Consider the following 105,000-nt stretch of genomic DNA (forward strand, 5'->3'; position numbering starts at 1 on the left):
TTTTTTTTTTTTTTTTTTTTTTTTTTTTTTTTTTTTTTTTTTTTTTTTTTTTTTTTTTTTTTTTTTTTTTTTGGGGCTGGGGACCGAACCCAGGACCTTGCGCTTCCTAGGCAAGCGCTCTACCCCTGAGCCAAATCCCCAACCCCCTTTAAATGTTTTTTAATCAAAATAGAATTATTTTCCCCTTCCCTTTCTTCCCTCCAGGCCCTCCCACGTACCCTCCCTCCAACCCCTCCTACACACACACACACCCTCAAGTTGATAGCCTCTTTATTTTTGTTACACACACCCCATATGTACAAATATATAAATACAACTTGCTTAGTTTGTTTTTGTTGTTTGTGTTTATGTTGTTTTAGGGTTGATCACTCGGCATTGGACAAGTAATAAGAGGCTCAACCCTGGGAAAACTTGATTCTCCTCCCAACAGTCATCATTGCCTGTAGGTCTTTGTCTAGGGGTGGGACCATGTGTAATTTTCCCCTTCCATGTTAACATGTCCATTGATCTTGTCATTGTTCTGGTCTTGTTTATGCAGCCATTTCTAGGAGACGCTGCTTCACAGCAGATTCCTGGGATTCAGAAGATTGTAATCTTCTGTCCCCTTTTCCTCGATGGTCCCCGAGCCACAGACACAAGAGCTATGATATACACAGATATGTATATCTGTTAGGGCTGGGCTTCCCATGATCAGTTGATTTCTGTATTGTTTCCAGTTGTGGTTTTCTGTGATTTTTTTTTTTTTTTTTGCTGTAAAGAGAGGAAGCCTTTGATGAGTGATGGTTGCTACACTTAACAATAGGTATAAAGATAAGATTTAGAGTGTAGTAAGGTATTATGCTGGCCTACCAAAGCAGCAGTAATAGATTCTTTTCTAAGGCTCATGACCTCACTAGCTCCAGAAAATTAACTAGGTTTCTAGTTCTACGCATGATTTCCCTCCTGTTTCGTGGGCCTATGAGACACGCGAGTGGCACTTACTGCACTTTTGCATATACCTTACCCTGCTGGCAATTGTCATGGGTCATAGATGGTGCACCTGGGACTATTTAATTGCTTCCCTCCGTTGGCAATTTGTATATTTTTCTGTCACCATGGAAACTAGAGTGCAGGAAAGAGGCTTTCAGGTCAGATCCAACTCTAATCATCTGAGTCCTGTGTCCTAAGCATCTTCAGCAACAGAGGTCACCCTCAACCTGAGAAGCAAGCAAGGGCCACATGGATAGTCTAGTTTTGAGGGTCACCTGGACTATGCCGACCAACCAGTCAAAGGAAGGTTTCTCATTCCTGGTGCTAGGGATTTTGTTATCCTTGTCAGCTACATATATGCCAGAGGATTGATATCAAGACTATACAAATAACTAAAAAAATCAAGGAAACAAATGACCCAATTTAAAAATGGGGTAGGGGGAGGCTAGAGAGATGGATCAGTGGTTAAGAGCATTAGGTATTCTTCTAGAGAACCTGGATTCAACTCCCAGCACCCACATGGTGGCTCACAACTGTCTGTAGCTCCAATTCCAGTGTATTTGGCACCTTTCATAGACATACTGCAGATATAACACCACTGCACATAAAATAAAAATAAATAAATCTTTAAAAGACGAGGTAGGGATATAAACAAACTTCTCAATAGAGAAAATAAAATGGCTAAGAAATACCTCAAAAATATTCATAATCCTTAGCAATTAGAGAAATGCAAATTAAAACAACATTGAGATTTTATCACAGTCAAAGTGGCTAAGGTCAGCAAAATATTGGTAATTGGAGAAAGTGGAACTGTCATTCACTGTTGGTGGAATTGCAGATTGGAGAAGCTACCCTGGAAATTGGCATAGAGAATTCTCAAATAATTAAAAATATGTCTACTATATGGCTCAGCTATACCACTCCTTGGCATCTGCCCAAAGGACTTGACATCCTGCTCCACAATTCACTCAGCCAAGTTCACTGCTGCTCTCTTCACAATGGTTCGGAAACAGAAACAACCTGCATGTCCTTCAAGTGACAGTTGATAATGAAAATGTGGTTTACATACACTATGGATACTATTCCTATGTAAAAAAATGAAATGTGCAGGTAAATGGGTAAACATAGAAAGCTCATATTAAGTGACTTAACTCAGACCCAGAAGGATACATGTCACATGTTCTCTCTCATTAGGTTCCTAGTTCCATACCCTCAGATGTGAGTATACAACGTGGAGTAATGACAGAAACCAACAGAGCATAAAGGGACCGTAGGGGTGTGTGTAGGGCTTGAGAAGAGCATAAGAAGACACAGCTGATATGGAGTAAGGGTGACAGAGGGAGGGACTACAACACAGAGGGATGGAAGGTGATGGACAGACAACACCAAAGCTGTTGCTAAAGCCTCAAGAAAACATGCAGCTTTATACTTCCCTATAATTATAAACGATACATCGAAATACACTCATATACACATGTATATGCAAGAAAGGAGAGAGAGACAGAGAATCCTTGCTTTGCTTTTTCAAGATGATTTGTGTGTATAGCCTTGGCTGTCCTGGAACTCACTCTGTAAACCAGGCCAAGCTCAAACTCAGAGATCTGGCCACCTCTGCCTCCTGAGTCCTGAGACTAAAGGCATTTGCCACCACAGCCCGTTGTGTCTATATCCTAGAGGAAGTTAGGCCACTTGGGATTGACGATGTGGTAAGGTCTGTGAATCACTAAAGAACGATAGACTCAAACAGTAAGCAAAAGCAAAGAGCATTTCTTCCTGTATGCAGGGGCCCAATTCCACCAGGATGGAAAGACCACAACTAAATTCATAGACTCAGTTTGAAAGCCAAAAAGAGGACATTAGGGAGGGGTAAGTGATCTATGTTTCGATTCGTGGGTTCTGTCTCTATGATTCAGATTATTTATTCTTGCTTCATGCCAAGGAGGGGTACCTCTTCACCTCTTGGCAGCAAGTCTGGCTGTCCTTTACAAGCTGAGGAGGGGTCCCTTTTCCATAAATCTGTAGTTGTTCCAGTTCTGGCCCTGTTCTGGGAAGTAGAAACTCAGGCCTGGTCTCCTAAACTGCTAGTTTACTGCCTGTCATGGAGTCAGCCAGGCTCAGGCCTTTCAAATGCTCCTCGCAAGAGCTTAATTTTTTTAAAAATATTATAGGCTGGAAAGATGACTCAGTCATTAAAGAACACTGGCTACTCTTCCGGAAGATCTGGGTTCAGTTCCCAGCACCTACATGACAACTCACAACTGTCTGTAACTCCCAGTTGTAGGGGAATCTAGCATGCCCAGCCCAGCCCACCCTCAGACATACAGGCAGGCAAAACATCAAAACACATTTTTAAATGAATTAAAAAGATGTATTTCATTATTCTTAATTATGTGTGTGGGTATATGCACATGAGTACTGGTGTTTGTAGATGACAGAGGTACCAGGTCTCCATGGAACTGGAGTTACAGATGTATGCTCTTAACAGTATATACAGTATATGCTCTTAACCAGTAAACCATCTCTTCAGCTTTAAGAATTTAATTTTATAAATCTAGAGTCAAAACCTCTAAACACTAGGTGGTTGTTGCACAGGGCTTTCATCTCAGCACTTGGAAGGCAGAGGCAGATGCATCTCTGTGAGTTCAAGGCCAGCCTGGTCTACAGAGTGAATTCCAGGACAACTAGGACTGTTAGACAGAGAAAGCCTGTCTCAAAAAAAAAAAAAAAAGCCAACCAAGACTGGAGAGATGGCTCAGTGGTTAACAGCACTGACTGCTCTTCCAGAGGTCCTGAGTTCAAATCCCAGCAACCACATGGTGGCTCACAACCATCTGTAATGGGATCGATGCACTCTTCTAGTGTGTGTCTGAACACAGCTACAGTGTACTTATATATATAATAAATAAATAAGTCCTTAAAAAAATTAAAAATGTCAGGAACAAAACACCACAAGGAACATAGACTGCAGAAGTGGTTTATACCAGTCACTAATAGATGTCTGTAACGTTAAATAAGCAAAACCCATTAATGCCTGAGGCAGAGGCTTTCTAGAACTGCCTCTTATAATGGAACACTTCCAGTGTCCTAACACCCAGATTTCAAAAAGAACAGCAACAAAAGCACGTAAATAAAAATTGACTTGGTCACAGAGAGAAGATATGGCAGAATCTATATCAGAGGCGGCCCAGTCATTGAGATTACAGTAAAACCTATCAAATCAGCTATCTTTAATGTGTTCCGTGAGCAGAAAGAAGCAATGGTCATCAGCCATTGCTGATGCGCTGGTGCGCTCCATAATCCTAGTACTAGCAAGAGCTCAGGACGGAGACCAGCCACACAGTCAGAGGTGGTGGAGAGAAAGAAAAGGTAGACAAGGCCATGGTTATGCAAGTCTGTAAGGCGAGCCTCAGGAGGTACACACAGAAGGATCAGGTCAAGGCAACCTGGTTTGAGATGATCGTTTAGGGCCCACCTGGAATACCACAGAAAACTGACATGAATGAGCACCTCTGTAGAATCCCTTGAGATTTCAGCTGAGGTGCTGCAAACATCTGGCACTGAAAATCCACTTTAATATGCCAGTGAATCAGTGAAGCATGGAAATAGTTGTATTTAGAATAATCTAGAAGAGTCAGGGATGGGACAGGAGGAGAAATTAATCTCCTATAATGTGTTTGTGTAAGGTGCTAAGAATCAGAAACCCAGGGGAGCTAGGAATTCTCCCAGCTTATTTTCTTTCTTTTGTTTCTTCTTCTAGGCAAGATGTCCTGGCCCAGGTTGGCTTCAAATACCATTATGTAGTAAAGATGACCTTGAATTTTGTTCTTCTTCTCCTGCTCCCAGCGCTGGGATTATAGGGTGCACCTATCCAATGTATGGGCAGGGGATGAAGCCAAGGGCTTTGTGTATGCTAGTGCAAGCCTCCACCAACAGTCCATTTTTTAAATTTTCTGAGACATCATCTCACTATGTAGCTCTGGATGGCTTTGAACTCACAGACATCTGTCTGTCTCACATCCCAACAGTGTTTTGGGATTGAAGGTGTATACCACTATGCCTAGCAACCTTTTTTCTTTCTTTTTTCTTCTGTGGAGGCCAGAAGAGGCACTGGATCCCTGGACCTGGAATTACAGATGGTTATCGCTACCATGTGGATAAGTCCTGAACTAAATCTGAGTCCCTTTACAAGAGGAATTCCTTCAAAAAGAGTTGGTTCTTTTTTTCAGTTTATTCATTTATTATATATAAGTACCTGTAGCTGTCCTTAGACACACCAGAAGAGGGCATCGGATCTCTTTATAGATGGTTGTGAGCCACCATGTGGTTGCTGAGGATTGAACTCAGGACCTCTGGAAGAGCAGCCAGTGCTCTTAACCACTGAGCCATCTCCAGCCCTCACCCAGAGCAGCTCTCATCTTTTTTATTTTTTGATATTTATTTATTTATTTATTAAGATTAATTTATTTATTACATATAAGTACACTGTAGCTGTCTTCAGACACACCAGAGGGCATCAGATCTTATTACTGATGGTTATGAGCCACCACGTGGTTGCTGGGATTTGAACTCAGGACCTCTGGAAGAGCAGTCAGTGCACCTAACCTCTGTGCCATCCAGCCCTACCCCTTGTTTTCTTAAGACAGTCTCACTATGTAGCTCTTATTGTCCCTGAACTTGCTATGTCACTCTGGCTGGCTTTAAACTCTTCTTTATTCTAGTGAATTACTGCAACATATTTTCAAGAGAGATTTTTGTGAACAGTATTTAATACTTTTAAGATTTTCCAGCAGGATGTGGGGGCAGAAATGTTGTCTCAAAAAAAAAAAGATTTTCTAATAAAGGTATTTTCTCAGGCCTGTTTAATTCCTACCTTATTGTCATTCTCTGTTCTAAGGGCTGCACTTCAGCAAGCTGACCACCAGAGGGAGTAGGCATTCAGCCATCCTGAACTTCAGACTGAATTTGGCAGAGGGAAAACAGTGGCAGAAGCCTGGCAGGCAAGAGGAAGGAAAAGCAGGGTGTTCCTCTCTCTCTCTCCCTTTCTTCTTCCCTCCCCCTCTCCAGCTGCAGACAAAATTGCTCTGTGGTGCCAGCTCTTTCATTAATTCTTAGCTTGATTCGCAGTTCCCTGTTGGGCTTCTCAGTGCCGGACACTAAGTCGCTACTAAATTTTCTCTGTGGTTCCTATTTTCTAGGTTGAAATCTGAGTGCTATTTCTAGTACCATGCCAGAAACTTCCTAGACATTATTTCTTTTTAAGTTGTATTGCCCATATTTTAAAAGAAGTTACTGTGTGTGTGTGTGTGTGTGTGTGTGTGTGTGTGTGTGTGTGTATGTCAAAGGACAGCTCACAGGAGTCAATTCACTCTTTCAACCATGTAGGAAGAACTCACATTCAGCCATTTAGGGCTTGGCAGTAAGTGAAAGGTTACCTTTGTTAAGTCCTCTCCACCAACCAGTGCCCATATTTTATAAAACAAAATGCTGAGATTGATGTTAAATCACTAGCCAGGTGCTGTGTGGCACCCAGCATCCCGACTGCATGGGAGAGTGGAAGCAGAGGGTGAAGGGTCAGTCAGCTTAGCAACATGATGGGCAGACCCTCATCCAGAAGCCAGGAGTTAAACACTCACCCAAGCTAACAGAACAAGAACTTAGTTTATCAAACCTAAGACGAATCAGACATGATGGCACATGCTATAAATTCACATAATGGTTCAAATCATCCATCACTCCAATTCCAGCCAATTCCCTCTTCTGACCTCTAAGGGCATCAAGGGCATATGTGGTGCCCACACATATAGGCAAAACATTACACATAAAAATTAAAATGAATAAATCTAATTTAAAAATTGAAAATAAATAAATCTCTTTCTTTGAGACAGGGTCTCACTGTGTAACTCAGGCTGTCATGGAACTCACTTTGTAGAACAGGTTGGCCTCCACAGAGAGATCTGCCTGCCTCTGTCTTAATAAATCTTTGTGGGGAGGGGCTGTGTGATGTCTCCCTAGTTGAAGTAACTTACTGTGGGTCAGGTGGTAGTGCACACCTTTAATCCTGGCACTCAGGAGGCAGACTTACAAGCAGCTTTGCTGTAGGTACAAGGACTGCGTTGTAACACTAGAAATTCTGTCTTCAAAACAACAAACACCTGTAACCTCCATTGGAGAATGAACAGGAGAATCACTTGTTGCTTGGGTTCTAGTCTAACTCGAGGTTTAGTGACAAAGTTTGTTTCAAGGAATCGTGAAGCACTGTAGAACAGTGTTAACCAGGAGTTAACCAGCGGACAATAATGGTATCTGCACAAAACGTAGGTACATAAATAAACACACACACAAAATGATGAAGAAGGAGGAGGGAGGAAGAGAGAAGAAGGGGGGAAGAAGGGAGGGAGGGGAGTCAATAAGGACCATTAAACTGGTGCTGCTTTACTGTGAAATTTGACTAATCCTGAGGCCCATGACCCATATGATAGAGAGAATCGACTCCTACGAGTTGTCTTTTGACTTTCCTTCACATGCACTGTGACAGACATGTACCTACTCATACACACACACACACACACACACACACACACACACACACACACAGGGCAGGTCAGTGTTAGGGTTGAGGATTTAAACCAAACCATACAGAACACTGATCCCAGTCAACCAGTCAGGCAGGGATGGTTTGTTTTACCACACCTAAAGACTGACCCAGGTGGATAGCACATGCTCTCCCAAGACTGAGGCTGCACTGGACATTTCCTGGGGCAGCTTAGAAAGGCTGAGAATCCACCAATGAGCTCATATGCAGGTGCTGGAACTGCTGCTGGTGCTGCTGGCCCTGACAAGCCATTTTAGACAAAACAGTTCATACCAGCTTTTAATTTGATTTAACCTACCTGAAGTGTATGGTTGTGAAATTTCTTAAGCATAACAAACCTGGGGCTGGAAAGATGGCTCAGTGGTTAAGAGCACTGACTGCTCTTCCAGAGGTCCTGAGTTCAATTCTCAGCAACTACACGGTGGCTCACAGCCATCTGTAATGAGATCTGATGCCCTCTTCTGATGTATCTGAAGACAGCAACAATGTACTCCTATAAATAAAATAAATAAATATATAGATAAATATTTAAAAAGATTAACAAACCCCATAACATACAGAACATAACAGGTATATGTGGACAGTATGACCCTGCTCTTGAAATCAATTATTTTCTGTGTCCAATGACTAGCAGGCGTATTACAATAGCGATATGAAATTGCTGGCTGGTATGGAACAAAATTGCTACAGCTGTGTTAGGTGGGGGTAGGCCTCAACATAGATAGATAGGTAGATAGACAGACAGACAGACAGATGTATGTAAACACAAGAACTGGCTGGAGAGTGGCTCACCTGTAAGGAGCACTGGCTGCTCTTCAGAGGACCTTGGTTTGATTCCCAGTACCCATATGTTTGCTCACAACCATCTGTATCTCCAGTCTCAGGGGATCTGACATCCTCTTCTGGCTTCAACAGGCATGCACCACATGGTACACAGACTGCATGCAGGCAAAACGCCTGAAGACATAAAAATAAAATAAAATAATTAAAGCTTAGCTTCGACCCCCAGAAGTACAATAATAGCAACAAAAATCAACTGCAGGCCAGATCAGTAGCTGAGCTGTCTAGAGATCTCTGGAAACTCAGCTCTTCAAGAAGTTTTTCTAATAGGATTTCTGATTTTGGTCAGAAAATCCATGGAGAGCAAGCACAGCTCTTTTAGAATGTTTTCTAGCAGCTATCCAGAGAAAGCTGTTTGAAGAGCAAACACAGATCTTTTAGAATGTTTTCTGGCTTTCTGATTTTGATCGGAAAACCCAAGAATTTTAGAATTTTTCTAACAGGATTTCCGACTTGGTTGGAATATCCAAAAATTTATTATATAGCAACCTTTCTGTGGCTTTGACCAGAAAACCAATATATCAGGGGGCTTTTAGAATTTTACTGCCAGAGAGTGTCTCAGGCAGAAGCTAGCTGTCTCAACCAGAGAACTTTGTAGAATAGCAATAAAAAGCTGTCTCAGGCAGACTCCAGAGCCTAGAGCTATCTATAGAGAGCTACTAGGGAGCCATGTCTAGTGGAACATAGGCCCCCAGCTTGGACTCACAATTGGACTTCAGTTCATTTGTTTTCACCTCTCTCAAACACCCTTCCCTCAGAACCAAGAGAGGCCGGTCCTTGGCAGTATGAGTCATTCTCATACTAATATTGTTACAATAGCTGTACATGGTAGCATATGAGTTTAATCCTAGCACTCCAGGGAAGGCAGAGGCAGACAGGTCTCTGTGCCTTCAAGGGCAGCCTGGTTTACACAGCAAGTTCCAGACCAACCAGAGCTACACAGTGAGACCCTGTGTTTTAGTCAGGGGTTCTACTGCTATAACAAAACACCATGACCAAAAAGCAAGTTGGGGATAAAAGGGTTTATTAGGCTAACACTTCCACACTGCTGTTCATTATTGAAGGACATCAGGACAGGATCCTGAAAACAGGAGCTGATGCAGAGGACGTGAAGGGGTGCTGCTTATTGGCTTGCTCAGCCTGCTTTCTTTCTTTTCTTTTTACAATTTTTTATGTGTTTGTTTGTTTGTTTTTTGAGACAGAGTTTTTCCTGGAACTCACTTTGTAGACCAGGCTGGCCTCAAACTCAGAGGTCTGCCTGCCTCTGTCTCCCAGGTGCTGGGATTAAAGGCGAGCACCATTACCACGTGGCAAAGCCTGCTTTCTTATAGAACCCAGGACCACCAACCTAGGGATGGCACCACCCACAATAGTGTGGGCCCTCCCCCATTGATTACTAATTGAGAAAATCACCTTTCAGATGGATCTCATGGAGGCATTTCCTCACAGGAAGCTCCTTTCTCTCTACCTTGTATCAAGTTGACAGAAAATTATCCAGTATACCCTGTCTCGAAAACATATTGTTATAAAACCCACCCTAATAATAATACAAGGTCCAAAGGAACCTCAAGTAGATAACATAATATTAAAATAATAAAAAGCAAAAAATGTTCCGAGAACTCACTGCAAAGCTTCAGTAATGAGAACTGTGGTCCTGTTGCTGGGGATGCAGCTCAGTGACAGAGTGTTTTGTATGTGAAAAATGCATGCTACAAAAGCACTCCATCACTGTGCTACACTCTCGGGCCGGCCTCTTAGCCATTTTGAAATGTACAGCACATTATTGTTTACTATATTCAACACGCAATATAATCCATCTCAAAGAAAATTAAACGCATTCACTGTAATTGGGGCTTCAGACCTTTGCCTATCATCTCCCCATTTTCTCTACGCCTCTCAGCACCCACTTATCACCATTCCGCTCTCTGCCTCATCGAATTTAACTATAATTGAGAAAATACAGTAATTGCAGCACTCTCCACAATAGCCAAATCGTAGAGCTCAGCCTAAGCGCACGCGCACAGATGAATAGATAAGGGAAAGGGTAATATGTGTGCACAGAATGAAACCCTATTTAGGTTTGAAAAAGAAACGTTGGGGACAGTGAAATGGTTCAGGTGGTAAATGTATCTGCTGACAAATCAGACAACTCAAGTTCAATCCATTGGACCCACATGCTTGGAAGTGAGAACCAACTTCTGCAAATTGTCCTCTGACCTTCACATGCATACTGTGGCACCCATATAAAATACATATAATAAAAATTAAATTTTGTCATTTAGAACAACAAAGGTGGAATTAGGGAGCGTGAATCAACCTTGAAACATGCTAAGTGAATGAAGTCAGATATAAAGGACAGAGTGGGGTAGGGATTCCACTTAGAATAGAGCAAAGTCCTTAGAAGGAAGCAGTACTTCATAGCATTGACTGGTACTTTCTAAAACAGTACACTGCCTGAGAAAAAACACTGTCTTAACAAAAGAAATTTCAGATGTGTGTGGCACATTTTAATCCCTAGTACTCAGAAGGTAGATATGGGTGGATCTCTGGGTGGGGCAGACAGAGACAGAGGAAGAGAGGAGGGAGGGGGGAGGGAGGGAGGGAGATGGAGATTTGGGGAACCTTTCCACACATATGATAAAAGTCATCCTCAGAATTTTCTGGATTTTTAGTAAACAATATGTTTTAAGCATCAGAAGAAACAAAAACTGGACGAAGACATAAATGGCATATATACAGGAATGAAATATACATGGCTCTTTTCTCAGACAGGACTGCTGTACTATGTTGCTCTGGCTGTCCTAGAACTCACCATGTAGACCAGGCTGGCCTTGAGTTCACAGAGAACTGCCTGTCTCTACCTCCTGAGTACTAGAATGAAAGGTGTATGCCACAGAGCCAGTTTCTCTGCTGACCTAGAAGTCACTGTGTAGACCAAGCAGACCTCAAAACTCATAAAGATCAATCTACCTCTGCTTTGCAACTGCTGGGATTAAAAATATGTATACCGGGGTTCAGGATTTAGCTCAGCGGTAGAGCGCTTGCCTAGCAAGCGTAAAGCCCTGGGTTCGGTCCTCAGCTTGGAAAAAAAAATATGTATACCACCATATCTGGCATGATTTTAACTAGGTGAAATGCAGGGGAGCAGAGGCCCGAGCCCTTTAAGTCCTGAGTGGATGTGAGCTGGCCATGTCAAGAGTTCTAGCCTCAGATGGTCAAGCCTTCCTCCTAGATGAGGCTCTGCAGGAATGCAAAGCCTACCTCTTGCTTGAGTGCAAATGTTGATATTGTGTGCAGAAAGTGCCCACTGAAGCTCTCTCCTTGATATTTATGGTCTGAAGGCTGCTCCTAACCCAAGAGTAGTTAAACCTGTCTCCTTGGCCAGCTATAAACAGACTGCTTCCCTGTTCAACTGTGTTATGGTTTGTATATGCTTGGCCCAGGAAGTGGCACTATTAGAAGTTGTGGCTCTGTTGGAGTAGGTGTATCACTGTGGGTGTGGGCTATCAGACCCTCATCCTAACTGCCTGGAAGTCAGTATTCTGCTAGCAGCCTTCAGATGAACATGTAGAACTATCAGCTCCTCTAGTGCCATGCCTGCCTACATGCTACCATGTTCCTGTCTTGATGATAATGGACTGAACCTCTGAACCTGTAAGCCAGACTCAATTAAATGTTGTTCTTATAAGAGTTGCCTTGGTCTTGGTGCCGGTCCACAGCAGTACAACCCTAACTAGGACAAAATGTATATTTAAATACTCTGAGCTTCTGCAACGCTTAAGCTTCTCCATTAGAGAGCCCTGTCCACTCGATCCCAGCTTTTCCATGCACCTGTGTATCCTTCCCTCATTCTCTTCTAACCCCTGTTAGGGTAATCCTGGGAGCCGTGAAGGATGGGACAGCGAATACAAACAAACAAACAAACAAACAAACCCAAACAAACTGGTTTTACTAGCCATCTAAAGATTATAAATTAAATACAAAACAAGACACTAATTTTTATTATAAAAATGGTAGTATCAGGAACATCTCAAACACACCCCTCCCTCCAAGGCTCAGGGATCATTGAGGAAGAGAAGCCAGAAAAGACTGTAAGAGTCAGAAGTGAGGGATACATACAAAGAAACATACAAAACACAGGGAAACATTTTCATTGCACATATGAACTCAGTGATTATGACAAAAAGCCCAAGACTTTCAAAGGCTCAGACCAGACAAAGTCCCAGAAATTGGGTGAGGTTTACCACTGTGGGAATGAAGTCCCACAACCTACTGAGGAGCTATTAGATTTGATAGCTGCTGGCAAAGGGAGAATCTGTTTTATTTTAAGAGTCTGGGGGTTGGGGATTTAGCTCAGCGGTAGAGCGCTTGCCTAGCAGGCGCAAGGCCCTGGGTTCGGTCCCCAGCTCCGAAAAAAAAAAAAAAAAGAGTCTGGGGCTGGAGAGATGGTTCAGTAGTTAAGAGCACTGACTGCTCTTTCAGAGGTTCTGAGTTCAATTCCCAGCAACCACATGGTGGCTCACAAACATCTGTAATGGGATCTGATGCCCTCTTGTGGTGTGTCTGAAGACAGCTACAGTGTGCTCACATTAAATAAATAATATTAAAAAAAAAAAAGAGTCTGACCCCTGGAAGGTCTACCACACTCCAGGGCAGGCTACCAACCAAGAGTATTTGGGAAACACAAATTGGACTACTACATGGGTGGGTAGAGAGGTAGGAGCCATCTGGGAGAGGTTGCAGGAGAAGGTGAATAGGATCAAAATACATTGTTTGAAATTCTCAAAGAATTTATAAATATTCTAAATAGCAACATCAAATAACCTTCTGTTATCAGACACCCTTCTGTTGTGTTGTCCAGCTGTGTATAAGTTTTGGAAAGGCAAATGTCAAAACATTTTGCCAGTCATGGTGGCACATCCTGTTAGTCTCAGCCAGCCTGATCTACTTAGAGAGTTCCAGGACAGCCAAGGCTACATAGAGAAACCCTGCTTCAAAACAAAACAAAAGAAACGTACAAAAGTTAGTAAGTAAAGAAAAACCCACTTCCAATAGGCTTCAACAATAAAGAGAATTTCTTGGTTCATTCCATTACAGACTTCAGAAGAGCAGGTATCGTATTGCTTTGATTCCATAGATAACAATATCAAAGACCCAATTTCCTTCCAGCAGCCTTCTAAGTATGCTCTTCATTTTAAAATTGATTCATTTCTTGGTAGCAAAGGAATGAAGTATTTGAAGGCAGCCACGACGCTGTCTAACAGAAAAGGCTGGCTTCTTGCACCTCACCCAGAAAAAACAAAAACAAAAACTTCTACCCACAAATCCTTCAGCAAATCCCCTCAATCATTTTACTGGGTCTTGGTGCATTCCTAAACAATCCCTGTGAACAGGAAAATGGTGTCCTGGGCTTAGCCTGAGTTGCCTGAACCAATCTATGAGGCTTACATGCATGATTGGGTTTCACCCATGGTACAGCACCCCAGAAGCTGGTGAAATCATTTCTGCCTCTCCACCTCCAATATTATATGAGTACTGATGAAATGAGGAAGATGTGACATGAACTGGCCAAGGAACAATAGCAGCTACTAAGTGATATCCAGCAGTTCCTCTAGGAGTTTATCCTGCAGTATGCTGTCCGTGTGTACAAATAAGTATTCAAGGGGATTTGCATGGCAGGAAACCGCAAAAAAATGAAATGTTGGGGACACGTTAAATTATGACACAACCATACAGAAGAAAAAGGCACTATGTGTATATTGGTATGATACAGTCTTAGAGATGTATTCGTGAAAGAATGGATTAATACCATATTACCTTTTGTGGAAAAAGCAGAAAAACATATTGATACAAACATACATGCCAGTAGGCATGGTGGCACAAGCCATAATCCCAGCACTTGGGAGGAAGTTCACCTCCAGTTTGAGGAACATAGTGAGTTCCAAGCCATCAGAGGCTAAACAGTGAGACCCCCTTTCAAACCAACAACAAAGACCATTAGCAATAATGGTTGTCTCTGGAGAGAGAATTGGGGAACTGAAGTAATTAATATATGACTTTAAAAAAGTGTGGGTGTGGGACTGGAGAGATGACTCAGCGGTTAAGAGCACTGACTGCTCTTCCAGAGGTCCTGAGTTCAATTCCCAGCAACCACATGGTGACTCACAACCATCTGTAATGGGATCCGACACTCTCTTCTGGTGCATCTGAAGACAACAGCTTACTCATATTAAATAAATACATCTTTAAAACCAACACAAAACTTTGTGTATGTGTTGTGTGTGTGCATGCTTCTGTCAGTGTTCAGTACTGGATCCTCTGAAGCAGACGTTCCAGGTGTTTGTGAACTATACAACAGGGATGATGGGAGTTAAACTCTTCCTCTGGAAGAACGGTAAATGCTTTTAAAGTACCAAGCCATCTCTCCAGTTTTCATATTTAACTTTTATTCTATATCCTTTTATAATACCTGACTTTTTTATTTTTTTAAGATTTGTTTTTTTTTATGTATGTAAGCACACATTAGCTGTCCTCAGACACACCAGAAGGGGCATCAGATCCCATTACAGATGGCTGTGAGCCACCATGTAGTTTGCTGGGATTTGAACTCAGGACCTCTGGAAGAAGACAGTGCTCTTAACAGCTGAGCCATCTCTCAGCCAATACCTGACTTTTTTTTTCTTTTTTTCTGAAGCTGAGAACCGAACCCAGGGCCTTGCAGCTTACTAGGCAAGCGCTCTAGCACTGAGCTAAATCCCCAACCCCAATACCCGACTTTTAAATGAATGTCTAGCTATAATTTAAAAACATTTTTAGTTCCAGGTTCAAATTTCTACCTTTCAGATTGTCCATGATACAAATATTTGCTAACCTAGCATAGACAGTCTTGCATAGTGTTCTGTTGCTGTGATAATGACATAACCAAAATCAGCCTCGGGAGGAATGCGGTTACTTCATCTCACAGGTTATAGTCCACCACTGAGGAAAGCTAAGGGCAAGGAGTGAAGGCGAAAATCGAGACCACTGGCTTGCTCCTCCCTTCAGGTGGCCCAGGCCCACCTGCCTATGGATGTTACTGCTCCCAAGTGTAAAATCAGTTTCTCCAACAAGTCGCACTGGGATACAGACCACCCCATGCCCAGCAGTAGAGAACACAATGGTATGTTGGAAGATATTTGCTCATAATGCTTTGGGCATGTTTTACCTTCTTTGTCTTCTGCTTTTCTGTTATGGTTTCTGGTTTTATATTTGGAGGTGGGGGTGGGGGTGTTCATGTGTGTGCATTTGTTTCCCATGCTTCTTTTCTCTATGTCTATTGTTTTAGTCTGGTTTGTTTGGGTTTCTTATTGACCTATTTGTTTTCAGAAGAGAGAAAGAAGGCATGGAGTTGGATGGGTGGGGAGGTAGGGAGGATCTGGGAGGAGATAAGGGAGGGGAAACTGTGATCAGAATATACTGTATGAAAACAAATTTATTTTCTCCCTCCCTCCTTCCCTTCCTTTCTTTTTGGTTTTTCAAGTCAGGGTTTCTCCATGTAGCCCTGGTTGTCCGGGAACTCACTCTGTAGGGAACTCACAAAATGGAATATAATGTAATATAGTTAATGGTTACAGAACTTACAGAACACGATTACAGAATGACTGTGGCTGGGGATGCAGCTCAGTGGTAGAGCACAATTTAGCATGTTTCCAGCCCTGGGTTCAATCCCTAGTGCCAAAATATTTCATTCCAAATTATCCAGAAAGGAAAAGAAACAAACTTCTTCACATTAGGTATTGTATCTGCTCACACTTTTTCATGCCCCCCCCCCAGCAGTTCTCAACCTTCCCAATGCTGCCACCCCTTATTAATGCAGTTCTTCATGGTGTGGTGACAGTCAACCATAAAAATATCCATTACTACTTCATAACTAATTTTGTTACGGTTATGAATTGTACTGTAAATATTTTTTGAGAGAGGTTTGCTAAAGCTGCCCTGACCCACAAGCTGATAACTGCTGCTCTCAATGTTCTAGTGTATGTTTGAAATGCTTAGAAATCAGATGAATCATGGGCCATGGCGGCTGCGCCTATAATCAGAAAGAGGCAGGAGGGCGCTACACAGCCATTGTTCCCACCCTTCACATACACCCCCAAAGGGAAAAGGAGAGGGATAGGTGGATTAATCAACTAAACTGTTAATTGTGACTTTCTATGAAGAGTAAATTAGAGGAATTCATTTTTATTCCACTCAATTCTACAAACTTGTTCCATTTTAGAAGTGAAGGAGTCTCACATGAAAATATCTCATGCTATACATGGTAGAATATATTGAAATCCCAGCACTCAGAGCACAGAGGCAGGAGGATCAAGGCAAATGGGGTCATAGATAGGCCAGTTTGAGTCACCACTGTAATCACATGCACAAAGACACATATACACAAGATTCAATGTTAATAAGTTACATTAAAAGATAAGGTCTTACATAGCAGCGTCCGTAGCCTCCTCCTGGCTCTTTTTTTGAGACAGGCTCCCTTTATTATATAGCTCTGGCAGTCCTGGACCTCACTACATAGACCAGGCTGTCTTCAAACTCAGAGATACAGCATGCTGGTCGCAAGCTCACAGAGATCCACCTGTTTCAGCTTCCTGAATCCTGAAACTAAAGACCAGGCACCCACCACTCTGGGTTTTTTTTTCCTTTCAGGAGCAAGGTGAGCTCAGCTTCTCAGAAGTACTTGCTTAGCACATACAAGACCCATTTAAAATCAAGTTCAGGACAGCCAGGGCTGTTCATGAAAACGCCTGTCTGAATGAATGAGTGAATGAATGAAGAAAAAGAAAGAAAGAGAGAAAAGAAAGAAAAAACAAACCCAGAGCACAAGAAGAGTGCCCTTTCTAGGTAGTGGTAAGAAGATAGTCTATTTTATATATATGCTATCCTGGTTATGTTCTTCACTCAATATAGAACCTAAGAGTGGCCACCTCTTTTAGCAGGCAGCTACCAGGAGGGATAAGGATGGACCAACCCACCCTAAAACTTTTTGACTCAAAGTTTGTCCTGCCTAAAAAAATGCAGTGACAAAAAATGACAGGGCAGAGACAGGCGTTCAACCAATAACTGGCCCAACTTGAGAGCCATCCATGGGCGACCAATCCCTGACACTGTGTGATACTGTTATGCTTGCAGACTAGGGAAGCCTAAACATGACTGTCCTCTGAGAACTCCAAAGCAGCTGACTGAAACAGGTAGAGACCCACATCCGAGATTAGAGGATGGAGCTTGGGGACTCTTATGGAGAACAGGAAGAAAGATTGAGGGGCCCCAAAGGGGACCAAAACACCACAGGAGAAGACCAACAGAGTCAGCTACTCCTGGACCCTTGGGGCTCTCAAGTCTGAACCACCAACCAAGAGCACATTATGTGCTGCACCTAATTGGGCTGCCCGTCTGGCCTCAGTGGGAGAGGATGCATTAACCCCTGCAAGGGCAGAGGTTACCAGGGTGGGGGGGAATCACCTCTCAGAGGAGAAAGGGGAATGGGGGAGGAGCTGTGTGAGGATACCAGGAGGAGGAAGCAGCAGTCAGGACAGAAAGTGAATAAATATTGGAGAAAAAAAAAAAGCGCAGGACAGTGGTGGCACATGCACATTTAATCCCAGCACTAGGAGGCCAGAGATTGGGATCTCTCTCTGAGTTCAAGGCCAGCCTGGTCTACAAAGCAAGTCTAGGACAGCCAGGGCTACACAGAGAAACCCTGTGTCAACAAATAAACGAAAAGACTACTAGTCTCCTTATTTCAACTTGAAATCTTAGAAAAAAAAATATATATTATCTTTTACAAAACAAAACAAAACAAAACAAAACAAAAAAAACCCCAAAACATGTCATCTCCAAGGGCTGGGGAGATGCTCAGCAGGCGGAAGCAGTCATCATTCAAGCCTAAGGACCTGAGTTTGGTCCTAGGATCCCACATCCTGGAAAAAGAAAACTCCTCAAAGGTGCCCTTTGAACTATACATGTGAGCCATGGTGTTCCGTGACTATGTATGAGTACACATACATGCTTCAACACTTGGGATTTTTCTTTTCTTTCCTTAAAAACCAGAGCCTCCATGGAAGCAGCTATACTATAGCACTCATTGTGCACTGAGCTATATCTCAGCCCTAAGTTCCCTTCTCTGTCATCCTTCTGCACCCCACTTCATTTTCCAGACAGGGTTTCAGTGTGTAGCCCTGGCCTGGGAACCCTCTATGTAGACCAGGCTGGCCTCAAACTCAGAGGTTCACACATACCTCTGCCTCCCAGAATCCTGGGGTTAAAGACCCGGCTCTCCTTTGGTTGAGACAGGCCACATGTAATCCTAGGCCCGGCCTGGATCCTCCCTGTCTCAGCCTCTTCAAGTAGCTAGGACAACAGCAAGGGTTTTAGAACCAGCTCCTGCCCATTCTTCATCACCTCAACTGGGGTCCATTCATTCAAGCAAACATTTATTTATTGGTCAATATTACATATGCTAGGTAAAATTTGATCCTGGGAATATTAGTTAATATAACATTTTACTTTTGGTGGAAAAAATAATGTACAAATAAACAAATAATCATATATTAATAAGATATGACAATAGTGCTGGAGAGAGAGAGATGGCAGTGGTTAAGTACTTTTGACTGCTCTTCAGGGTCCTGAGTTCAAAATCCCAGCAACCATATGGTGGCTCCACAACCATCTGTAATGAATCCGATGCCCCTTCTGGTGTGTCTGAAGCAGCTACAGTGTACTCCACATACATAAAATAAAGCGTTAAAAAAGATAGCATTAACAATGCTAACATTTAGATGTGTGCCTGTACCAGGCACTGGCTGTGCTGAGAAGGTTTGCATGTTTATTTAATACTTCTAATAAACTCTACTTAATTCAGTCTTACTATTTCTGTTTTATTCTCAGTACTTAGTATTGTTAAAACATGTAGCTCCTCAATACTTTAAATAAGACAACTAGATAGTGAAAGAGAGTTTGACATCATAGTGTGTCACCTTCTGTTCTGTTATTGCTTCTCCTTCACGGAAACTTCCAGTTGATAAGGGTTATTGGAAAAAGTAATCAAGGCTAATCTGAACATAACTGGACATTAGATGTTGATTTAGATCATCTAGATGGCCTTTCTGAGCCAGGCTGTAATGTAATACTTCAGAAGGGCTCTGGTTCAAGGCCCCTCCTAGGCTTGGTAGCTGAGATTACAGGCCTGCACAACCCATATGTAGATCGATCTATCTCTCATCTCTGTCTATCTGTCTATCTGTCTGTCTGTCTGTCTGTCTATCTATCTATCATCTATCCATCTATCTATGCATTTACCAGGATCTATACAACCACAAACTTTCCCTGAAACTCACTATAGCACACAGGTTGGTCTACAGAAACTGCCTGGTTTTAACTCCATAGTGCTGAGATTAAAACTTTTTGCCACCATGACTTGCTCCATACCTAGATTTCTTTTCTTCCTTTTTGTATTTTTTGTTTTTTGTTCTTGTTTTTTTTTTTTTTTTTTTTTTTTTGGACAGGGTTTCTCTGTGTGACAGTTCTGGTTGACCTGGAACTCACTTTGTAGACGAGCCCTCCTCAAAACTCTACAGAAATCTGCTTACCTTTGTCTCTAGTGTAGACTTTTAAAAAAAAATTCAACATTTGGAATACTCCTTGCAAAAGAACAAATAATATTTTGTATATTCGTTAAGCCTAGGAAAAATAGGTTAATGGTGGATTCTTTCCTTTATTGGCCAGTTCTCAACTTAATTAATTCCTTATCACGAGAGGCGATCTGAAATCTGGACAAAAATTATTCTAGACAGGAGGAACAGTTAGTAAAGAGATGCTAGAGACTGAACTGTGTTGTATGCAAGAACAGAGAAGAGGGCTGCAGTGGTGGTTCAGCCATTAAGAGTACCTGCTGGGGCTGGAGAGATGGCCCAGTGGTTAAGAGCACGAACTGCTCTTCTAGAGGTCCTGAGTTCAATTCCCAGCAACCACATGGTGGCTCACAACCATCTGTAATGAGATCTGATGCTCTCTTCTGGTGTGTCTGAAGATAGCTACAGTGTACTCATCTATAATAAATAATTTTTTTCTTTTCTTTTTTTCGGAGCTGGGGACCGAACCCAGGGCCTTGCGCTTGCTAGGCAAGCGCTCTACCACTGAGCTAAATCCCCAACCCATAATAAATAATTTTTTAAAAAGAAAAAAAGGAAAGAAAAAAAATGCCTGCTGATGCAGTGGATGTAATTAATTTCCAAAGACCTTCATCAGTGGCTTAGAACTGCCTGAACTCCAGCTCCAGAGGGATCCCCATTTCTCACATCCAAGGGTGCCTAAACTGCACACTTGTGCACGCATGTGGACACACACACACACACACACACACACACACACACCCCAAAATAAAAGAAGTCTTATGTAGAAAAGAATAGAAGACCACATTACTTCTTCACTTCCGCCCATGGAGCTTTCTTTCAAGTTCATCCACATACCTCCCATTCTCCTCAGCATAAGTACTTAGTCTGAACTATGTTTTGTTTTAATCCAGACATAATAGTACATACTGGTAGTCCCACGTGAGAATGCTGCAAAATAGGTTAAACTCAAATCTTAAGGCCATCCTGGCCATCACAAACCCGTCTCCTTAAGAAAAGACGAATCCCTTGTAGCTGTCAAGAGGGTTAGGTGGTTAAGGGATCCATTACTTTTACAGAGGACCATAGTTTGAGTCTCAGCACCCACATGCAGCTCACAACTGTCTGTAACTTGAATTCCAGAAGATCTCATACCTTTCTGACCTCCAAGGACACTAGGTACACATGTGGCCTTGAGATACACCCCTAGAAGACAATGCAGGTAATAAATACATTCCTTAAAGAATTATGGGTCCATGTCAACACTCTTTTTGTTGTCGTTGTTCTTGTTTTTTGAAACAGGGTCTCTCTGTGTCCAGAAACTTGTGTTGTAGGCCAAGCTAGTCTTGCACTCATAGAGGTCCTCTTGCCTCTGCCTCCTGAGTGCTGGGATTAAAAGCAAGCACCACCGCCACCATATGGCTCCATGTCACCACTCTTGGATACAATATTTACTGGCAATTTTGTCATCTTAGTTTTCTCTTTTCTTTTTCTGTCACAAGGTCTTGCTATGTAGCCTTGTCTGGCTTTGAATTTGCACCAATCAGACTGCCTCTGCCTCCTAAGGGTAAGGATTACACACATAACTCACTACCCCTGCTAAATAGGTAGGTTTGTTTGTTTATTGGAACAGAATTTCTAGTAGCCCAGGCTGGTCTTAATTTCCTTACAGAGGACTACTTTAAACTTGTCACCATGGCACCTGTACATCTCAGTGGAAGGATTACAACCCTGCACATGCCACCACTTGTGCCTCATTAAATGAATCTTATTTTGGTAGCAACACTATTATAAAATTTTCCATGTTTTCTTTCTTTAGGGGGGCGTTTTTGCCGCTGCAGAAGCAGGGGGGAGGGGAGACAGAACAAGGTTTCCACACAACCCTGGCTGTCCTGAAACTGTTGATCAGGCTGGCCTCAAATTCAGATTCCTGTCTGTCTCTGGATCCTGTGCAATGGAATTAAATATGTATACCACCATGCCTGGCTTATCTATACATTTTCATCAATAATTATAGAGAATTTAAAGATTTGATGATAAAGGGATTATTAATTTTTTCATTTTCTGTGTAAGTGTTTTGCCTGCATAATATGTTTGCACACCACTATCTTCCAGACTCACAGTTATTCCTCTTTTAAAATAACAAAGCACCTAGATGTGGTGGCATACACCGTTATACCCAGCACCCTGCAGTCAAAGTTAGGCAGATCTCTGTGAGTTAAGTCAGGGTGGTCAACCTAACTACCAGACCCAGCCAGAGCTACATAGTAAGTGAGACCCTAAGAAGCAAACAAAACCTTCAGCTGTAGGCTGACAAGATGAATTACTGAGTTAAGATAATTGTCCCCAGGACTGATGGACTCTGATCACCAGAACCTACCTGGTGAAAGGAGAACCAACTACTTCACGTTGTTTTCTGATCTCAACACAAGCCATGGCAGGTGGTATATTTCTCGCAACACACACAGAACAAATAAATGTAATTTTTTCAATTGAGAAAACAAAAACTTCAGTCATTGCTAAGAGCTGTCTTAGTGCCATCTGAGAACAGGTAAAGCCTAAGATCCTTCTAGAATCTTTGAAGAAGAACATCCCCCCAACCCCCTATTCTGCTCCTAACTGGGGTCCCTAACTCTTGATCAGTGATATCACACACCAACATGACCCTTTTCTAAGCCACTCTGACCACACTGATGGCCTGATCCTGACTGAGAGCTGCAGCCACCACACTCCTGCTACCTCAAATCAAGACACTCCCAGGTGTACCTGACTTCACACTCCCTGGCAGCAGCCAATGGTGTTACTGCCTTGGGACTCCTCATCCACTATCCTCTCTCTTCCACTCCCAAAGTCCCAGGTCACTGCGAGAGGGAGAACCAGGAAGACAAATATAAATCCGTGCTGTCCAATTTCAAGTTGGCCCTCGCAGCTGCTCAGCAACCCTTTATTTGTCCCCTGCATTCCCTGGCACTCTCTCCCCCGCAGGGATGTTCAGACCATCCGTCTTCTTCTGAAACTACAAATTCCTGTGTCATTCCTACTTCAAAGGACTCCGTGCGGGATACTCTGATCAGATTAACTGGTCCATCTGCAACAAATTAATATTATCTGTCTGCCTTCCAGCCCTGTCTCTTACCTATCCAGTTCCCTTCCTGAAACGCAATCAACATTATTTCTCTCATTTAGTCATCCTTAGATATTTCATGACCCTACTGGTAAGAATATGGAAACCAGAGAATGTACATTGGTTGTTGTACATGAGAAGAGAGAAAGGTATTCCAACAGAGGACTCATCCTGGGCAAAGGCGCAGAGGGAACTAAGATATATTTAGAAAACAGGAGTAGTGAATAGAGTAATCCCCTGAGAAATAATCCCAGCTGCTGCCTCAACTGCTGCTTCTCCTTTTCCAGCTCTGATGTCAGCCTGAATGTCCCTCGCCTGGCCTGGTCTACATACCAGCTGTGTGGAAACTGGACACTACGAGGCCCCTTGTGCATCCTACCTTCCCTGGACCTCTGTTACTATTTATTGAGCTTTGACCCCAACCATCTGTTTCAGTCCTGGTAAAGAGGTCTGGGTTCCGCTCTGAGTCACGCTCCAAGCCAGTGAGCAGTCTTCCATTTCTTTTGTCACACAGACAATCTCTCTACACCACTAAAAGCAGGTCAATGAATATAAGACATTTTTATAAAAATGTTAATATAAGGAGGTCAAAAGAACAGATGAAACTATACAACAGACATGCAGTAAATAAAACCCAGGCTTCACAACTGAGAAACTGTCCAACTTCTGCCGTAAAAACCTTACAAGTGCAGACCTCTAACCCCAGCAGTCAGGAGAACAAGGCAGAAAGAGAACAAGTTCAAAGCCACCCTGGGTTAGTACTGAGTTCAAATTTAGCCTGAGTTGCATAGGAAAATTCTTTTTTTTTTTTTTTTTTTTTCCGGAGCTGAGGACTGAACCCAGGGCCTTGCGCTTCCTAGGCAAGCGCTCTACCACTGAGCTGAATCCTCAACCCCAGGAAAATTCTTAAAATCATTGCAAAAAGGTAAAAACAGAAGAGTATGAACTTTTAGTGGCATACATGGTACTATAATCCCAGTCCAAAGCTTATGGCTGGGGAAAGTTATCCACTACTGTTCCTTTGCTAACTGGGCATGTCTGCATTCCAATCCCTTCTAAATAACTCTGTTTATGCTCATTGACTAGCAGTGTTGTCAGTTTTGATCAGAGAACTTCTTTTTGCAGTGGCCAGCAGTGACTGCAGAGATTAAAGTGCTGAGAATAAGTGACTGCTGAGTGATCGGCCATAAATGGGACATCTTCTATCTATCAGGGAACACGGGAGCAGACAGTGGGAAGAATGAGGAGATAGAGGGAAGATAAAGGAATGCTTGCCCCCCACACATGTCATGGCTGTTACATTCTGTGATGACCTTCACAAGGTAGGGTCTGTCATCTTCCTGTCATAGAAGGTGACAGCTTATGGACCCACCTGAGATTTTTTTTTTTACTTTGAGACAGGGTTTTTCTGAGTAGCCCTGGCTGTCTTAGAACTTGATCTGCAGACCTGTCTGGCCTTGAACTCAGAGATCCACCTGCCTCTGCCTCCTGAGTGTGGGATGAAAGGTGTGTGTCCCCTGCCAGGCTCCTGAGGATTTATTTACATTTAACAGTTAAAGGGAGGAGGGAGAGACATGTTCTTCAGTGAGGTAGCCATTGATAAGCTGCTAATGCTCCAGTAAACAATTCTAATGTAACTTACTAGATCACACCAACTGCAAGATGAAGGGGATTAGCAGAAGTGGAAGAGGTTATGAAAGTAATGGGTGTGTGTGTGTAAATATAATCAAATACATCATATATACACATGAAAATGTCATAATGAAACCCATTATAATGTATAATTATTGTGTTAAATTTGGGTAGTAATTCAAACAAAAAAGCTATATTTTTACATTTATGAAATGTGCAAATACCAATTTGGTATTGGGTGTATTTATTTTATATGCTAATGACATTACAATTAGGATTTTTACTTTTCAGACACACACTGAAATCTTTTAAGTTTAGAATGATATACTGTCTGAGATTCTCTCCAAAATAATATAGGAGGAAAGAAAAGGATGAAAAGATACTTGAAATAAGTGGCCAGAAATTGGTATTCCTTCTGAGTGCGTGGTAAATGATTCTTTATGCGATTCTGCCTACTTTTGTTCATGCTGTAAATTCTTCACACACATAAAAGTTTTAAAGAACATTGTGGAATTCTAAGCATCTGATGAAAGTCTCTATATTAGTCTAAAAGAGCAGACCAGAAGGAGAGGAATTAAGATGAGGGCTGTCTGAACATCCCTGCGGGGGAGAGAGTGCCAGGGAATGCAGGGGACAAATAAAGGGTTGCTGAGCAGCTGCGAGGGCCAACTTGAAATTGGACAGCACGGATTTATATTTGTCTTCCTGGTTCTCCCTCTCGCAGTGACCTGGGACTTTGGGAGTGGAAAGAGAGAGAGGATAGTGGATGAGGGAGTCCCAAGGGCAGTAACACTGAAGTGGCTGCTGCCAGGGAGTGTGAAGTCAGGTACACCTGGGAGAGTGTCTTGATTTGAGGTAGCAGGAGTGTGGTGGCTGCAGCTCACTGAAGTCAAGGATCAGGCCATCAGTGTGGTCAGAGTGGCTTAGAAAAGGGTCATGTTGGTGTGTGATATCACTGATCAAGAGTTAGGGACCCCAGTTAGGAGCAGAATAGGGGGTTGGGGGGATGTTCTTCTTCAAAGATTCTAGAAGGATCTTAGGCTTTACCTGTTCTCAGATGGCACTAAGACAGCTCTTAGCAATTTTTAATTAGTAGCCATGTGACATCAAGCAACCCATGCAATCCATTTCTTTCTTGTATCTGTGTGTGTGTGTGTGTGTGTGTGTGTGTGTGTGTGTGTGTGTGTGTGTGTGTGTGACTGTAATTGAATGTAGGACTTTGGATACACTCTATCTATTCTTCTTTTTCCTTCTGATTTTTGAGTGTCTTATGCAGCCCAGGTTCTTGCATCCACCTTCCTGCATCCAGCTCTGAGTATTGGCTTTACAGGTGTGTGCCAACATGCCTGGTTTTTGTGGTGTTTATACTGAACTTAGGACTCCCACACAAGCTAAGTATTTTACCAATGGAGCCATATCTCCCACCCTAGTTCCTTCTTTTTTAAAAGATTTATTTATTTATTTATTTATTTATTTATTTATTTATTTATTTATTTATTATACTGTAGCTGTCTTCAGACACACCAGAAGAGGGCATCAGATCCCATTACAGATGGTTGTAAGCCACCATGTGGTTGCTGGGATTTGAACTCGGGACCTCTGGGACAGCAGTCAAGTGCTCTTAACCCCTGAGCCATCCCTCCAGCCCCTATTTCCTTCTTTGTGCCTTGGCTACTTAATATGTAAGGAGTTGGGAAATGGAGTAGTGATAAACACATATAATTCTACTCCTCAGACTAAGATAGGAGATCACAAGTTCAAGGACAGCCTATGCTAAATATTGAGATCTTAGTAAGCATGGGCGATTATATAGTAAGATCTTGTGTCAAAAAGGAAACAATTGGGCTGGAGAGATGGCTCAGCGGTTACAAGCACCGACTGCTCTTCCAGAGGTTCTGAGTTCAATTCCCAGCAACCACATGGTGGCTCACAACCATCTGTAGAGAGATCCGATGCCCTCTTCTGGTGTGTCTGAAGACAGCTACAGTGTACTTGTGTATGATAAATAAATAAATCTTTTAAAAAAAAAGGAAACAATTAAAAATTCAGCAATGAGGGGTTGGGGATTTAGTTCAGTGGTAGAGCACTTGCCTAGCAAGCGCAAGGCCCTGGGTTCGGTCCTCAGCTCCAAAAAAAAAAAAAAAACAATTCAGCAATGAAAAATAGGCTACTAATACCTACATCAGAACCGTTCCAAGGATTAGGTAAAATAATTTGAGTAGAAGCCAATAGCGCAGTGGACAAATGACAGCCCCTCTCATCTTGAAGCTGATAAAAAGTTTCAGTAAAAACGTCATTGAACAGTACAACCTGCAGGCAAGAAATCCAACCTTTCTCTTTTCCTTCCTCTGCTTTTTTTCTTTGGTGTTTTGAGACACATCACACTGTGTATCGTCGGCTGGCCTGGAACTTGCTATGCAGACCACACTGGCCTCAAATCCAAAGAGGTACATCTGCCCCTGCCTCCCTAGTACAGGAAATTAAGGGGATGCACCATCATGCCTAGCTCTCTGGGCTTTTGTTTGTTTGGTTTTGAGGGTTTTTGTTGTTGTTTTTTGGTTTGTTTGGTTTTTGTGTCCTGGGGTTTTCTTTTTTGATTATTTGGTTTTGGTTTTTGTTTTGTTCTACTTTGTTTTCTGAGACAGGGTTTCTCTGTGTAACAGCCCTGGCTATGGTTAGTTTCAAATCCAAGGCTATCTTGGATAGCATAGTCAGACCATGCCTCAATAAAAATCAGAAAAAAGAAATTTCTCAAAGTCCCAGAGACCTGGCATGTGAGAGGCTCCAGGACTCAATGGGGGTGACCTTAGCTGAAATGCCCAACAGTGGGGAGACGGAACCTGAAGACACCTCCTGCAGTAGATAGACCAGGCCCCCAGTAGATGGATGGGGCAACCCACCTATCTTCAATTTTTTTGACCCAGAATTGTTCCTGTCTAAAGGAAATACAGAGACAAAAATGGTGCAGAGACTGAAGGAAAGGCCACCCTATGACCAGCCCAACTTGGGATCCATCCCATCTTACAGGCACTAAACCCTGACAACGTTACTGATGTTGTGCCATGTTGTACTTGCAGACAGGAGCCTAGCATGGCTCTCCTCTGAGAGGCTCTGCAGCAGCTGACTGAGACGGATGCAGATACCAACAGCCATGCATTGGACTGAGGTTGGGGACCCCTATGGAAGAGTTAGGGGAAGGATTGAAGGAGATCAAGGGGATGGCAATCCCATAGGAAGACCAAGTAGCAACTAACCAGGGCCCCTGGGAGCTCCCAGAGACTAAGCCACCAGGCAGAGAATGTACATAAGCTGGTCTATGACCCCTGGCACATATGTAGCAGAGAACTGCCTTGTGTGGCCTCAGTGGGAGAGACTGCCTAATCATGTAGAAACTTGAAGCCCCATGAAAGGGGGATGCTGGAGGGTGGGTGAGGACCCTCTCAGAGATAACGCAGAGGGGAGATGGAGTGAACAACTCTGGGAAGGGGAAATGGGAAGGGGGCAATATTTGGAATATAAATAAATATAATAATTTAAAAAGGAAAAGAATCTCAGTGAATAGAAAGGATAGACTAGTAAGAGTAATGTTAAATATTTTACATGACGCTTATTAGAATTGTCATAAAGGAAGATGTGGGCCAAAGATAAAAGGGTGAGTGACTGTTCTTCATGAGATGTTTGAGGTCATAGGCAAAAAACTGCATGTTTGGAAGAGCTGCCACATAAGAGAAAGGCTAGGATTAAATGGCTAGGTAGAAAAAAAAAAGAAGGTTCCTAGCAGGCGCGAGGCCCTGGGTTCAGTTCCCAGCTCGGAAAAAAAAAAAAAAAAAGAAAAAAAAAAAGAGAAAAAAGAAGGTGAATTAGGGTGGCCAGAGTGGTAGGACAATGAAAATGGCCTGGGGAAGTCTGTGCATGAATGGTGCTTCAAGGAAGAAAGCATCTTCAGTGCCACAGTTTGCTTCTTAGGGCAAGAAGATGAAGACTAAACATGCCCACTGGTGTTAGCGATTAGGTGGTCAACTATGACCCTGTAAACTGAGGTTCGGAGGCCAGATTCAAATGACCAGAATGGGAGTGAGCAAACAAGCAGGCAGGCACAATGACAAACATCTATAATCCTAGCTAGCACTTGGGAGGTGGAGGCAGGAGGATCAGACATTCAAGGTCAACCTTGACTCAGCTACAATAGCAAGTTTGAGGCCAACCTGAGCTACATGAGACAAACAAAAAAAAAGAACTAAATAAAAAATAAAGACACAAAATATATATATATATATATTGGAACTAGGAGCAATAAAACATTTTCTTTTTTAAAAAATGAAGAAATAAGGCTGGGGACGTTGGTGAAGTGTTTGTTGTATAAGTATGAGGACATGAGTTTTGACTGTCAGTATCCACACAAAAGCCAGTCCCAGCTGGTGAGGTAGCACATCCCTTTAATTCTAGCACTCAGGAGGCTGAAGCAGGAGGATCTCCATGACTTTGAGGTCAGTTTGATCTACTTTACAAGTTCCAGGACATCCAAGGTGACATAGAATAATAAAATAAAAGCCATCCCAGCATTGAGAGCACAGAGGGGGTTGGGGATTTAGCTCAGTGGTAGAGTACTTGCCTAGCAAGCACAAGGCCCTGGGTTCGGTCCCCAGCTCTGGAAAGAAAAAAAAGAAAGAAAAAAGAGAGCACAGAGGTGTGTGGGGGGGGCTGAAGCCAAAGCTCCCTGGCCAGTCACACTGGCCAAATAGGCATGAATTCAGTCAGTGAGACAGTCTTTTTTTTTTTTTTTGAGTTTTTCTTGTTTAATGCTATTCCAGTGAACAATGGTATCATATGCATTTGTTTTGTTTCCCCCATCTTTTTTTTTTCTTTTCTTTTTTTCGGAGCTGGGGACCGAACCTAGGGCCTTGCGCTTGCTAGGCAAGTGCTCTACCACTGAGCTAAATCCCCAACCCCGTTTCCCCCCATCTTTATTAAATTGGGTATTTCTTATTTTCCAGGCCAACATCCCCCTAACCCCTCCCCCTACCCTTCTATGTGGGTGTTCCCTTCCCCATCCTCCCCCCATTACCACTCTATCCCCAACAATCTCGTTCGCTGGGGGTCCAGCCTTGGCAGGACCAAGGGGTTCCCCTTCCACTGCTGCCCCTATACTAGGCTATTCATTGCTACCTATGAATTTGGAGCCCAGGAGTTAAGGTGACAAAGATACTTGATGTTGATTGATCTCTGGCCTACACATACACACACACACAAACACACACACACACACATACAGTATCTGTGTGGCTACTATTTTTACTATGCAGATCATACAATTGGACATTTCTTATACTTTATGCTGTGGCTTTATAAAATGAATTAGGACCATTCTGCCTTAACACTAAATATTTGACATTTTATATATAAACTTTATATATGAAAATTACCTGGATTTTTTTAATCATCACCTCCTTTCTCTTCAGGATTTCAGGACAGTTGTTATCCTGATTTTGAGAAGATAGAAAAATGTAACAGTTAAGATTAATGCATATTATATATCTTTCTATAGTCATTTTACTTCAAACTTTGAAAGTCTCCCTATGAAACCAATAGTAGCCTTGAACTTATTATATAGCCCACAGTGGTCTTAAGTTTCCAGGTAGCTCAGCTTGGCCAGGAATGCATGATCTTCCTGTCGCAACATCCCAAGTACTAAGAGTACACCTGGTTGCAGGGGTGGCAGGGGGTTGTTGTTTTGAATTGTTGAGCTAGTGTCTCATTATATAGTCTCTCAGTGGCCTGGAAATCATTCTGTAGACCAGGCTGCCCTTGAATTCACAGAGCTCTGCCTACTCCTGCCTCCTGTGTGCTAGGATTAAAAGTAGCCCATACCTGACTGTTTTACGTCTTTGTTTTGCTATCTAGCCTGTACTCATATGGAACTCATATTGATTCTCCTGCATCAGTCTCATGTGTTAAGACTAGAGAGAGGCACCTACCACCATGCCGGGCTGACAACTCTAACTTTTAAAAATATTACCAAAGTTATCTATGTCAAACACCCCTACGAAGATAAGGTGAAGAGTAAATTTTGGGCAGGTAAGGCTGAGATGCTCAGAGAGTAAAGGCACTGACTCCCAAGCCTGAGTTTAATGTCTGGAATCTACATGGTAGAAGGGAGCACTGACTGTCACAAGGTGTCCTCTGACCTCCACATCATTATGTACGTACCACCCCATGCACACATACACAAAATAAATGAAAATGTAATAAAATAAAACTTTTTAAAGCTTTTCTGCAATAGAGTCTCATTATGTAGCTCTGGTTGGCTTAGAACTTGCTATGTAGACCAGGCTGGTCTTTAACTAGAGATCTACCTTTCTCTGCCTGCTAAGTGCTAGGATTAAAGCCATCTGACTCCACACCCATATAAAAGAAAGAATGTAACAAACATTTAGGGCTGGAGAGATGGTTTAGCTTTAAGAACACTGAGGTCCTGAGTTCAACTCTCAGCAAGCACATGATGGCTCACAACCATCTGTAATGGGATCCAAAACCTTCTTCTGATGTGTCTGAGGACATAAATATATATTTAAAAAGCAGCCGGGCCTTGGTGGCGCACACCTTTAATCCCAGCACTTGGGAAGCAGAGATAGTTAGATCTCTGCAAGCTTGATGCCAGTATGGTCTACAGAGTGAGTTCTAGGACATCCAAGGCTATACACAAAAAATCTTTGACTTGGAAAACCAGAAAGAAAGAAAGAAAAAGAGAGAGAGAGAGAGAGAGAGAGAGAGAGAGAGAGAGAGAGGAAGGGAAGGAAGGAAGGAAGGAAGGAAGGAAGGAAGGGTAAACCATCTTGGCTGAGTATAGTGGCACACAGCTTTTTAACCCCAGCACTCAGGAGGCAGTGGATCTCTTTGAGTTAGGTCAGCCTGGTCAACATTTTCCATTTCAGTTTTAGGCTAGGTGGGGTTACATAGTGAAACCCCTTGTCCCACAGAAAGAAAAAGAAAGACAGGGAGGAGAGAGGGGAGAGAGGAAGAGAGGGAGAAAGGGTGAGAGGGAGAGAGAGGGAGAGAAGGGAGAGAGAAAGAGAAAAAAAGGAAGGAAGAGGAGAGGGAGGAAGGAAGGAAGGAAGACAATACTCTTGAGGCTTTAGTTCAAAGAAGAAACTTTATTTGCCCTAGAATCCACAGAATGGGAGCAATAGGAATTTATGTGTATCCTACAAACCTAGAAGTCCCTCTACCTCTGACCAAACTTCTTTGTGGGTGGTACTCACACCCTTGGAGACATCCCCTGTTCTCCTCTAAATTCCCCTCGGCCTCCAAATCCTCATGCGTGCTACGGCCCACACTTCATTTTACCTCAAATTTCAAATCATATCCTAGTTTCCCTCAATAGAACTGAAAAGATACCAACTAAAGCGCTTGATGCAGGTGTCCTGGCAGGGCATCTCCACAAGCTCAAGGCTCACCTGCTCTACATAGAGAGTTCCAGGCCAGTCAGGGCTACATAATGAGGTCCTGGAGAGAGGAAGAAAGGGAGGAAAGAAAGAGGGAGAAAGATGGATCTGGGAGAAAGAAAAAACTTAGATTCCCTGAGGTTTGAAGGGCTTCCTTGCTGGGTATTTCTTGTAAATTTACTATTATTATATGTTTGTGTGTTATACTGTGTGATACTGTGTGTCTGTTTGTCTCTGTGTATGTGTGTGTGTGTGTACATGTGCGCATGCACGCACACACACACAAACACACACACACACACACACACACACACGCACACACACACACACACACACACACACACACACGAAGGCACTCATACAATACACATGTAGGTAGGGAGATCCAAGGACATTTTTTCGGGATTTGGTTCCTGATCATAGGCTCTGAGGAATGCTACCTGTCTTATGTAGCAACTGCCTTTCCTACCTTGAGCCATCTTTCTAGTCCTGTTTCTTGAAATTTGATTTTCTCAGATTATTGATCATTCTGCTGAGGAAGACTTAAATCATAAATCTATATTTTAATCTCATGCCTGTCACCCCAATATTCAAGAACCTAGGTAGAAAGATTATTCCAAGTTTGAGACCAACCTGAAGGGGTTGGGGATTTAGCTCAGTGGTAGAGCGCTTGCCTAGGAAGCGCAAGGCCCTGGGTTCGGTCCCCAGCTCCGAAAAAAAGAAGAAAAAAAAGAACCAAAGAAAAGAAAAGAGACCAACCTGAACTATATCTAATGAGTTCCAGGTCATCCTGGGCAACAGGGTAAGAGCCTCAATCATAAAACCATAAAAAAAAAAAAAAAAAAAAATAAAACAAAGAAAAGGTCTCTACAGTCATTCCTTGTCCTTTAATACCAGTAGGAGGGAAGAAGGTTCACCCAGGAATCTCCTGCCTATACCAAGCTTGGAAGATGCTCAATCCTTTCTACAAAAAGGCATGGCATTTGCACATGACCAACACATATTCTCCTATAACTATTCATCTCTAGATTACAATACTAAGTAAATGCTTTGTAAATGATTTCTACCCTATTATTTAAAGAACACAAGGAAATCTATAACCATTCAAAAAAATTTTCTATTTTCAACTTATAATCATTGAATCCATGTATGCAGAATCTGCAGATACAGTGAGCTAACCATTTATTTATTTATTTTTTAAAGATTTATTTATTTACTATTTTATGTATGTGAGTACACTGTCCTCAGACACACCAGAAGAGGGCATTGAATCCCATTACAGATGGTTGTGAGCCACCATGTGGTTGCTCGGATTTGAACTCAGGACCTCTGGAAGAGCAGTCAGTGCTCTTAACCTCTGAGTCATCTCTCCAGTCCCCATTTATTTATTTTTGAGAGCTTTTTTGGTAACCTTTCTCAGTGCTCAACTGTGTGGTTTTTTTTTTTTTAAATTAAAAACCATGTATGTGTGTGTGTCTGTGTGTAGCTATGTGTATGTGAATGCACATGTCCACTGTGGCACAGGAGTTGGGCGTCCTGGGAACTGGTGTTACAGATAACTGTGAGACACCTGATGTGGGCACTAGGACTCAAACTCAGCTCCTTTGCAAACACTGCACTCCCTCAGCCCTCATATTGTTTTTTTAAAGTTCCTTTTTAGCAGGGGTTGTGGCTTAGGGATAGAATGCCTGCACATCACATGGGTTTAGGTATCCCCAGCAACACAAAACCACAAACAAACACAACCTCTTACTATCAGGTCCTGAGCATGGGGACTTGCACCTGTAACTGCCGCAATGAGGAGGCTGAGGTAAGAAGATGCTTAGTTTGAGGCAAGCTGGGGTCATACATTTAGGACTTTCTTGTTTTTTTTTGTTTTTTTGTGTGTACACATTGATTTTATTGTAACAAAGCAACTTGTAAGGACTTTCTTCTTTTAGCCTAGCCACACCCCACTAATTTTTTTATCTTCTTCCTTACACATACACTCTGATATAGAGTGGGGTAAGCAAATAGTAAACGCACTATGGTCACCAAGAATCATCCAGGGTGGCCTGGCCTGTCTATGTGGCATAGGCTGATCTTATACTTGCAATCCTCCTGCTTCAGACTCCTGCCTGCTAGAATTATAGGAACAAGCCACTATGCCTAGCTCGAATGTCTTTGTTTAGAGATCAACCTAGTCCAGGGTGGCCTGGAATTCACTATGTAGTCAAATTCATGGCAATCTTTCCACTTCAGTGCTGGGATTATGGGTATGTAAGCCATTAGGCCCAGCTTAGAATGTCATTTCTTCTTTTCTTTTTGTTCCTTTTATTCAGAGGGAGGGTTATAAGGAAAGGTTTCATGTAGCCCACGCTGACCTAAAATTCACTATGTGGTTGAGGATGACTTAGAACTCCTGACCATCTGTCTTCACCTCCTAAGTGGTAGGATTATAGTCATGTACCATGCCCGGCTCAGGTCTTTCTCTGGAGAGAAATGAACAAGCCCCTGTTTCTCAGCTATCTGTAAACCACATACCATGGAACTGGATGCAGGGGGAAATGCTCAGTGAGTGTCTGGTGGTTGTGAGAACATGCATGTGCTTGTTTTCACACGTGTGTCAGACACACAGCCAAGAGACAGTGGGGCAGGGCTGAATCCGCTCTTCTATGGTAAGAGAGATGAGACTTGGGTGAGACTGCAGAATATAAGGTTTATTAGGGGGCAGCAGCAGTTTGGACATTTTGTTATCTCTTCCTTCAGCCTCCTGCTGCTCAATGACACCACATGGTCAACCATATCCTGGTCTCTGAGATTCTAAGGCAGTCACTGAGGGCCTACCTAGAAACTCAACTGTCTGCTGTTACTATTCCCCCATAGCTTCTTCCTCCTCTTCATCTTCCTCCTCTGTCCAGCTCAGGTCATCATCTGAATCCTCAGATTCTTCCTCATCCATCTCTAGTAAAACCCCTGCCCTAGCCTTCTCAGCTAGTGAATCAGGGTGCTCCAGCTGGGCCCAGGATCCTGGGTCAGCCTTGACCAAGGAGATTTCAACCCGTGATGGCATCAAAGAGACAGAGCTCTGCTCCACGTTTATGACCTGAGGAGGAGGGAAAGACAGAAAGAATGAAGAAATCACAGGCTTGGGATTGCAGTGGGTCTGCAATAAGAATAGGAAAAGAATGGAAAGACAGAGGAAGGCAGTGGGGAAGGGCAGACGGAAGGAAGGAAGGAAGGAAGGAAGGAAGGAAGGAAGGAAGGAAGGAAGGAAGGAAGGAAGGAAGGAAGGGAAACCCAAAGCAGTTAAAGAGAAATCCTCTATCTTTTAGCATCCCCTCTCTCAACTCAGTCCGGCCCTCCTTTTAATCGATTTTCCTTGCCTCTGCCCACTTCTCTTCACTTACCCCCCAGAGCTTCATCTGTGCTTGGAACACGCGGTTACCATCAAAGACAATGTGGACATGAAGCTGAGAGAAAAGAATTATAAGGATATAGTAATTCCAGAAGGTCAGAAAGAGTCATTAGTACAGGTCAGAGGCAAGATCCATAGACCAGCCAGACAATGCCGATGTAATAACTTTCCATTCCTCTCTGGGGACTGTGGAACTCACAAGTGACAGCAGTCAGCATTTCTCCCTGTAAGACTGCACTACCACCAGAGTTCACTAGGCTCCCATCCTGCCACAGACTGTTCCTCACCTCAGTTTGACTGGCCTTCACCCAGTTGAATGCAGGAAGTGGAATCTGGCCATAGACCGTGAGCACTACCAAGGAATCTGTCTGGTGCCAATCATGGCGGCAAGATGCTGGCAGCTAAAGAGAAATGAAATAAGCATGGTAATTCAGACAATTTGGCAGAATGAGGAAAACCACACTCCACAGGACTATATCAGTTAGTATGGTTCATTACTATATTGTGGCCTACATTGTTTAAAAAACAAAATCAGCTCCTAACCCAAGAGGTGTCTCACCAGGGTATAAAGACACAAGAAAACCCAGAAAAAAATCAACTATTTTATATGGCCTAGACTCTGAGCTATGGAGGGATAAAAAACAGAATCTTACTTGATTTGTACCAAAGAAGAAGTTAGGGAGGTCAGCCATGAGATACTGGGAGGAGACCTTATCTCTGTAATTGGGTCCTAACCAAGTGTTTAGGAAAGATGGGGCTTACCTGCTTTGCCCAATCGTGTCTACCAACTCTACATCCTGGCTGTGCCAGGAATGCCCCAAAATCCAGAGTCTGGATACCACAACAGCTCCAAGACTTCATTCTGAAGGAGGAATATAATTTATTTAAATTCTACCCCCAAGCCCTACCTGTCATCCAGATTAGGAGAAGCCTGCCCGGTCCCTTCTCTTACCCCTCATGAAACCGAGGTGCACCTGGATGATAGGTACACGGAGTAGCATCACTCTCAGGACCTTGGTAAACCTAATAAGGCCAAAGGAGAATCCGGTTATTCAAATTCCTGCTTATACCCAGGCATCCCTCTGGTATCTCTCAGCCACATGCTTGAGCCCCCCAAAACTCTCACTCACAGCATCACATCCTGGGTTCTGGCAGCTGGAACCAGTCCAGATCAGACTATTGTCAAGTCCTGGGCAAAGGAAACAGTCAGGAACCTGTCTATTTCCCCCACCCTCCTGGCATTTACATGAAATTGCAGTCTTTCAGACCTGTCCTATGGAAGACCTACGTACCTACCTGCTCCAGGTTCCTGGTCTAATTCTTTCTGTTCCAACGCCACTCCCAGGGCTTGAGATATAAGAAGTGGTAGCAGTTTCGGAGGCATCTCAGACCTAGAGGTTATAAGCAGGCATTGAGTTCTGAATCATTTTTCAGAATCACCACTTCTAGCATCCCTGCCCATGAGAGTAAAGTCAGATCAGTCTGGTTAAAGTGAGCAGGGTTAGAGAAATCAGGTAGCAACTCCATTGGCAATTTTTATCTCTGTGGACATTCATATTGTAGAACCCTGGGAAAGTGCCCAGGGCTTCCTTTTTGGCTGGTTGCTTCCACTCTTCCGCATTTCTCTGCGGAACTGCTTTACTTTCTCTTCCTCTATTTGACTATGGACCTAATGACTCTGCTTGTATTGTTCTCTGGAGCCTCCTGCCTTGCTAGTATTACTTCCTTTCTGTGATATAAGATGTAGCTTTTTATGTTTTTGAGACAGGGTTTCTTCGTTTAACCCTGGCCATTCTGGAACTCTCTGGAGACCAGAGCTGGCCTCAAACTCACAGAGATCCACCTGTCTCTGCCTCCTGAGTGCTGGGATTAAAGGTGTGCTCTACCATGCCCGGCAATGTGTTTTCTAAGGGGGCGGAGAGATGGCTCAGCCAGGGTCTGGGGGTGGGGTGGGGAGAAGACCTGGATTCAGATCGCAGCACCTACATCAGGTGGCTCACAACCACTTGTAAACACACACACACACACACACACACACACGCACACACACACACACACACGCACACGCATTAACGCACACACACACAAATAAAATGAAAAAAAAAGTTAGCCAAAAAACTAAGACAATAGTTGAGGTCTCAGTGAGTTCCTAGCCAGTCAGGGCTACTGTCTCAAAAAGATATTCAAAAAGAATATTAAGCTTTTGATTTTTTTATTAGTAGTTTAGCCTAGGGACATGCATACTACTGCACATGTGTAGGGGGTAGAGGACAACTTTGTAGAGTCAGTTCTCTCTTTCAGTCTTTTTTTTTCTTTTTTTCGGAGCTGGGGACTGAACCCAGGCAAGCGCTCTACCACTGAGCTAAATCCCCAACCCCTCTCTTTTAGTCTTAATGTAGGTTTCACAGATCAAACTCAACTCGACAGGATTACGTAGGAATCCCCTTTTCCCGTTGAGCTATATGCCACTGGCTGTTTTGTTGTTTTGAGACAGGCTGTAACTGACCTGGAACTCACTCTATAGAATGGAGGAGCCTCAGACAAGTGGTGATTGTGCTGCCTCTGCGTCCTAAGTGTTGAAATGTATAGGTACGAACCAACATTTTATTTTTTGTTTTCCATAGCCCAGGCCAGCCCAATATCCACAGCAATCTTACTGATTCAGCATTCTTGAGTACTAAGATTACAAGGAGGAGCCAACAAAACACATAGCTATTGTAAGATTTCTTAAAGTTCTTCCAAAAACTAAGATCCATATAGGTGTGTTGGTGGGGGTACGAGGAAGGTACAGTGATAAACATGAAAATGTGATGATGAAACCCACTATTTTCTATACTAATGATCACTAAAAACTGAAACTGCATAAGAAAAAAATCTCACTCCGTGGTAGTGCGTGCCTATAATCTCAGCATTCAGGAAGTTAAGGCAAGAGGATGGACTGAGCTGACAGCCTATTTCTCCACAAAACTAAAATGCCAAAAACTCTGCTATACACTAAGCATGTATTTGAGGGGCTCTCTAGTCCCTAGAATAAAGCTATCTAGCCCATCTTATAGCAAAGGACTTTTCTTGATACAAATTCCCCCCACAATAAAAGATGCATTATGAGTCAACACATGATCCTCCTCACATCCCTAGCCCCTAGTTTCCAAACCCCGTTAATTCCTAGGAAGCTACATGGATATAGGCAAAAGCCCCCAGGTCTCTTTACTTAGGCCTTTCTCGGAGCAAAGTCTCTGCTGACTTTGGAATTGTATTCAGAGGTTTTTGCTCCTGAAGTGAACTTGTGGCAGGGCCCTCAGGCTGAGGGACCTCAGGAAGCTTCTCAGCACAGTGTGGTCCCACAGTACAGCCCTAGTACAGATAAGGAGATAAGGGTTAGAAGTAGAATTCTTCTATAGGGTGCTAAATCCAAGGAAGTAAAGGGTTTACCTTGATGTTTAAGAACTCAGAGAAATCTACAGTTCGCTTTCGGCAGCAGGACCAACCCTGATAACAAGAGACCCAGATCAGCTTAGATTTTTCTGGGTGTTTCCTTGGGGAAAATGCTCTTGCTAAGACCCCATGGTCTATTCCTCACCTTAAGTGCATCATGAAAGATTGGGACCCCAGGGTGGTAACGGCAGGAATCTGTAGATACCAGCAGAAAGGTCAAGGCAGAAAGGTAACCATGCCAAATATCATCCCTCACGTTTTCTCCAGGTTCATTTTAATGTTATTTCACGGAATGTAGAAAGTAAACCAGCAGTCAGGATCACCCAGACCAATTCAATTATGTCCAACTTTTTTTTCTCCCTATTCCCAATGGCCAGCCACACAGCTGACCTCTAACACCCAGAGCCCCTGAGGTAAATAATTTACTCACCAGGGAGATTGGTATTGGGGTCAAAGTGTTGCCCACAGCCTTTGTTATAGCAGAGCAGAGACATGGAGGCACTGACCGAGCTTACTCAAAGGGTATTTCAAGGAGTCTGGCTGCAGAGTGGGGAACACCTCTTAGCCTGGAGGCTTTTAGCTGCTTGGAAGGGCCAGCTGTTTCTATCTTTAGTCCAGGAGGCGTCCACCTCCAAACATGGGCAAGGGAACTTGAGTTGGTCTCCACAGCCAATAGGAAAGTGTTCCAGAGCTGAGGCTCAGGAAAAAAGGATCAGGAAGAGCCCTTGGAACTTGGGTGAGGTCAGTTAACTACAGCAGTTTTAGATGTTGCCAATTCCAAGCCTCTGACATACCAGCAGCTGCTCGGAAACAAAATACTAATTAAGTCCCCCGTCCCTATGTGGGTGTGGGTACAGCCCCTCCATTTTCTACCATCTAGAATAGCTTGCCTGCCATTGCCCTTACCTCCAGGTAGTGCCAACTGCACTGATCCTAGCCATTCCACCTTGCATGGCACCTTCCCCTGCCCAGGTCACAAAGATCATCCCCATGTAGTCTACCATATATACCTCCCAAGACAGAATTTCCTTCCCTCCCTTTTTCAAAAAACAGCACAGAAAATGAAAAGGCTTCAAATGTATTTTAATAAGGTGATGCTGCATTACTGCTCCATTTCTCAGAAAAATTTTCAAATTGAAGGTATCAGGAACAAATCTTAGTACACCAATAAAAATGCACAGCGCAACTACCTAAGATAGGCAAGACTAAGAGCTACTGTCAGACCTTCAACACACAGCAACCCTGTTCCCAAGATTGTACTAGGCCTATCAAGAAAAGCTGTGGACAGCAACAGCAGACGCACAAAGTGTAGTCCTTACCCAAGAAGAAGATGGAGGCAAGTTAACACAAGATTTCTTTTAAGATATACTAAAATGAAAACCTCTAAGAGAAAATGTCTTCCTTACGACATGAAGGGGTCATATATGAGATATAACAGAACCGTATGTATGCTGTAACCTCTGTGGACATTGTCTGAATTCTCACCTGGGAGTGAATGGAGGAATTGGGCTGGGTCATTGGAGCATGTTTAGGTTTTGTGGTATACATGGCAGTATCTCTGGGGTTGAGGGGAATAAAGATGAAAAATTAAAGGATGAGAGGATGAGAGAGAGAGAGAGAGGGAGGGAGAGAGAGAGAGAGAGAGAGAGAGAGAGAGAGAGAGAGAGAGAGAGAAGAGAGAGAGAGGAGGGAGAGAGAGAGAGGAGAGGAGAAAAAAGAAGAGAAGAGGAGAAGAGAAGAGAGAGAAGAGAGAGAGAGGAAGAGGAGGAGAGGAATGATCAAGGTTAATGGAACCGAGTCCATTTTCCAGGCCCCCAACAATCAACATACTTCAGGAATGCACCAGACAGACTTTAACGCACTATACCACAGACTGATTTGTTAAATACCACCCCTCCCTTGCCCCTGTGCCTTCAAGCATACTCCCTAGAATAGAACAAGCAGGGAAGACCTATCTATTGGGAAGAACCCCTAACACTTTTCCAGGGTAGAATTCTGGCTAGTCCAAAAAGGGCCCTTCTTTTAAGGGCTGCAGGAAACTAGACAATGCAACTTTATCTAATATCGGCGGCGTTTATTTGGAGCAAATTCAGCTCCAGGAGCTGGACGGTTGAATGCAGGAGGAGTTCCACCAATTGCTCCAATTCCTTCCATTGTAGCAGCTTGGCCAAAACGTTCAGTTGTTGGTGGAGTCTTAAAAGAGAAAGAGAACAGTGTTACAACAGAATCTGTCTCTGCAGGTTCTAGCTCAAAGGTCTTCCCACTACAGACCACTTCTGTTTAACTATTCAAGACTCCTAACTGTTAAAAAGCCAGGCAACCAAGTCTGTTTTAAAGCTCTAGTGGAGAACTGAAGGATAGGCCTTACAAGTTATGGCTGCATTCAGTCACCCATCTTTAGCTTTCTTTTTTTTTTTTTTTCTTTTTTCCAGAGCTGGGGACCGAACCCAGGGCCTTGCGCTCTACCACTGAGCTAAATCCCCAACCCCCATCTTTAGCTTTCTATCCACACTTTACATACAGTTGAATTCCTAGTTTGGATAGGTTCGATCCAAGTCCTTTTTCCTGAGCCAGGAAGAACTGGCTATTGCTCTTCAACCTTATCCAGTTCAAATTAGACCAGAACAATTTCTGGGCCGTGGAACCCAAGGCCCTTGGAGTCACATCATCTGTTCTACATCATAATATCTAACCCACCTTGACTTCCCCATTTAAAGAGCGACCTGCTGGCTAGACATGGTGGTACATGCATTTGGGAGGCAAGAGGCAGGAGCAACTCTGAGTTTGAGGCCAGCTGGTCTAGACTACAGATACTCTACCTCAAAAAACAAACAAAACCCCCAAACCCCAAACAACAAAAAGCAACTTATTTACTGAGGATAGCAACAACTATAAGTTAATCAGGTCACAGTCAGAGGCTAGTTTAACTCCAAGGTTAAAAGAGTGTATGATACTAGATTTTCTCAAGATTAAAAAGACCAAGGATTTGGGATAGTGGGATAACATTTACCTAGCATATATCACACCCCGGGTTCAATTGTCCACACTGCCCCTTAAGATCTTGTTACATTTTATGAATACCAACAGTCTTGAAGATTAGTATCTGTACCAAAGTCGAAATAAACTCAAGAGGTAGGAGATGCTGAGAAGACAGCTGAGTTGGGTAAAATGCTTGTTCTGCAAGCTGGAGGACCCAAAGGAAGGGAAATAGGGAAAGGCATGGTGGTATGAATTTGCAATCCCAGTACTGGGGAGACTAGAGGATTCCTGGGGCTCACAGACCAGTCAGCTTAGCCTAACTGGCAAGTCCTAGGTTATGGACAGCCCCTGAGCAATGACACAAGCAGCTAACCTCTAGCCTACACTTACATGTACACACACCTGCATACACACACCTATACTCACAAAAATTAGACCCCAGAGGGTTGAGAAGGTCCCCCTATTGCTATTTACAATTACTATGAAGCCATGCAATTTATTACCAATCCAAGGGTTCCATCTGGCATCATAGTGGCAGGTCCTGGAGGAGCTGGAGTACCAGGTGGCACAGGAGCAGGGGGCATGGCGCCTCTATTGTTTATGCCCATGGCACCTAAAGCAGTGTAGTATGATCACTATAGGGGGGCAAAGATTAATACCTCCCAAGGGGAACAACAATCCAGTAGGCAATCAATCCTTTACTCCCAGCCTATAAGCCCTAACGTCCCTGAAAAATGTGATGTCCTTTTTTTTTTTTCTCAGAGCTGGGGACGGAACCCAGGGCCTTGCACTTGCCTAGCAAGCGCTCTACCACTGAGCTAAATCCCCAACCCCCCAATGTGATGTCATTTAAATGTGGACTAGGCAGAAGCTTCCTAAGGCAGATTAAGAAAGAGAAAGAAGGCTCCCCAAGTACAAAAATCTGAATTTAAAAAGCCCAATTTGCACATCAAAAGCCAAGCATCAAGGCTCACTCTTAATCCCAGCACTTAGGAAGCAGAGGTAGGTGGATCTCTAAGTTCAAGACCAGCCTGGTGTACATAATGAGTTTCAGCACAGCCAGGGCTACACAGTAAGAACCTGTCTCAAAAGAACAAAAAGAGCTGGGCCATGCTGTATATGCTTGCTACCCCTGGCTTTGAGAGACAGAGATAGGCAGATCACAGTAACTAGCCAGACAATCTAAAAAACAAAAAAACTAGACAGGCAGTTCTTTGGTTCCTGGATACCTGCTACTATCTATTTTATAACTACCCTTTATACCCCCCAAAAGGCACCACAACTATCTAATTCTTAAGTCCTTACCTCCCATAGCCATTTGGCCCATCCGTATCTCTTGCTCTCTCTGAAAAACAATATATACTTAACATAGTCCAAGACAACAGTTGCTGTTACAATGCACTGATGACAACACAAAGGGAAGTAAGCAGTGATGACATATTAATGCCTGCTTGCTATCTGGACAGTGATTGTAGGTAACATAATTTTCTATTAGAAACAAAAGAGGCAACGGGGGAAGAAATAGTTAACTTCTTAAAGCTGCAAATCATCTAATTACAAGGGTAGCAGTGGATGAGCCAAAGTCTGCTATAGGACTCAAATTTCTCTTATTATCACTGGATATAAGTAACCAGATTTTCATCCTAAATTTGCTATATATAGCAAAAGCTCTCCCCCAAATCTTACCTCACCTCCTATCAACAATTTTTTTTCCTAAAAGGAATTCTGTAACATAGAATAATTGATCATAACCTAGTACCCTTACAGACATTTCATAGTCTTTCTTATATGATGACTGGCCTACCACATCATAGGCACATGGGAGATATACCGCATCAGGGAAGGTTCCCTTGAATCCTTCCTGCTGCCGTCGCATCATTTCTTCTTGCTGTCGCCGCATCTCTTCCTCACGGCGCCTGCGTTCCTCTTCCTGCCTATAGAATTATCAATGCATTTTAAAATAAAAGACATTCCAGAAAATGAGTGGACCAGTTGAAAGGGAAGAAGATTAAGACACCTAAAGCCAGCACAGCTTGCCAAGAATAAGGGCAACATTCAAAGAAATTAAGAGACCAGCATCGAGTTCTTTCTCTTTCAGGAAGCCCTCAGGCAACTCCTAGAACCAATGCAGCTCTAAGTGCATAAAGGTGCTTGCTGTCCAGGCTGAATGCAAGTTTAATTCTTAGGACCATTTGGTAGAAGGCCTCAACACATGTGCTGGAAGGCTCTCATTGAGATGGAGAAGCATGAAACCAGGCCCCAAACCAAGAAAATAAATAAATAAATAAATAAATAAATAAATAAATAAATAAATAAATAAATAAATGTACCTGAGTTCCAACTGCTTTCGTTTCTGAACCTCTTGGTTATGCAGTTCCTCCATTCTTCGAAGCTCTTCTTGACGTCTCATCAAATCTATCAACAGATTGAGACTTTTTGATTCTCTTTTCATATATACAACAATTTCCCATAAATATCCAGAAAGCAAAGATGTCAACCAAGACAAAAGATAATAGTCATTTTGGAAGAGGAAACCTCAATTGATTGGTCAGTGGACAAGGCTGTGGTACATTTCTTGATTGATGGGAAGGGCCTAGCTCATGGTGGGTGGATGAGCAGGCATGGTGTACTCCTTTAATCCTAGCACCTGAGAGGCAGAGATCTCTGAGTTCAAGGCCAGCCTGATCTACAGACTAGTTCCAGGATAGCCAGGGCCACACAGAGAAACTAAGCCACAAACAAAACCCCAAAACCAAAAACTACATCACAATATCAAGGAAAGAAGGAAGGAAGGAAGGACGGAAGGAAGGAAGGAAGAAAGGTAGGTAGGTAGGTGGACAAGCCTTGGGTAACAACCTAGCAAACAGCACCCCTACATTTGTTCCTGCCTTAGCTTCTCTCAATGATGGAGTTACCTGTAATTTTAAGACAAAATAAACTGTTTCCTCCTCAAATTGATTTTGGTCATGCTTGGTTTATTATCACAGCAACAGAACCCTTAATTAAGACAATATATAATCCCAGAATGACCATGCAAGTAAACTCAAACTTTTATCATTTCTTTCTTCATAGAATCTATCCAGTATTCTATACCCATCTCCAAACTCATCTCCTTACTGGGATAAACAAAGTATTTCATAAATAAAAGCAGAGATTTCGTCTTTTTCTACTAAGGAACAAAGAAATCACTGAACAAAACTGGCATTTGCTATGTATTCCACTTTTCCTACCTACAGGTCTCTACTCACCCTGCCTCATTAGCATAACCTGGTGCTCGTGGCGTGCTGCCTCCATCTCCATCTCCAGCTTCTCACGAGCCTCCTTGATGTTTCGATCCACTTGATCCTGCTGTTGCTTCTCCATCTCAATGAGAGCCTTCCAGCGCATGGCATACTCATACTCAAAGGACCCAGGCTGTGCAAATCTGGGTGGCTGTTCTCTCTCCCTATAGACAATACACATTATGTATTACTTTTGTCCAAGATTTCATAGCATCACATTCTTTTCTAAAGACCAAGTGAGCACATGTATACAGCAAAGGCAATGCCTCTTTTAAATACACCTTTAAGTTTCAAGAGTAGAAAAATAACTACGGGATGAAGTATAGTCAAATATGTTAAGGGTCTGGGTTCAACTACCAGTACCACACATATAAACACACCCTACCCCTACCCCAGAAACATATAAAAGTCAACAACTGGACCACACACTTGTGAAATTGCTGGTTTTTTATAACCAACTTCTCCGGAAGTCCCTCTTCATCATCTAACTGGTCCATAGGCTCCACAGTCACAGGCCGAGGAAATCTGGGTGAAAGAAGAAAATGTTAATGAGGCCATACCCTAACAAGGATGTTCCCTACACCTGACATTGGCACAAGAACTAATTACGGATAAGACTGGACAAATATAGTAGTTTTGACAGGAATGAGAATTTGGCAAGGATTCATACTGTAAACTGTGCTGGTCTCAAGTTAATGACACTACTCTTGCTTCAGTCTTCCAAATGTTGGGGCTATAGTTATGAACCACATCTAAACATATTTCCTAAGAATTTCAAATCTAACCCCAAGTAATGGAGTCCCTCTTACCAGCATTATGAATAATTTGGGGATAACAGCCCAGATGGAGCCAGGTTTCAGATCTCTGTAATAGTCTCAAAAAATGTTAAAGGGAGTAGATCAAGTTATCTAATATATTTGATAACTCCAGAAAATGAAGGAAGGAAAACACTAAGAGAAAGTACATTCAACAAAACATTTTAAGAAACATTCTAAATTTCTAGAAGGGAAAACTTTTTTTTGCTTTTGGAGACACTTTCACCTATCCCAGGCTAACTTGCAACTTGTTATATAGCTAAGGATGACTTTAACTCCAGATCCGTTTATCTTTACCTTCCAAGTGCTGGAATCACAGGCATGGGCTACCATGCCCAATGAAAAGCTATTATTATTCCATGTGTATGAGTGCTTTCCCCAGATGTACATCAATGTATCACTTCCATGCCTGATGCCTGTTTAGGCTGGCATCAGATTCCCTAGAACTGAAATTACAGATGGTCTTGAGCCAACATGTGGGTGCTGGGAATCCTACTCGGTTCTCTGCAAGAGCAGCCAGTGCTCTTAACCACTGAAGTAATTCTCCAGCCTAAAAAGTTATCATTGTATCGTACCCTGATGGATAAAGGCCCACACAAGCTAGACAACCTGAGCTTGGTCCCAGAACACATGTAAAGGTGGAAGGAGAAAGCCGACTTTCCAAAATTGTCCCAAGTCCCCACATGTCTACCATGGCATGGACATGCACTTGAATACGTGAGTAGGATTATACTGAAACTGCATTAGAAAAGCTGTTAGTATTAAGTCTTTAAATGAAAATAAGAACACGATTACTAGATGTTAATGCTCCATGCTAAAGAAATAAGGAACCTCAAACCATTGCCTGAAAATTACTTACGTGGTTAGCAAGAAGGAGCCTTCACTGCATCTGTCCAGAGCTTTCCGAGCAGCTGGCTTCCCTGAGAACTCAACAATGCCTTTCCCCGAGGGCCTTCCTCGGTCATCCACAATGACTACAGCCCTCTCCACCTGGCCAAACACAGAAAAGGCTTCTTCCAGCAGTTCGTTGGACACGTACTGAGGAAGGTTGCGAACCGTAAGGGATGCACTGTGACAAGCAAAGCGCACTCGCAGCTGCTTTCCACGGAGTGGCATGTTGTCCAGCTCCACTTTGGCAATTTCCGCTAGGGTTCGTGTTTCCTGGGGAAAACAAAAAAGAAAATTAGAATTTGACAAAAGACTAACCAAGCAACCATCAACAAAACTCAAAAAACCTGGGTGTGGTGGCACACATATTTAATTCTAGCACTTATAGATCTGTAGGCTAGCCTAGTCTACATAGTGAGTTCTAGGGCAGAGTCATAGCTGTATACTTAACAATACAGCACTTGGATTTTAATTTCCATTAACACACCAGAATTACTTGTCCTCAATGAAGAATACTTATTTTATGAGAATAAATGTTTTGACTGTATGTACATTTATGCACAGCATGTGTGCCTGGTGCCTATGGAAGTAAGAATAGGGTGTCAGATCCTGCAACCAAGAAGCTTATTTAGAACCAGAAAATGTTGACGGGACATCTCTTCCCTACTTCACAGACCTAAGGAAGTATCTAGAGAAAATGACTTGCTGTGGCATTACATTTGCAGGAATAAAATCTAGTTCCAGCCATCCTCTCAAAGTGAGAGCTCGTCACACTTTGCTCCTCATTTAGCATCTATTTAAAATGCTTCTTTCTTATATACTATTCTTAAATAAAATCAGATTTTAAAAGTTACATTTACAATTGGTAGAAGTGAGCATTGCTGAGTGGTAGGACACTTATCTAATATGTACAAGAGTTGGCATGTTAGAGGCAGCCTGCTTCAGAAAGAAAACAGATATTCACAAAAAGAACTTGTCCCTTCATGATTTTTAAGAGTAAGATAACATGCATACAAGGAGTTTGGAAATAAATTATATAAGCCTTGATAATCATTAAAATAAGCTTCATTTTCTCTTTAATCAAGAGCTCAGAAAGCAGAGGTAGAAGTCTGCAAGTTCATGGATAGCCTGGGGTTAAAATATGAGATCTGCAACCAAAAATAACCCCTAAACATTTCAGCCCATGTATTCCAGGCATATAAGGCCAGGTGGTAGTGGTGCACACCTTTAAAACCCAGCATTCAGGAGGCAGAGAGGCAGGCAGATCTCGAGTTCAAGGTCAGTCTGGTCTACAAAGTGAGTTCTAAGAGAGCCAGACTCCAAAAATTATAACCATATAGACAATGCCATTCTTTTCACTGCTATTTTTCCATATTCACTCCCCAGTCTTCCCTATCTCTCAAAGCATATGCTCCAAAGCTCACACTCACCAAGCGAATAAAGCCAAAGCCTTTATCCTTATGAATGAAAACTTCGCCTGCTTTCCCATATTTCTCAAAAAGTTTCCTCATTTCCTCCTCAGTGATGTCAGGGGGAAGATTGCCCACAAAGAGACGGCTACGTTGGGTAAAGGTCTTCTCTCCTGGTTTCCTAAAATTCTTCAGGTCAATAGTCAAGCCTTCATCTGAAAGAAGACAGTCAATCAAAGACTGGGTAAAGAACTGGTCATATCTTCAACACTGTTTCTGTGATGGGAGAGACAAGCACCACTTCCCAATGTATCCTACTCATCAGCAAATTGCACCTTAAAGAGACCAGGGGACTTCTTAGCAGCCCTACTATAATCCAGAAACTAAGGTAGCTAATCAGAAATAAATAATCAAATGACACAGCAACTTGACAATACTATTGAGTAGATCTTTGCCTTAAGGAATCAGACTTTTAAAATTGCTCTATTTTCTTAACCAGTTATCAACGTTCACAACCTTAATAGGTTGCACAAAAAGAAATGAGTAATAAATATTTTTGCCCCTAAATTCTAGTTATCTTTCAAAATTTATCATCTGGTATGTAACTCACACACACACACACACACACACACACACACACACACACACACACACACACACACACACACACACACACACACACACGAAGAGCATGCACACATGTGGCCATATGAAGGTTAGGGGGCAACTTTTAGGAGTTGCCTTTCTCCCACGCAGTGGTTTCCAGGACTCCGGGTCCTTAGGTTTGTGCTTTAAGAGTTGAGTCATCTGCTGGAGCCCAATTATGTTTGGCTTTTTTAAAAAAAAAATGTGTATATCTGCCTGGATGAATTATATGCAAGATTCCCCTGGAACTGTAGTTACAAATGGTTCTGAGCCACCTCAGGAGTGTCAAAAATGAATCTGAATCTTCTCTAAGAGAAGTACAGCTCTTAACTACTGAGCTACCTTACCAGTCTCCACCATTACCTCCCCTTTAAAAAAATTATTAATGTGTATATGTGTTGAGTGTGACTATTTGCTACATGTGCATGGGTACCCATGGAGTCAGAAAAAAATGCTGAATTTCCTGGAAGAGGAGTTACAGTTGGTAGTAAGATACCTCATGTAGGTGCTGGGAACCCAACTTAAGGCTTGCGCAAGAGCAGAAAATGCGCTTAACCACTGAACCATCTCTCTAGGTACCCTCGTCACACCAGGTTTGTTTTTATAGGTACTCAGTTTCCTGAACAACAACATACAAAAACTTTTTACAGATTAAAAGTGGGCTGGGCATGTGCCACCAAGTCTTATAGCCAACTCCCCATTAAACCTTAGAAAGTGTTCCTATATTCTCTGATGACTAACTACATAGACATATATTTGGGAGTAAAATGTGCCAATATGTCAGAATACCTTTGTTTCAAGTGATCAATCCCCTTCACTTATAAAATGTGAATTAAGAACCAAATAGGAGGAGCTAAAGAGTTGGCTGAGCAGTTAAGACTACTTATTGGGGCTGGAGAGATGGCTCAGTGGTTAAGAGCACTGACTGCTCTTCCAGAGGTCCTGAGTTCAATTCCCAGCAACCACATGGTGGCTCACAACCATCTGTAATGAGATCTGATGCCTCTTCAGGTCTGTCTGAAGACAGCTACAGTGTATACATATAAATAAAATAAATCAATCTTTTTTTAAAAAAAGATTACTTATTGACCTTTCAGGACTCACTGATTCTCAGCACCAACATGGTGCTGACAAATATCTTAAGAAAAATCAAGGGTTGGGGATTTAGCTCAGTGGTAGAGCGCTTGCCTAGCAACCGCAAGGTCCTGGGTTCGGTCCCCAGCTCAAAAAAAAAAAAAAAAAAAAAAAATCAAACCAAAAGAAGATCCAATGCCCTCTTCTGACCTCCACAAGCACCAGGAATATACACATATGCTATATGCAGGCAAAACCTCCATACACATAAAATAAATCTTGTCAAACCAAACCAAACCAAACCAAACCAGAATAATGAAATATGGCAGCACATGTCCTTAATCCCAACACTCAGAATGTAAGCAGAGGAAGCTCTAAGTCAGCACTAAGGGCTATCTCAAAAAGTTGGGGAGTGGTGGCACCCAATCCCAACACTGCAGGCAGAAGCTGGTGGAGTTCAAAGGTTTATTCACTTATAATCACGAGAGACTTCTCTAAAAGCCATAAAACCATTCCTGGGCTGGAGAGATGGCTCAGAGGTTAAAAGCACTGTCTGCTCATCCAGAGGTCATGAGTTCAATTCCCAGCAACCACATGGTGGCTCACAACCATATATAATGAGATCTGGTGCCCTCTTCTGGCCTGCATGTGCAATGCTGTATACATAATAAATAAATCTTAAAACAAAAAAATGTGTAAAAAAAAAAAAAAACATTCCCAAGGGAACCTGTTTACATCCTCCCATCACCCAGCAGCTACTTACTCTGGCTGCTGGCCTGCTGTCCATTTGCAGGTATTGGTGGGGGTGGCTGCTGCTGCTGCTGCTGCTGCTGCTGCTGCTGCTGCTGCTGTTGCTGATGGTGCTGCTGGTGGTGATGCTGATGGTGCTTCCTTGGAGTATGATTCTGCTTCTCCAAGTTAAAGGTTTTATTGCTCTGCATTTTTGCACCCTAAAGAAAAATTTGGAATGTCGAAAACCCAGTAAGTATCAGGATTCAGTCAATTACCTTCCTGATGATCTACACATCATTAAAACTATATTGGTATTCTATCTTTTGCCTGGTTATTCTAAAGTAAAATGTAGGACAGCCTAGGATATTTAAGAACCTGTCTCAAATTAAAAAAAAAATATCATATAGATAGATAGATAGATGGATTGATAGATTGATGGGGGTGGGATCCCAGGGCTTGTGAACGCAATCTCTGTGAGTCTGGAGCCAGCCTGGTCTACTGAGCAAGTACCAGGACAGCCAGGGGTACAGAAAGAAATCTGCCTTGGAAAACCAGAATCAAAAATCGAACAAAAAAGCAAAACATACAAGGACAGACCTGATAAAATATGCCTTTAATTCTAGTACTCGGGAGGCTGAGGCAGGGGCAGGAGATTCCTGTGAGTTTGAGGTCAACCCAGTCTACGTAAGTTTCAGTGAGATCCTGTCTCAAAACAGCACATTCCTTTAATCCCAACACTAAAGGCTTTATAAAGACTGCTACTAATAAAAGACGGGGTGGCAGCGGCACACATCTTGCTAACTCAAGCATTTCAAAGACAAAGACAAGCAGAGAAATCCTATCTTGAAAAACCAAATAAATTAATCAATCAATAAATCAAGACCAGGCTGGCCTTAAACTCAGAAAAATATCAGCCTGCCTCTGCTGCCTCCTGAGTGCCAGGACTAAAGGCCTATGTCACCACTACCAGGCCAGTAAGTCTTTTTCAACTTACTTTTTTACTTGCTGTGCATTGATGTTTTGCTGGCATATATGTCTGTGTGAAGGTATCAAATCTTGGAGTTACAGACAGGTTATGAGCTGCCATGTGGGTGCTGGGAATTGAGCCCCAGTCCACTGGAAAAACAACCACTTTTAACCCCAGGCACCAGTAAATATGCTCTTACTCATGCTAGTAAAATATGATTACCCAAATAAAAAACCAATACATCATAGGCACTCAAGAGGGTCAGTCAGGTCAGCCTGCCTCTGCCTCCTAAGTGCTGGGATTAAAGGCATATGCTACTACACCAGGAGAATTCTCACAACTTTTCAATCACATTTCTCACCAATGTTACAGAAATTCTAACAATATACTTATTACATTTTGCATCAGGACTTAAATCTAGTGGTAGATTATTCTCATGTTGTTCAGACCAGGTTGCACCAATGGTCTACGTCTGTACCACTACTCTTGTGTTTTAACAAACAGAGCTCACAGTTGCTGAATGTGATGGTCACCTTTCCTTACGTAGCATATACTGCACCTTACAAAAATTCTTATTTAATAGTTGTACTGTTTTCCATTTGCAACCAGCAGCTATAAACCCTGGTGTTTTATGAGGACTGACTACTCCTTATATGTTACTATGTTCCGTTAATTCCTTATATGTTCCGTAATTTGTCTATGGTTAAAGTTGGTGACACTCTAATATTTATATATCTTTACTTGAAGATGGTTAAATAACATACAGATCAATAAACATGTAATGTGAGAACATAATAAAATAATATATTAACAATTCAAGTAGTTCAACCCCCTAGGACTCTTATACTTGAAGCAGAGAACTGACTCTCATACTTTCTCCCCTGACCTCACATACATATACTTAATTTTTTTTGAGACCAGCTTTTCTATGTAGTTCTGGCTTTACTGGAGCTTACTGTGTAGACCAGGCTAGCCCAGAACACAAAGACTCACCTGTCTCCCAGAATACTGGGATTACAGGGATATATGCCCAGGTGGGTCCATGTAGCCCCAGCTGGCCTGGAACCCACATCTGGCTTGTAAATTCAAAAAAAATTAAGCCACAAACCCAAAATCAGCCATTGTGTGGCACATTTATGTAGTTCCAGCACTCTAAGAGGCTGAGGCAGGAAATTATGAGTTTAGGGGCAACCTGGGCTATAGCGATCAGGAAGGAGATAAAAGAAAAAAAAAAAAAAAACAACCCTGGTCCCAACACCCACTTGAACAATTCACAAATGCCTGTAACTCCTACTCTAGGGAATCAGATGTCTCTGACCCTCTTGGGTACACAACCACATAAAGATATACACAAAAAATAGTAGCTATTAGTGTGAGGGTTTTTTGTGTATATCTTTATGTGGGTTTTAGTTAGTTCCAAATAAGGTAAGGTTGTCAACCAAGAATATCCATCACAAAAAAACCCTCACGCTAATAGCTGGACACACCTGTGAGGGATTTTTGTTAATTAAATCATCTGCAGTGGGAAGAATCACTTTTAATCTGGACCACACCTTCTGGTGGCAGCCTATATAAAGGACATGGAAGAAGGAAGCTTACTTTCTTTGCCTGCTTGCCCTCAATCTCGATGGCAAGTCCATTCCTTGACTAGCTTCAACGTCTACTTCATCAGGATTCCAGTATATACTGAGGACCAGCTGAGACATCCAGCCTCATGAACATAACTGCTGGATTCTCAAACTTGACATTGGTAAACAGCCATTGTTGATCTATATGGATCACAACCTGTAACAAATCTCCTTTACATCTATCTGTCTGTCTTCACTCTATTAGTACTGTTCTTCTAAAGAACCCTAATACAACCTTCTAATCATTAACATGGATTCCATTTTCATTATGTGTTTATTTATCTGTGTGGTTTTGTGTATGCAAGTACAGTGCCTGAAGACAAAGAGGGCATGGCATCCCTGGAGCTTAAGTTTCAAAAGAGTTATGAAGCTACCTGATAAGGTTGCTGGGAATTGAACTCAGGTCCTCTGCAAGAGCAGTAGGTGCTCTTAACAGTTGAGCCATCTCTTTAGTTCCCATCAGTTCCTATCTGAAGTGGCACATTAAAGTAACCTGTTTGGGATAGGCTAAAGAGATGCTCTAGTAAGTTGTTGCTCTTGCAAAGGACCCCATTCAATTCCCAGCACCCACATGGTGCTTCACAAGCACCTGTAATTAACTCCAGTTCTTCTAGCCTCCGTGGACACATGTGATATAGATACATACTACTGAAAGACCACAAAATAAAAAAAAAAAAACAAGCAAAATCTAATTTAAAATAGGTATATGCCCGGCAGTGGTGGTACACGCCTTTTATCCCAGCACTGGGAAGCAAAGACAGGTGGATCTCGTTCCAGGTTAGCCCTGCTACACAAAGAAACTATCTCAAAAATCAAAACAAAATAACAATACCCCCCATAAAAAAAAGTAAAAAAAAAAGAAAAAAACGGGGGTTGATTTAGCTCAGTGGTAGAGCACTTGCCTAGGGAAGCGCAAGGCCCTGGGTTGGGTCCCCAGCTCTGAAAAAAGAAAAAAAAAAAAAAAAAAAAAAAAAAAAAAAAAAAAAAAAGAAAAAAAAACAAAAAAACCAGTTTATAATCCTTTTCCATAATTAAGGAGGCAGACAGGTCTACATAGCAAGCTAGAGGACAGCCAAAGCTAATAGAGATCCTGTCTCTCCCTGTCACTCCTCCAAAAAATAAGACTAACATGAATGGAAAACACTGTCAGCCAAGCCCCTATTGTGTTGGACACTTTACGTTCTAATTTTCACTATTAGAATCAACACACATAGATTTTTCAATTTGGGCACATCTGCATTTAAATGATCCTTTTATCACTTCCAACTCTGCTTATTTATATCCTGAGCTACTGGTACCATTTGATGTTCAGATTTTCCTCCTTTCTGCAATGTCAACATAATTGTAAATGCCCACTCAAAGTATGTGTGGCTAGACACTAATCCATCATAATTTAGATAGCTTTCATTTTCCCCCCTATAACAGCACAGCAGCGCTTTAAGCTTTGTTTACTTATTAGGAAACAGAATCTAGCTTTGTGACTCTTGACAGTGTAGTTTTTCTGGAAAACCATATTTTTAAATGTTTTCAACAAGTGTAGTGATTTAATGACAAATAAAAGCATTTTTCAAAAAAAGAATATTTGTTTCTTTTCTTTTCTTTCTTTCTTTTCTTTTTTTTTTTTTTTTTTTTTGCTATTGGGTTTCTCTGTGGGTAGTCCTGGCATCCCAGACTAGCCTCTTCCTCCTGAGTGCTGGGATTAAGAATGTACCACCACATGACTCCAGGAAACTGGGTAAAGGTGGCTTATTCTTATAATTGTAGCCTTTTATTTGAAGTCAGCATGTGTGTGGGCTACAGTGTGAACCTGTCTCAAAGGGGAGAAAAGACAAGCAAGCACACACCTGTACTTCCAGAGTTGTATAGGCTGAGATAAGAGTTTCAGGAATGCCTTGGCTACGTATCAAGACTCAACATTTTCCCTCCAAAAAGACAAAGAAATGAAAGCCCATCCCAAAAACAGTTGAGATGGAGGAAGGTAGTAGACGCAAATCTTTTCCTATTTTAAGTCTAGGTGTTAAATGTCTCCCTTTATTACCAAGTATAGTCAGCGGCATATTGTCATCTTCACAGCCATTTGTCCCACTAATTCTTACCTTTTCTCAGGTTAAGAACCAAGAAACATTTTTTCTCCAGTCTTTAATTAGAAATGAATGGACCCAGCCCCAGTAGCTTCTATCACTCAAAGGAATCCATATATATTTCCATGTTAATAGAAACCTTTATAGAAGCTGAGCTTAGCTTAGTGGTTCGGGCTTCAGAGGGTGACCTCAAATTTCAGGCCAGCTTGGGATACATTTTGAGGCCCTGCCCCCTAAAACCAAAAACCTGGGCATTCTAGTCCACTTCTTTAACTCCAACACAAGGAGGCGAAAGTAGGTGGATCGATATCTGAGAGATGTAAGTCAACCTGGACTGCATGGTGAGCACCAGGCCATCCTAGTGGGTGAGACCCTGACTTTAACAATAAACAAAATCCAGGCAACTTGTGATATCTGCATTATTTCATTTAGTGCCCCCAGCTGTTTTCCTTTTAAAGGAAGAAACAGAAGCCCCCAAAATACTTTACCCATCCAAGGCCAATCCAGTGTAAGAAAGAACTCAGATCTCTTGACCTCTAAAATTCAAAACCATCATGCATCAAATGAGCCTTCAATTCGAGTTAAACTCCAGCAAACTTACTGGTTCCAGAACCTGTTACGATGGAGGTGATGAGGGTGACTAACAGTTACTGATCTTACAGGGATGGTTCACTTTAAGGTCTAAGTGAAATACTACTACAAAGCATTTAGCTGTCATTCAGGAACGATGACCCAATTGGTCCAAAAGGAAGCCACCATTCCTATTCTCACTTAATAAATGCCACCACCAGATTGTCCCTAAATTGCCAATTTCTGGGCTCTAATATAAAAAAAAAGGTATGGATACCCAACTAATGAATAACTTTTTTCTTCCTCTTTCTTTTTTGAGACACAGTCTCTCTACATAGCCTTAGCTGCCCTGAAACTTGCTCTGTAGACCAGGCTGGCCTTTAACTCTCAAGAGATCCATCTGCCTCTGCCTCCATGTCTGGTCATGGATGCTTGTAATAACCAATCTTTCCCTTCCATGTAGTCTTGTCCCAAAGTTCCCATTTACCCACGAAGGTTAGCACAGCCCCAGGAACCTAAATTACCACTGTATACACAGTAAGCACCAAGTACACGAGAAATATGTTCCTATGTTAACTGCAGCAATATAATTTCATGATATATACAGAAATAAGCTTATCAAGCCCCAACTACAGAGATCAACAGATAGGATTTCTGTCTACTTCCATGTCCTAAGATTAACCATAACGGAAAGGACTGCGGCTACGCTGTGTGATACAACTGCACACATGTTCAGGCTCACATTAATCACAGGTACCAAAATCTAAATCAAGGTCCTTTCCATTTTAGAAGAGTCAAATTACTAAGTGGGAAACTGCTAGAGAAATCCAGTGTGAATTTACCAGGCTGATATGGCGCCTGGTGGGCAACCGTGAAAGCTGTAAAATACAATCATGGTAAAGGCTGCTGCTGAGTTTCTTAGGACTTTTCATTTAATAACAATGAAGTTGGACAAACATAAATTTAAGCACTAACCTGTATTAGGACAGCCATAATTAGGGGAATAAAAACAAAAACCAAAACATACCCACGCTGCTCAGTCACATTTTAGTTTCAGATTTCCAAAAACTGTTTAGCTTAAATAACATGAAAAGTCCACCAAAAATTAATTTCGTTGTCTGTGAAATCTGCATTCAGTTAAGCATCCTGCACTTTACCTCGTGAGCCTACCTCCTGCACCTACCTTGACTTCGATTTGAACACAGCCAAGTGTCTGCCTCCCAGTCCTAACCCCGACTGCTGTTAAAAAAACACAAAGAAAGGTGTCAGCTTTCAGAAAGGCTTCCGCAAAGTGAAAAATACTCGAAAGTAAAGCCACAGATTTAAGTTTAATTTAGAAAAGCGATGCCTACAAACGGCTAGGAAAGGCTTAAGGAGCAAGAGATTCGGAGAAAAAGGCGCGCGCGCGCAAGGGTGGGGTGGAGGGTGTTTCATGAACTTAGCTCCAAAAGCCAAGGGGTCTGAAGTAGCAAACTTCCGACTTAAAAGTTGTTTCAAAAAACAAAAAACAACAACAACAAAAAATCCATAGCTCCAGGGGCCCCGCTGGCCCTCTAGGAATTAATGGCCTTGAAGGGCTGGAGAGGAGGAGCATGCGACAAAGCAAAGCGCCTCCTCCTCCTTACCTCGACTTCAGGGCTTTAGTAGATAATAGACCCCACACCCTCTGGTCCAAGAGCGTTCAGAAGCCACCAACTTGGGGGCTGTTAAAAATTCGTGAGTAGCACAAGAGCCTGGGCAGGGGGAAGCAAAAGAAAGTATGGCCTAATGCCTCCGGTGAAAACACAGCGCGCTCTGGATCTCACGGGTGGGCTGCGAAGGCCTTGCGCAGAGGGGGAAAGGCCTCACGGGCCCTCCGAACCCATTGCCTGTGTACAATCCCGGCCTCGCCCTAACACCTTCGTTCACAGAGTGTCGCAGGAAGCCCCACTGTCCCCCAAGCAACCAAAGAGCCATCCCAAAACTCACCCTCTGCCCACAGTTCTTTGCTCAGACTAAGGGCGACGCTGCACGGCCTCCACCGTCCCGAGAAAAGAGCGCGCGACCGCCGGAAACGAGCCGACGGAGCTCGGTGCCTCCCAAGGGGGTGGTCAATGTTGGATTCCCGATTGGCTACGTGAACTGCCAGTCAAAGTTTATCTCTAGAGAAGGATTCATTTTATCCGCCATCTTTAGCTTCTATTGGCTACTGACTGTCAAAGCCTTGGGTTCGTGTGAACGACAGATGGGGGACAAAGAGCGAGGCTTTGTATCTTATGCGCATGCACTAGAGGCGTTGAGCGCAAGACGGAAAAGGAAGGGGGAGGGGGAGCCAGCAGTGGAAGGTAGGGGGTCGGAAGGAGAGGCTAACCCAGCCCTACGGAAGGACCGAAAACCTAGTGGTGGGAGGAGGAAAGGAGAGAACGTGTGCGGAGAGGAAGAGTGGAGAGAAAAGGGGAGAAAAATGTGCACGTAGGCGTGTGCTGAGAGTTTATGCACTGCGCCTGTGCAAAATTAAGAGTAACAATGTCATTGTATTCTATGTGGCAGAGCTAGCCGTTTGCTACTGAAAAAAAAAAAAAAAGTGCCCCGCCATGTTTCTTTCTTCACACTTCCTCAAAGCGTCCACCCTGACACCCTATACAGTTTTAGTTTCCTTTCTCAGTGCTGGATATGTTTGAGAAGTGTAACTGAAATGGTCATGATTGTAGAAAGAGGCAATAGGGCAAGCGATTTTGACATTTTAATCTCAGTGATTACCCAGAACTGTGACTAGTTCTATTTCCATGGTAACCAGAACACCTGATAGGCCAAACATACTAAGGTTCCGTCGCAGAGAGACTCAACAGGTTGGACGGCCGTTGCCGGAACCAGTACGTTGGAGGTCTTCGCATCAAACCTACTCTTTATCCCATAGGAGGCCTATCAGGTAATAATAACCTTCGTTGTTCCATAATGCCTAGCTCTCCCAGGCGGTTAACCAAGGATTACAAGGTTCAATTGATAGGCACCAGTAGTTAATCCTCAGTAATTAATTCATACTCTGGATGGCAGATTATCCCAATAGGCACTACCTATACCTTATATGGGGACACAATTACATAGACCTGTGCTGTCTAATAAGCTATTACAATGTTGGGGAGGTCTGTGGTGCCCAACCCACCCTGTGTCCCTGTGAGTGAGTGTGTGTGTGTGTGTGTGTGTGTGTGTGTGTGTGTGTGTGTGTGTGTGTACATAGCTACTTGAAGTTACTTACATGGGCATATTTATCCTAATGGTTCCCAAACTTTAGATAATAAATACATTATTATGAAAAAAAGAAGATAAATTCTACCACGGGGGTATGGGGAATCAAACAATGGCTCGACTAGTATGAAGTTTCAGTCTCTTCTACTCATCTCCTATACCTACCCCCAGTTATGACAGCTGTTTTCTATGTATGACCATCCCATCAAACAGAAATGATTAAGCCTTTAATTTCTGCATTCCGTAGGCTGAGAAAAGAGGATTGCCCAGGAGAGACCACCCTAGACTACAGAGTGAGTAGCAGGGTATCCAATTACCTAGGACTCTCTCAACACAGAACAACAACAAAATCACAAATCAACAGACGTGTGTGTGTGTGTGTGTGTGTGTGTGTGTGTGTGTGTGTGTGTGTGTGTGTGTGTGTATGATTTAAAAGATGTATGCTCTCTAAACCATGGCCTTTTCTGTTTTCAAAAAAGATTTAATGGGGACTGGAGAATTGGCTTAGCAGTTAAGAGTGCTGACTGTTCTTCCAGAGGACATTGGTGTCTGACTGTGACTCCAGTTTCCAAGAGATCTGACGCCCTCTTTTGGCTTTTGAGGGTACTACATGCATGTGGTCCACAGACACAAAAACAGTCGTGGACATAAAATGAAAAACATAAACAACAAAATATTTATTTTATCTTATGTGTGTATTTTGTCTGCATGTATGTAAGTGCATGTAGTGCCAAAGGAGGGCAGATGACAATGGTTGATCCCCTAGAATTGGAGTTACAGATAGTTGTAAGTCACCATGTAGGTCTGGGAATCCAAGCCAGGTCCAGTGCTCTTAACCTCTCTGAGCCATCCCTGAAGCACCAGCTGTGACTTTTTGTATGCCATGATTTTCTTGGAAAAAATAACACAGGGCCTGGAAAGATGGATTAGGAGTTAAGAGCACTCAATGCTTTTGCAGAGGACCTGGTTACATTCCTAGTAGACACGTGGCAGTTCACAACTATTTGTAACTACAGTTCCAGGGTATCTAACACCTCTTCTGACCTCCTCAGGCTCCTGCAGGCTTGTGGTCCACAACATACATAGCCCAGTTGTGGTGTGAGTCTTTAATCCCAACACTTGAGAGACAGAGGTAGATAGTCTCTGAGTTTGAGGCCAGCCTAGTCTACTAGTCTATAGAGTAAGTTCCAGGACAGTCAGAACTGTACAGAGAAACCACAGTCTTAAAAAACAAACAAACAAATCAATCTCAGGTACATGCTCACGTATACACACACACACACACACACACACGCACACGCACACACACACACACACGCTTCAATAAAATAAATATTTTATTTGTTTATTATAATTTGTTTTATTTAACAACTTAGGAAGCTCATGATCATCATTTCAGGTGCAATTAGGAATTCAGGAGTTTCAATGGAGCTGCTAGTATAGCAGACATTGTAGGTAAAATACATGCACACTTTCCATAGCACATGTAAAGGGATCTCTTTAAAAGTGACCTCATTGGTTACATTCTCTGCAAACTGACCTGGACCACTCAACAGGGCCTTTATTGTTCCTGATGTTAATGCATGTTCTTTTTTTTTTTTTACAATAAATTCATGACTATCAGAAGATATAATTTCACATACATGGCATCAGGGCCTTCATAGCCACCATAGGGTTTCTCCTCTCCATCTATTATGTTCTTAAAAAATTCCATTTGATCCCAGAGGAACTTACTAGTTTCCTGATGAGGCTGAGTAACTTGTAACTTGCATCTGAAGGAAGTGCGTTGTGTTCAGTAAAACAGGCCAATTTAAGAGACATCACTTCCAAATCACAACCAATGAGATGCTAGGACTTCTGGATTCCCCAAATAAAAATTTTGAAAAATACCTTAGCAATGGCACATGCCTTTAATCCCAGCACTTGGGAGGCAGAGGTAGGCAGATCTCTGAGTTCAAGGACAGCCTGGGTTATACAGATAATCCCTATCTCAAAACAAATTAGCAAAGCCGGGAGACTGAGGAAGACGACTCCTTAGTTTGAGGCTAGATTAGGATACATAAGGAAACTATTGGTTTGTTCTTTTAAAGCTGGGCTTGGTAGCTTCTGTCTTTAATCTCAGCATTCACCCAGGAAACAGAGGCAGGAGGATCTCTGTGAGTTTTAGACCAGCCTGGTCTATATAGTGAATTTCAGGCCAGCCAGTGCTACATATTGAGACTGTCTCAAAACAACAATGAAAGAAAACAAAAAGTCAAGGCGAACTTAAGATAACTTAGCAGGAAGGCACTACTCTCACTGTCATGACAACAGAGTTTAATCCTAAATCCACATGTTAAAAATGCACTGTGGCGGGCTGAGATGGATCAGTGGTTAAAGAGCACTGACTGCTCTTCAAGAGGTCCTGAGTTCAATTCCCAGCAACCACATGGTGGCTCACAACCATCTGTAATGGGATCCGACGCCCTCTTCTGGTGTGTCTGAAGACAGCGACAGTGTACTTATATAGAATAGATAAATAAATCTTTAAAAAATGTACTGTGAAAAAAATGTACTGTAACACCCATATATAGACATAAATACATACACATATATATACATAACTGTATTAGGAATGTATGTATTGTGTGTGGGATGTGCCACATGGAGTTACAGGTAGTTATATAATTGTAAGCTGCCCAGTTTGGGTGTCAGGAAGTTCTCTCCACCACCAAGACCACTGAGTCATCCTCCAGTCATAGAATTATTTATAAAAAGATAGGTTGTGTTGCACATGTTGAACCCTAGCCCCTTTTGCCTCAATCTCCTGAATACCTGAGTCTATAGGCATTGTAACCTCAGTCATTTAGCTATCTCACATACAGACACAGACCTACTAGAGCCCTTTCCTTTAGGGGAAGGGTGGGGTGAACCACAACTTCACATGTGCAGCTTCCAACTTCTTCATCCTCCTGGCTTGACCTACACCACTACATCCAATTTCTAGTTCATTTCAATTAGGTTAATTTTAGCCACATATTGGGTTTTATCATTGTCAGTCCTGTAATCCCAGCACTAGAGAGGCTTAAGGTAGTAGGACCAAGAGACCATGGCTGTCAAGGCAGCTTAGTGAGTAAAGATGTCTGCTGTCAAGTCTTTTAATCTGAGTTTGATCCCTAGACCGACATGAAATGAGAATAGACTCCCCCCAGGTTGACTTCTAGCCACAGTGGCATATGAATGCACACACACACACACACACACACACATACACACACACACACACACACACACACACACACACACACACAAATTAGTATTGGGACTGGAGACATAGTTCAGTGGTTAAGAGCACCTGTTGCCCTTGAAGAGGACCTGGATTTGAGTCCCGGCACCCATGTTATGGTCACAGTTACCTATACCTCTAGTTCCAAGGGTATCTTGTGTCCTCTTCTGGTGTCTTCAAGCACTGCATGAAGGTAGCACACATATATACATGCAGGCAACTGATGTAATATAAAATGAAGAACTTCTTTTTAAGATTTTATTTATTATGTATAAGTACACTGTAGCCATCTTCAGATACACCAGAAGAGGACATCAGATCCCATTACAGGTGGTTATAAGGGATTTGAACTCGGGACCTCTGAAGAGCAGTTCATGCTCTTAACCACTGGAGCCATCTCCCAGCTCAAGAACTCTTAATTAAGAAAAAAGAGATGAGGTCAGCCTGAGCTACATAGCAAGACCCCCGCTCAACACACACACACACACACACACACACACACACACACACACACACACACACACCATTAAATCTAATTAAAAATACACTGGCCATTGTGGTACAAGTCTTTAATCTCAGCACTTGAGAGGCAGAGGCAGGAGGATCTCTGTGTGTTTGTGGCCAATCCAGTCAGCATAGCAAGTTCTAGGCTAACCGGAGCTACATAGTGAGAGGTGTCTCAAACAAAACAACAAAAAGGAGCCTAGGGTAGCTCATTGCAAGGTCCCTACATTTGCTACCCATTGCCAAAATGCAACAAAAAGGGAAGTGTTTATTTTTTTGGTGGGCATTATGGGCATTTAAAATTTTTAGGGTTTAGATTTGGCTCAATTGATGATAGTTGCCTAGGCGCCGTCCCCAATCTCCGAAAAAAAAAACTAAAAAAAAAAAAAAAAAAAATTTTTTTTTTTTTTGGTTTTTTTTTTTCGAGCTGGGACCCAACCAAGGGCCTGAGCTTCCTAGGGGCAAGCCGCCTACCACTGAGCCAAATCCCAACCCTGAAATTTTACATTTTATTTGTGTGGTGGGAGGAGGGTGGCGATGCGCAAGTGCCAGATGACAACATGCAGAAGTCAGGTCTCTCCTTCCATCTCGTGACTTCCAGGGATCAAACTCACCTGCTGAACCACCTTGTTGGCTAGCTTGCTTGCTTTTTTTTTTTTATTTTTAAGATTTATTTATTTATTATATGTAGTATGTGAGTACACTTGTCACTGTCTTCCAGCACACAAGAAGAGGGCATCAGATCCCATTACATGGTTGTGAGCCACCATGTGGTTGCTGGGAATTGAACTCAGGACCTCTGGAAGAGCAGTCAGTGCTCTTAACCGCTGAGCCATCTCTCCAGCCCATTTTGTTTGTTTGTGTGTGTGTGTGTGTGTGTTTGTGTGTGTGTGTGTATTTATATTTTAAGATAAGTTTTCTCTGTAGCCCTGGCTTTCCTGAACTCACTATGTAGACCAGATTGTCCTCCAACCCAGAGAATCTCCTGCCTCTGCCTCTCAAGTGCCAGGATTAAAGGCACATGCCACCACTAAGTTTGGCTCTCTCTTGCTTTCTTAAGGCTTTCGATTTCAAACCTTTACAGTGAATGTGAACATTTATAAATAGATAGGCAGACAGACAGGAAGACAAATAGACGAGACATGGTATTTATTTATTTGCAAGACTGGATGCATGTGTGTGTGTGTGTGTGTGTGTGTGTGTGTGTGTGTGTGTTTATGTGGGTGCTTTGTTGCTTTTGAGACAGTGTATCTCTATGTAGCTCAGGCTGTCATAGAACTCCCTCTAGACCAAGCTGGTCTTGAACTCAGGAATTTGCCTATTTCTTCTAATGATGTCATCATGAACCATCACTCCCAGGGGCACTGGAGACTGATCCAAGAGCTTATCAGGAATGCAAGACAAGTGCTTTAAAACTGAATTCTATCCCCAATCCTCTTGTTGTTCTATTTTGAAACAGTTCCTTCTCCCTTTGAGATAGGGTCTCACTATGTATCCTAGGCTGATCTGGAACTCAATGTGTAGACTAGACTGGCCTTGAACTCACAGAGATCTACTCCTCCCACCCTACGCACTGGGGTTAACAGCATATACCGCAAGCCTTGAATTTAGCTCTGTAGCCCAGACAGGCTTTGAGTATTCCATCCTTCCGTTTCAATCTCCTGAGTAGCCTAGTTTATCATTTATGCTAAGAAGTCTGGCTGAGAAATGCTCTTAATATGTAGTCTAGGCTGGCCTTGAACTCAGTAATCTCCTGTCAGCCCCCTAAGTACTGAGTTTACAGACCTGTGTTTCTGTGACTGACATGTTTGTACTTTTGTAATCTGAAAAAAACAACCCGAGGGCCTGTGGCTCCGTTATATAGCACTTAATATGCGTAAGCTCAGTTTTAAGCCCCAACACTGCCAAAATGAAATAAATAATGTTCTGGGCTAGGTATGTAACGAAGTTGGTCAAGTACTCACCTGATATTCACAAAGCTCTGGGATTGATCCCCAGCATGGCATAATACAGGCATTCTGATATATACCTGTAATACTAGGTGGAAACAAGAGGGTCAAATGTTAGAAGTCACCCTTGGCTACAAAGGTTGTAGCCTGAGTTTTATAGCATCTTCAAAAGTACCAGACTGGGACACTAAGATCCTTACCCCAAACGGAAAAAAAACAAATAGACAACAACAACAACAACAACAACAACAACAAAACAAAACAAAAACAAAAACAAAATCTCACCCAAAACCAACCAGTCAAAGATTTGGGGAAAGTGTTGGGGAAGCAGGAATAGAGCCTTAGTTTTATAGTATAATTATGTAGCTGGAGCTTTCCTGTCTATCTGTGTCCCCACACACTCACGACCTTGCCAATTATCAGCATCCAGGACAAGATAGGTACATTTGTTTCAATCCATGAGTGGACACAGATGCATCATTACTAACGAAAGTCCTTGGTTTGCATTAGTGCTTACTCTTAGTATTTTATACATTATAATTTAATAATGTATACTGGCCTGTATCTACCATTATAATGTCATGCAGAGTGATGTTATTACTGTAAAATCCTGTCTTCCTGTCGTTCGTTTTAAAAAATGCATTTATTATGTTGTGTGCCTGCGTACGCATGCATTCTACATCACAGGTGTGCTGGTCAGAGGACCAACTTGCAGACCTAGGTTCTCGCCTATTATCTGGGTCCTTAGACTGGGCAGCAAATGCCTTTCCCTGCTGAGCCCCTCACTGCCCCCAGTTGTTTAGTGTGACAAAGTTTTGTTCTAGTTTGCTTTTGTTCTTTTGAAGCAGGGTCTTGCTATATATTCCAGGCTGAATCCTCTCATCTCAGTTTCCCCGCTCACCACCACACCCCAGTTTTTGTTTTTGAGATAGGTGTTCTACTATGAGGCCCAGGCTATTCTCCTGGTCATAATCTTCCTGATGCAGCCTTCTTTAAGTGCTGAAATTCCAGACCAGAAATGCCAGAGCAGAAGTTACCCCTCCCATTTACATGGTCTTTGCTCCATTTGAAAATTAGTGATCTGCCACCGAATGAGACATTCCACCAGAAGAGCCAAGAGTCCAGGCACATAAAAGAACTGGAAAGCTCAAATGAGAAGGAACAAACAGAAAAACACAAAGACACAGTACAAAGAGAAAGAAGCAGAAAGTGGGAGACTGCTACAGAGCATACTGATTAAGATACAGAAAACAGGGTTTAGGCAACCTACACTGGAAAAAAATTACATTTATCTCTGCTGTAGGAGAGAGCAAAGACAACCTCAAGGCTGAGGAGGGAGGCGGAAGGAAAAACAAGGCTTCTGTGAAAAAAATGGGTAAAATTCCCAAGGACAAGGTTTGGGCAGGCTTTCTATGGGGAGAAGAAAGGTCAGAAGCAGGCTGGAGGGGCAATAGATAACACTGGACACTTCTTGCCTGAGTTTCTAGTATCTAAATCGGTAAGTGTTGTGCAGCCCTTAGGAACTGTCCTGGGAATGTGGAGAGAGGGATTGGGAAGTGTTCTATCGTGAGGCCTGAAAATGAACACTGGCACCTATTCTTTTAAGTCAGTAGACCTAATGTTAGTGACCCCTACCCCTACCCTACTTCTCAAGCCTTAATCATAGCCACGCCCACCATCAAGTAAGATCCCTGGAGGCTGAGTGCTCTCAGTGATCTCAGGAGGCAGAGATGCAGAGATTGTGAGGGAAAGACAGACAAGAACAGAAAAAGAGGGTAGAGGGAAGGACACTGTGTGAGTGAGTGTGTGTGTGTGTGTGTGTGTGTGTATGTGTGTGTGTGTGTGTGTGTACGCGCGCGCGTGTGCACGTCAAGTGGGTGGGTGAGTGGGTGGGTGGGTGGGGGGCTTCTGGTGAGGAAAACTATTCAAGAGAAAATTCAAGCTCCTACAGGAAGATTCAGTGAAATGATCCCAGAACTTAACTGAAGGCCATGGAGGGAGAGGGGGGTGTAGCCTTGCAGAACCTGCTTTTTTTTGGGGGGGGGGGTCATCAGGCAGTAACCGTTACTGCATAGGCGTTGTCACTAAGCCAGAACGATTTAACTGGCAAGGGTGGTTGGAGAGCAAGCTTAAGACACCCCATAACTACGACTCTTAGACAGGTTGGAGGGGGGCTAGGTTGCAGACAAGGGGAGGAGGGGCACTTGAGGGTTGGGTCTTTGCCTCCCCCATTCTCCTCTGTCACTCACTACCCCAACACTCGCCCGGGGGGCGGGCCCCGGAGAGGTGGGGATGGGGGAGGGTAATCTTGGCAGGCGTCTGCTGCATGGCGTAGGTAGGGAGTGCTGAGGGGGGACGCGGGGGGGGGACACGAGTGGGAAGCGGAGAGACACGGGGAGGGGGAGGGGACCGGGAACCATTTGAATGAGAGTAGGGGATCACGGGTACAGTGGGCTCTGGAGATAGGGCGGGCACGGGTGTGACAGGGCCAGACTCTTGAGCCAGGTAAGGAAAGCAGGTGCGTAGATCTGGGTTTTTTCTTTATTTTTTTGTGTATTCAGTGTACTAGGCCCTTCGGTAGAAAGGGGGCGCCGCCTTCCCCGGGGGCGGGCTCCAAAGCTCCAGAGGCTATCTTTTCCTCAACTAACGGGGCCCCGGGCGGGGGCTCAAGCTCCATCCCCAGTGACGGTACTCCACTCCACAATTTCCAGGCGGCCACTGGGCTGGGAGTCTCGCGCCGGGGGCCGGCGCTGTCTCGCGAGCCCCCTCCTCCAGCCAGCCAATGGGATTGGTTGCTGGCACCGCCCGCCTGCCTGGTGCAGAGCGCTCAGCGCTGCAAGCGGCGCTGCCATTTAAAGGGGCCGCGACCCCTGTCCCGGCTGCTAGGGAGGGAGGTGGAGAAGGAGCGCGGGGCCGTTGCTGTCTGCAGTTCTAGGCTTGTAGCGGTTACTCTAACCCTGCCTCAGGTAGGGGTCGGGTCTGTTCAAGCCGAACCGAACCTGCAGGCGGGATCTCGCAGTAGCCGGGAGGGGGGTTTGAGGAGGAATCGTAGCTCCAAAATGTCTTCCTGTAAATGCCTGAGGTGGGGGGTGGGCAACAGGAGAAGGGAAGGACTAGGGGTGCAATAGGAAAGGGGGACGGGGCTGAGGAAGTGGTTCACACTGAAAGGTAACCAGAGGGGGGAAATGGTTAGGAGAGCAGTTTGTGGGGGGGAAGGGCTGAGAGAGGACGGAGCTCCGCAGGGGAGGGGCAGGGGGCACCGGACAGGATGGGTAGAGACTGGAGACCTGAGGGGCTTTTGGAGAGTGAAAAGGGACCAGGGGGGCTGAGGTCGCTGGGCGGGAAAGGCTTCTGGCTGCGGCAGCCACAGGAAAATCTGAGGGGCGTTCAGTCTAAGGTGGGGGTGTGAGAGGTAGGGAGGAAGGAGCCACGAGTCTCGGTGGGGGTGTCAGGCGGGTTAGAGACCAACTGCCTGGCGAGTGTGGGCACCGGGCCAGGGCAGGGAACGCCACTCCCCACAGAGGGCGCTGTATTGGGGGGGGAGTGGACATTGAGACTGAAGCCTGTGGAAATGCCTATCGGCTGTGGGGGGCGGCTGCTAATGAGAAATCCAAGTGGATGACGGGGTGTGTCCCACAGCCTACATAAGAAATTCAGGCTAAGACCACCTCTCCTGCCCCCTCTTCCGATCTGCAGCCCATACCCAGCCATGGACCCCAGTGATTTCCCCAGCCCATTTGACCCATTGACCCTGCCAGAGAAGCTTTGCTGGAGACCTTCCAGTAGACATGGAATTTGGAGAGGATCTGCTGGAATCTCAGACTGCCCCAACTCGAGGATGGGCCCCCCCAGGTCCGTCTCCATCCTCTGGAGCTCTGGACCTGCTTGATACCCCTTCTGGCCTGGAGAAGGACCCTGGAGTAGTCCTGGATGGAGCCACTGAGCTACTGGGGCTGGGGGGGCTACTCTATAAAGCCCCTTCTCCCCCAGAGGTGGACCATGGTTCTGAGGGGACCCTTGCATGGGATTCGGGGGAGCAGACCCTAGAGCCTGGACCAGGGTGCCAGACCCCTGAGGTGATGCCACCTGATCCAGGGGCTGGGGCCAGCCCCCCTTCACCTGAGGGGCTACTAGAACCTTTGGCTCCAGATTCTCCAATAATCCTGGAGTCTCCTCATATTGAAGAGGAGGAGATATCCCCCTTAGCTACAAGGAGAAGGGGCTCCCCTGGGCAGGAGGAGGAGCATACCCAAGGGCAGCCACAGAGCCCAAATGCACCCCCTAGCCCTTCAGTGGGAGAGACTCTGGGGGATGGAATCAACAGTTCTCAGACCAAACCTGGGGTATCTAACCCTGCTGCACATCCTTCTTTGCCAGGTAGGTTGCCTAATCATTTGGAGGGGGCTGGGGAGAGAAAGGGTGGTGGTAAGGAGGGCTGGCTATGTGCTTTGAGAAGTGGAGGAGGAGGGGGCAGGAGGGTGGAAAGATCAGAGCAGTGCTATGTGTGGTGAAGGAGTTGGGTTTTTGGAAGGAGGAGTGGGGTGTGGTGAAGATTATGGAAAATGGCTGGGAGGAGTGGAGGGGCTGTGCAGGATGAATGGGGTAGTATGAGGGGATGGATTTGATGGCAGGGGTTCCCTTTCTCATAGCCCAGTGGGCTTCAGTGCCAGGGTCCCTCCTTCAGGAATTGAAGGAAAATAGCAGGCTCCTAGGCTCGACGATTTTTCCAGCTGTTTGGTTCTAAATGGGAGTGGAGTTTCTGGGATTGATGAATGGTAACTCCTCTCTGAAGCCCCTAACAGCATACTGATTTCAGGGTAGTGGTAGAGAGGAGGATCCAGGATTGTGTCTCTGGTAGGGGAGGGGCAATCTAGACCTGAAGCTCTAGTTTCTCCCTTAATCTACCTAGTGATATCCTTCCTCTAGCCTGTGACAAGGGTTTTCAAATATATAAACTGACATATATCACCAAAGTCCAGAGGAACATACCTATACATTGATGGGTTTTCCCCCCTTCTTGCTCCCTTTAAATGATTACATTTGTTTTTGTTGGTAAAATCTCAATTCTTCATGCACAGTGGGACAGAAATGATTGGAGAATAGCTGCACACACAGCCTTCCCATTTCCCCCGTAATACCAAGTCTGAGGTAGCCCTGAAAGGGTTAGAAGCCACAGGCACTCGAGTTTCCAGTTCAGTTTTGAGTAAATTCTTCCCCAGAAATGGAGGTGGGGGTTGGACCTGGGCAGGCTCAAGATTTAGGCTGCCTTCTTGCTTCCTTTGCAGGAGATGGCCTGACTGGGAAGGAGATTGAGAAGCCGCCTGAGAGGGTGAGGGGGGAGGGGATTGAAAAGAGTCTAGTTCCCCCTATAGCTCTAAGAAGGACAGAACCTTCATTTCCCTTCCCAGATGTTGGGGGGTGCTGTCAGGAGAGTCAGAGAAGGGAGGAACTCTTGTGTCTCCTGATTTTTAGAATGAAGTCCAGCTCCCATTTCCCACTTCTCTTTAGGGATGGGCCAGGGGTCCCAAGTCTCTCACCTCACCTTCCATCTCCTGTTCCCTCCCCCAAACCTTGTACTCCAGTTAGCTTGCCACTAGTGTCAGCTTTGCCCCTGCCCCTCTTTCCAAGGTACAGAAGAGAAGCGAGCGCGTTAGAAGAGCAGAACCTCCAAAACCCGAGGTTGTGGACTCCACTGAGAGCAGTAAGTAGGATTTGAGAAAGTGGGACCTGGGAATTCCGGGTGCAGAGAAGAGCTAAAGGTGGGATTCTGACAGGGTATGGGTCTTCTGGCTCCTGTAGTTCCTCTCTGCAGAAAGAGAAGTGCCTGTCTGTACTGTGGGTTGGCATGGGAACCAAGAGGTAGTCGGGGGGAAACTGAAAACAAGAACAGTAAGAATAGTAAGTTTCAACTATACTGTCCCTGTCCCCAGTCTTCTCTCTTAGACCCCCCCCTTCCTCTCCTGAATATTGTATAATAACCATGAGTGGCTTAAGATCCAGTGTAATGGGAGAGGAAGTAGAAGGGTCAGAACAAGAGGAGTACCAGAGATCCCAGGATCAGTATTGAACTTACTATTGATCTGATCATCAAATGGCTGGAGATCTGTTCTGGTGGTCTTTTCTCACTGCCCCGCCTACTCCCACAGTTCCAGTGTCAGATGAGGATTCTGATGCCATGGTAGATGACCCCAATGATGAGGACTTTGTGCCATTCCGGCCCCGGCGCTCTCCTCGCATGTCCCTGCGCTCAAGTATGGCACAAAGGGCTGGGCGCTCTTCAATGGGCACCAAGATGTCTTGTGCACATTGCCGGACACCACTGCAGAAGGGGCAGACGGCCTATCAGCGCAAGGGGTTGCCTCAGCTCTTCTGTTCTTCATCTTGTCTCACTACTTTCTCCAAGAAGCCCTTGGGCAGAAAGACCTGTACCTTCTGCAAGAAGTGCGTTCAGATCTTAGGGTGGGCGGGAGCAGGGACTAGGGGAGGGAGTTATGGGTGAGAGAGATTATGTTGGCAAAACCAAGCAGGATGGAGATGATAGGGTTAATTTTAGGGAAGTGGTTAGAATATTTGACTCTCTGGTCATCGGTAGGAACCCTAGGGAGTGCAGGGGTTACTGCTGGAATGAGAGGGTAGTCCTGCATTACTCAAACCTGTTCCCACCTCCAGGGAGATCTGGAACACCAAGGACTCAGTTGTGGTACAGACTGGTTCAGGAAGCTCCTTCCAAGAGTTCTGCACATCTGTCTGTCTGTCTCTCTATGAGGCCCAGCAGCAGCGTCCAATCCCCCAGACTGGGGACCCTGCCGATGCCACTCGCTGCAGCATATGCCAGAAGACTGGAGAGGTGAGGGTACTCACCACAGGCCTGCTGGCTCACACCCGCCCCTCTGCTTCTCGAGCTGCAGGGGCAGAACCCTGGGAGAAAGGGATTTGGGTGGAAAAGGTAGCTAATATGAGGGAGCAAATTCAAGGATAGAGCTTCTCCCAGGATGTATGCAGTTGACTTTCTTACCTCCCAGGAGCTCGCCATCAAGTCTACAGCCTGAAGCACAGGTTGGGGGGTCCTAGGCCCATTGTCTGCTGTAAAGGTCTAGGGTGAGGTGGGAGTCCTGTCCTTGCATTGATTGGGGTGGGCGGTGGTGGCCTGGCCTCAGCTCAGGGTGTGCATATGTATGTGTGGCAGGTCCTACATGAGGTCAGCAATGGCAGCGTGGTGCACCGACTCTGCAGTGATTCTTGCTTCTCCAAATTCCGAGCCAACAAGGGACTGAAAACCAACTGTTGTGACCAGTGTGGGGCTTACATCTATGCCAGGCCTGGGGGCCTTGGCCCAGAGCTCCTGTTCCATGATGGTCAACAAAAGCGGTTTTGCAACACAACGTGCTTGGGGGCATACAAGAAGGTGGGGCCGAGGGAGTAGTGCATTAGAGGGCTATGGAAGGGGGTGTGGTTCTTGGGTGATAAATAAAGGTGCCTGAAGGGTCGAGGGCTGGGAAAAATAAAACAAATAAAGGGGGTTTCAATTGTATCTGTTATGTTTTATTTTTGAAGCTGGCTGGTGGACACACAGGTCTTTGTTATATCATCATTATACTTTTTTGTATGCCTGAAATATTTCATGTTTAAAAAATTTTAAAAATAAAAGTGAAGGGACAAATCCAGCCTCAGCCTCTCCTTCCCCATCCTCACAGAAAAACACACGTGTGTACCCATGTGTCTGGTGCAAGACCCTGTGTAAGAACTTTGAGATGCTATCACATGTGGATCGTAATGGCAAGACCAGCTTGTTCTGTTCCCTGTGCTGTACCACTTCTTACAAAGTGAAGCAGGCAGGGCTCACTGGTAGGTGCAAAGCCCTCTTCTCTGAGATCCCTGCTGGCCTTCCTTCTACTTCCCATATTCCCCTCTTGTAGAGTAATTTCTGCTGCCCAACCTCGGCCCCAGCCACATCTTCCCATGGACTTTCTATTCCATCTCTTCCCTACCTTACACCTTCTATGTGCTCTCTCTTCTTCTTTCTCTTTCTTTCTCTCTTTCTTTCTATGCCCCAGGCCCTCCCCGACCCTGCAGCTTCTGCCGCCGCAGCCTCTCTGACCCTTGTTACTACAACAAAGTTGATCGCACAGTCTACCAGTTCTGCAGCCCCAGCTGCTGGACCAAGTTCCAGGTACTCCAGACCCTGGACCAGGGATAAAGGGAGTGGCAACAGGGAAAGGGTAGGAGAGCTGGGATAGGTAGACCTGGGTAGAGCAAAGAGTGAGCCTGACCTCCCCATCCTCCAGCACTGCACACACCTTGCCCCCTTATCTGTCTTCCTTCCCTCCAGCATACTAGCCCTGAGGGGGGCATTCACCTGAGCTGTCACTACTGCCATAGCCTCTTCAGTGGCAAGCCTGAGGTCTTGGAGTGGCAGGTAAGATACCCCCCTACCTACATCTTGCCACATGTTTGAAGAAGTCTTCTCAAGTTGTGCCTGTCAGGCGCAGATGTCGTAGCTCTGCCCTCCCTGCCCTGTGTTTCCACCTCAGGACCAGGTCTTCCAGTTCTGCTGCCGTGATTGCTGTGAGGACTTCAAGCGACTTCGGGGTGGTATCCCAGTGTGAGCACTGCCGGCAGGAAAAGCTCCTGCATGAGAAACTCCGATTCAGTGGGGTAGAGAAAAGCTTCTGCAGTGAAGGTAAGGGAGTGAGCTAGCAACCAAGGCCCTGTCTCCTATGACCTGGGAGGATGGAGAAGGGAAGAGCAAGGCTCAGAAAGCAGGGTGTAAGCTGTAAGCCCTGCCAGGATGCTCTACCCCACTTATGCTAAGGCTTTAGGTGCAGGGCTGTTCTGAGGAGGTTTCAGAAGGAGCCTTTTGGAAAGACTGAGTTGAACACCTGTGCGTAACTCCGTCTCCAGGCACTCTTTCCTGTTCCCTCCTTTCTAGGCTGTGTGCTGCTATACAAGCAAGATTTTACTAAGAAGCTGGGCTTGTGCTGTATCACTTGTACTTATTGCTCCCAAACCTGTCAGCGTGGAGTCACTGAGCAACTGGATGGAAGCACCTGGGACTTTTGCAGCGAGGACTGTAAGACCAAGTACCTGTTATGGTACTGCAAGGTAAGGAGAGTCAACATGTCAGACAGAAGGCGGCAGGGGTATGAACTGATGTACTCACATCAGCACCAGCCCTCCGGGGAGGGGAGTAGACCTCTCCAATCTCTAAACTGGTTGAGTCTCCAAAGAGAGAAACGGTGGCTTATCCTAGAGGAAGGGCCCAGCACATTTTCAAAAGGTAGGTCTGACCATTCTGTCCATGCCCTCAGGCTGCCCGGTGCCATGCCTGTAAGCGCCAGGGGAAGCTGCTGGAAACCATCCACTGGCGCGGACAAATCCGTCATTTCTGCAACCAACAGTGTCTGCTGCGCTTCTACAGTCAGCAGAACCAACCCAACTTGGATACCCAGAGTGGGCCAGAAAGCCTCCTGAACAGTGAGTCTGGGACAGTGTCACATGACTAGAACTGGCCTGGGCTCTTCTAATTTTGGGTCAAGCCCCTTCCTCCTCAGTTTGCAATTAATTATCCTGGCCAGAGTGCCTGGTATTATGCTTCTTTTATCTTTTAGATTCTTCCATGTATTCTTGTTTAAATCTTCTTGGAGTGAGAGTCTACTGGTTCTCTGTAAGGATATATAGTTTAAGGTGGACCCAGATAGGATGGGACTTGTATGGATGTGGTTAGTTTTCAGAGAGAGGGAAGTATCGGCACACACTTTAGTGACACAGAAACCATTTCTCGAATGTTAGCTTTGTGCTTCAGTCATTGTAAGTGTACTTAACTCCTGAAGGCTGTCTAAATAGAAGGTATAAAGTGAGGGGCAGGAGGTGGTAGCATTGCTTTCTAAATGTAGAGTTTCATTTGTTTTGGTATCCAGGAGCAGAGAATCTTCTTGGCTATTGTTTCTGGGGCCCAGAGTAGCCTAGACCTAGAGTAGGAAGGAAGAAAAATCTGACTTCCTATTTCCCTTTAGTGTGCTCTTTCATAAAACTCTCCTAGAAAAAAATGGTGAGACAAACAGTTCCTCTAGCAAAAGCATTTATTTGTTTCTACAGGTCAGTCTTCTGAGTCAAAGCCCCAGACACCCTCTCAAACCAAAGTGGAAAACAACAACACAGTGAGGACCCCAGAGGAGAATGAGAATTTGGGCAAGGTCAGGACAAAAGCCAAAAGGGAGGGTTATGTCAGAGGAGGGGACTGTAATTGACAGAACTAACACTCCTTTGATCCTATAGATTCCTGTGAAGCGAGTTATTTCAAGTGTGCCCACTCCTCCACCCCCACCACCCCCAGCAACACCCCGAAAAAACAAAGCTGCCATGTGTAAGCCACTGATGCAGAACCGGGGAGTCTCCTGCAAGGTGGAAGTGAAGTCCAAAGGAAGTCAGACAGGTGAGCGCCATGATACCTTTTTCCACAGACTGTATTCCTACGTCCTAAGCCTCCAGCCTTACATCCAGGAAGTGGATCAGGGCATTCCTTAGGCATCTCTCTCTAGGTCTGTTGAAGGGCAGTTTTGGGGTACTGAACACATGTGGAGAGCTTTTAGGAATAACAAATGAGCATCAGGTCCTAGGTCAGATGTCCTTCATCTAGCAAGGGTGCTAACAAGATTTTTCTTATCTGCAGAAGAGTGGAAACCACAAGTGATTGTGCTGCCATCCCAGTGCCCATATTTGTGCCAGTGCCTATGCATCTATACTGCCAGAAAGTCCCGGTGCCTTTCTCAATGCCTATCCCGGTAATTGTCTTTGCTCTTCCTGACCAGTCCTCCCTTACCTTCTAGGTTTGAGGCCCACCCTCTTGCTTTCTCATTAGCTGGTACCCTTATCCACTGGTATGATTTTTGGTATTTAGTTGGGATTTGTGCTTCCAGGTGCCTGTGCCCATGTTCCTGCCCACTACCTTGGAGAGCACAGAGAAGATCGTGGAGACCATTGAGGAGCTGAAGGTGAAGATCCCATCCAACCCCTTGGAGGCTGACATCCTGGCCATGGCAGAAATGATTGCAGAGGCGGAAGAGTTAGACAAGGCCTCCTCTGATCTTTGCGGTATGTGGTGATGGTGGAACCAGTGCTTCCAGGCTCTCTGTCTAGGAGGGTGGGGGTGTGGTCTTGGGGCTTGGTGGGAGTGGCTGGGATCAGCCCCTGAAAGCCTGTGTGGGGATTGGACAAGAGCTGCAGGGACTGAGCTGACTTCTCTGCCTCCCAGATCTTGTGAGCAACCAGAGTGCAGAGGGACTTCTGGAAGACTGTGACCTGTTTGGGACAGCCCGGGATGATGTCCTAGCCATGGCTGTTAAGATGGCTAATGTCTTAGATGAGCCTGGGCAAGACTTGGAAGCTGATTTTCCCAAGAGTAAGTAGGAGTTAAGGCATCCCCACAGACTGTGGTAGCACTTGTGTTATTAGGAAAGGAGTGTTTCTTATGACCCTGAGTATGACTCTAAACCTTACTCATTAAGACAGGTTCTTCTTGTTTTGTTTAAAATTTTTTGAGGCAGAGTCTCATACAGCTCAGGCTATCCTCAAACTTACTCTGTAGCTGAGGATGACCCTGCTCCTGCCTCCTACTTTATATGGTACTGGAGGTTGAACCTAGGGCTTTATGTCTACTAAGCTACACCCTCTAGTCTTTGTATTTTATTTTCAGTTGTGTGTGAATGTGGGTGCATATGGGTATGTGTGGATGTTCATGTGTATATACAGATCCATGTTGAGGCCAGAGGAAAACCTTGGGTGCCATTCTTCATGTACTGCCCACCCCTTTCTTTTTTTCTCTTTTTTTAAAAAAAAGATTTATTTATTTTATATATGTGAGTACACTGTCGCTCTCTTCAGAAGAAGGCATTGGATCTGACTACAGGTGGTTGTGAGCCACCATGTGGTTGCTGGGATTTGAACTCAGGACCTCTGGAAGAGCAGTCAGTGCTCTTAACCACTGAACCATCTCTCCAGCCCTGTCCACCCCTTTCTTGACACTCGGTCTCCTTCACTGCCCTGGAACTTGCCAATTAAGCTGGACTGGCTGATCAGCAAGCCCCAGGGGTCCTTGTTCTTGTCTGTCCAGTGCTGGAATTACAAGTGCATGCTACCATGCCTGACTTGTCCTGTGTACTAGAGCGTCAAACTCAGTTCTTCATGCTGGTGTGGCCAGCACTTTATTGACTGAGCCATCTCCCTCGTCCCCATCGTCTGTCACCATTTTTATGTATCCAGTTCAGTATGTATCCAGCAATATTCATATTGCTTGGGTTTGTAGGAATTAAAACTAGGGTCCTGTGTATGTTAGGTAAGCTCTATTACTGCACTACATCCCAGTCTTATTTTTTGCTTTTTATTTTGAGAGATGGTCTGAGTTGTCCAGGTTGGCTTTGAACTCATTCTGTGGCCTAGAAAGTCCTGTGCTACCGTCTGTAGCTTGTGTCTGGTGTCTCTGACTCCCTTTCCTATCCCTTTACTGGTTGCTGTTGAGTTCAGTGAGGCCAAGCAAGTGATTCCTCTTGAGTTGAATGAGCAAGTAGTAAAGATGGGAAAAGAGGACTTCAGAGTTGAGACCTAAAGAAGTTAATTTCTTCTTTCTGCCCCTTCTATTAGATCCTTTGGACATTAACCCAAGTGTAGACTTCCTCTTTGATTGTGGCCTTGTAGGGCCTGAGGATGTATCTACTGAACAGGACCTTCCTAGAGCCATGAGGAAGGTGAGAACTGGGGTTACTATATCCACAAAAAGAAACCGGACAGCAGAAGGGGTAGGGCTACTCTCAGAGCCGTGCAAGAAAGCTTAATGTGACCTGGCCTCCTTTCTCCAACGCTAGAAATACTGACTGAGACCTAGCTCCCACAGTTTGCTTTTCTCTCAGTAAACAAGATCATCAAAGTAATTCTGGGACTCTGCCATGGAAGCTTTCCGTGGTCCTATCCCAGTGCTCCCATTTCTGATGGTGAGTGCTGTCCTGCCTAGCTTCTTTGCTGCCCTGGCCTTGCTTTGCTACCTTTCTCCCTTTGACTTCCTTTCCAGGGTCAAAAGAGGCTGATGCTTTCTGAAAGCTGTTCCAGAGACTCTCTGAGCAGCCAGCCTAGTTGTACTGGTCTCAACTATTCATACGGTGTCAATGCTTGGAAATGCTGGGTACAGTCAAAATATGCCAATGGAGAGACCAGCAAAGGTGATGAGCTACGCTTTGGCCGTAAGTACATGGGAGGGAAAGAGAAGGGTCTATAGCTAGGATCAGCTGAAGATACCTGGAGTGGTAAGGGTATGATCACCTATGGCTTCCCCATCCAGTAAAGACAGCTAACAGTTGTAGACTAAAAGGATAACCTGTCTCAGTCCAAGGCTGAGGACACCTTGTAATTCAGTTTTTCAGGAGCTAGTTATGAGTGAAGGGCTGTTGGTAGAGCTAAGTGAAATTCTCCAAATGACTTTTTCTTAACCCTGCCCTCTACCACATGTCACTACAGCCAAACCCATGCGTATCAAGGAGGATATTCTCGCCTGTTCAGCTGCTGAGCTCAACTATGGTCTGGCCCAGTTTGTGAGAGAAATTACTCGACCCAATGGTGAACGATATGAACCTGACAGTATCTACTACCTGTGTCTTGGTATTCAGCAGGTAACTCTCGCACACCACTGGGTTTTCTCTCACCTCCCACACAGTATACAGAATTCTACTGGAACTGTTTCTAACCCATCCCTCCTTGTCACTTGTCTCTGACCCTGAATAGGCAGCTTGCTTAAATTTCCTATGACAAATAGACATCAATGACCTCCTAAAATCAGAGCTTCTTCATTCAAGGACTCTTGTTCAAGCCTCAGTGTTGACTGCTATTTGGATCCTCCAGGTCACCTTGAATTGTGTTTTGAGGAAGGATGTGGGGGCTGAGTTCCTGGAGCAGTTAGGTAGTGTTTAGTTCTGCCTAGGAGAGCTTAGCAGGTATGACTTGATATGGGTGTCTGAGCTTATGAGGACCATCTCCAAGCCTCTGCCTCTTTCAGCAAAGCCTCCGTACATCAGCAATGCAGGAACACACTTGAGGGCAAGCACTCTGGGTTATCTACTCAAGCAGTTGACTCCCATCCCCTTTTAATTATCAAGGACCGTGACTGCAGCTTCATCATATGCTCTTTCCTCTAGGTCCTGGAGTCTAGGACCTGTAGCCTACTTTATGTATGTCTGTTTTTCTTTCTTTAGTATTTGCTGGAAAATAACCGAATGGTGAACATTTTCACGGACCTTTACTACTTGACTTTCGTTCAAGAACTCAACAAGTCTCTGAGTACCTGGCAGCCCACACTCCTCCCCAACAGTAAGGGACAGAACTTAGCAATCCCTTCCCCTCTTTCCTTCTTCCAACATACCACTGCAAGAGTCCTGTACTGGCCGGCCTGTTACTCTTCACTAAGGGTTCAAGGGTAGGAGTATGTCCTGGATGCCTCAGGGTTTCCGGCTAATGGAGCTAGAATCTGTGCCCTTGAGCATGAGAAAGAGAACCACATGTGGTGATGCATACCTAGAATCCCAGCACCAGGGGGGGCTGAGGCAGAATTGTGAGTTCTGGGCCAGCCTGGACTATATACTAAGATACTGTCTTTTTTGTTTGTTTGTTTGTTTGTTTGTTTTGTTTTGTTTTTTAAAGAAAAGAACATGAGTTGAACTTGGTGGTATGTGCATTTAATCCCAGCACTTGAGAGGCAGAGGCAGGTGGGATCTCTTGAGTTTTGAGGCTAGCCTAGTCTACATAGTGGTTCAAGACCAGTCAGGAATACATAGGAAGCCCTATTTTTTTTTTTTTTTTGTTTTTTAATAGGAACACTAAAAAAAAAAAAAGGAAGATGAAAGGGTCAAGGCTTCAGTCTCATCCAGGAGCAATAATTTGTGGCATAGTTCAGGCTACTCAGGAGACTAAGACAAGATGTCAAGTTCAAGGCTAGCCTGAGCTACATAGAGGAAAACTTTTCTTAAAAAGAAAAAGAGAAAAAAGACTCAGATCTTTAGATTTATCTCTGGGACCAGAAATAGTCCAAGTTTCGGTGATACGTTGATAAAAAAGAAAGCAAGATGTAGGAATTCTAAGCTTAGTGTCTACCTGCATATAACTTAGAGGTGGTCAGAAACGTGTTGCATGCAGGTGAAGAATATATTAAAATGCTCAGTTCCAGGACAGACAAGTCACACAGAAAAACCCTGTGTCAACTCCCCCAGCCCCTAATTTCCCAGTCCTACTGTGTAGGTCAGGTGCCAGGGTTTATATGCAGTAAGAAGCCCAGTTAAGTGTATGCATGTTAGGAACTCAGGTGGCTTTGGGAAGCCGACCCCCGTTGTTTTTTCTTTTTGTCCATCACAGATACTGTATTCTCCCGTGTGGAGGAAGAACACCTCTGGGAGTGCAAGCAACTGGGGGTTTATTCTCCCTTTGTCCTTCTCAACACCCTCATGTTCTTCAACACTAAGTTTTTTGGACTGCAGACAGCTGAGGAACACATGCAGCTCTCTTTCACTAATGTGGTGCGACAGTCTCGCAAGTGTACCACGCCTCGGGGCACCACAAAGGTGGTGAGCATTCGCTACTATGCCCCAGTCCGACAGAGGAAAGGGCGAGGTATGAGGCTATCCCCTTCCTTGACTTTTTATACTTTATGTTCTTTTTCATGGCATCCCCACCATACCTCTGCTTTGCCATTAGCTTCCCTCTGTGTTTGCAGAAAAGATGAAAAACAGGCCTTCTGATACACAGTGGCTGGCTGGCTCATAATACGAGGGCAACTAACTGCCTGTTTCTCACCTTCCTCATTTCTAGGCAATTTATTTGCTTGCCTTCTTTTGAGAGAATGGGGGTGAGCAGGTAGTAAGCCGTTAGTTGTGTCTGACCAACAGGGAGAGTTGAGAGTGAATCAAAACCTTTTTATGATTCAAACCCTACATATCAAGGACTGGAAACATGGCTCAGTCCGTAAAACACGTCCAAGCCATAGAGCCGTGAGCACCTGAGTTTGGATCCCTAGCAGTCAAGTGAACCTGGGAATGGTGGCCTATGTCTATAACCTAGAGCTAGAGCAGGCAAGGTGGCGATGGGCATCTTCCCTAGAGCTCATCACCAGCTAGGTGAGCTCCAGGCTCAGTGACAGACTGTCTCAGCATAATGTAGAACGGATAGAAGAAGGCACCAAACGTCGACCTCTGGCTTCCACATGTGCACACGCACAACACAAAACACAAACTCACACATGCACACAAAGATAACAATCAAATAAAAACTGTACAGAGGAAGAAAAAGAAACTACATTTTGGTTTCCATTCTCTATAGTCCCTTCTGTGGGCCTCTGTCTAACCTGATGTACAAAGGTAGTGGCCATCGTTTTTAATCTGACCTAGATGGCAAGCCCAACCTTCTAACAATCTGTTTTACCAATTATTTTGTCTGCCTTCTGAGATCACATCTTTAAAATATCACCTTGGGAATGAGTGTAAACATTTTAGCAGGAAGAACTGGGGAGGGCTGCAGCGGAATACACGGATAGGATGTTGGGTTAGTATGGAAAGGCTAACTCATTCTTCTGCTATCCTTCCTCCTCCTCCCTCCCTCTCTTCCTCCCTCCCTCCCTCCTCTCCCCTCCCTCCCTCCCTCTTTCCTCCCCTCCCTCCCTCCCTCTCCCTCCCTCCCTACCTTTGTTGCTTCTTTTGTAACAATGGAAGCAGAACCCAGAGCCTTGTCTATGCCAGGCAACCTCTCTTCCACCTAGCTACACCCCCCAGCCCTTTGTTACTCTCCTTTTATTTCTTTATGGAGCTGTTTTTGGTGATTCTGCGGCCTTATCTCAGTGTCCTTGATCGTGCTCTGGGTGGTGGCTCATTGGGCCCGTGTTCTACTGAGTCTGGGTCATTTCTCCCCACTATAGACACAGGTCCTGGGAAACGAAAGAGAGAAGATGAAACTATCTTAGAGCAGCGTGAGAATCGCATGAATCCCCTCCGCTGCCCTGTCAAGTTCTATGAGTTCTATCTCTCAAAATGGTGAGTTGGTAACTGTATAAGAGTGACTTCCCATGGAGACTGAAGAGGCCCGCTTTGCCTTGCTACTACTGATGTCTGTCTTCCCATCTCCATCCCCACTGTTCTAGTCCTGAAAGCCTCCGGACTCGAAACGACGTGTTCTATTTGCAACCCGAGCGCTCCTGCATTGCTGAGTCACCTCTCTGGTACTCTGTGATTCCCATGGACCGAAGCATGTTGGAGAGCATGCTCAATCGCATTCTGGCTGTGCGGGAGATTTATGAGGAACTTGGTCGTCCTGGGGAAGAAGACCTAGACTAAACCCACGTGGTACCTTGTATCCATCTATCACATCCGTGTCTGTCCTGTGGGTTAACTGGCCCAGGAACCAATGCTATCCATTCTGAAGGGCCTTGACTGGCTCCTTCTTTTCTCTCATTCCCTGCCTTTCCCAGGAACCCCTGCCTTTAACCTTCTTTCATACCACTTGATAATCATGGGGCCCCAGTGTACTCAGGGGCTAGTCCCCCAGTGATGGACGTGAACCAGGTAGCCTGTTTTGTTTATGTAAACCCTTTCTGCTGGGGCCTGACTCTGATGGAGTGATGATAGCTCTGGTGATCCTGTTGGCTTTGGGTTTCCTGACTGCATCTATCTAGGTGAAGCCTTGTGCTACTAGGTCTGATCTAGGGAAGAACCCAGCTGCCTTCTCTGCCCTGTATCCTCTCTCTGTCCTCTTCCCCTGTACCATGTGAAAGGTCTGAGAGGTCTGAAAGTGAGGGACCATTTACCTAAAGCACAGAGCTCAGACACTCTGATCCCTCCTAAAAGAACTGATTGTTGGCACCCTTCACTACCATGTCCCTTACCCGACCGTTGGAGCACCACTTGTTGGTGCTACAGTTTCTCAAGAGTTCCAAATGCTTTCTTTTCCCCAAAGGCAGAGACTCAGTATGGGGAGCAGACTCCAATTGTGCAGATGATTCCTGTCCCCTTGGTTTATGTGTTTGTCCCTCTCTGCCATCTTAGGATGGCTTGAACCATGGTGTCAACATGCTTAGCCCCTCTGTAACTGCCTCCCTTTAGTTCCGTGAACAGAGCTCCCAAGGCAAAAATGACCTTCTCACTTGGATTGGGGCTGGGTTCCCCGATGTTCTACCCCTATCATCAGAGCCAGGCCCACCCTATGGGTCCTAGGCCATCCAGGATGGGGTTTGTGGTCAAAAGATAGGTGAGGAGCTGTGGGCCAGGGTCCTGTCCTACTGCCTACATCTTCTCTTCCCCATCTTACCTTTGTGGGCCCAGAAAAGTTAGTGTCTGGCAGAGGGAGCACCCAGTTCTTTCCCTGTTGGCTTTGCTGTTCCCTAGCCTTCTTTTTGGTGTTTTTATAACTGTCATCAGTTTAGCCACTGTTAAAATGTATATATTGTACTGAGGTGCCTGGCCTGTTCCTTCAGTGAGCCATGCCTACCCTTGTGTTGTAGTGAGAAACTGTTGTCACAACTAACTTGTCTCTGGAATTGTTTCAAATAAAGAGTTAAAATTGTTCTTTGTTTTCTCTGGGGGAGGGAGAGCTGGCTTTGTAGAGTGGAAGAGAAGAAAAAGAAGACTAACTGTGGATCCTTGAAGATTACTCTGACCTCGTCCAATGAATATCAGAAAGTTGGTCCTTTTGTCATACATTTTCACATACATCAGAAAAAATATTTTTCAATAGCCCTTTATTGAGCTGGAGTTGCTTATGTCTATAATCCCAGAAGTTGGGAGGTAGAGGCAGGAAGATTAGGAATTTAGGCATCCTTGGCTACATGTGGAGTTCAAAGCCAACCTAGGCTATGTGAAACCCTGCCACAAAATGGGGATGGTCTGGAGATGTAATTCAGTGGTAGAATATTTGCTCAGCATGCACAAACTCCTAGATCCAATCTTTAGCAACACATAAAACTAAGGACAAGTCTGTTATCCCAGCATTCTCTCAAGGTCATCTTTAGCTACATAGAAAGTTCGAGACAGGCTACATGAGACTGTCTCAACAACAACATCAAAAACAAAAACAAAAACTGAGATAGCTACTGCTTACGTTTAAGGACTTAGATTACATATGAGTTTCAAGAAAGACATTGGCTGAGTGGTGATGATGCACACCTTTAATTTTAGCACCTGGGAGGCAGGCAGGCCGATCTCTTGAGTTCGAGATCAGCCTGGTCTACAGACTGAATTACAGGACAGCCAGGGCTACTCAGAGAAACTCTGTTTTGAAATAGTAGTAGTAGTAGTAGCAGCAGCAGTAGTAGTAGTAATAGTAGTAGTAAGAATAATAATATAATAAAAGATATTGATTAAACCTGTTACCTGTATCCAGTAGGCTCCCAGTCTAGTGGACCAGCAAACATAATCAGTACAAGCTAAATGAACTAAATAGGGCTATAGACCTTTCAAAGCTATAGTATAGTAAGGCTCAGAGTTCACTGAGGAGGTATCCTTTGGCCTAAGCCTCCAAGACAAAATGAGAGATTGGGAAACCGCAGGTTTAGAGGTGGGAGTGCAAGGCTGGGCTTTTTTTCAACTAGGGAGTGGCAGGCTCAGATCTGTTCAAGGAGAAGATGCCTAGAACAATGAAAGAATGAAGGAGAAGGCCTGATAGCCTGCAAATGGATGCAAGGAGTATGTCTAAGATGCTGTGCACTTTCCCAGGGGCAGCAGTGATGGAGATGATAAAACATGGATTAAAAATAATTGTATGGGGAGGAGGAAGGGAAAACATTAAATACAATTTTAGGCCCTTTAGGTAAAAGTAATTGTCACACAAGGCAGGAAGACCAGAACTTGATCCCTAGAGCCAGGGTCAAAGGAGATAATCCACTGATTGCTCCTGGCCTCAACTCCTGTGCACACACATCACTAATAAAATATTTTAAATAAAATGCTGGAACTAGAGAAACAGATTGGTGGTAAACAGCACTTGCTGTTCTTTCAGAGGACCTGTGGTTTGGATACTAGCACCCACATGGTAGCTCACAACCACCATGCTAATTCCAGTTCCAGGGGATCTAGTTCCCTTTTGACATCAGAGGACAACAGGTCTGCAAGTGGTGCATGGACACACATGCAAGCAAAACAAATAAAATACTTTAAAATAAAATGAAACATAGGCTCTTCCTTTGTAGCCCTGGCTAGCTTGAACTCCCAAGAGCCAGCTGCCTCTGCCTTCTAAGGGTTGGGATTCCATGCATGTATCTCCATGCCTGGCTTCAAAATAAATTTTAGACATCGAATTTGATTCATAGATTTTGAAGGGTAAGTCTACAGGTTGTGATGAACAAGTGGAAGTGAGAATTGAGCATGGGGCTTGGGTTTACAGCCTTGGTGATTGGGAGAGGGAGATAACCTTAACCAAAGCCAGTGTGGCCAGGCTGAGAATCATCTCAAATTCCAGGCCAGCCTGGATTACAGAGAAAGATCATATCTCATTAAAAAAATAATAATAACAAAAAAGAACCCTAACAGTAGAGCAGAGGAGATGGCTCACCAGTTAAGAGGACTGGCTGCTCTTCCAGAAGACCCGGGTTTGATTCTTAGCACCAACATGGCAGCTCACAACTACCTATAACTGCAATCCCAGAGGAGCTTGATGCACTGAGGGCACCCAGGTATACATTGGTACACAGACATACATATAAGCAAAACACTCATACACACTGAATAAAATAATATAAATAAAAGAGTGCATACTAGTCTATCAGAGGACACAAGTTCAGACCTTAGCACCCACATAGATGGCTCAAAAATACCAGTAACTCTAGCTCCAGAGGATCATATACACTGCCTCTGGCCTCTGTGGGTACACACACACACACACACACACACACACACACACACACACACACACACACACACCATTTTCCCATTTTTAAAGATTATTTTTTATTTAGTGTGTATGACTATGTGTTTACATGTGTATAAGTGCACCAAATGCCTGCCTAGTGCCCATAGAGGCCAGAAGAGGGCCTGGGACTGGAGTTAACAAATGGTTGTGAGTCACCTTTTGGGTTCGGTGAACCAAACCCTGGTGGGCCTCTGCAAGAGCAGCAAGCAGTGATCTTAACTGCTGGGCCATCTCCTCACCCTAGGAAATGAATTTCTAAAATAAAGTGAGAGACACTGTGTTGGCTTGAATGAGGATGACCCCTGTTGGTTCATATATTTGAATGTTTGGTTTCCAACTTGTGGCACTGTTTGGAAAAGATTAGGAACTGTGGCCTAATTGGAAGAGGTGTGTCACTGACTGGAGGTGGGCTTTGGGGCCTCAAAAGCCCACACCATTCCCAGTTAGTGTTAGTGTTGTCTCTCTGTCTCTCTGTCTCTGTCTCTCTCTCTGTGTATGTGTGTGTGATGTAAACTCTTATCTTCTCTCTCTCTCTCTCTCTCTCTCTCTCTCTCTCTCTCTCTGTGTGTGTGTGTGTGTGTGTGGTGTGTGTGTGATATAAACTCATAGCGTCTCTCCCTTTCTCTCTCTCTCTGTGTTTGTGTGTAGTGTAAACTCTTAGCTACTATTCCAGCACCATGCCCCATGCCTGCCTGTCTGTTGCCATGGTGCCCACGAACTCAACCCTCTGGAACTATTAGCCTTCAAATTAAATGCTTTATTTTATCAGTTGCCTTGGTCAAGGTTTTAAACTGCAATAGAACAGTGACTAAGACAGATACCTTGAACTATGATAGCAGATTCGTTGTTATTTGTATTTGCTTTTTGCTATGGACAGGAGGAGACTAGTAATAAATGCTAAGTTTGGGACTCCATTAAAATAGCCATGATGGATCTTGCAGCATGGCATTGTAGAACAAAAGCACCAATTTGAATTTGGCTTTTGATATTGTTTTGTTGCAGTAGTGGTTGTTTGGTTTTTTTTTTTTTTTTTTTTTTTTGACAGTTTCACTGTGTAGCCCAAGCTGGCCTCAAACTCAACCATCCTGGCTCAACTTCCCAAATGTTAAGATTATAGGTCCATACCAGCAGACCCAGATCTGCCTGTTTTGTTTTTTTGTTTTTTTTCACAGAATTGTTGAAAAGATTAAACAAGAATATGGAAGAGGGGCTGGCAAGATGATTCAGCCAGTAATGGTGCTTTCTGCCTTCCACAGGTAAGCTGTCCCCAACCTCTTCCAATTTGCCTTCTTGAATCACACACACAGAGAGAGAGAGAGAGAGAGAGAGAGAGAGAGAGAGAGAGAGAGAGAGAGAGAGAGAGAGAGGAGGAAGGGATGATATGCACATGCCTATAATCCCAGCACTTGGGAGATCCAGGTAGATGGATCTGTGAGTTTGAGGTCAGCCTGGTTTACATAGTGAGGTCCAGTCCATCCAGGACTACAGAAGGAGAGCCTGTCTCAAACAAAAGCCAAACTAAAACCAAACAATAGTATCAACAATGTTTCTCATTAGCACAGAAAGAGAGGAGAGAAAGAAAACAGGAGGCACTCAAGTCTGAATGCCAAAAGCACTGACGACGTTGTCTTCACAGCCCAGGCCAAGGTGGATCGAGTGGTTTGCTTTCTGTCTCCATTCACAACAAGACCCAAAGCCACATCCTCCCCTACCTCTTTCCTCTGTGGGAATGGAGAAGGAAGAACCTGATACCATTTATTTAGATAATTTTTTCCTGGGTGCCCAACCTTATCTAGTCACAAATAACAGATAAAACTAAATAAATACTAAATAACAACTCAGGTTCCTCACATTTAAGTCTCTAGTCTGACAGAAAAGGACTAGGCTGGAACTAGGCAATGGAAGTGGGAAGAAAGCTATTGCTCTTGGGGTCACAGAAGTTGAGGGTTGACATCTGTGTCACCCCTGAGAATGAGTGCCTCCTCTAAATTTGCGTTCTACAAGATACTGTTCATCCTCATTCTAATTCTGGGAAAGGTGCTCAGATCAACAAAACAACCAGGCTCCAGAGTTTTGATTTCACATTCTTTCTCCAGAAGTGACATGAGAGCTGGATTTTTCTGTCTCAAAAAAAGAGCGGACACTAGTAGAGATACAGCAATCAATGTGAACAGAGCCAAGGAGGAGGCACAAGAGAACTTCGCTGTGTGTGTGTCTATGTGTGTGCATGCACACGCACAACATATAAAATGCACATAAGTGAGTATGTAAAGTGTGTATTTGGAGGCCAGAGGTCAAGGTTAGGTATATTCCTCAATCATTCTCTACCTTAACAGGGTCTCTCATTGAACCTGGGACTCCTCACTGGTCAGTGATGGCTCCAGGGGGCCTCCTGCCTCTGACTACTCAGTGCTAGGATTGTAGGCACACTCCGATATACCCAACTTTTATGTTTTATTTATTTGTTTAGTTTTGAGACAGATTCTCATTACATAGCCCTGGCTAGCCTGTAGTCCTGCCTCTGCCTCCCAGTGCTGGGATTAAAGCATACACTATGCCTGATATTTGTACCCTACTTTAAAGTAGCTGCTGGGGTTTGAACCCAGGTCCTCATGCCTGTGTGTGTGTGTGTGTGTGTGTGTGTGTGTGTGTGTGTGAGAGAGAGAGAGAGAGAGAGAGAGAGAGAGAGAGAGAGAGAGAGAGAGATTTTACTGAAACATCTTTCCCAGCTCCATGGCTTCATGCTTTTTTTTTTTTCTTTTTTTTCCGAGCTGGGACCAACCCAGGGCCTTGCGCTTCCTAGGCAAGCGCCTACCACTGAGCTAAATCCCAACCTGGCTTCATGCTTTTTAAAAAAAAAAATTTTTTAATTATGTGTGTGTGTGTGTGTGTGTGTGTGTGTGTGTGTGTGTGTGTGTGTGTGTGTGTGTGTAGGAGCGTGAATTTGTATGAGCACACAACTGCAGTGCCTATGGAAACTGAAAGAGGATGTCAGACCCTCTGAAGCTGGAATTACAAGCTGTTGTGACCTGCCCAAAAATGAGTGCTGGGGACTGAATTTGGGTCTGGAAGGGCAGCAAGTAAGCACTCGTAACCACTGAGCCATCTTTTAGCCCCACCATGACTTCATGTTTTGACTGTTTGAGACAAGGACTCACTAGGTATCCCTGGTTGGCCTAGAAAGAAATATGTAGACCAGTCTGGCCTCGAACTCAGAGACCCACCTGCTTTTTAGTGCTGGGATTAAAGGTGTGGCCTGGTGTCTTCATGTTTTAAGGTGACAGACATATGTGGATGAGATGCATGAAGACAGGTCACTAAGGAAACCTGATGGCCAGTCCAGAAGGAATATATGGCCCAGAAGGAGGTAATGGTCTTTGCCTTCAGTACCTGGCTAGCTGGAATTCCAGTTCCACAGCTTGGCCCTCTCTTTCCTAGCTGAGAGATAGGATTAGTAGTTTGTTCTACATGGGCCTGTTTCCTCATCTGTAAAATGGGAACATCATGGTGCTCACCAAAAGGAAGGGTGAAGATTAGAGGAGATGATGTTTAACATAGAGCCTGGCACAGAACAATCACTTTAATAAGAATTAAGTCTCGATCTAGCTATCTATATCTATATCTATATCTAAATCTATATCTATATCTATATCTATATCTATATCTATATCTATATCTATATCTATATCTATATCTATATCTATATCTATATCTATATCTATATCTATATCTATACCTATACCTTATCAGCTAGGACAGTATGGCTATAGTAGAAAAGGGAGAGGTGGAAGAAAGGGATTTGACAAAGATTTGAAGAGAAGTACCAGCTGCGTGTGTCTGTCAGGCAAATTGCCTATTTTGCTGTGGGAAATGAGTTCAGGTTCTCCCAGGTATTTTTGTCGGAGATGGCAAGTGGCAAGGCTACTGAGGATGAAACCTAGGACCTCCTGCGAGCCAGCTGCTCCTCTCCCCGCTCCGTTATCCTCAGCCGCCTGCTCCCACTTCCCTCCCTGCCAGCCCCAATTAACCTTTGTGTTGACAGAGAGTCTTACTAAGTTAGCCCAGGCCAGTCTTTCTTGAACTCATCAGCCTAGGTATCTGGGGAATTAAAGGCTTTGTCCCTTCAAGGGAGGTCAATGGGGAATCAGAAAAGACAAGAGGGAGGCTGGAGGTAAAGCTCAGTAGTAGAGCCCTTGATTAGCATGAGTAAGGGCTAGGTTCCTTCCCCAGCATGGGGGTGAGACAGCAGAAAAGCAAAAGAGGGATCTTAAAAGGTCATTACTGGGTTGAGGAGAGAAAGGATGAATTTCAAAAGATTAGCTTGAGAGAAGGCGGGGGGTTGGGGTGGGGGAGTGGGAGGTGGGGGTTAAGAGCACTGGCTGCTCTTTTAGAGAGGGGAGGATCAATTTCCACTTTACAACAACCTTTCGACTCCAATTCTAGGGGATCTGAGGCCCTCTTCTGGCCTCAGAAGATACTAGGCATGAACATGGTGCACCTACGTGCAGCCAAAAACACCCATACACATAAAAATACAGTAAAAGTAAAGTAAAAGGCTTATCTTAACTTAGACCTTTAAAGGTTGGGATTTTGAATAAATGTCTCTCTTCCCCTTCTCAGCATCCCTGATTGCCTCGCTTGAGATGGACAGTTTCTGCATCCCAGAATGGCATCTTTCTGCATCCTGGACGATCTTATCATGTCTCTCTTGAATTCAGGCAATCACACGCACATTTTCTTTTCCAGCAGGTTACTACTTAGGGATACTTTACAATAGCGAACTCTGTGTGCCGCCTGCCACACACTGCTTGCCTCCTCAAGCATCAAAGAATGATTTCTTTGGGACAGAGGCAATAGTGCAAAAGGGTTCTGACTGGTAGAGTCCTTGCCCAACATGTATAATCCTTTGGGGTCCATCTTCAGCACCCCTTCTCTCCCTAAAATGGACTTATAGAAAAGAAATAGTGCAAACTTGGGCTTGGGATAGCCCACAGCTTTGTTGCCAACATTACGTCAGAATAGTGTCTTGCTATAGCTCAGGTGGTCGGTAAACACCTTGATCTTCTACCTTAGCCTCCTGAGAGCTAGGATTATAGACAGGTTGCCCGGGTTTCAATTCTAGTTCCACAGTCTTGAACTTTGCGACCTTTTGATTAGTTGTTTTTAACAAGGTCTCACTGTGTAGCCCTGGCTGGAACTTGGTAGGTAGATCAGGTTTTCCTTGAATTTATGGATATTTACCTGCTACTTCCGCCCTAGAACTGGGATTAAAGGGTATGTCACTATGCCCAGTTTAAACTGTGTAACCTTAGACAATATTACTTAATCTTTCTGAGCCACCATTTCTTTTATCTACATGTATTGGGATAGCAATAGCTATGTTGCCAGTATGGAAGCTCTGAGATTGTGTATATCAATGCTTAGTTTAAAACCAAATATGGCGCAGACTTACATGCTGATGTCCTTTTTCTGTTTTGTTTTTGTCTTTGAGACAGGGTCCTTTTGTAGACTGGGTTGGCCTCCAACTCAGAGATCCTCCTGCCTCTGCCTCCTGAGTGTTGTGATTAAAGGTGTGTGCATATCTTAGTTTATTTTGTGTGAGTCTCCATGTGTCATGTACTTTGGGAAGTTGATTCTCGTCCACCATGTGTGTCCCAGGGATGGAGCTCAGTTTGAGGCTGGGCAGCAAGCATCTTTACCTGCTAAGCCACTTTACCAGTACTCATTCTTCTAATCTGCCAAAGTCATTACTTTCTTTCTTTGTTTTTTGTAAGATTTGTTTATTGGGGGCTGGAGAGATGGCTCAGCGGTTGGTTAAGAGCATTGACTGCTCTTTCAGAGGTCCAGAGTTCAAATCCCAGCAACCACATGGTGGCTCACAACCATCTGTAATGAGACCTGATGCCCTCTTCTGGTGTGTACCCACATACATGAAATAAGTAAATAAATCTTTTTTAAAAATTTCTTTAACTAAAGGAGTACACTGTCGCTGACTTCAGACACACCAGAAGAGGGATCAGATCCCATTACAGATGGTTGTGAGCCACCATGTGGTTGCTGGGAATTGAACTCAGGACTTCTGGAAGAGCAGTCAGTGCTCTTAACCGCTGGGCCATCTCTCCAGCCCATTGCAGGTTTTTTTTTTTTTTTCTGGGCTGGGAATGAACCCAGGGCTTTGCGGTTGCTAGGCAAGCGCTCTACCACTGAGCTAAATCCCCAACTCCCCTCCTTTGTATTTTTAAGATGATATTTTTACATTTATCTATTGTGTGTGCTTGTATAATTGTGGATTCATATTTGATACAGAGTATCTGTGGAGGTCAGAGAATAACTTGTGGTGTGGAGGATTTTGTTTTTGTTTTGTGGGAGTTGGTTGGTATGTTTATTTTTGAGACCAAGTCTGATGTATTCCAGGCTGATTTCAAACTACATAACATAAAATGGCCTTGAACTTCTGATCCACCTGCTTAAACCTCCCAAGTGCTAGGATTACAGACAGACACCACAATGCCCTGTTAATTGGCCCTGGGGTTTGAACACAGTGTTTTGGGGTATACGAGGCAACATGATTGAGCTATATCCTCAGTCCGTTTTGTTTAGTGACAGAGTTTTATTTAAAAATATTACATTTAGGGCTGGAGGGATGGCTCAGAGGTTAAGAGCACTGACTGCTCTTCCAGAGGTTCTGAGTTCAAATCCCAGCAACCACATGGTGGCTCACAACCATCTGTAATGAGACCTGATGCCCTCTTCTGGTGTGTCTGAAGACAGCTACAGTGTACTCATATAAATAAAATAAACAAATCTTTAAAATAAACTAAGTTTTTAAAAAATATTACATTTGTGTGGGGGGATTGCAGATTGTGCCACAATGTTTGTGGAAGTCAGAAGAGAACTTGTAGGTGTCAGATAGCTCCTTTCTGCCATGTGGGCAAGTCCCTTTATCCTCTGGACCATCCTGACAGCATGAGCTTATGGAGCGGAGGCTAGTTTTGAACTTCTGATCCTCACTTCTACATTCCAAGTTCTGGAAGTATAGTCTTCTGCAAGCAGATGCAGCTTCTTCTTCCTCTGCCTCCTTTTAAAGATAGGATTTTGTTATATATCCCTGACTGACCTGAAACTCACTATATAGCCCAGGCTGTCTGTAAACTTTCAACAATACTTCCATTTCTACCTCTCAAATGCTGACATTACAGGTGTGCCTTCCCACTCCAGGCTGTTCTAGATATTTTAAAAATATATCAGAGTTATAGGATATCATTATCCTATCCTTCTATGGATCACCAGAACCAAACTCTCCTATACAATTCTATTTTGATACTGGTTACTTAACCTCTCTTTCAGTCTCTACTGTCTTCTGTTCTGTCTCTAGTGACCACCATTCTACTCTCTTCCATCTAAATCACTTCTAAATCTGGTAACAAAGTTTCAGACTATATAATAATTGGGTCACATTACTCTCATGGAAATTACATTAAGAATTATAGCCAAAGGCTAAGGATGTAATCCAGATGCTAATGTGTTTGTCCGGCATTATAGGTGTTATAGCATATATGGTCTTCTCTAAGAGTGACCTCCCAAAGTCCTTAAGCCAGAAGGTATACAACTCAACACAGTTGCAGGAAGTTCCTGAAACTGACTAGAATCACTAGGTCCTTCCCTCACAAGAGTAAACAATAAAGGCTGCTGAAAGTCATTCCCTCACAAGAGTAAACAATAAAGGCTGCTGAAAGTCATTCCCACACAAACAAAGTTACAAAGAAGACTCTGAGAACACACCAGCTGCTTGGAAAAGACTAAGGTTAACTGAGTCACATGGGAAGAGGGCACTCTCTGATCTGTTGAACTGCCTGCAGGATGTACATCCTGTACTCCATGTTCCCAGCTTTTGTGAGCTGTCATTGGTGCTGGGCTTTGGTCATTTCTGCATCCATCCATAAGTAACTAACCTTTTACCCACATTCCTGTAAATAGCCCTAATAACATTCATTAGTTCATTAAGTTGAACTTTGATGGTGTCTGACATGATGGTGTCTGACACTTTGGTCTATCGTGGGGTCCCTGTCTGAGGTAAATAGATAATGTGTGTTGCATCCCCCCGTGTCTTAGTCACCGTTTATTTTTGTGAAGAGACACCATGACCAAGGCAACTTTTGTAAAAGAATGCATTTAATCTAGCAATTAATTCTATGCTTATAATTTCAGAGGTTTAGTACTTTTTGTTCATTTCTCGGGGTTTTTGTTGAAGTTTCTCTGTGTAACAGCCCTGGTTGTCCTGGAACTTGCTTTGTAGACCAGGCTAGCCTTGAACTCACAGAGATCCTCCTGCCTCTGCCTCCTGAGTGGTGGGATTAAAGGTGCACATCACCACCATCCTGAAGTTTAGTTATTTTTTCTCATGGCACAGAACATGGTTGCAGACATGGTGCTGGAACAGTAGCTGAGAGTTGTAGCCTGACGGGGAGGGGGAGGGGGAGAAGGAGGTATAGACTAGGCCTGGCATGAGCTTTTGAAAACTGAAAGCCCTCCCCCAGCAACACATTTCCTCCAACAAGGTTACACCTCTTAATCCTTCTAATCTTTTCAAAGAGTTCCACTTCCTGGTAACTACACATTCAAATATATGAACCTATGGGGGCCATTTTTACTCAAACCACCACACCTGAGGAAAAATTTTGTCACACAACAACATGAAACCCTAGGTTTCCAGTACCACATAAGAGTGGGTGTGGTAGTACAGGCCTGTAATCAATCATTCTGGAGGCAAAGACTGGAGGAAGAGAAATTGAAGACCATCTTTGGCTACACAGGGAGTTTGAAGGCAGCCTTGGGTACATGAGACCCCTGCTTCGCATAAGTAAGTAAATACTTTGCCTTGTCTACATAGAGATTTCCAGATCAGCCAGGGCAACATAGTAAGACCTTGTCTCAAAAACACTAAACTAAACTAAACTATAAAATATATTAAATAATTAATTTAAAAAGAATTAGAACACTCCACTCATCCTATATACTTATACATACACATGTGATCCTGTATACCACTACATATGTATGCAAATAAACATGTAGACTTGCCTCTACACATGTGGCTGTTGACAAGAAGACAGTCCAGAAAGCTTGTTTAAAAAGAAAAAGAAAAAGCAGGGGTCTAAAGAGACTACTTACTGTTGCTTTTGCCAAAAACTGGTTTCAATTCACAGCATTCACATGGTGGCTCACTGCCATCCATAACTCTAGTTTCAGGGGATCCATTGCACTTTTTCTGAACTCCATGAATACCAGGCTTGCACATGGTGCACATATATGTACACAAACAAAACACTTACACACATACAAAAAGTTAAGTTAAAAAAAGTTAAAGTGTGGTGGGGGAGGGCTGGAGAGATGGCTCAGTGGTTAAGGATAGTATTCTGCTCTTGCAGAAGACCCAGGTTCAGTTCCCAGGACCCACAAGATCTGAGCCCTCTTCTGGTCTCTGGCACCAAGGACAAACGTGATATACATACATACATACATACATACATACATACATACACACACACACACACACACACACACACACACACTCAGGCAAAACTCTCATACATAAAAAGTAGTTTTTAAAAGGAAAAAAAAAGCATGGCCCAGAAAAAGCATGGTGGCAGAAACTTTTATAAATCTTAGCACTAGGGAGGCAGAGGCAGGGGGATCTCTGTGAGTCTGATGCCAGTGGCCAACCTGGCCTACATAGTGGCCTACATATGAGTGTGTGTGTGGTGCGTGTGTGTGTGTGTACATATATACACACATAAATCATGTATAATACTCACGATGGGGCTGGAGATATGCTCCTCAATGCAGAAGTACTTGCTTCAAATCCTTAAACCTTAGTTTCTATCACCAGTATCACTGGTAACACATGGTGGGGAAACTAATTTAAACTACTCATGACAAGCACAGTCCCTAGGAGGCAGAGACAGGTGGATCTCTGTGAGTCGGAGGCCAGTCTAGCCTACATAAGGAGTTCCAGGTCTGCTAGGGCTATCTAGTAGCCCAGAGTAATACCCTAAAGTAAAAAAGTTTTGAAGACTCAGGACAAGCTGGGCATGGTGCATGCCAGTAATTACAGTACTAAAGAGGCAAGGGCAGGAGGATCAGCTTGAGTAACAAAACTATTAACAACAACAAAATCTTCTACACAGGTTCACGACAGCTCCAAGGCAGGTTATGTGTGTTAACCTAAGGCACAGAGTGGCTCTATGGTGAACTCACACAGGCAGGAAGTGACAGAATCATTAGGGAGCACTAACTTTCCACAGACGTTAGCTGCAATGGAGAACAGTCTGTTATCTTCTGTCAATTCCCGTTCTTCCTTAAGTCCACTGTCAAAGCATCCTGTGTTTTCTTCCACACCTTAGCTTCAGCTTCTGTCTTACATTTATTTGCGTGTGTGTGTGTGTGTATGCATTGTGTGTGTGTGTGTGTGTGTGTGTGTGTGTGTGGCACATCACGAAGGTCAGAGATCAACTTGCAGACAAGTTGCTTGGTCTCTTACCATGTATGTTCTACAGTGTCAAACTCAGGTTTTAGGCTTGGTGTTTTGGTACCTGTACCACAGAACCATCTTTCTGCGCCCTAAAACTCACCTTCATCTGCTTTTAAAATATCTATCTGTCTGTCTGCTCTGCTATCTATCTATCTATCTATCTATCTATCTATCTATCTATCTATCTATCTGTATGTAGTGTGTAGTGCACACATGTGCAAGGAAACCCGAGAATGTAAGAGAATGCAGGAAGAGGGCATCAAATTTCTTGGAATTGAGGTTACCAGCAGTTGTGTACTGTCATATGGGTTCTGGGAGCCGAACCTGGGTCTTCTGCAAGAGCAGTGAGTGCTCTTAACCATTGAACCATCTCTCCAGTGCCAACTTTAATACAACTATTTGTGCAGAGTTCTACACTGACCCAGTTCTCCATAGTCTGTGTCCAATCAGGACTGTGCAGGTGTCAATCTAATAAGGGGCTTAGCTTTTAACCTTAGGAAGGTTTGTATGTGTGATAGCCAAGAATCCATTCTCCTGAACAAACTGATGTAAACTTGAATGAGACCAGTTATTGACCAGCCCCAAGCCCTTTCAACATGTAAGGTGCCAGCCATTCTGCTATAGCACCAGACTCCAAACCCACATAGGCTCTGCTCTAACTACAGTCTGCAGACTCTGTCAAGACTCAGCCTTTGCCATGTCTGCAGTGCTGTCACTTCCACAGGTTAGGAAGCACCCACTATGGATTAGGCTTGTGCAACTGTCCATCTTTTTAAAGATTTTTTACTTATTTATTTCATGTATGTGGTTACACTGTCGCTGTCTTCAGACACACCAGAAGAGGGCATCAGATCCCATTACAGATGGTTGTGAGCCACCATGTGCTTGCTGGGAATTGAACTCAGAACCTCTGGAAGAGCAGTCAGTGCTCTTAACCGCTGAGCCATCTCTCCAGCCCGCAACTGTCCATCTTATTAGGACATACACTTTACATACACTGCAACACACCATGGGAATTCAGAGAGGATGCTGACAGAATGTGATGGTGACAGTCTGTAATCCCAATACTCTATAGGTTAGGACACAAGGAGCAGTGTTGAAGGCCAGCCCATCTCAATCTACCCCCACCTGCTAAAAATATTCACAGTAATATCAAAACAAAAACAGAATACAAGAGAATACTTGCTTTATTTTTGTCTGTTCATTTCTTGATGTGTAAATTGAACCCAAGGCCTTATACAGCCCCAGGCAGATGCCCTGACCTCAGCTTCTCTCCCAGGCCTTGCTTCTGGCCTTTCTCTTCCTAAGTCCACTCTCCACCTGCAGTGTGCCTACTAGAGTGAACTTACAAATGTACTCTGAAGTTACACTCCTGTTCAAAATGTTTTCCCCTCCCTGTAAATGGTCTTTCTCCTTTATCATATTTTATTTATTTCGTGCACTGTGTGTACGTGCATATATGTGTGGGTGCCTACATGCCATGGCACGGGTGTGGAGGTCAGAGGACTTGGAAGAATTGGTTCTTTTCCTCCACCATGTGAGTACCAGGGACATTTGGTCCTCAGGCTTGGCAGTAGACACCTTTACCTGCTGCGCCATCTCACCTGTTCCCTTTCCTTTTCTTCTTTCTTTGCCTTCTCCTCTTTACGTCTCTTCTCTGTTCTTTTCTTTTTGAGACAGAGTATCAGAAAGCCCAGGCTAACCTCAAACTTAATTTGTAGATGAGGCTGGCCTTGAACTCCCGAGTCTCAAATCCATAACTCCAGCATTCTGGAATTATTGGCAGGTACCAGCACGCCCAGTTTTGTGCAGTTCTGGGTATAAATCCGGGGCTTTATATAGCTTAATCTACATTGAACTAAATCCACTGATCAGACCCCCCCTTTTGGTATTTTGAGAAAAGGTCCATGTAAACCAGCTGACCTCAAACTGAGGATGACCTGGAACTCCTGATCTTCCATTCACTGTCCAGCTCTTATAGATATTCTTACAGTGTTTTAGAAGGATTTATTTATGTATTTTGCTTGAGTGTGTGCCTAAGTACCACATGTGTGCCTGGTACCCATGGAAGTCAGAAGAGTGTCTTGGATTTCCTTGAACTGGAGTTGTAGACACTCGTGAGATGTCATGTGGGTGCTGGAAATTGAACCTAGGTCCTATGCAAAGCGAGTAGCCACCTCTCCAGCTCTGCGCCGGTATTGCTTTTGGTTTGTTGTTGTTGTTGTTGTTTTTTCTGAGACAGGATTTCTCTGTGTAGCCCTGGCTGTCCTGGAACTCACTCTGGAGATCAGGTTGGCCTCAATCTCACAGAAATCCATCTGCCTCTGCCTTCCCAGTGCTCTAGGATTAAAGGGGTGCAACACCATACCCGGATCTCTTAAAGATATTCTTAACCTCTTAAAGACACACATAAAGCTTGCCATAACCTAGCCATAGTTTCTCTTTCCGCCTCCCCTGTAGTCATTCCATTCCATGAATCCTTCTTGACAGATTGATTCTGAGGACACAAAGCCTTTCAGATGTCTGCCTCCTGCTTTGCTCCCCCTCACTTCAATGCCCCAATTCTTTCTTTGCTTGCTAGTATAGGTTCAGCCTGGCCTATTCTCAAAGGGAGCCCAGATCAGCAGAATTGAACGCTACAAGTCAGATCTGGCATTTAAATATTGTAGAATCTGTAAACGAAGTGAGTCCTCCCCTCCAGCCCCCACTGAGTGTGCCCAGGCTATCTGATTGAGCATCTGAGCCAGTTTGTGGTTGCCATGCCAATTCTCTATGGATACTGCAGCTTGCTCTGTAATCTCAACTCAGTTAGCTGATGCTTTGACTACTCTCTGTCGTTCAGCGAGCCTCCATCCACGAACTGACTCTGTCTTTTCCCTGCAGCTGTTGGCATCTCTGCACACAGACACCTCTGAAAGATCATACATCCCCCTGCCTCCCACCCCACAAACAGCAAACTGCGAGTGTGCCAGAACTGTGTGCTCCTTGGCCTTTCTTGTCCCCAAGGTTGATCCCTTGTATATTGACCCTTCAAAATCTCTTGGACTTTGTTGTTTGGACTGCTGCCTACTCCATCAAGAAGCCTGACTTTTGCCAAGATTTTGTTTTTCTTTCAGACAGGGTCCTTGATAAGTAGCCCAGCCATGAAGCCCCACTTCCCCCCAGCTCAGCCTCCAGGGTGCTGAGATTGTAAATGGTGCCTAACCTGACCTTTTTACTGTCCAAATTCTCCTTCCTTCTTCTTCTTCTTCTTCTTCTTCTTCTTCTTCTTCTTCTTCTTCTTCTTCTTCTTCTTCTTCTTCTTCTTCTTCTTCTTCTTCTTCTTCTTCTTCTTCTTCTTCTCCTCTCCTTCTCCTTCTCCTTCTCCTTCTCCTTCTCCTTCTCCTTCTCCTTTCCCTTTCTCCTTCTCCTTCTCCCTCTCCTTCTCCTTCTCCTCCTCTCCTCCTCCTCCTCCTCCTCCTCCTCCCCCCCCTCCTCCTCCTCCTCCTCCCCCTCCTCCTCTCCTCCTCCTCTCCTTCTCCTTCTCCTTCTCCTCCTCCTCCTCCTCCTCCTCCTCCTTCCTCCTCCTCCTCCTCCTCCTCCTTCTTCTTCTTCTTCTTCTTCTTCTTCTTCTTCTTCTTCTTCTTCTTCTTCTTGCCAGCATCTCTGCTGTGAAGCCCAGTTGTCCTGAACCAGATTGAAGGCCTGCACCATCATGCCCTCACCTAAGAGTCAATTCTTTACTGAAGCTTCATCCCTGTAGGACTTGATTTACTGCCCTCTGGGTCCTGGAGAGTTCTAGCACACTTAAAGCCCTGGTGAGTACCCTATGAAAAACATCTTACATTTACAACTTTTTCTTTTTTTTTTCTGACCCTTGAGCTCACACTGGCCTCGAACTCCTGTTTAGCCAAGGCTGGCCTTGCACTCCTGCCCCCATCTTCTAAGTGCTGAGATCACAGGTGTGTGCCACCATGCCTAACTCCTTGCCTTTATAATTATTGTTATTTAAATGTTTTTTATCTTTATTTCATGTATACTGAGGTTTTTGCCTGCATGCATGTCTGTGAGGGTGTCTAGCCCCTGGAACTGGAGTTACAGACAGGTTGTTAGCCACAAGTAGTTGTGGGGAATTGAACCCGGGTGCTGTGGAAGAGCAGCCAGTGCTCTTGACCACTGAGCCATCTCTCTAGCGCCATCATTAGCTTTATGATTTATAATCAGTTTTTGAACATCACTGCTTTGATTCCCAGAGAAGCCCTGGAGAAGACAGAGAAATTATTATGTAGCCTCTACTTACAATGCTGAGACCTGGACAGGTTAGGTTAGGTTTTGAAGGGGCCATCAGGGCCAAATCTATCTCCTCAGTCCAATACTCTCTCTCTCTCTCTCTCTCTCTCTCTCTCTCTCTCTCTCTCTCTCTCTCTCTCTCTCTTTCTCTCTCTCTCCTCTCTCTCCTCTCCCGCTTTCTCAGAATCTCACACCGAGGTGCATACTAAGCCCTCAGTACATTTCCCCTCAAATGAAAATGTCAGTCCTGGAGGCAGCCTTGCTCTTTGAGACTTTGCCTCCATGGAGTGCCCTCAAGGTTCCTTCAGACACTTTCTACCTCATTAGCAGGACACAAGAATTATGTGTCCTATCCTCTCTCTGGCTCCCAATGACTGATAGTTCTGTTGCCCCACGTTTACCCCGGCCTTTCACCGCTTTTATCCTTGATCTGGAATTGGAGTCTTCTTGTGTGTGGGGGGGGAGGGGAGTGGACCTAGCCTTGAACTCATAGAAATGTTCCTACCTCTGCCTCTCAAGTGCTGAGATTAAAGGTTTGTGCCACTGCTTGGAATTGTAATCTTCTGAAAACAGTAGATTTCTGAGATGACATGCACTTGGGATGAGGGTAGAAGGTTCCCTCAAGGTTAATTAATTGTGTTTTGGGGATGGGATCCAGGGCAATTAGGAACCCACTCCACTTACTAACTGAGCTACACACCAAGCCCCAGGATTTTGAAAAAGAAAATCTTGGGCTGGAGAGATGGCTCAGCAGTTAAGAGCACTGACTGCTCTTCCAGAGGTCCTGAGTTCAATTCCCAGCAACCACATGGTGGCTCACAACCATCTGTAATAGGATCTGATGCCCTCTTCTGGTGTGTCTGAAGACAGCCACAGTGTACTTATATAAAGTAAATAAATCTTTAAAAAGATTTATTCCATGCATTCTTCCTTTTGAGCCATTTAACAATCCTGTTACCCACTCAAAGTCACCATGGCTAAAAACGATGAAGCACAAAAGAGTCTGAAACAGAAGACCTGACTCTTACAGCAGCAAACGTCTTGCACTTTTGCTGCTGGTGTCAGCCAAAGAAAACGCTGGCCATTAAAAAAAGAAAAGAAGGCTAATTTGATGTCGCTTGTGTTTTTAAAATCAAGGGGTTGGGGATTTAGCTCAGTGGTGGCGGTTTGCTTAAAGCGCAAGGGGCCCTGGGTTGGTCCCCAGCTCTGAAAAAAAAAAAAAAATCAAGGAAGCTCCCTAGTGGACAAAGGAGATAGTCTATGCTTGGTGTGTGAAGGCAGAGATGGGTTTCCATAGGAAAAGGGTTTTGCAGCCCACTGTCAGTCACATAAGAACCACTTCTCTGTCAGAGTGTGATGTCCCTGTCGAAGGAGAAAGGAAATTTCTCACAGGAAAGGAGTGGTTTGCATAGCCCAAGCTGCCTCTACTCAGGTACCACTACATCCATCTTGTTTCTTTTCTTTTTTTTATGTTATGCCTTCTCTCAAAAGGAAAAAATTATTCCAGTGGGAAAACTATTCTGATAAGATCACACCTGATTTTCTTCATTTCTGGTACATTTCCTCCACACACTCTGAGAGGGGGTGGGGGTAATGTTCCGTCCAGTTCAGGGATGGGGTGGCTAAGGAGGAAAACTTGTCGGAGGGTGGGACTTGGACCCTGAGGCACTTGTGTGGGTAGTGTCAGTGGCGGAAGGCCCTGTAGGGCTGGGGAGGGGTCCTTTAGAAACACAAGTGTGGGAGGGAGCTGGGAGAGGTACTAGGCCAGCCCTTGTTTACACACGGGGAGAAAGGCTTGGGAAAGGGCACACCTTGCAAACAAGTGACACAGCTAGGACTGGACTCTGCTTTGTCAAGTCCCAAGCCTGGGGCTTTTCCTCCAGTAGCTGACACACAGAGGAGGAGAGGCTGGCAAGGAAACGGCTGCTGGACATGCCTGACCTGTGGCAGAGTCCTGGAGAGTCATGTGTTCAGAGAGAAGCAAGGGAGCCCTACTGGGAGGCAGATGGAATTTGGGGGTCCCATACAGAAAGAGGGAGAAGTCACAGGTTTGCAGGGCATCAGATGCCGAATACCTAGAGGAGACACAGGTAGCTCTGAAGTATAGGAAGAGCCCAGCTGAGTTAGGGCAGGAAAGCCTCTTCTTTTCCTGAGAAATTTTTTAGTATTTTCTGTCTCTAGAAGAGGCTGTCATTTATTTTTAAAACCAAAGAAAGGAGGGATGTGAATTAGCTATCCTCACAGCTTCCACTCACTCTTCCCTCTGCCCTTTTCTTTTCCTGATCAGCAAAATGCCAACCAAGGCCAGCTTACCCTGGGGAGGCTGAGGAGGTTCAGGGGAAAGAAACTCAACAAACACTCGAAACATCTCTTCATTTACTGTAAAATCCTGTTTAATGTGTAACATTTTCAGAGAGAGAGGCCTTGGGAACTGGGGACTGGGGGCAGCCCTGACCAACCCCCACTCCGATTTATCTGCCTGCTTCTCCCTCCAGAACTCCCCCACCCTAGATGTGTCCTCCTTTTCCTTGTAGCAGGCAGCAAGGCAAGCTCCCCTCCCTTCTCCATCCACAGCGCAGAGCCCTCCTCCACTCTGCTTGTCATTAGCCCTCCCACTGACATGACTCCCAAAGTAAATGACAGCATGGGTTATGATTAGTTTTAATTGGAAACACCTTTTCAGAACATTCATCCCTCATCTCAGGAGGAGGGGAAGATGAGGAAGGGAAAGGGTATAGGCAGGAAAGAATTGCCCACACCCTCACAACCTTTTGAGCCCTGGTGTAGAGAGGGCTCCCACCCCAAAGCCGGCCAGGCTCCTTGACAGAAGACTCTCTGGAGGAAGGGGGAGGGAGGAGAAGGTTTGACGGAGTAATCCCTAGGAGGCAGAGGCCTGCTCACCAGCATAGGAGAAGGAGGGGCAGGCCTGGGTGGGGTGAGGGAGGGGTTGGATGGGAGGTTGCCTGGTACTCGGCATCAGCAGGCTGAGCATCGGTCGCTCTTCTCAGCCAGCCCGGCCCCAGTGCCAGGACTGCGGCGCAGTATGTCTTTCAGAGAGCCATCCTGCTCGCTCAGCAGCTTGTTGATCTCATTCTGCTTGTATTCAGGTGAGAGGCGGTGGCCGAAGCCCGAGCCCTTGCGGGAGGGCGGATTGGAGCGGCGCTGAGCACGGCGGGCACAAGCCCGGATGATGAGGTACACCACCTCCGCCACGTTGAGGATAATGCAGATGCCGGAGGCGGCGAGCACAAAGACAAAGAAGACGTGGTTTTCCAGGTAAGGGACACGAAGCAGTCCACCGTGTTGGGGCAGGGGAAGGCTTCACACTTGACCAGCCGCACCATGGCATAGCCCGGGTAGAGCAGATAGAAGACATACATGAAGACAGCCTCGAACAGCAGCCGGAACACCACACTGATGACATAGGTCCACCACAGTGTCCCTGAGATGTGCACCTTGTGCCTCTTTACCTCTTCCAGGTGAAGGGGGTCCCCGTGCCCCTCAAGCCGTAGCATTTTCTTTTCTATGTGTTGTTGGTGAGCCACGGCATTGCCACGAGGAGAGCTGGGGGTGGAAACTAAGATGAGCTGTGGGACCACAGGCACATGGAGATGGGGGAAAATGGTCATAGCAGACGCTGTTACAGCCCGGCTGGAGGGTGTTACAGATGAAAGAAGACTTCTCATCACCCCACACGCCTCTGCAGCCACCACCAGCACCATGATTCTGAAGATAAAGATGACGGACAGCCATACTCGGCCAATGGCTGTAGAATGCCGATTCACGCCACTGAGCAAGGTGTATAGACCTGTCCAGTTCATCCTGCCTCATTCACACCTGGGAAACAAGAGGCAGGAAGCAAGCTGTCAGGTTAGGGCAGGAAGCTAGGCATGGTAATGCTGCCTCCCCTGCCCCCATCTCCTCTAAGAGCTGCTGACTGGCAAGCAAGGATGGCCATTGCTTTCCCTCTTGGCGCCAGCCTTTCTTCCTTTGCTTGACTTGACCTCTCTGAGCCCCATCCCCTTTCTTCACATACATCCAGCATTCATTCCTCTCGAGTCCCTTTCCTCACCAGGCCTAACTTGTTCTGCTATTAGCCCACTCTTCTGGCTCCTCCCCCTCCCCCGACCCCAGCTCCTTTGCACCTGACTTATGGCAAACCCAGATAGCCCGGTTACCTCGGGGAGCGCCTA

The 105,000-nt window shown here is 44.3% G+C and overlaps 4 protein-coding genes and 1 non-coding gene across 5 annotated transcripts in view; 2 read left to right on the forward strand and 3 right to left on the reverse strand.

The window, feature by feature from the left end:
• Window positions 1–34,922: 34,922 nt before the first annotated feature.
• Itgb1bp2 (integrin subunit beta 1 binding protein 2) lies at window positions 34,923–40,044 on the reverse strand. Its single transcript, XM_032890211.1, has 11 exons — window positions 39,507–40,044; window positions 39,222–39,271; window positions 39,074–39,130; window positions 38,853–38,995; window positions 36,938–37,032; window positions 36,772–36,830; window positions 36,594–36,664; window positions 36,404–36,503; window positions 35,929–36,042; window positions 35,634–35,696; window positions 34,923–35,329 (listed from the first exon to the last, which is right to left on the reverse strand). Exons 1-11 carry the CDS (start codon window positions 39,568–39,570, stop codon window positions 35,096–35,098), a joined length of 1,050 nt encoding a protein of 349 aa, XP_032746102.1. The 5' UTR covers window positions 39,571–40,044; the 3' UTR covers window positions 34,923–35,095.
• LOC116889475 lies at window positions 35,994–36,157 on the forward strand. Its single transcript, XR_004386427.1, has one exon. It is a non-coding gene; the product is annotated as a small nucleolar RNA SNORA4 (small nucleolar RNA).
• An 840-nt stretch (window positions 40,045–40,884) lies between the features above and the next one.
• Nono (non-POU domain containing octamer binding) lies at window positions 40,885–58,238 on the reverse strand. Its single transcript, XM_032889874.1, has 11 exons — window positions 58,114–58,238; window positions 57,329–57,384; window positions 50,931–51,117; window positions 48,470–48,663; window positions 47,011–47,312; window positions 45,766–45,861; window positions 45,304–45,500; window positions 44,386–44,470; window positions 43,361–43,989; window positions 42,559–42,668; window positions 40,885–41,269 (listed from the first exon to the last, which is right to left on the reverse strand). Exons 3-9 carry the CDS (start codon window positions 51,106–51,108, stop codon window positions 43,743–43,745), a joined length of 1,299 nt encoding a protein of 432 aa, XP_032745765.1. The 5' UTR covers window positions 51,109–51,117; window positions 57,329–57,384; window positions 58,114–58,238; the 3' UTR covers window positions 40,885–41,269; window positions 42,559–42,668; window positions 43,361–43,742.
• A 10,559-nt stretch (window positions 58,239–68,797) lies between these two features.
• On the forward strand, window positions 68,798–83,668 carry Zmym3 (zinc finger MYM-type containing 3). The gene is given in 27 exon segments (XM_032889685.1): window positions 68,798–68,850; window positions 68,852–69,465; window positions 70,374–70,417; window positions 70,717–70,789; window positions 71,235–71,529; window positions 71,758–71,935; window positions 72,275–72,493; window positions 72,783–72,933; window positions 73,143–73,258; window positions 73,418–73,504; window positions 73,620–73,678; window positions 73,680–73,768; window positions 74,018–74,190; window positions 74,397–74,562; window positions 75,184–75,281; window positions 75,364–75,520; window positions 75,758–75,787; window positions 75,790–75,869; window positions 76,005–76,179; window positions 76,340–76,486; window positions 77,725–77,828; window positions 78,149–78,317; window positions 78,592–78,743; window positions 79,323–79,437; window positions 80,476–80,730; window positions 82,028–82,142; window positions 82,250–83,668. Coding segments are annotated over 27 exon segments (4,107 nt in total). The 3' UTR covers window positions 82,443–83,668.
• Window positions 83,669–103,676: 20,008 nt separating this feature from the next.
• Gjb1 (gap junction protein beta 1) overlaps window positions 103,677–105,000 on the reverse strand; it is a 7,576-nt gene continuing 6,252 nt past the window's right edge. Inside the window, 4 exon segments of the mRNA XM_032890274.1 lie at window positions 103,677–104,085; window positions 104,088–104,431; window positions 104,433–104,505; window positions 104,508–104,644. Of these exon segments, the coding sequence (XP_032746165.1) occupies window positions 103,784–104,085; window positions 104,088–104,431; window positions 104,433–104,505; window positions 104,508–104,628 (840 nt within the window). The 5' untranslated portion in view covers window positions 104,629–104,644 and the 3' untranslated portion in view covers window positions 103,677–103,783.

The sequence above is a fragment of the Rattus rattus genome, chromosome X, assembly GCF_011064425.1.
Source record: "Rattus rattus isolate New Zealand chromosome X, Rrattus_CSIRO_v1, whole genome shotgun sequence".
Classification (NCBI taxonomy): domain Eukaryota; kingdom Metazoa; phylum Chordata; class Mammalia; order Rodentia; family Muridae; genus Rattus; species Rattus rattus.

Bases quoted from the DNA above. Each gene is read 5' to 3' on its own strand.
- Itgb1bp2 (XM_032890211.1), bottom strand. From the start codon at position 39,570: ATGTCTCTGCTCTGCTATAACAAAGGCTGTGGGCAACACTTTGACCCC. The intron at 36,665-36,771 runs GTGAGTGAGAGT...TGGCCTTATTAG, and splicing joins AGAACCCAGGATGTGATGCT to GTTTACCAAGGTCCTGAGAG. The intron at 35,330-35,633 runs GTAAGTGAAGAG...CCTCCTCCTCAG, and splicing joins CACAGATGAAGCTCTGGGGG to GTCATAAACGTGGAGCAGAG.
- Nono (XM_032889874.1), bottom strand. From the start codon at position 51,108: ATGCAGAGCAATAAAACCTTTAACTTGGAGAAGCAGAATCATACTCCA. The intron at 47,313-48,469 runs GTGAGTGTGAGC...TGTTTTCCCCAG, and splicing joins GCTTTGGCTTTATTCGCTTG to GAAACACGAACCCTAGCGGA. The intron at 44,471-45,303 runs GTGAGTAGAGAC...ATCTGTTGATAG, and splicing joins GGTTATGCTAATGAGGCAGG to ATTTGATGAGACGTCAAGAA.